Below are 144,179 nucleotides of genomic sequence, written 5' to 3' on the forward strand. Positions count from 1 at the left end.
CAACCATGTTAATTAAATTTATATGTTTACTTAGTGTATGCTTTGGCAATTCAAAAACTTAGTTGCTACTCCTCTTAGCCTTTGAAAATAGACACTTAAGTATCTACACCCACGGCTCGAATTGGTTAATTATAGAGGGTAGTGGAGTGAGTCTGACATAACGAAGTTACCGAGGGATAGCTTCTTTTGAACTTCTTATGGCTCAATAATGGTAAAGCCCTATATAGGCAAGTCTAAAAAGACTCCATTATTAAGATTAAATCTCCTAAGGTGTGCACGATATCGCACGTAGTGGGCTCAACAAAACCGATAATAGATCCCAGACCCACTTACCCTAATATAATTAACAAAAACAACCATTAATAGGCTACTTAAGGATCTCTCTTCTTAAGCAAGAAAAGAGGAACCAAATGCTCTGATACCAATGTAATGGAAATGGCCTATGAACTTTGAGAGTAGCGTAATTAGGAAATTAGGTGAAGCATTTTTTGAGAGATTACTTTGTGAGCATAGCCAATGAACTTAATTGATGGTAGGAACGTAAACATGGTACTTAGTTAACTTGGCATGAACAATACTTTTGCAAGAGAGAGAGTTTAGAGAACATGACAATAGTTGAGGACCGGATTCATATGGAGTCCCCCCTCCAACGGTCCCCCCTCCAATAGGCATTTATATTATAGTTTTTCCTATCAAGAGAGACTTGGTACAATACAATCTTTGTGTTCCTTGTGACCTACGTGATGCAATGAATATGGAAAGCTTCATGCGTCACAAGCATAACATAAACTTGTAGAAAGCATTAACTATTCCAAGGCCGCAAACACCTTCGAAAGTGGAGAGAGCTAGCGGGGAATGAGGGTAGAGAAGAGGAAGAAGAAACATTCCATAGGAGAAAGAAATAGTTCCTCACTTATCATTACTCTTCTTGCTAGCATACATAATAGCATAGTAATGGAGATGGAGAAGATGGCAAGCTTAAGCATTGAAGCATGGCTCTTGGTTGGATTTGCATTCCATAGCCAAGAGTGTTGATGTAGGCTCTCACTTCTCACAAGCTTGGAGAAGGAGGTGGTGTTCCTCAACTTTCACCAAGTGAGAATGCCCTTGAGAATGAGTGTGTGTGTGGGTGTGTGTAGTATATCCCCCTAGCACCCCCCTCCTTGCTTTGGGGGAGTGGTGACTTTTCTACATGCTGCAAGCTCATTAGACCCTCTCCCCCTAGCCAACCACATGCAACATGCAGCCAAGTATATGGGTAGTCTTTTGACAAGTGTCCTCCTTACCCCTTAGACAGAGAGAGCTTGAAAATATCCAGATATTTGTTGGATGGAAGTAGAAGCTCATTGGACCCCTCTTTAGCCCAACCAATAGCATTCAAGCACACCATGTGGTTAAACTTAGTGAGAGTCTGACATGTGTCCATGTGCTCTTTTAGAAAAGGGGTGCCCCTTGGGAGTGGAAGGTTAGGTCAAAGATTCCCCTAACTTTGGGACTTTTATGCATAGAAAGCTTCTCAAGCAACTTCCACATTAAGTGTGTAGGGTCTCTTTTTGACTCAAGCATCTTACCCCTCATGCATAGGAAGCTTCTCAAGCAACTTCCTCATTAACTGTGTAGGGTCTCTTTTTGACTCAAGCATCTTACCCCCCATGCATAGGAAGCTTCTCAAGCAACTTCCTCGTTAAGTGTGTAGAGTCTCTTTTTGACTCAAGCATCTTACTCCCCATGCATAGGAAGCTTCTCAAGCAACTTCCTCATTAAGTGTGTAGCGTCTCTTTTTGACTCAAGCATCTTACCTCCCATGCATAGAAAGCTTCTCAAGCAACCTCCCTAAGGTCTTTTAAACTCCATTAGTTAACCTTGCTCTATGACATACCATCTCTCATTTGGGCCCCTTTACCATTGGCCCCGTGTTGAGATAGATCCGTAAGCACATGTCTATATTCTAACCCTTGTTCCCGTTTATTATCCCACATTAAATGATCAGTTTAATATGAGAAAATCATTTGGGCTGGTTAGATATTAGATATTTAATGACATTATCTCTCTCTCTCTCTCTCTCTCTCTCTCTCTCTCTCTCTCTCTACCTTGTGTTACTCTTATGAGTATTGTTACTCTATGTATTAGCCACATGAATGTCTCATTTGCTAATCCACCCTAATCCTTTCAGACATTCTCATGAGGGAAATTGTCTTTCTCATGAGGGTGTGGTGCCACAACCTCAATTAAGGCAAAAAGTTTTCTCTTATGAATGTAAGTCCACTTCATTGGGCTTGTGAATGCATTTTGTAATGGAGAAGCATTAATTATGTGATTCCAAAACCATAGGTATGATTGTTAAAGCTACTAGATAAAAATATGGCTTTCACACAATCTTCCAAGCCATCTAACTTTCATTTAAGGAAACGTGCATTAAAAGAAACATGGAGTCTTGCTTTGGAATAGCAAATGGTAATGCTTGAAACCAGAATGATGATTTAATGGCCATGAAGTACTTCAATTTGGACTTCATGTAATTCTCTTATTAAATGTAAGTCATGTCAAAAGGCTAGTGAGTTTCTAGTAGTAAATGATTTGATGAGGCATGAAAATCCTTGGGGTGGGCATATTTTTCTCAAAAAAATTCTACTTGAACCATCTCGCTCGAGGTTATAAAATTCTTAGTGGATTCAAGCGCTTATCAATGCCTAATTTGTGAGTGCTATGATCATCATTCAATTGAAGAGTGCAACACCTTATAGTATGATTACTATCAATTTTGGAAAATTCGTGTGCTCTCCCAAATTGAGAAACATCAATAAAAAATACTTACTATTGGCATTCAACTGCTAGTTAAGAATGTAATTTAGGAAAGTATGATTTGTGTAGTGAATTTTTCCAGTTACATAGTTTTAGCTACAACTATCAAAGTGAAGGTCAAAGAAAGACAAGCATGTGTTTTCTTAATTCAAGTTGAAAAGAGTTGTTTGATGAAAGTATTTGCTAATTCAAAGGTAAACCTATTTGAAGACTATTGACAGGAAATCCTTGAGAAGAGTGTTATTAATATTGCATCTTCTTTCCAAATGGTACTTATGTTTAGAGGATCCCATTGTTAGTGAGGAAATATTACAATTTACAAAGAATAAGCTATGATTAGCAACTCTTGTATCTCACAATGAGCTAATGTGTCTAACTGTTAGCAAAAGGGGAAGATTTTGTGGGCTTTACAATTAGCAAGTAAGAAACCCTTTGCAAAGGTTTTGTTGGTTAAATAGAAAAAAGCCCATAAGTAGTACAAAACGTATCACAATGGAATTTGCATTTTGTTAAAAGATAGGACTATTTTCATTAGACCGTGTTTGAGATAGGATTGTTTGGGTGATGCTTAAAGGGTTGTATGAATGAAAACATGGAAAAATTAAACAATGGAACCTTGATTATATATGTTGAGCAATATGATAGTAATAAAAAAATAAGAGAGATAGGTGAGTGTGGTATGGAAAGTGAGAGACTAGTATCCAATTGGAACTATGTCTACACAAGGTGGAGTCTATTAGTCACATACATTTCACAAGACTGGTTGTTAGCTAAGGCTCAGGAGAGGTTAAATCTTCTAGTGTATCTAGAAATTTATGGGTTGTAATTATGTATTTTAAATGTGGGAAAAAGGCATCATCTATAGATCCTTGGCATGTTGAGACTTTAGTGTAACTCTGTAATAGGATGTTGGCTCCCATCATAACCTTTGGGTTATTCATTTGGCTTGTGGCATAGGACCCTTACATCCATGATCGTGAAGTTTAGAGGTATCCCTCACTTCTATTGCTTGTATCCTTGCTTCTCTAAATTCGAGTGAGGTGTCGTCAATGGAGCCCAAGAATAAAGGAAGACATAACTATCAAGTCATCCCATCATCCAAGATGGGGACCTTGCAAATGCACTTGTGGTTAGTTTTCCCTTAAATTATGATATATTGACAAGAACATTCAACACACTTGACACATCTTATGCCAATTGTGAACTTTTAGACCAGTAAGCTTTCCATCCTTTGTGAATTCCATCCTAAGAAAGCGTAGTAAACCTATAGGAACTTGCAAAGGTTGTATAGTTTCCTTCACCTTGGGGTCAGGGGCAATAGTGCATGGCCATTAACACTTCATGTGAGCCCTTCAATGTCATAAAGCACACTAGGAAGAACATCCATTTAGAATGTGCGGTCCCTTCTATTCCTACTTTGTCAACTATGTTCACTAGGAGATGCACTTGAATGGTAAGCATGGTGGAGGGGAAGTGTGTTTCAAACGTACATCCCACTTTTGCTACATATTTCTTGAGATTGTTTCAATTTTCTTTTGTGAAAATCAACAGACACACCTTGCAAGCTTGTAAATGGTGGTGCAAATACTAAGAGACAAAGAGACCTTGATGGCCAATAGAAAAATAAACTGCAAATGACAAGGTTGCAAAGTGTAAAACAAGAATAAGAACCTTTAATGAAATATTGACAAGAAAACACCTGATACATCTTATGCGTATTGTGGAATTTAAGACTTGCAAGCTTTTTGTCCTTAGTGAACATAGTTGTAAACCTATAGGCATTTGCAAAGATTATATGGTCTCCTTCACCTTATGATATAGGGCCCTTGGATAGAACCAAAGGAGTTAGAGCCAACTTTGTCTTCCCATTCACGGTGGTGCACAACCATTATATTTCATGCAACCAATGTCTCACAAGTCCACCTTGGCACCAAGTGTATCTTTCTTCCAAAGAGAAGGTTCCTCAACAAGCTTCCTACATTCTTAAATATGTGCATCAGACAAATCCAACAAGTGGTTAATCTCCAATCTCGTCCAGTAGGACAGGTCCAACACTATTGAGAACGTGTTCATCTTTAGTGGGAGACCCTCATCATGTAGCTCTTTTCGCTCCAATTGCTCACAAGAGGATATCCTTCCAAGCTCACATCCCAAAAACCCCTTGCATAAATCACGGGACTCTGGAAGAAATTTGGTGAGACTCAAAGATCTTTTCCTCACTATTGTCAATCAATGAGCACACAACATCGGCCCTCACACACGACATGCACTGCAACCACTACATTAGGTGTGCACATCCCTTGGGTATAGTTTAGGGTGAGTGTTCATGAGCACTTGAAAAGCCATGCATTTTCCATATTGGAATACCTCTAATGAGGGTATTTTGTGACAACCTAAATTTTGGCTCATGTCCACAACTTCTATGCCCAACGACAAATCTTGGAGCTCTTCTACTAAAAGATGAAGATTATGGCCGTGATCTTCACTTTACTAGCACAGTATAATTAGACTCAAGAAAAATTGTTTTTTCTCTTTTGCTAACGATGGTGGGATTGTAGTTAATAACGACGACAAGCCATATACCATAGGATGTAGAGCCCTGCCCAAATAGGCTTACATCATCCACAGCCAAGTTGAGCCACAAATTCTTCGGGTCCTGCACACAAAATGGCCATGTATTAGCATTGTGCTTCCACAACATACATGTGCAAGAATTCTCAACATGTTTCTATAAATCAATTTCTTTTGTGCCATGATGTAAGAACCATCATTGATTTGAATCAAAAGAAATTATTTATACGAGGCAGAAACAAAAGATTTATCGGCACCTTATGCGACACTTTTGCCCTTAAAGATCCTTTTGATAAATGTTTACTTCACACTTTGAACATATCTCTATTTATCACTAGGAAAAATATGAACCCTCTAGGGGCCCTTTGGGATTAAGGTTAATTAGAGGCCAGCCAATAGGAAGAGGGTGGTGGACACACTCTATACCCTCAAAAAAGTAGGCGGACAAGGTAGCCTTACACCTCTTGATGGCCTCTTACCTAGTGAGAAGGTAAGGGAGGTGGCTAGGGGAAAGGGAGGGGGGGGGGGGGGGGGCAGACCACTTTGACCTCTTTTCCCCCACTTTTTGGTCTGGATTTAAAAATACACTAAAAATTTCAAATTCTCAAAAAAATTCAAATTTCAAGTTTTCCCTCCTTAAAAGGTCCCCAAACTTATTTCATAGTAAAAAATTTTAAGTATTTTTGACCTCCGAAAGTCAAAAACATGTACTAAAAAATCCAAAAAATTAAATTTTTTCAAAAAAGTTCAAAACATCATTTTTCCCCTCCAAAGTCTTTCCAAACCTATTCTATAGCTAAAAAAGTGATTTTCTCTCTCTACAAACTCTTTCCTAAGCTCTCCATTGCTGCAACAACCACATGCACCCTCTATAGTCCAACATTATCTCTTTGCTAGCTTTCTTCCACCTCCATTGTAGCACCAAGCAAGCTCCTCCCCCATCTCTTCCCCTTGCCCACCACATAGTTTCACACCAAGCTAACTCCTCTTCCTTCTCTCACCTCCATTACAACATGAAACAAGATTCTACTCCTTCTACTTTCATCCACTCAAACTACATGGAAACCTCTACTCCCGAACATGGCAAAAGTATGAGCTCACATGACTTGCATATGACAACAATAGGAGGTGTGAATAGTGTGTGTGCATTGCAAAGGTTCATCTCCAACATGAAGATAAAATGGTAAGAAAACTACCCTTGTAGCTTACATTCAGAGCTTAAGATCATCTCCATCTTTAAGTTTATCATGCTGGAGAGAATAAACCTCTTTATGGCTTTCAATGTTTAGGCTTCATACCTCATAACATTGGGTGGTGCTATTTTGTTGATGGCTTTGGTGCGCCATCTATAGTTGTGTAGCATGTAATTGAGTCTCACAATGCAAGTAAGTTGTGTTATCTATGGAGAGTCATCAAAGATTTTTCTTATAATTTATTCTCTGTATAGTTGTCATTAGATTATCATTTTGTACTTTATAACTTTGTGCTCACATAATCTGTTGTTTACTTATAGAGTCAACTTCTTTTCAGAGGACATGAGCAAGCAACCATGTGCAGAGATGGAAATCACTCTATTTTTGTTTTGAGAGGAACCTTTCACTACAATGTTAAAGGATTTTGATAAGAATAGTAGAAATTTTGTATAATCTTAAACCAATAGGTACTCTCTAGGAGCTCTTAGAAAATCCATCCATATAGTACTACTATCTTCCCTAGTGTCATAGACACACAAATACTCAAGTGTATATGAATCTCTAGATGAGGAACACAAATACTTGTAAGAGAAGCCTAACAACAACATTGTCTCTGTTTGTAATTATTTTCATGAGGCTGGATTCATCTACAAATGCAATATAAATATGTTTTTTTGTTAAATGGTGTCGCATTGAGTGAGAGTATTTAATTTAGATTACTGGAGTTTCATACAGATTTGACACATATTATTGACCTTTATGGATATTTTGATTTGCCTGTAAGATGTTTCAAGTCTCAAGTCTTAATCTCCACCATGAAGAATTCAAGCAATATTTTGATTTCAGTTTAATCATTAATGGTTATTCTTATTAAAGTAGATCATGACCTTTGTCAGGATGTCCTTATTTGGAGATGCTAAATGTATATCACTAGCAACATTTCACAAGTTGAGAAAGCTAAATTCTTGCTTTCCAACATGTTATTGTTTCCATACTATGCCTATGCCAAGCTTGACTTAGAGAAATGACAACTTGAGAAGGAGGTGTCGATGTATAGGGGTGACTTATTATTGACTCGTATTTCATCATACATATATTGTAAAGCTTTTGAGTTTCCACCTTTTTGAGTAGTGTTAACAAGTTTTTGGTATCAAATCTTCTTAATATCCCTATTCATGAGCTATTGGTAGCTATTTCTTTGGTATTACTAAAGATGATACCTATTACCTTGTGAACTTAACTGTTAAATTGCGGATTTGATTTTTACTATGTAGCTCATTTGGATAGAGAAAGTGTAAACATAAATGATAGATACATGCATTGTTAACATAGAAGATATGTATCACTCGAGCCTATGTAAACTGCTAATCAAGAAACCTTTGGTTGGATACTATAACAATAGGGGTCACATGTGGTTTTAAATACCAAGAAATGGCTTAACCAAAACATTCCCAAGAACACGAGGTGGACAGAAGGAAGTAAAAATTGGCTCCTTATTTGGTCGATTTCTAGTGCTGAATGTTTAGTACACAGAATTTGTGAGGCCTTTGACCTGGGGAGTTCACTAAAGTATATGTAACATAGCACACGTGTTCAACAGAAGGGATTTTATATTCTTGTAAAGTTACAGAAACATGTGTACATAAGGCCTATAAGGGGTACTTTTAATCCATTCTGTTGAACGCACATGATATAGGAAAATTTTACGTAGTGAATGTTCTAGACCTTTGAACACAGAGAAAAAGGGGCGGGGGGGGGGTCGCTCTGATTACATCAAACCCTACACCAGTGATGGCCATGCATTAAAAAAAGTCCCTATTTGTCATTATAAGGCCCCAGGGGGAAGCCCTTGCTCTCTGTACATCTAACTTACATCCTTATCTCATGCTCAAACACAATAATTTTACAATTTTTTGCCATGTAAAGGCCCCCAGGGCCCTTAGCAAGAGGGGCCACAAGGACGCGCGAAATGCTCATCCAAAAGTCTTGAATGGGCATTTCGCGCGCCCTTGCAACCACTTTTTTTAAAATTTTATTTTTAATGTTAAACATTTAGGCTGTGATGCAAAAAAATCATATCTTGCTCGGATTCTCCAAAAATCAACGTGCAAATTGGTAATTTCTTAAAAAATGATGTAAAACAGATACTTCTTACTTTTTCCTTAATCTACGGGCTCCAACTAGCATTAAAACCATGGAATTTGAAAATACTCAAAGAACCAATGTTTCTTATTATGTTAAGGATTGTATTTCCTACATACAAAACTTTCTCAAAATCTCGCCCTAACACCTTCAAAGGCCCCAAGGAGTGAGCTCTTGCTCTCTGTACATCTAACTTATATCCTTATTTCATGCTCATACACAATAATTTTGCAAATTTTTGCCATGTAAAGGCCCCCAAGGCCCTCAGCAAGAGTGGCCACAAGGGCGCGCGAAATGCCCATCCAAAAGTTCGGATGGGCATTTCGCGTGCCCTTGCGATCACTTTTTTTTTTTGTAGTGTTGAATTTTTAGGTTGTGATGCAAAAAAATCATATTTTGCTCGGATTCTTCAAAAATCAATGTGCAAGTTGGCAATTTCTTAAAAAATTATGTAAAACAGACACTTCTTACTTTTTTTGTAATCTATGGGCTCCAACGAGCATTAAAACCATGGAATCTAAAAATACTCAAAGAACTAATGTTTTTTATTGTGTTAAGAACTGCATTTCCTACATACAAAACTTTCCCAAAATCTCGCCCTAACACCTTCAAAAGTGGCTTTCAAGGAGTGCCCTCGGTCAAAATTTGAAACTGAAGGAAAAGAATCAGAATGAACTCCTATACTGTGTACAAACTTCTAAATAACCAAAATTTCTTTCAAAAAAAAGTCATTCCTAAAAATTTGAAAATAGGCTTTCCTTGGACTTCCCACAACAATAGAAATCAAAGGGTTCAAGGAGAGGTGTGGCATCGAGGTTTATTCCATCAAAATCTCTTGTACTTCATCATGTCTTCTCATGTACAATCTTACCAAACAAAAACAAATTTACACTTTAAATGACTACAAATCTTATTTAACTTATCAAACAATCTAAAATATGGTAGACCTAGAGTGCTCTTACACATCAACAAACAAAAAAGTCCAATTTTTTTCTCATTAACTTTGATAAACATACATTCCTAAACAACTTCCAAGGGGTAGTGTGGTCATAGTTCTTACATCCATTCCATGACATGATATGCTCATGGGGTGACCTATCATATAAAAATATCTTTGGTGGGGGTGCCCTCATGTTAGGAAAGGGTGTGTTGCTGATGAAAAGCTGTTGTATTGTCCTCCTAGGGATCTCTCCATGTTAGCATAATGATTTTTGGTGTAGTGGGAGCCACATTGCTTGAGGAGAGCTTTGTGCCATCGTAAAAGCTTTGTGTTATGCCAACTCCTTGAGCCATTCATGCAAATAACACCACTCAACTAGCATAGTAAGAGATCACCTTGTATCATGACGCGTTAGAGACATGTTCTTCAAACAAAAACATGTATGAATTCAATATTTGCAAACTGTATAATAAAGATACTTGTTAAGTATATGCTGTACAAATTTGCAAGTATTTCCATCCAATACTCCTAAAATATACATTAGGATGAGATTACCCACCTCTAATAAGCATGGATTTGAAGCATCTACCTGTAAGATGTAAGAAAGAAGACTGTTTTAGAGAAAAAGTGACACTTGACCTCTCTAACCTGCAGCCTTCCACTATTTGTGCAAAAAAATAACCTTTGTACCAAGCACTACAAAACAAGTGGAGGCAACACCTTAGACCTCAAAATCTATGATAAGAAGAACAGAACCAAAAGTAAGAAGTATATGGTTACCTTGCACCAAGGGGTGTTTCTTTTAAATATGTGATGGTATTGGCAAGCTTCATAATGTTCACATCCTTTTCTTGCAATTGTTGTTGGAGAGTTTCAACCTCCCTCTTTGAAGAGGAAATATTTTCTTGTAATGCCACTGTTTTGAGATGAAGAGCTTGACATTTGTGCATCCACGAATGCAAAGATGCACCTGCACCCATACACAACCAATTACAATAGCCTAACAAGCCTACTTCTCCTCTCCCAAGATATTGAAGAACCATCAACATTCGTGTTACCGACGGTACGACGTTCCTGGGATGACCTCTGCTCACCGTCACGTACGGACTTCGGTGCAAACGCCATCGGCAAGCAACTATGTACGCTTTTGTTGTGCAGAGTACATGGTGGTGGAGGCATATGACTTGTGATGTCCGTGAGCACCATAACAGGTGTTGCATAAGGAAGCAAAGGATGAAAAGAGAGAGGGGGGAGGAAGAGGGAGGAGAGAAGGAGGTAGGGGGGGGGAGAGCGAGAGAGAGGGGAGGAGGAGGAGAGAAGGGGGCAAGGAGGGAGAGGAGAGGGAGAAAGGAGGGATGAGGAGGAGAGAACAAAGGTTTTTTGGTTTTTAGGGAGGGGGATTTTTTTAATAAAAAAAGTGGACTTTCAGTGTTTGTAGGTTTAAAAAAAGATCAAAAAATGATTTTTTCATATATATATATATATATATATATATATATTGGGGGGAAGACCCACATTTTTGCTGATGTGGCCACACCCATTTACTTTCCTTCACTTTCAAAAAGCTAGAAAGAGAAAGTGACCTCCTGGGTCCACATCCTACATGTGTTTTACAAAAACCAAGAAAAGCCTACTCAAAACTACCTTTTTTGAATATCCTTGTTCCCTTAACCCTACACAACATAGCCTTAATCCCTTAAAATAAAGATTCCTTACAAGATCCATGCAAAGTCTATATTTCTCATAATGTTTATACTTTCTCTAGGATAGGATGTAATCATTAGGATAAGCATGTATAGAATTATTATCCATGTCCAAATTTTGTAGAATTTTTCTTTTATCATCCCTCAATTCTACCCCTATGTTGTGTACTAGCAAGAACAGATTAACCTGCAAAAAGAAGAACAAGGATGCACATTTTAAGAGTAGGCATTGCATAAACTACGAAAGAGAGGGAGAAGAAAAGGAGGCAGGGGAGAGAGGGGAGGAGGAAGAGAGAAGGGGGCAGGGAGGGAGAGAAGAGAGAGAGAGAGAGAGAGAGAGAGAGAGAGAGAGAGAGAGAGGGAGGAGGAGGAGGAGGAGGAGAGAACAAAGGCTTTTTTGTTGGGAGGGGGATTTTTTTAAATAAAAAAGTGGACTTTTAGTTTTTGTAGGTTTAAAAAGGTCAAAAAATGATTTTTTCATATGTATATATGTTAGGGGAAAGTTTTAAGTAAAAAATAAGTAAAAATAACTTTTCTAAAAAAAAGTCAAATTTTGGCTCTTAATGATCCACATTTTTGCCGATGTGGCCACACCCATTTACTCCCTTCACTTTCAAAAAGCTAGAGAGAAAAAGTGACCTCTTGGGTCCACATCCTACATGTGTCTTAAAAAAGTGCAACTAGATTTTCACTGTTTGTAGGTTTCATATGTATACATACAAAGGGGAAGTTTTAAGTTAAAAACAAGTAAAAATGAATCAAATTTTGGCTCCTAGTGACTCACGTTTTTGCTTATGTGGCCACACCCCTTTACTCCCTTCACTTTCAAAAAGCTAGAGAGAGAAAGTGACCTCCTGGGTCCACATCCTACATGTGTCTAAAAAAAAAGGTTAGAACAACCTACTCAAAACTAGCTTTTTGAATGCCCTTGTTCCTTTAACCGTACACAACATTAGCCTTAATCTCTAAAAATTAGGATTCCTTACAATACCCATGCAAAGTCCATATTTCTCAATGTTCATACTTTCTTTAGGATAGGATGCAATCATTAAGACAAGCATGTATAGAATTATTATCCATGTCCAAATTTTGTAGAATCTTTCTTTTGTCATCCCTCAATTCTGCCACTATGTTGTATACTAGCAAGATATGTTGATTAACCTGCAAAAAGACGAACAAGGATACACATTTTAAGAGTAGGCATTGCATAAACTACGAGGGAGAGGGAGGAACATGGAAGGAGAGAAGGAGGCAAGGGGAGAGAGGGAGAGAGAGGGGAGGAGGAGGAGAGAAGGGGGCAGGGAGGGACTGGGGAGAGAGAGAGAGACGAGGGAGGAGGAGGAGAGAACAAAGGTTTTTTTGTTTGGGGGAGAATTTTTGTATTAAAAAAAACTAAACTTTCAATGTTTGTAGGTTTAAAAAAAGGTCAAAAAATGATTTTTTCATATGTATATATGTTAGGGGGAAGTTTTAAGTCAAAAATAAGTAAAAATAACTTTTTTGAAAAAAATCAAATTTTGGCTCTTAGTGATCCCCGTTTTTGCTGATGTGATCACATCCCTTTATTACCTTCACTTTCAAAAAACTGAGGAGAGAAAGCGACCTCTTAGGTCCACATCCTACATGTGTCCAAAAAGAAGCTAGAAAAGCCTACTCAAAACTAGCTTCTTGAATACCCTTGTCCCATTAACCCTACACAACATTATTCTTAATCCCTAAAAAATAGGATTTCTTACAAGGCCCATGCAAAGCCATATTTCTCTTAATGTTCATACTTTCTCTACGATAGGATGCAATCTAATATTAGGATAAGCATGTATAGAATTATTATCCATGTCCAATTTTTGTAGAATCTTTCTTTTGTCATCCATCAATTCTGTCACTATGCTGTGTACTAGCAAGATGTGTTGATAACCTGCAAAAATAAGAACAAGGATGCACATTTTAAGAGTAGGCATTGCATAAACAGCGAGGGAGAGGGAGGAACATAGGAGGAGAGAAGGAGGCAGGGGGGAGAGGGAGAGAAAGGGGAGGAGGAGGCATGGAGGGACAGAGGAGGGAGAAGATGGACTTTTAGTGTTTGTAGATTTAAAAAAAGGTCAAAAAACAATTGTTTCATATGTATATATGTTGGGGGGAAGTCTTAAGTCAAAAATAAGTAAAAATAACTTTTTTGAAAAACAATCAAATTTTGGTTCTTAGTGACACGTTTTTGTTGATGTGGCCACACCTCTTTACTCCCTTCACTTTCAAAAAGCTAGACAGAGAAAGTGACCTCTTGGGTCCACATCCTACATGTGTTTAAAAAAAAGGCTAGAAAAGCCTACTCAAAACTAGCTTCTTGAATGCCCTTGTCCCCTTAACCCTACACAACATTAGCTTTAATCACTAAAAATTAGGATTTCTTACAAGCCCCATCCAAAGTCCATATTTCTCCTAATGTTCATACTTTCTCTAGGATAGGATGCAATCATTAGGATAAGCATGTAAAGAATTATTATCTATGTCTAATTTTGTAGAATCTTTCTTTTGTCATCTCCCAATTCTACCACTATGTTGTGTCCTAGCAAGATGTGTTGATTAGCCTGCAAAAAGAAGAACAAGGATGCACATTTTAAGAGTAGGCATTGTATAAACTACGAGAACAAGACATTTGAGTCACTTGAAAAATGTGTGGCATGTCACTCCACCAAAACTTTGATTTCATGTTCAAGAGCACCAAGAGCACCTGCAATGTGGACATCATCACTCTGTCTTTATGATTGTGGCAATCATGTCATGGATCTCTAGGTAAAACATCTCTTATTTAGAGATGGTTGTCCACCATCACCAATTCAAAACTTGAAGGTGATCCAAGTATTGGCGCCCAATTCCCTAAGTGAGTAAATCTCCTTCAAACATGCCTTGTAGTTATAGATTTGCTACCCAAGTTGCACCACAAAAGTCTTGGAAATTGGGAAAAAGATTAGATTTAATATACGATATGGACAAAATACACCTACGACGCCAAACACATCACCAATGCCACAAGCATCTCAAAACGCCTTCAACCCCACCCTCTAGCATTGTACCTCTGAAATTTTTTCAAAACTCCCTCTGGTGTGTTTGCCCCAACTTACCTCGAAGAACTATTGCCTCGCCTTTTTGTGCACACTACATCATGAATCCTTTGAGATTTCTCGCCTTGTTGTTGCCTTGTTCCTCCTTGTCTGCACCATCACTTTCTTCATAAGAGGAAGAGGATGAAGAAGATGGAGAAGAGGGTGACCTCTTTCTCGCCTTTTTCTTCTCTTGTTTTCTGTCATCGCTCTTTGAATTATGGTGTGGAGAAGTGTGCGATGGTCTTCTCCATTTAGGAGGTGATGGAGAGCGTTTTGCATGCCATATTCGTGGAGCCATCAACAAAAGCAATCACAAAAAAAGCTATAAAGATGGAAAAAGCCAAAAATCAACCTTGCTGCTATTGACAATCAAGCTTACGTTCTCTACAATGATTTTTTGTGAAGCACTGTCATTTGTACTTCCCTCAGAAGCCCACCTTGTGTTTGGGGGGTTTTATGCTCCATACCCTACTTTGTTCAAGGGGAGGTTTTGTGACAATATGTATCTACCCCTAGTGGGTTTTGAGGGGAGGAGTGTGTGTGATTTAGTCCAAGAAAACCCACAAAGAGAGGGTAGTTAAGGTGCGAGTCTTAATAACTCCCTCTAGCCATGTAGACTGCCATATAGGATGCCACGTGTGTAGAGCCATGTGAGAAACCATGCATTGACATATGATACCTTACATCATGTGAAGAGCCAAGTAGAAGGGTCAAGGACCCAGCAAGCATCTTGCCCCTTTCAAGCGGACGCAACAAACCATTGGAGAGGTGTAAGCATTGCTTGCTATGCAAGCTTTGTAATCACTCTTGCTAGGTAATTTTTGTAAGTTGCTACTTATATAATCTTCACTCACCTTTGGTGAGTGCAGCAAAAACAAAAGAAGCTGGGGAAATCTCCCCAACAAAATTCTTATTCCTTAGTACCTTTTGCCTTTTGCCTTTCTTCTAGTTCAAGGTGGAAAGATGTACATAAAATCTTCTATTGTGTGGAAGTTGAGAATCATCTCTTTTCATTTCGCTCTTGTTCTACCTTGAACTCATCAAATTTTAGGGTAAACTTGGAAGTAAATGGACAAGTTTAGATTTTTAACTAGGAACGCACCATGAGGAGACCCTCTATGCCACTTGGGTTCTAGCCCCAACCCAAAAGAAAATTCATAAAAACAGCAACATGTTACTACTAACATTTGAGGAAGATCGACTGTAATTGGCATACTTGAGTTGAGGGGTATACTGTATTATGTAGGAGCTGACCCCTTAAATTTGTGGAGCGCTCTACCAAAGCAACACAAAATCCGTAAAAGTTAATTGCAATAAGTTCAACTTAAGATGTTGCCTTTGCAACACTAGGAGCTTGCATGAAGTCATAATTTAAGCGTGGTCGGAAGGTTGCTTAGACGTTATACCATTGTAGCTAGTTGCACACTCCTACTTCTCCCCACACCATAAAAGGCCAATCGGAGAAATCCACCACCTCTCCATAGTCCCAATAGGAAGGATCGCAAGTATCGTGTCATGTTACTAGAATTTAAGTAAGCTATTAGGACTCTATTGCTTCCTATACCTTTCTGGTAATAGCTGTTCTCTACTCCCTCGAGGTCATGTATTGAGTTCAAAACAGCATTTACAGCATGCAAGAAGTATGATTTGAGCAAAAGCTAAAAATCTACGCATTATCACCTGATGAACGAGGCACACCAAAGGCACTAGCACGACTGATCATGCTTACCTAGTTTTCAATCAACGTGCCCATTTAGGGCTCAGATAAACGATTATGCTTCCATGGCACCCACATTCAAAAACTAACAACCAAGTACACTGGCTACAACAATCGTTAAAGAGGATGACCATATAGTTCCAGGGATAAGGTGGCCTCCAGAACTTGTCCTCTGGGTATCTGAACCTTGCAAACATCATAATTGCACCATAAAGCATCAGTTATCAGCATGAGACGGGGCAGATTGATGTTACCACCATGAAAGAAAGTTCAAGACAAACCTTACTGTGGGAAAGAGATGATTGGAGCCAACGGGAAAAACATCGTCTTATGACTTTTGAAAACCTACAAAAGCTGAAAAATGCCTGGAGAAACCTTTCCATTGGGCAGTCTTTATCTTCAAGGAATATCGAATTCTTGCTTGGCATAAAAGCATCGACAAGGCCCAGATTTCAGCCCCCAGGAAGTCATCTAATCATACAGATGCAAAGCCTGGTACAGATGCAGAATTCATTAAAAAAAATTAATAAAGCCTTGACTCTACTACTTGCCTTTACAGAAAAAGGGGGCCTAACATGACAACTCACCGAAGACTCAGTCAACTTGCTAAGATTACTACCAGAATCATCCAAAACAACCTACCAACTTGAACATTTGCTTCTACTGCAGACTGCTTTAGCCAAAATACTTGGATAGACCACTTCTGAAAAACCCATGTGGGCAATCTGACCATCTGAAGGTTCACACACTGAATCCTTCCAAATATTGTAGGTACTTACCCCTTGAATTGAAAGGTTTCAGGTAGATATTAAAAAAAAAATTGACCTTTATCATCATAACTTAACCAAGCTAAGTCAACATACGAAAGAACTTTTCACAGTGAAAAAAGGCAAGTTCTGGATCAAGCACAAAACACCACCACTATTCACTCAAAATTCCCACTAGAAATCTTGCCAAACCCAAAGAATTCTAAAAGTCAAACTTGGCTACAAGAACGTCGCTCGTGCGTAAAGCTGCTATCACAGTTTTCATTAGATGATAAAACAACTTGTTTGGCAGACAAAAGCATCATAGGAGTCTTGAGCTATTTTCAACCCCTACAATACACAGCAGATTTGATACAGCTGCCTTCATAGGTGGCATGCCACCAACCACAGACACGCCTTACATTCCAAAACAAGCCAACAATCAAATTTAACCATATGCCACAAGCAGTTTATCAACTGACACGACAAGGCACCAGACTGCAAAAGTCATGAACCCTTTTTTGTATAAAGTCTGTCACGCCCCCCATCTCCAACTATTTCAGCTCGTACTGTAATCTCATCTCCCACTTTGTACAGTCGTTGTAGTAAGGGGATTCCACCACTGCAACCTAGTTGAGAACATGCCAAAAACCCTTCTCTTTTGTTTGGCAGTGTCACAAAGTAGCCCACGGTGCTGTAGTCTCGTATGATGCCTTGTACTGTACCAGGGTCACCTTTTTTATACATAGCTTCGTGATCAATCTGAAAATACTTTTCCTCATCTTCTATCTCCTGTGCATACTGTCTCTGCATTGCTTCCCTTCGGTACGCCTTCATTCGCATCTTGGCCTCCACATTGTAAGGTCGCCTTCTTATGGTAGAACTCTGGGAAAGACATATCAGTAGCTATGCCATCACATCCAGGACTAAAACATAACATCAATTACTTAAAACACCAAAATCAAAAGATTCAACAATACCATAGTTCTGCTTTGAAATGACTGTAGGCTTCATAGGCATTAATTGATCCTAATATAAATAACACAAACTTGTGACATCCATATTGAAGTTTATTAGGTCAGACTTTAGTCAAGATTCACGTTGAACCATCAAATGTCCCCTTCGGTTACTACGGTAGCATCAATTTTTGTAGCCAGCCTCCGCACCGCTAGAAGGGGTGTAGACAGTGCACCATATCAATTTGTAAGCTTTGAGAGCTGAGAACCATTACTATACTTGCGGCGACAAGGGCCATTATTGGCAGAAGTGTCCCAAGCGCTAAATAGTCCTCTTTGTCCATTTGAAGAAGATTCCTTCGGAGACTTCTCCCTCAAGATTGGAGGTTGACACAGTTCTTGCAGTTAGAGGCTCTTGGAATTGGATTCTTCACATTAGTGCCTCACGACACACCACACCTTCGAAGGATCTCTTATTCAACATGCAATGTGTCACGACGACGTGGCAACTGCTAACCTAGTTGTTGGTTTCTTTCCAATGATTTTTGTTTAATTTTTGAGACCCTCTGTTTGAAGTTGCAAATGGTCGGACATTGTATGGTCAATGTGAACAGTAGTTTCACGGGAAGTTGGTCAGCAATGGAACTCGTAAAGTAAAAGGATGTCTAGGCTCAGTTCAAGATCATGTACGTCCCCCCGTCGCACTTAGCAAGTTGGTGGATACTAGGAAGTGAACTCAATAAAGGTACAATGTCAAGATGGGGTCACCAAAGGAAAGTACCCGACAACTCGACCACATTGCATTTTTGGATGCGGTCCCAGTGGGCATTGATGGTCAGATGACAAATGGGAGTCCAACGGAAGCATCCGTTAAAATTTAGGGAACTGCTATTTTGGGCCACGAAATCTATTTGCGTCATTAGCTTCAAAATGACAAGGGGAACATTATATTACTCTGCTGCAAAGTCAATCGATGCACCAGTTGAGAGATTTTTAAGTAGGAAGCCCAATGCGGGGAAATTGCATGCATGAGTGCCAAGTTGCACTTATTGGCCAATTTACCAAGTTTGGGAGAACAGAACTCGTAACTGACTTTTTGGAGCAGTTTTGGAGGCTGATAACTTTGATTTTCAGCCATTTCTTTCCATTTTTGAGCTTCCCATGACTTCACCTAGGACCAAGGAGCTCATTTTCAACATCAGAAGGCATCAGATGCGTGTTTACAGGGCTGTTTTGCTGTGTTTTCAGAGATACGCAGGTTTTGGCAGCCATGGAAATCTTCCCCTTTTTGCATCTATTTGTTTACAGATGCATTACAGGTCAAGCGCAAAAGAGGGGGCGCTCGATTTATGTTGGGGGGATGCTTCATTGAGAACCTGTCACGGGTTAAGAGCTATGGAGTGCTTTCTTTCCACTCTATGTACAGTGTGGTGCTAGGAGTGATGCTCTGCACACTACACATTGCTCTCTCTCTCTCTCCTACGTGCAATTATGTGATGCCCCACAAGAGAGCTCTTCATTTGACTAATGTACATTTGTGTGGGTTCATGCGCGATTGCCGAGGCAAGAGCCTCTTGCACAGGTATTGGATTAGCTAGTTGCTAATCCCCCGTAGGTAGAGGTAAATTCGAAGAGGATTCACGTGAGAAATCTCGTCTGATTCAAAGGGCAAGTAGCCCTACACGTGCGGGAGCTCGAGGACTTGCTACGGATGCGACTGGCTCGCGAAACGGAGCCTAAAACAGGGAATTACAGCCTGCTGTGTATTTTTGCAGATTAAGGGTTTCGGCCCTAAACAGTCCCTAATACCCCCACGAGGTCCGGGGACGTGAGAGGACCGCTGTAGAGGTGATCTAGCGCATTTTCGGGGCAGAAAACAGAGAATTCCGCATGCTGAAGATTCTCGCCAAGTTTTGCAAAGTGTCCGTATGCGTCGGGAAAGTCATCCATTTGCATGGGGATACTCTCTGTGAAGCATCCTAGTACAGTTATGCTACTGAAATCGGTTAGAACGGGTGGATTTCAGCCCGGATTATAAGGGACAGCTCGTAGGAAATCACAGGTTTTATTCCCTTTGTTAAAATATAAAGAAATACCGAAAGGGGCGCCAATTTTGGGGCCTACAGGTTGTCGGCGTCTGCTCGGAGCATTCTAGCTTCCGAGCCGTGTGTGTGCATAAGTGTTAATTCCCGTCGCAGGTTCCCTTTGCAAAGTGCTCTGTGTGTGTGTCTAAAGTAAAAATTTTGGGTGAAAGCCAAAGCCTACTGCCCCACGGGCCGGTTTCATAATGACATTGTGGTCTTGTCTTTATTCATGACAAATCAGTGAGTCCTACTCACGGTGAGGGTTCTAAGAATCTTCTCTTGGACACAAGGAAGGATGCATTCCTCCAAGCTAGTATATGTTCCACAATTATGATTCCATCTCATGTCCATGCACGAGTTGTGCAAATTGAGCATGGACGTGGTCTTTACAAAGCATCCAGCCTCTATCGGGGATCTTTGCTCAAGGAGGGACGTCGATGGAGCATGGACTCTACAGACTCTAAGCTATTTCCTCGGTTACAAACACTATTGCAGGGATACATGACATTGTTCGTTTGGTCACTTGAATATGGTTGCTACATGTGGTTCATTTGAAAGTCTGCAAAGATTGCTTCTCCATTGCATACCTTGACTCAGAATGGGGTTCCCTTCATTTTGGGACCCTCAAAAATTGCAGCGTTCACTACCCTCAAGGAAAGGTTGACGATTGGTTCTATTTTTATTTTACCAGATTTGCAAAAACATTTTGAAGTTTATAGTTATGCTTGTGGTTTGTGGCAGCATTTCAAGAGCCGTCTTAATGCAAGAGGGCCATGTCATAGCCTACGAGAGTAGAATGTTCCCTTGCATGTCTGTTTCCTTTGTCACAAGAGTCCGCCAATTCTTGAGGATCTGAAAAGCTTGTGCTTGAGGAAATATACCCTCGTAAAGCGGCCGAAACAATTTGTCAACATCACAAAATAAAGAGCTTCGCCTAGAGATAAAGTCTCCATAGGACCAATATCTGTCGTTGTAGCGCCTGAAAACCTGTAAAAGATGGTTCATGTAATCTTCTTCATTTTTGGAGAATACGATCATGTGATTAGAAAATCGGGTCTTCAATGAAGGGACTGATAGTAGCCTCAGATTTCAGGCTCAAAAAATTACGCCCGTCAGTGCAAGCACCCGAATGAGATGGGGTCCTTAGAACAATAACCCTGAGGCCTGAATTATTTTTACGGCCTTAAGATAAGTCAGTTAAAAATGTTTATGCTGGACCAAATGGCCGGACAAGTGCGAACAGGTAATGCCAGAGCGGTGACGGTAAGAACGGTGTCAGTATGGCATTGCGCTGAGGAACAGCTAACATTTTCATCGGTTGCATCTGTGTGTGCAGTTGTGGTTCAATTTGCACATTTCATTAATAGTTTGTGAACTTTTAAATGTGAAAGTTAAAGGGTTTCTGAGTTATTAAGTGTGCCAAGTGGCACACTTACCAAGGCAAACTAACTCTTTCACTCTCACTCTTACCCTCTCTCTCTTCCTAGCGCCCCCTCTTCCTGCTGGCTTGATAAGAGCACCCCCTCCCCCACTTCTCAGTGTTGGCAGTCCTCCTACCTCCCCTATTGTGAGTATTCTCTACGCATTGGAGGCCCTGCATGGCAGCTTGAGAGCAACCCCTTGCGACATATGTGGTGCCCTCATGTTCCCATTGTCTAGAACAAGGGTTCTCATAGCCATAGCCAGCTTTTGGTAAAGTTTCATCGCGAGAAGTTGCAACAGGCACTCTCTTCGTAGCGTGTGGTGGCTGTAAATTCTCTGTTTTCAGCCCTCAATCATCTCTTTTAGTGTGAATTTCAGCGAAGTACTCATAGAATCTAGTTCTTCTCTACCTACACTACGCGTACACAAAGTTTGGTGTGATTCCATCGAGAAAAAGGTCTCTATTTCGGCATTGGAACGTGCTCAGGTAACATTTTAAAGGTTTCTCACGTGACGCATCCAGCCCTATGTGTCCGTGGACAAGCTACACCATAACAAGGTTTCCGTCAGTCCAGTCAGTCTAAATTAGAAGTGATCTGACACTTTTTGTGAGTCTATTCGTAGACCGTGCATGCCCAGTCACCTAGTATAGATGCATATCCTCTGGTTGCACACAGCATGATCATTAGTATTCCCATTGATTCCATCAAGGGATTTTTCCAGTGCATTTAGTCTTTTTTCCTATTTTTGATATTTTTCACTCATTAATTTAATTGACTTTCCAACAAAAGTAGGTAGGGCAATTTGGGTAAGGAAATATATAAGCAAACCAAAGTTAGCACTAAATGGTAGGAGAGGCAGCAGAAGCTCCACCGCTCAACAGGCACCTTCTCAGCAAGAACCGTCAAGAACCCCAAGCCTTGGCGATTTTCCATCAACCACCAGCCCTAGCGTTTTTCTCGTCGTAGCACATCCCTTGCCTTGGCGTTTCCAGCATTGGCTTGACCGCAACATCCCTTGCCCTAGCGTTTCCAGATCAGCCCAAAACCCAGCAGTCCCATCATCGTTTTTCAGCCCAAAACGCAGCAGACCAAATCAGCATTTTTCCGCATTAAACCGCAACAGCAGGCCAACGTTTTCCTCAAGCAATTTCAGTGTTTTCAGCAGCATAAAAACAGCCTCGAAATCAGTGTTTCAACTCCCACTAGATTTTCAACAGATAGCGTTTTTGGATAGCCATCAAAAGCTTGCAGATTTCAGCCCTTAGGTCATTGTCGCCATCCCCGTTGTCGTCACCGACTTAGCCCCGAGTTGCATCAGTTTCCATGCATCATCATTGTACCACTTTGTGCAATCAATAGTAGACCACTCTCGCCGACGACAGTGGGGCCTTCGGAGGAAAGTTTTACGTCTCTGGTGTCGTATCTCTCTTCTCTCTCTATCTCTCAGTCTCATACACTTGCACGCACAGCGTCCATTCACTTTGTTTGTGATCACAGCATTCTCTTATTAAGAACGGAAGGCTCTCCCTTCCATAAGAACAAAAGGAACCTTGAGCACAGTTCGGAACACTCATCGGGAGCAAAGCGCAAACAATCATTCCGCTGCACCTTACATTGGTATCAGAGCTTTGGCAGTGTTCTGTATCACTCAAGGAAAGAACCACAAGAACCACAAGATTTTTTTTGCTTGTTGCGGTCGCACGAACCCAAGTTCGCTTGGGCATGTCGATTCCTAATTGTGTTTTTGAAGAGTGACAGGAATCCCAAGAAAGAAGGGCTTGTCCAACCTCCCCTTGTGCCTCTTTTCACTCATTGAGAGCGGACCGTGCACTTAGCGGCCGGCCAATCGACGTGAGGTGGGAAAAAGCAACCTTGGTGTGAGCGCTAGGCCGCCAAGGGGTGCGCCCGCAGAAAGGAGTAGAACTCGGGTGAAGAGAAGATCCTTCTCAAACACGGTTTGCAAGCGAAAGAAAACCTCAAGAACCCAAGTTCCTCGTGGACTTAAGAACCAAAGATCATAGTGCATGGTCGTCGCTAAACAAGAAGCAAATCGCCTTGCTTTAGAACACGAGCGCGACGAACGAAAAGAAAGAAAAGAACAAAAAAGGGAGGAAGCGGCAGCACGAAGCGCGGCCTTGGAGGCCGAGCGTGCAACTCAAAGAGTGGCCTTGGAGGCCGAGCGTGAAGCTCAAAGAGTGGCCTTGGAGATCGAGCGTGAGGCTCAACGAGAACTACGCACTTAAGAATTGATTCGACAAGTACTTGCCTCGTAATCCCAATCAACCAAAGATCGTGGGAGTTCCTCAAGTGGCGCAAGCCACGATGCGGATTCCAACCATCCAGTCACAGAGAAGTTGACTTTCAGTAAGTATGATGGTAAGATGGATGCTACGGTTATTCATTCTTGGTTGCATCAATTTAATGCTTATTTTGCGACAACTAATAAGACAGGAAATAGCAAGGTTTTGACGGCAGCTATGTACCTTGCCGGTGATACCATCAATTGGTATACCACGCATGGCAAGAGGCACGGCTAGCCGCACATCTAGAGGAAGCCGACGAATTCACGCCCCTTTCCTCCAATTGGGCTGATTTCCAAGACAAGCTCAAGGCGCGGTTTATGCCACCTCAGTACCTTGCACGATTGAAGGACGATTGGCACGCTCTCAAGCAAAATGGTATGCCGGTTATGTCTTTTTCTAATCGTGTTTTGCAGCTAGGTACCCAATTACACAAGTCGGATGATGAACGCAAAGACGCATTCCTTTTTGGATTAGACGACTATATCAAGTTTGATGTAGAAGTCTTCGATCCAATGGATCTCAACAAGGCGGTAGCGATTGCTCTCGCTTAGGAGATGAAGCACAACAAGGGAAAGCCTAAGAAGAACAAGACGTCCACAAGTACCTCGCAGACTTCTCAGAACCCTCAGAACGGTAAGAATGGTAACTCTTCTAACCAATCTTCCAACAGTCTCTCAGAAAAGAATTCTTCCAATGAATCTAAGGATAAGGCTAACACAATTGCTAAACCTAAGCTTACTCCAGATGAAAAGGTAGCACAAGGAATTGTAGGAGGATACATCACGTCGCAAGAGCAAAGCAATTATTCTAAGGAAGGTCATTGTTTTCATTGTCACATTAAGGGTCACATAAAAAGAACATATCCTAAGCTTGAATCGAATGAACCTAAAGAATCCACAGAACCCACTTCCTCTGCCAATGCAATTAATGATAACACGAGTGTGCCCCAAGTTTCTCATGACCCTCCCATTGATGATTCTCTCATTAAATGTTATGGTCATATGACGGGGCAACGTTTTGTCATATTGTTTGACCCAGGTAGTATGCATGATGTGATCAGTCCCTCTCTTGTTGAGAGAGCCCGCCTCGAAGTTAGTCAGAGATCTCCTATCGAGGGCTCTGGCTTTCTTCCCGGTATGGACGCTCTCATCACGGAGGAGTGCCTTGATGTGTTGTTTGCAACTCAAAAAGCTGCCTTCACTAGAAGATTTGTTGTCTCTCCTCTCTCAGGATGTGATTGATTTTGGGCATTCGATGGTTTCGTGATGGTAACCCTCTCATTGATTGGGATGCTAACACTTTCACTCTCAATACAAAAAGTGATTCTCCCATTATCATTCATGGAGAGGACAATGTTCATTCTCCATCTCTCATTGCTAATATGCAAGACAAGATTGAACGGCTTCATGAGAAGGAGACTCTCTCAGTCTCTTTTTCTCCAAAGCATGACAACACAGGATTTGCATGATTGTGAGCAGCATGATGATTTGGATGATAATGATAAGCATGATGATTTGCATGATCAAGATGTGATTTCTCACAAGCATGATGAGTTGCATGAAGATGATGTGATTGTTCACAAGCATGATGTGTTAGATGCTTTTTCTAGCAACGCTAACCTCGTTGTAGATTCGATCAATCACGAAGAACCGATCTTGGCTTTCGAGTCGAGGTCCAAAGAACTCTCACAGGAAGTATTATGTGTTCGCATGATTGATACGCACGCATTGTTCAAATGTTTCATTCGTGATCGTTTCCTGTATTTTAGTCAGCATCTTTATATGATCCCTTTTCCTAGGCATGACATATTGTACGTTGAGCACGTTTCACTCATGAATGAGCACGAGTGTATGCGGAAAAACTGAAAAGTATGTATGTAAGGAAGTCACATTCCATGTCTCTTCCTTGGCATGACACATTTGTAGAACGAGCACATGAACGTATAAGCACCGAGCATGGGCATTTCCGTTGTGAATTGCCACAGTTGATTGCTCTAGATCAAAAGAGAAAGATTCGGTCTCATTGTTTGCATGTGTTTGATGAACGGGTTGGCACTCCGTCTCTATGTTCATCTACATTGCATACACAGTCTTTAGCGAAGACAAGATTTTTTCCACTCACTTTACATGGAATGGGTATGTTCATGGTTTTGTGTTGGAAATGTTTCAGGAATTTTCAGCCATGGAGATTCTTGAAGATGGAAGAAGCACGACTCTCGACAAAGTTGAAGCATCGAAGGAGCCACAGAAGACTTTGTGTCGCTTTCAGCGCGGCCCAAATAAGCAGGCCTTGCAAACCTTTATGAAGTTCAAGTACCGCACGACCCACACATCAGAGTGGGCCGGCAAATAGTCCCTTCCAAGATTCCGGATGTTGTTGGCGATCTCCCTCGACGCCATACAGTTCGGTACCAGTACCTCACTTTGAAAAGGAGGGGATGTCACGTGACACATCCAACCCTGTGTGTCCGTGGACAAGCTACACTAGAACAGGGTTTCCATCAGTCCAATCAGTCTAGATTAGAAGTGATCTGGCACTTTTTGTGAGTCTATTCGTAGACCGTGCATGCCCAGTCACTTAGTATAGATGCATATCCTCTGGTTGCACACAGCATGATCATCAGTATTCCCATCAGATTCCGTCATGGGATTTTTCCAGTGCATTTAGCCTATTTTTCCTATTTTTGAAATTTTTCACTCATTAATTTAAGTGACTTTCCAACGAAAGTAGGTAGGGCAATTTGGGTAAGGAAATATATAAGCAAACCAAAGTTAGCACTAAATGGCAAAAGAGGCAGCAGGAGCTCCACCGCTCAACAGGCACCTTCTCAGCAAGAACCATCAAGAACCCCCAGCCTTGGCGATTTTCCATCAACCACCAGCCCTAGCGTTTTTCTCATCGCTAGCACATCCCTTGCCTTGGTGTTTCCAGCATTGGCTTGACCGCAACATCCCTTGCCCTAGCGTTTCCAGATCAGCCCAAAACCCAGCAGTCCCATCATCGTTTTTCAGCCCAAAACGCAGCAGACCAAATCAGCATTTTTCAGCATTAAAACGCAGCAGCAAGCCAACGTTTTCCTCATGCAATTTCAGCGTTTTCAGCAGCATAAAAACGGCCTCGAAATCAGCGTTTCAACTCCCACTAGATTTTCAGCAGATAGCGTTTTTGAACAACCATCAAAAGCTTGCAGATTTCAGCCCTTAGGTCATTCTCGCCATCCCCGTTGTCGTCACCGACTTAGCCCCAAGTTGCATCAGTTTCCATGAATCATCATTGTACCACTTTGTGCAATCAATAGTAGACCACTCTCAGTGGGGCCTTCGAAGGAGGGTTTTACAACGTCTCCGGTGTCATATCTCTCCTCTCTCTATCTCTCAGTCTCATACACTTGCACGCACAGTGTCCATTCACTTTGTTTGTGATCATAGCATTCTCTCATTAAGAACGGAAGGCTCTCCCTTCCATAAGAACAAAAGGAACCTTGAGCACAGTTCAGAGCACTCATGTTGAGCAAAGCGCAAACAATCATTCCGCTGCACCTTACAAGGTTATGTGCAGAAAATTACAGCAAGCGTGTGTGCGTGCATTTTGCGTGTTTCTCCCTTGTTTTTATTGCAAGAATGATTATGCATAAAGGGACGCAGTTAGCGGAAGGTAGACTCTCATTTTCGAGAGCTTCAATTGAGTTTTGTGGAAGATGGACTCTCGTTTCCGAGAGCTTCCCAAAACCTCACAGCAAAGGGAAACCCTCTCAGTAGTCAGAGAGTTTTTTCCTCACTCTCTCAGTCAGAAGCAAAAAAGAAAGAATAGAGGACGGGCTTTTGCCCCGTTCTTGTGCTTGTAAAGATTCTCCATTAGTAATAAAGATAATCTCTTTATGGGGGGGGACCAGCCCATCTTCTAGTCCCCAATGAAGTGTCAAGCTTTCTCTCTCTCTCTCTCTCCAATTCTCTTGAGTATTTGAAGTATAATTAAAAGTCGGTTCACGCTTCCGTACCTTTGTGACACCAAAAGCCGCACATAATTGCCCCGATCGCTGGTCGTATGCACTGCCCCATAGCAACTCATAAAACGCAGCGGTTTTCGATTGGTCTCTAGCCACGTCAACAACTGCATAGACTTTAATTTTTGGTCCAACGTCCTTAAGTGGCCCAATGGCCATTGGGATTGCACGTCATCACACTTGTGACGTACCCTCTATAACCGGCCTGGACAACGTAGAGGGCGGTACTATTTCAATTACCTGTTAACTTTACACAGAGCACTGTGAAGAAAAGAGAACACAGTTGCGTCCAGCGACTAGAATGTCATTGCGCACACAAGACCGACACCCTGTAGGCCCCAAAATTGGCGCCCCTTTTTGTATTTCTTTATTCAATTAACAGTTGACGATCCGTACACTTAGGCCAAACTCTGACAAAGTTGTCCAAACCTGGCGAGGGCTGAAAATGCAGGTTTCCGACCTGATTTCGGTAACATAACAACGTCACAACCCCTTCGGATTCCCTCGCAATTTAGAAGCTTTCTGGTGAGCTGCAACAGAATTGTTGTCGGATACCGAAAACCTTGTACACGCATCCCAAGGCTCTCACAGAGCTCCCCTGGTGTTCTCTTGCAGTTTAGGTGCAAACCCTAAACTTGCAGAAAAACACAGCAGGCTGTAATTCTCTGTTTCGGATCGTTTTTAGTGGAGCAAACACGCCTACGTGCATCTTAAGGGCTCCCGCACACAATGGGACAGTTCCCCTGTGAGTTGGACGAGTTTTCACACGAGAAAACTCTCCAAACTCGCAATCTTCTACGATGGAACTGTGCGTACCTGTGGGGGGATTAGCAGCTAGCTAATCCGGTTCCTATTCAAAAGACTCTTGCCTTGGCAAACGCGCATAAACCCCCAGAACTATATATATTCATCTGAGTAGTCCAATTAGTGGGGCATTACCATATGTGCCGAAGGGGGGAGAGAGATGCACGAGAGCAAATCATCGCCCTCCATGAGACAGAGGAGAAGGCAAGCTTTCCATTGAAGTTGTCAACCTACACCCACTACTTACACACACACACTGTAGGTCACTTATTGAACAAAAATCAGCCCCAACCTTAAAACGGGCGCCCCCTCCAGCTGAGGTGTCCTGGAGATTCAGCAGTTTGTGACATAAAAGATTAAAATAAAGCAGGAAACACACACACACACACACACACCCCGAAAGTCTTGCGTGGCAGCTATATGGAAATTCAAGAAATTGCGCTGACATGATGACGTGGCAGACTGTACAGAATTCCGCGTTTTGCGCTGACTGCTGTATGGAATTCCATGATTTACGCTGGCGGCTGTTTGGCATTGCTTTTGGACCATAAGCTTTTGAGTTTGAAGGCTTTTCATGTAAACTGCTTTTGGGACCTAGGGCCTTTAAATATGTGCTAAGGGCTCATTCTTTGGCATGCTTTCTGGAGAAGGTGTAGAGTCTGGAGTACCGGCTTGTACTGTGTTGATGCAATATAAAGAAATACCGAAAGAGGCGCCAAGGTTTGGGGCCAATACTCTCTGGGGTGGAATTCTGCCACTCCGTGTTGCGTCTCTCTCTCTCTCTCTCTCTCTCTCTCTCTCTCTCTCTCTCTCTCTCTCTCTCTCTCTCTCTCTCTCTCTCTCTCAGTTCAGTTGTTATTGAAGTGCTAAAAGTCTGTTTAGTCTGTTCTTTTCTATTGGCACGTGGTGCCCGTCTTGTGACAGTGGTATCAGAGCATCAGAAGTGTGCTCTTCTGAAAGCATACCGATCCTGCCAAGGAGGAGACAGAGCAATGCACTTTCAAAGTTCATTGGAAATTTTAGCCACTCCCACCCTTAACCTCATCGCGCATCGGACGCGCTCCCGTCTTCACCGCTCATGTCTTACAGGGCATAAGCCATAAAGATCACTTACAAGAGAAGAATCCAAGATTTGTTTCGAGCTGCTGTTTTTCTCAGAGTCAGTGCCATGCAGATGTTGATAGCTACCAAGCAGTATACTCCAAGTACTTGGCAAGCTTTCAAGAAATTTTTTGCCCGTAGTTATATGCATAGTAACAGGGGACGCCCTTTTTCGGGCTTCCCTTCCCCACTTTTCCGTCCCCACTTGCCGTCCCGCTCTCTTTTTACACTAAAAATCCATTTCAGCCCCGTCCCCCGTCCCCCGTTCCCCCGTCCCGCAATGCGTCCCTTGTGACTATGGTTATATGGTTTCTGACATCTTCCTTCAGAGTGCAACTTCTGGCGGAGGGGGGTATCCTGAAATGCTTGCCATGGAAACCCTAGCAAATTATAACTTGGAATTCCTTTACATCTCTCAGCAGGTGCCTCTTGTTGATACCCTCGGAGGTTTGGTGTGACTACTTGGAACTACCATCACCACCATAGGAACCTTGTCTGTCCAAGAGCTTGTGGTCGGCTAAGACCTTATGGAAGGAATCTAACCCTAATTTGTTTGAGAACTTGTTTGGTGATCCTGTTGGAAATTTTTTTAAAATGGATGGTATCTGTTTTCAACCTGTTTTGGTGCCGACTGAAAATGTTTGACTCTGGTTTTATTACTAGTTTCAATAATTGGTGATTTTACTCCCAGGTGGAGGGTGAGAAATGATGTTTGGGAATGCTTGTTCATACTCATGGCCCGGACCCTTATGGTTATTTGGGGGGGGGGGGGGGGGAGTATTGAATGATTGAAAAGTGTTGTTTTTACTCATGGCCCGGACCTACATGGTTATTTACGGGCGAAATATTAAGAAGTTTGAGCAGTGGTTACTCTTAGCACCTCCAAACGACGCAGGTTGCGGCCTGGGGGACGTTTGGTTGTAAAAGGCCTCTATATCTCATAGCCCGGACCTTTTTAGGTTATTTGCAGGAGGAGTGATGAGGGAGTCGTTGAACAGCTCTCTTTCAAGAAGGGGAGATGTCACAAACTGCTGACATGTAAAAGCCTTGATGAAGGAAGCCAACTTGCAGATGTCGGCCGAGGGGCCTAAACCCTAAGAAGAACAAGTAACAGGAGGATAAGTCCTACAAACTTATGGGGACCCCGTCCGATGGGGCCCCAAGTGAAGCAGGACCCACACACACAATGAAAGTCTTGTGTGGCAGCAGTATGGAAATTCCGAAAATTACGCTGACATGTGGCAGACTGTACGGATTTCCGCGTTTTGCGCTTATTGCTGTACAGAATTCCGTGATTAAAAGCCTTTGGCATTGCTTTTGGACCAGCAGCTTTTGAGTTTGAAGTCTTTTCATGTAAATTGCTTTTCGGGCCTAGGGCCTTTACATATGTGCTAAGGGCTCATTCTCTGGCAGGAAGCCTCTTTGGCATGCTTCTTGGAGAAGGTGCAGAGCCTGGAGTACCAGCTTGTACTGTGTTGATGCAATATAAAGAAATACTGAAAGGGGTGTCAAGGTTTGGGGCCAATACTCTCTGGGGCGGAATTCTGCCACTGTGCCGCGTGTCGTCTCTCTCTCTCAATTCAGTTGTTATTGAAGTGCTAAAAGTTTGTTCAGTCTGTTCTATTCTATTGGCACGTGGTGCCCGTCTTATGACAGCTCTCCTTCCCCCAAGTGTCCAGTTTGCCCCTGAGTTAATTCCCTAGTTCCCACTCACTTATAAAGTTGTGACTTTTCGAGTGGCCCAGACTTCATTTGGCGCGCACAGGCTTCCATGCTCATCAGCAAGGTGGAAAGGTACGTAGTGTACGGCATGGTTAAGGTACGTGGAGAACGTACTTCCGTCACTGAACCACCTTTCAGGTACGTAATAGGTACGTACCATTTGGAAAAAAAACCATATTATATTGAAATTAAAGTCAGAGAGCTTTCAAAAATTAGACTCATAAACAACTTAACATTACAATGGACACACATGAGGAATGCGAGAGGAGAACAAATGCTTAGAGAGGACGCGAGGTCGCGAAGAGTACGTGCAATTGTGTGATTGTCTGTGAAGGTCTCTACACAAATCTGCTCTCTCAAAATTGTAACAGGTGAGCCCCAAAGTTTTAAGCCTTGGCACACACTTCAATAAGCCTAAGCCACACAAAACGGCTCGCCAAAACTATCCACCAAAATCAGTGTGCTGATTTTCCCCAAATTTTTCAGGTTGGCCGTACTGTACTACTCTACCATACCGTACGGTAAGGTAAGTAACGTACGTACAGATGCAACCTTGCTTATCAGAATTCAGTGCTAACTGGCCCGACTAGTCCCAGACTGACCTAGACTCCCGATGTGAGAAACCTGTTCGGCCGCAACCGTTTGACACTGGCCATGCAATGTCCCCTTGCATCTTTTCAAGGGTTCCGGGAAAATAACTAAAAATAAAATAAAGAAAAATATGTAATACATATTTAGAGAAGGCAACAGGAAAAATACACCTCCTGGTGAAATACTGCAAGTGTCACGATTGAGACTATGTTGCAATATTACATCTACTCCTAGTTGTAGATACGCGAAGTGCCATGCCAAAGAGTACCCCTAGGCTTGGATGGTCGCGACCCTCTGCCCAAAAGACGTGCGTCTTCGCCAAAAGCCACACTCCTTCGACGACTCGTCACACCCCTTCACTCTACGGTTGCGACTCTTTGTCCAATGGTTGCAGCTCTTCGCCGAAAGGATGTGTGTCTTTACGTCTAAAGTCGAGTCTCTTCACCATGAGACATGTCTTTTCATTTGTGTCTCTTCGTCTCCTATATAAGGAGCCTATTGTACTTAGTTTTAAGGCATTCATTCAATCAATCAGACACACATTCAGTTTCTTGAGTCTCAAGTTTAATCTTAAGTATGAAGTTTTAAGTCTTAATTATAGGATTAGCACCACTAATCCAAACGTGCCTCTTTAGCCTTGCGCCTCCTCACCAAACGCTACCCTCACACATACGTTGGCAGCTCTTCGTAAAAAAAATTACGCTAGGGACTTAAGAGAGCAACGCATGGTTTTATTAAAACCCACAATAAGCCAGCGCAATTTATTTAATTAAACCCACTGAGGGCACCCAACCTCGCCAGCCACTCCCATTAATTAAAGGGCCATAAGAAAGCGCTCTTACTCATTTAACTTGCGTAAAAAAAACAAAACAAGCTGGAATTCGAACGTTGTCTCTCTCTCTCTCTCTCCTTTGCTTCGAGCGCTGAGAGGACTTTGCTGTGTACCCACGGCAGACGGAGAATTGAATGCACCCATACCTTTCATATCGTACATAGACACATGAGAAAAAAAACACTTTGCACCCGAAGTGGTAGTTCATTCGAGACTCCCCGACTCCAGAGGCACTTTCCGCTCACAGAGCACCTATCCAAGAACCTGTTCCCAATCCAGATCCTGCACCTATTCGAGTTCCCTTTGAGACGTAACCAAGGTGATCAATCTGACAATGCCCTTACTCTAATCAAGGAGAAGATGGCCACACTTTCCACAAGCCTAACATCACTACACACTCATTTGGATAAGATGAGACGCAAAACACTTCTCAGAATCGTCATACTGCTTCTCGGACTACACATGCAACATCTTCCACACCTTCTTCCGAAGCTTCAGTGGAACCGAACGAACCAGATCCAACTTAAGAGGTAGACAATCGCGAACTTCAATCACTTTATAAAATTTTTAATGTTGCACAGAAGAAGAAGCTTGATGTTAAACTGTCCGAGCCTTATACTGGTCGCCGTGACAAGCGCGCACTGGACCAATGGTTGTTCAAAATGCAGGTCTACTTGTCCAACACGGACTTAGTCAAGAGTAAAAAAGTTGCAATTGCTAGTTCTTTGCTCAAGGATACAGCATTTCTTTGGTGGCAACGACGGGTTGCTGATGGTAAACACACACCCTCTTGGGATAAATTCCGGCGTGTTATTCGCAAGGCGTTCGAACCTGCCAATGCGGATTTTCATGCCTGGTCCTCTCTTCGCCGCCTAAGCCAAACAAGTTCCTTGGAACGCGTACATCACAGAGTTCCAAAGAAAAACTCTGGAGATAGAGGATCTCAGTCCCTCTAATAAACTTCACAACTTTATCAACGGATTGGAACCCAACCTGAAGGACGATGTGCACAAATACAACCCTATCACCTTGGATGCTGCAATGGCCTATGTGGAGCGTCTTGGCGATAATTGGCGCCCTACACGGAATTTTTCTTCCGGTAATGGATCTTCAAACATCGCTCACTTTTCAAAACGCGATCGAAGAGACAACTATAGCCAAAGTCAGCAACATCATTCTCAGTTCAGACAGCAAGCCACAGCACCTTATTAAACTTCAAGGTTCTATTCTCAAGATCGGCAATCTCAAAGCAAATCTTCTTCAAATGCTCCACTTGATCGTAGTAAAGGACGTGATTTTTCTCAAGATCAACATTCCAATACTGAGCCAGGCTCTTCGTCAAATACATCTTCACTTCAAAGAAGGATGGTTCATGTACAATTTGCGATGGTGACCATAGATGGTATCAATGTCCAAAGAAACCAAATCCATCTAATTTGAAAAGAAATTCCAACGTCAGAACATCATCGAAAGCTGAACAACCAGCTTGTGCTCAAGATAAAGGAAAATCAGTGGTCAATACAATTCATGTCTTAGAGGATACGACTATTCTTATGAAGCATGTCCATGCAACAACGCAGTTGAGCTCTAAACAACTTGTCCTCTTCTTGAAGAGTTGAAGGAACTTTCTCTGTGCCATGTGAGGAAGATCCCTCTTCAGGTACTTGGTCTCTCTTCTCTACCATAACAACAAGCTCTGGGTTGCTTTCACCCACAACAATCCACGTTGTTTTTTTGTTATCGGGTGCCCAAAACCCTATACACATATCCCACGGCTCTCACAAAGCTCTCTTGGTGTTCTCTTGCAGTTTAGGTGCGAACCCTAAACCTGCAGAAAAACATAGTAGGCTGTAATTCTCTGTTTCGGATCGTTTTTAGCGGAGCGAAAACGCCTACGCGCATCCCAAGGGCTCTTGCACGCAATGGAACAGTTCCCCTGTGAATTGGACGAGTTTTCCCGCGAGAAAATTCATCGATTGGCAAGGCACCTTTTGAGAGTTGTTGGAGGCAGCAAAAAGGTTCCTCCCATTGTGCATACAAAGGGCAAGAGCTTTGAGGCAAATCGATATGTTGAGAACATGGATGAAATGTACTAGAAAATTAAAGTTGCCTTGGAGAAAAAGGCTATTGATTGTCACCGTCGTAAATTGTTGTTGTCACCTGGTGATTGGGTTCTGTTAAGGTTCGAAAAGGCAAGGTTAAAGAAGATAAAGGGCAAGGAACGGCTCTTTCCTAAGCTCAGCATGCGTTACTATGGGCCTTTTCAAGTGCTTGACAAGATCAATGATGTGGCTTACAGGCTGAATTGCTTGATGCGTGGAAGATTCACAATGCGTTTCACGTGAGTCTTCTAAGACCCTTCGTGGGTGACGTTCCACAAGATATGCCAGATGAGGATCAACCAAAAGTTGAGGAACTTGATGAGATCCTGGTACCTTAGCAAGTTTTGGCACATAAGGACAGAAAAGTTAAAGGACACGTTGCAAGACGCTATTTGGTGAAGTTCAAGAACTATCCACCTATGGATGCAAAGTGGATTGAAGAGCATGAACTGTCAGAGTCACCAAATGTATTGCAGCTTTACCTTGAAGCCTTTGGGTTATATCCTACTTATGTCCCAACCCAACGTGTACAAAGGAAGGGTAATGATAGAGCTAGCACATCAAATGTACATACGAATTCATTTAATAGATAGAAATGACAGGAGTATGAAGGTCTCATTAAGTCATTTGTATCTGTGTTACAAACTTTCTTGCGGATACATGCGATGATAAAAGAGTGCTAACAACACAAGATCATCAGTGGCGTGTATTTATGGTATGCAATCGAGGAAGTTTGCGATTAAAAAGAGGGGGGTATGTCACGAGGACGTGGCAACTATTAACTATGTCATGAGGACGTGGCAACTGCTAACCTTAGTTGTTGGTTTCTTTCCAATGATTTTTGTTTTATTTTTTAGAACCTCTTTTTGAAGTTGCAAATGGTCGGACATTGTATAGCCAATGTGAACGGTAGTTTCACCCGCAGACGGGAAGTTGGTCACCACTGGAATTCGTATAGTAAGAGGATGTCTAGGCTCAGTTCAAGATCATGTAGGTCCCCCCGTAGTACTTAGCAAGTTGGAGGATACTAGGAGATGAACTCAATAAAGGCATAGTACCAAGGTGGGGTCACTGAGGGAAAGTACCCGACAGCTGGACCACATTGCATTTTTGGATGCGGTCCTAGTGGGGATAGATGGTCAGATGACGAGTTAGAGTCAACGGAAGCATGAAATCTGTTTGCGTCATTACATACGGAATGACAAGGGGAACATTTTAAAACTTTACTGTAAAGTCAACTGGGCAACCAGTCGGGAGATTTTTAAGCGGAAAGCCCAAAGCGGGAAATTGCTTGTAAATGTGCCAAGTGGCACCTTTCTGTGTACTTTCCTCATGCAGAAAAGCTGGCACTCGATTTCTAGTTGGGAAGGCCCTCATTTGCAAGCTGTCACAGGTTAAGAGCTATTGACTGCAAGCTTTTCCTCTCATTACAGTGTGGTGCAAAAAATCATGTCCTGCACACCTCACACTGCTCTCTCTTCCCTACGTGCAGTAATGTGATGCCCCACAAGAGGGCTCTTTATTTGACTCATGTACAATTGTGAGGTCTTATGCGTTTATGCTGAGGCAAGAGCCTCTCTAAGCAGGAACAGGAGTAGCTAACTGCTGCTCCAAAAGCAGGCACCGGTGAAGGTGATAACCTCACCGTACAAGTGCGTTTTCAGCGCTGGTTATGTGCTGAATTTAAATTGTTTTTCAGCCACACACATGCCAGAACCATTAGGAACAGTGCCCGACTGTTAGAGGATAGTTCAAGGACTGTTTAGGACTGAAAACACTGCAAAAACCAGTAAATACAACGTGCTGAATTCATTGTCTTTGGGAAAAAATCGGAAGGTTTATATCAATGGAGCGAATTCCAACAAGGGATTTGGGTCCGGGCAAGTTTAGGGGCTGTTATGCTGCTGAAATTCTGACAAAAAGGTGGTATATAGCTGGATACAGGTAGAATTCCCAAGACTCTTCTTTGTCTACCCTCTTAGAGTATAAAGAAAAACCGAAAGGGGCACCAATTTTGGGGCCTACAGGTTGTTGTCACAAAGTGATGACGTGGCTACGGGCAGCAAAAACCCTGATTTCCTGCAAACCCTAAAATCTGCCAGAAATCCTAATTTTCAAAAACCCTAATTTCTGGAAACCCTAACCCTAATTGCTTACTATAAACCCTAAATCAGGCGGGGAATGCCACGTGGCAGCAGGTACGGATTTCCAGGATTTGCGGCGCAAAATACGGAAGGCTGAAAAAAAAGCATAAGCGACGCAATTTCAGCTTTTGCGGCTTTTTCTCTACCTTGGCGAGAGAGAGAGAGAGAGAGAGAGAGAGAGAGAGAGAGAGAGAGAGAGAGAGAGAGAGAGAAGGATTACTTGCTTTTATTATTAAAAGCCACACAGAGAGAGCTTGTGAGAGAGAACACTTGCTTTTGATTTTGAAAGCTTTTGGGGCTCTGCTTTTGGGCATCCCTTGTAACTTTAAATAAGTGGGTTGGGCCTTCACTTCTCAAAGCATCTGGACGCAAAGTCTGAGAGTGAATCCCGACCCACTCTCTTGTACTTTGAACTGATTAATACAAAAAGAAATACTGAAAGGGGCGCCAGTCTTTGGGGCCAATATCTCTAGGCACAGAACTCCGCTCGGCCAGTGCAAATCTATTGTGATCTGTGAATTGTTTGAAGTGGTTATTTGGTGTTGTCGTGATTGATTCTTGACTTGGAGTGTCCAAGTTTGTTACAGTGGTATCAGAGCACGGCCGATTTCTCTTCTACGGGAAATCCGATCCCCATTTTTTTTTTCCGCGGCACCTATGGCTTCACGCAAAGATCAATCGACTCCCTTTGCATCTGGAGATGCGGGCAGGGATCACAACGAAGATTCAGACAGAGACTATGGCCCGCCTCAGCCTACTCAGGCGGAGCAAAGAAAGATGAAGCGTCGTCAATTGATCGGCGATGCAACAAAGATGATGCTCAGTTTTGCAAAGGATCCAAAATTGGCAAAATATATGAGCGAGACTTCATTTCAAGAAGTGCATGCACAGTGGCAGAAAACCACTACACCACTGAAACTCGCTCTCAACAAACCTTCTCATCACAAATAGTATTCAAAGAAGGAATCACAAGAGGTGGTTGATGCACGGATTGCTCAGCTTTTTCGCGCGCAAAAGAAAGCCAAAAAGCACTGACTTCCCGGGATATTTGGGTCATCGGTCAACTTTTGATAAGGCAAAAAAACAAAAGAAGCGTGTTCGATTTGAAGGAGTACACAGTTCTTCTTCTTCTTCTTCTTCTTCTTCTTCTTCTTCTTCTTACAGTTCTTCTAGCTCTTCAGATTCGAGCGAAGAAGACAGAAAAGGTAAAATGCGAAGCAAGAAACAAAGCTTTGGAAAGGGCAAGAAAAAGGCAAAGAAGGCTAAATCTCGCCCAGAGCCTGACAGTTCTACTGAGGACTCGTCTAAGGACAGCTCCGACTCTAATGATGGACACTTCTATGCGAACAAGAAGAATTTTTACAAAGCCAACCAGTATGACTTTTTCAAAGATAAAAGCAAAGTTTGATACTTTTTCAGGATACTCAGATACTTCGAAGGCTTTGTCTTTTATACAGCAGTTTGACATCGCTTTCGCGGGAGGACGCTATTCAGAGCACTCCAAGATTCGGAGAGCCACCTCTTACCTTAAGGGGAATGCTCGTACTTGGTGGTCCACGCTTCTTTTAAACAAAGACTGCGCCAGTTAAACGGCTGAAATTCAAAAAGCTTTTTATTTCTTCTTGGTTGACGCAAGAATATGAACGAGATATACGAGCTGCTTGGAACCATCTTCGGATGACCAAGAAAGATACAATCAATGCTTATTGTGAAAGATCCTGGAGCTCTTTTCTACCCGCCTCTTCATTCAAGAAGATCACATTCAGAGAACAGATTGAGCAATTTACCTTGGGTCTACCTACAAAGATCCGAGATCACTGCTTGGAGCATAAGTCAGCTTCTATTCAGGAGTTGATGAGTCATGCGAAGCGGGGCGTTGCCATTCACTCTGGCAGTCTGACTTACCCCACAGATGAGAACATGACACGACGAGCCGAATAGACTTCTAGGAATGAAAGTAGAAAGAAAAAGAGCAACCCAAAGAAAAAGGATGCACGACCCAAGCTTACTCCTCAGGAGCGAGCTCGATTCATCAAAGAGGGGAAGTGCTTTGGATGTGGAGAACAGGGACACATCTCCGCGAAGTGCCCTAAAAAGGCACAGAAGGAACAGAATGATAAGGACGACGACAGGCCTGAGAGTTCGAGAGCAACTGAGGAACGTCGACGAAAAAGTAAGATGAAAACAAGACTGGTTCCAGATTGTGTGGGTACCGATCCCGACACCATGGATGAGAGTACAGAACTTTGTTGAGCTTGGGGCAAAGTGAAAGATCAAGAGGCCCTGATTTTCTTTGATGGAGGAGCCAAGGCCAACTTCATTTCACCGGAATTGGCGGCGCGGCTCGAGATTACTCCCGATCGGATGGGACCACTTGCAGAGGCAGTTCTAGAGGCACCCGACAGGGACGTAGCCATTACACCTATCATTGGCAAACTTCGGTTGCATTGTCAGGGGTATTTGGGGCATGAGGACTTCTTCATAATGCCTTTGGAGGGTTGCGATGTTCTCTTAGGGATTCCCTGGTACCACAAGAACAATGCCGTGGTCGATTATCGGGCGAGAAAAGCGACTTTGACTACAGAAAAGGGCAGAACAATTGTACTTGATATAAAACTGAAGGGCGAATTTGTCCCTATTGTATCGGCTTCGGCCATTTCAAAATTAATGAAATCCAGTCTGTTTGTTTACTCGATCTTTATGAAAGAATTGAATAATAAGGATAGGACAAATATGTCTAAACTTGATAAAGAACGCCGAGTTTTTCTCCAGTCTCACGCCAATTGCTTCTCAGAGGGCCTACCAAGAGAGTTACCACTTGCTCGTCCTGAGATCATACCATTGATCTGATACCTGGAAGCACACCACCAAACCGGCCACCTTACCATGTGAGCCGAGCACAGAATGAAGAGATTATGAACCAAGTGAAAGACCTCTTGGAAAAGGGTCTTGTCCAGCCTAGTACTTCACCGTATTGCTCTCCAATGTTGTTGGTTTTGAAGAAAGACGGATCTTGAAGGATGTGCATCGATTATAGAGCTCTCAACAAAATCACCATCAAGAACAGATTCCCGATTCCTAGGATCGATGATATACTCGACAGCTTACAGGGATCCTCGTGCTTTAGAAGGATTGACTTGAAGAGTGGATATCATCAGATCCGAATCGCGCCAGGAGACGTCTACAAGACGGCCTTTCGGACTACTTTTGGGTTATTTGAGTTTTTGGTGATGCCTTTTGGCTTAACCAATGCTCCTGCAACATTTAACCGGATGATGGACGGGATTTTTCGAGAGTACAGACTATTTGTTGGCACTTTCTTTGACGACATCATTGTTTTCTCAAAGAATGAGGCAAAACACAGAGTCATCTCCTTCAAGTCTTTCAGGCATAAAGAGATCACAAGTTAGTGATTAATGCAAAGAAAAGTGAATTTTTCCTACCAGAGATACACTTTTTGGGACACATTGTCTCAACAGCTGAAGTGCGAATGGAACCGGCCAAGATAGAGACTATCCGTGATTGGCCCGATTTGAAGAATGTCCATGAAGTTAGAAGCTTCTTGGGACTGTGTTCGTACTACAGGCGGTTCATACGAAAGTTTGCAAAGGTTGCTTCCCCTTTGCATATCTTCACACAGAAAGGAGTCCCTTTCTCGTGGGGATCCACGAAGGTGACTGCCTTTCGGACCTTGAAAGAGAAATTGACTACGGGACCAGTTTTGACTTTGCCAGACTTGCAGAAGTCATTTGAAGTATATTGTGATGCTTGTGGTCGTAGTCTGTGCGGTCTTGATGCAAGAAGGCCATGTCATTGCTTACGAGAGCCAATTGTTCTCTAGGCCGGAGATGACAGCACAGATATATAAGAAAGAGCTTTTGGCGGTTATCCATGCTCTTACTCAGAGAATGCATTACCTACTCGGAGCGGATTTTACTGTCTTTACAGACCATCAGAGTTTGCGCTACTTCTTGTCACATAAGCAGCTTTCGAAAAAGCAGATGCGGTGGGCGAACATCTTGTCACAGTTTTACTTCCACATTGTCCATGTTCAGGGACAAAAGAATGTTGTGGCAGATGCTTTGTCTCGGAAGCCGTTGGTTCTGGCTATTTCCGCGATACATCATAGGAGCTTCGTGATCGACGCCATAGATACAGATTTTGCAGATATTTTCACACGAATACGGGATGGGGAGACAGTAGTTGGATACTCCCTTCGGGAAGGTTACTTGATGAAAAAGACTGTGTTGTGCGTTACACAGCCGTTGAAAGAAAAGGTTATGAACTGAATGCCACTGTCCACCTTTTACGGGTCACCGCGACATTGCTACCACTATGAAGGGGGTAGAGAGATACTTCTATTGGCCGAGACTCAAAAAGGATGTGGAAGAGTTTGTGCGCAGTTGCTTAGTATGCCAGAAGGTCAAGTTTGACAAGCATAAGGCACAGGGATTGTTACAGCCTTTACCCATACCCACCCGCTCCTGGGAAAGTATTGCGATGGATTTCATTTTTGATCTCCAGAGGACACAGAGTGGTCACGATGGTATCTTGATTGTTATTGACAGATTTAGCAAACAGGCTCATTTCATTCCAGTGAAGAAAACAGTCAAGCCGGATCACTTAGCGAGACTGTTTGTGGCCCAGATCTTCAGATTACATGGCATGCCTGAGACGATTGTCTCCGACAGAGACCCCAAATTTACGAGTTTGTTTTGGAAGGCAATTTGGGAGAGCATTGGCACGCGGTTGCAGTTCTCGTCATCGTTCCACCTCAGACTGATGGGCAATCTGAGATTGCAATTTCAGTGGTTCTAGATTTATTGAAGTCTTATATCTCAGATCAGAAAACTCAATGGGAAAGATACTTACCTTTGGTGGAATTTGCCTACAATACCACAATATATACCTAGATAAATCCAAGATAAGCCCAGATTCACCCTTGAAGGAAAGTGCAAGGTATAGACCCATGGTAGTCACCCACAAGACAATATAACCATCAGCTCCATCATGCATAGTATTGACTAAATACCACGAATACACTCTTCGACGGGGAAGGCGCCATTTGAGATTGTTGAAGGTGTTGCGAAGGTTCCACCCTTCCTGAGCACAAAAGATAAGATCTTTGAAGCGGATGAATATACGCGAGGTTTGGATACGACTTGCCAAGGTTCGCGAGACTTCGCAAAAGTCTCAAGAACGACAAAAAGGCAGCGGATCGCCATCGTCGTGACATGAAATTAAAGCACGATGATTGGGTGCTCTTACATTTTGAGACGACACGCCTACGAAAGAAAGAGGGAAAGGAGAGGCTTTTTCCAAAGCTTAGTATGCGACCCGTATGCGATACTACGCACCTTTCCAAATCACTGAAAAGATAAATGATGTCTCCTTCCGATTGAAACTGCCAGCTACTTGGAGGATTCACAATGCATTCCATGTGAGTCTCTTGAAACCTTTTAAAGGTGATGTGCCTAATGATGGGGAGCCTAATGAGCAACCCGAAGTGGAAGAAAATGAGGAGATCCTTGTTCCTGAACAGATTTTGGCACATGAGGATACGAAGACTAAAGGTAAAGTCCGAAGGCGGTTCTTGGTTAAGTTCAAGAACTATCCTGCATTGGATGCGAAGTGGATGGAGGAGGAGGACCTAGCAGATACTCCTCAGATTGTGAAACTTTACCTCGATACTTTTGGTTTAGCATAGTCTACTCCAAATAGAACCCAGATTTCAGCTTGGCCGGAGATCTGGTGCAGTGGGATGCACAAGAGGGGAATCGCTCCGCTCCTTTGTCAACAGATGCCTTGATTTAGATACTAGAGTCACTGATGTCTCTTTGAGCTTCAGGGATACTTAAAGCTGACAGTATTCTTCTGTATGACTTTAATGAAATGGAATTCTTGATTGTTGCTAATTGGACTATTTTCTTGAATATTTTTAATGATTAATCTCTTTTTCTAGGATAATTTATTGTGTACACTAAGAACTGTTAAAAGATTGTAGCTACAGGAAGTGCCATCAAGAACGGACAACTCTGATGTGTCATTTGATGGGTGACGGTAAACATCGTGAAGGAGTTTCCGTAAGTTCGCTGGAAAGAGCCGGGTTACGAGTGCCCCTGATGCGTCACATGATGGGTGACGGGTGCATCAGAAAGGGGGCATTCCGTAGGCTAAGGAGGAAATCCGAACTGAGTAAGAAAATACGCGTAAGAACGCGAGCACAAGAATAAAGATGGGTTCAATGAAGCTTTTTACGAAAAGCAGGAACATTCGCGGGAGGGCAGATGCTTTCCCGCGAGGAGTCTGTGTCTGCATTGCATCTGTGGCCATGTTCTGCACCTAGGGACGCCTGGAATGTGTATGTGTCGCATTGTTTCTAACTCACTGAGTGGTTTTTAAAGTTTGAACAGGTTCACACTTTATTTTATAAAGTGGCCGGTCACTTTTAAGTGACCAGCCCTCTTATAATAAAATAAAGCAAGGCTCTTCTATAAAAAAAAAACCAGCGCTAATAAGCTACACAGGGCTGAAAACAGCGAGCTCTCTCTCTCCTCTCTCTAGAAGCGCCAGAAACAACGAGCTCTCTCTCTCCTCTCTCTAGAAGCGCCAGAGCTTCTATTTTTTGTGCCCTATTTCCGCCGGGTGCCCGGGCCTATAAAAAGGCAGCAAGCGTTCCAGTTTTAGGCAAGCCAGGAGCAGCAGAAGGAGTTAGCGCTGAGGATTCTGGAGCAACTACCGGCGACGGAAGTCTGCGAGAGTTCGTGTGACGGCGGAGTGGAGAAGTCGCTATCTCGAGCAAGGAGCAACAGGTATAATTTGTCGTTTACACATCGCGAGTATTGCTTTGTGTGGTTGTTTTGCAGGAATCCTCCCTCACGGGAAGTCCCTCACGGGAAGTACGACCTTTGCGTCTAAGTCCCTTACGGGAAAGTACGGCTTCGCGTCTAAGTCCCTTACGGGAAAGAACGGCCTTGTGCCCAAGCCCTTTTACGAGAAAGAACGACCTTCGGGTCTAAGATTACAGAACAGAGGGGTTTCCTCGGGTTCTCGTGCTTGTATATGAATTCTCCCTAAATAAAGAATACTCTTGACGGGGGGGGGGGACCAGCCCATCTTCTGGTCCCCAATGCTGTGTCGATCTTCTCCCTTCTCTCACATTTGCAAAGTATTTTATTTTTCAGATTTCTAAGTGCTCGTGTACGTTCCCGTTTTGTGACACTGATTATGATACTAATTTGTTCTTGACTTCTCTTAAGTACAGGAACTGATAGATGAAATGACTACAGCATTTTGGTCTGATTGATCTCGAATAGACACGGTTGCAATAGGGGTTAGTCAATCGGACATCCATGAGGTCCCGATTGGACCTAAATGTGATTGTTAGCTACACTGCCGATAAATCATGCTCTAAGATCCGAATGAATGTTGAATGTCATGTGATTTCCTGTGATGTCTGGTGATGTCCTGTGATGTGACTGGTCGATTTGGTACATGTGCTAGATGTGTGTTCCTAGTACGTAGGTACTAACAATCAGTGTCTGCTAAGACGGTTTATGGCTTTTGTAGGTTTTGCAGGCGTAATCGCGGTCGATTACAATGCTTTCGAGAGGGGGGTATGTCACAAAGTGATGACGTGGCTACGGACAGCAAAAAACCCTAATTTCTTGCAAACCCTAAAATCGGCCAGAAATCCTAATTTTCAAAAACCCTAATTTTTGCAAACCCTAACGCTAACTGCTGACTAGAAACCCTAAATCATCCCCGCCACGTGGCAGTAGGTACGGTTTGCGGGATTTGCAGCGCAAAATATGGAAGGCTGGAAAAAAAAGCATAAGCAGCGCAATTTCAGCTTTTGGGGCTTTTTCTCTACGCTTGGCGAGAGAGAGAGAGAGAGAGAGAGAGAGAGAGAGAGAGAGAGAGAGAGAGAGAGAAGGATTACTTGCTTTTATTATTAAAAGCTTTTGGGGCTCTGCTTTTGGGCATCCCTTATAACTTTAAACAAGTGGTTTGGGCCTTTACTTCTGAGAGCATTTGGACGCAGAGCCTGAGAGTGAATCCCGACCCACTCTCTTGTACTTTGAACTGATTAATACAAAAAGAAATACCAAAAGGGACGCCAGTCTTTGGGGCCAATATCTCTAGGCACGGAACTCTGCTGGGCCAGTGCAAATCTATTGTGATCTGTGAATTGTTTGAAGTGGTTATTTGGTACTGTCGTGATTGATTCTTGACTTGGAGTATCCAAGTTTGTTACAGTTGTCAGCGTCTGGTCGGAGCATTCTAGCTTCCAAGCCGTGTGTGTGCTTTAGGTGTTAATTCCCGTCGCACGTTACCTTTCCAAACTTCTCTCTGTGTGTGTCTAAAGTAAAGAATTTCGGATGAAAGCCAAAGTCTACCGCCGTACGGGCCGGTTTCATAAACCCCAGAACTGTACGTATTCATCTGAGTAGCCCAACTAGTGGGGCATTACCATATGTGCCATAGGGGGGAGAGATGCAAACCATCGCGCTACATGAGACAGAGGAGACACACACACACTGTAGGTCACTTATTAAACAAAAATCAACCCCAGCCTCAAAATGGGCGCCCCCTCCAACTGAGGTGTCCTGGAGATGGCTCTCCTTCTGCCAAGTGTCCAGATTGCCCCTTTGAGTTAATTCCCTAGTTCCCACTCACTTATAAAGTTGTAAATGACTTTCTGAGTGGCCCAGACTTCATTTGGCACGCATAGGCTTCCATACTCATCAGAATTCAATGCTAATTGGCCCGACCAGACTAACCGACCTAGACTCCCGATGTGAGAAACTTGTTCGGCCGCAACGGGGGGTTTCACACTGGCCATGCAATGTCCACTTGCACCTTCTCAAGGGTTCCAGGAAAACAAGTAAAAATAAAATAAAGAAAAATATGTAATACATATTTAGAGAAGGCAACAGGAAAAATACACCTCCTAGTGACACACCCCACCCTTGAAATACTGCAAGCGACCTCGCTTGCATGCCAATAATACATGCGGATATCTCCTGATATCACATATATACTATGATGTGAACTTAAGATATACATGATGTAGCGTTGGATGATTAAACAATCCAACCAACTTGGCTACCACACATATATCAAGCATAGAAGTCTTCTAGTGTACTCTCAAGCACAAACTTCTCTAGCTAAAATTGTATGGAAAGAGTAGATACAATTGCTTTACTCTCTTGAGCATCATGAACCATGCTCTTACCTTGCTCCAAATAGGCTACATCAAGTCACTGTGGGTTTCATCTGAAAGGCTTCAAGATACAATTGCAATAGCTGAGGTGAATCAACCAATTCAAACTCTTCCATCCATTTGGCATCCAACGATAGATAGTTCTTGAACTTCACCAAATAGCGTCTTGCAACCTTTCCTCTAACCTTTATTTCTTTATATGTCAATATCTGTTCGTGAACAAGAATCTCATCCAATGTACAGGCGAAGCTTGAAAGAAACAGGAGAAGGAGACTCTCTCAGTCTTTTCTTCTCCAAAGCACGACACGCATTATATGCATGATAAAGATGTGATTGTTCGCAAGGATGATGGATTAGATGATGATTTTTCTAGTGAAGCTAACCTCATTGCAGATACGATCAGTCACAAAGGACCAATCTTGGCTCTCAAGTCGAGGTCCAAAGAAATCACCAAGAAGTATTGTGTGCTCACATGATTAGTCAGCACGCATTGTTCGAGTTTCTCATTCGAGACGGTTTCTTGTATTTTCGTCACTGTCTTTATGTGTTCCCTTTTCACAGGCATGCCGTATTGTACGATGCACATGACTCACGGATGAGCACGGATGTATGCGGATCACTCTCGAAAAGGAAAAGTCTCAAAAAGAGCACGAGAAAGATTGTCCATCAAACATCGGCATTTCCGTTGTGATTTGCCACAATTGATAGGTTTAGGTCGAAAGGTCAAGATTCGATCTCACTTTTTGCATGTGTTTGGTGAATGGCTTGGTACTCCGTCACTTTGTTCATCTGCATTGCATGCACACTCTTTTAGGAAAAATAGTATTTCTTCAATTACTCTCCATGGAATGGGTATGATTATGAATTTTTTGTTAGTAGTGGTTTCAGGAATTTTCCTCCTCGGAGATTCTTGACGAAGGTGGACCCACGTCCATAGACGTAGTTGAAGCATTGAAGCCGCCACATATCACTGTCGCTTTCTACACGACCCAAAGAAGCAAGCATTGCAGACCTTCATGAAGTTCAAGTATCGCACGACCCACGCATCAGAGTGGGCCGGCGAAGAGTTCTTCGCACGATTCTAGATATTGTTGGCGCTCTCCCTCGACGCCAAACAGCTTGCTACCAGTACCTCACTTTGAAAAGGAGGGGATGTCACGTGCACATCTAACCCTGTGTGCATGTGGACAAGCTACTTCAAGTCTAGGGTTCTGGTCAACTTAGGAAGTGTTTTGGCACCTATGTGAGCATGTGCGCAGGTCGTGCATGTCCAAGGACTTAGGTAGTTGCATATCCTCCGATTGCACTCAGCATGATCATCAGCATGACATTCAGTATCCATCATGAGCATTTTACAATGCATAGAACCCTTCTTTTCAAAATACACATTTTTCACTTATTTATTAATAAGTGACTTTTGTTGGAAAAGTGAGTAGGGCAAATTTGCGAAGGCACTGTAAGAGAAACCTAGCGCTAGCATTTTTTCAGCAAAAGAGACGAGAAGTTCCAGCAACTTGCAGTGCACCTTCTCGGCAAAGACCGGCAAAAGGCCCTAGTGTTTTCAACCAACAGAAGTAGAGAGCGTCTTGGGATTCCCTTCCCTAGCATTTTCATCAGCAGATTCAGCCTAGCATTTTCATCAACAACAGATCCAGCTTGGCGTTTTTCAGTTTGCACACATAGCCTAGCGTTTGCAGATTCCGGTGTCAGATCAGCCCAGCACATCAATGTTTACAAGTTTCAGCACTTAGCCACAGCAGGTTCAGCCCCTAGCCTCGCAAATCTCACCTACCTACAACAGATCCTTGTCGTACCGTCGAGTCAGCCAGCGTTTACTGTTTTCAGTTTTCAGCATCTGAGTTTTCAACGCATCGTCATCAAGTCATCGCCATCACCATCCTCGCCGACAGAGTGTCGGAGACCAGCATGAAGTCAGTGTTTTGCAGATTTCAACAGTTCAACCCTAGCGTTTTCAGTTTTCAGCCCGTCCTCGTCATTGTCGTCGACATCGTCCGCAGGTCCATTGCATCTAGACTACTATACAAGATTTGTGCAATCTATAGCATAGACCTCTCTCGCCAAAGAGAGGGGGGCCCTTGGAGGAGGGTTTAAGAACCGTCTGATGACGTATTCTCTCTCTCTCTCTCTCTCTCTCTCTCTCTCTCTCTCTCAGCACCTTCATTCACAGTTGCATTCACTTTGTTTGTGATCATTGCATTCTCTCTCTAAAGGAACGGAAGGCTCTCCCTTCAAGTAAGTAAAAGGAACCCTTGAGCACTCATCTTGAGCAAGATCAACATTCACTTCCGTTGCACCTTACATTGACCTTGTGGAGCATTCAAATCAACAAAAGGCGGGCCGTGAACTCTCGCCACACTCGAAGACTGGAGGACGAACACCATGTCTATCCTATGAAGAGGAACCCTCTACCCTAGCATCGTTTGTCCTGCCAACCATAATGTAATTCTGAGTTCCTAAGCTCTATGTCTTCGCTGCAAACCAACCAAGGCTCACTCTTTAAGGAAAAAGTGATTCGGTCCCTGCAAACAGAACCATGAAACCGGCTCGTAGGGCAGTAGACTTTAGCTTTCACCCGATTCTTAACTTGAAAAACTTTACTTGAACTCATAGACAGAGAAACTTCGCAAATGAACCTGTAGCTTAACACTTCAAATGAACCATGGCTTGGCAGCTGGAGTGCTACCAAGCACACAGTGACACCTTGTAGGCCCCAAAGACTAGCGCCCCTTTCGGTATTTCATTATTCTTACAAACCTACGAGTTCCAACGAGCTGTCTCGCTTTTACCATGCTCAAAATGGCCTACTCTAGCCCAATTTCAGCAACATAACCACAGTAGAAGGCTTCACAAATAAAGTCCCCACATTAAAGGTGACTTCCCCAGCGCATATGAGCACTTTCCCAATTCTGGCAAGAATCTGCAGCACGCTGAATTCTCTGTTTTTTGCACCAAAAATGCACCAGATCACCTGTATAGTGATCCCATCGCTTCCCCGAAGCTCCTGGGGGTATTAGGGATCAATTAGGGTCAAAACCCTAAACCTGCAAAAATACACAACATATTGTATTTTACTATTTTGGGCTCCGTTTCGCGTGCCGTCGCATCTGTAGCAAACGCTCATACTCTCGCACATGTAGGGCTACTTGCCCTTTGAATCGGACAAGATTTATCACGTGAAATCTCTCCAAATTCACCTGTACCTGCGGGGGATAAGCAATTAACTAATCCAGTACCTGGACAAGAGGCTCTTGCCTCGGCATGCGCGCATGAATCCACACAATTGTACATACAGATGGAAATTCCTTGAGCTGGGCATTACGATTCTGTATTCAAAGGGGGAGAGAGGTGCGCGAGAGTGGAATCGTCGCACTACATAAGACAAGGGAGAAGGCAAGCTTTCCATTAAAGCTGTGATCACCTGCACCAACTACTCATAAATTCAATTGAAGAATCTAGTACTTTGGTTAGAGATGCCCGCTTGTAATCTTTGCCTGCAATAATGATGAACTTCTTTGGGGGGAACCAGCCTACCTTCTAGTCCCCAATCCGGTATCGACTCCAAAGTCCTCCCCTTTCTTCTCTCTTTGAATTATAATATAGATTCTCTTTTATTAATGTAATGTGTCCAGCTTAAAGCCATTGTGTGTGCATCCCGCTTTGTGACGGGGGTAGAGAGATTGTAAGAGAGGAGGTGACGAGCCATGATGAGCCCAAAAGTTAAAACTGACAATACACTATAACCAACGAGCATGCAAGGCCACCCACCTCTCATACACGCATGAGGCTGAAACGCTTGGGGTTAAACACATACTTGGCCATGGATTAAAGCACAAAATGGACACCTGAGAACACATGCCATTACATGAATCAAAATCCATGGCTAATCAAGATTCAAAGCTATACATGACCACACTACCTCACATATACCCGCAAAATACTCATACTCTGCTCTTTAGATATACTATGGACCTTGTAAGACAATCAACTAGCTGATTAAAGCCTCGATTGTTTGTGTTTAGTCTACGTGTTGACACAGCCAACATACAACTGTATTGGTGAAAAGAATACCAAAAAGAATGAAAATCTATGGCAGCCCATCTCTTTTAAGTACCTCTCTACGACTCATTTTCCAAGATATTTGTGTTATGTATGGATTCAAAGCATCCAAAGAAAAAAAAATCCTTTAGTACGGTGAATTGTTGATAAGTAAGCCCCTCAAACAACATTGTCACTGGATCCCAATCGCTGAGTTAACTATTAGTTACATTGAGATAGATTGAAATAAGGAATGCCAATAAGTTTGATAGGTTTCAAAACTTGTACTTCAACATCAAAAGAGCGAGTTTGAGCCCTTAAGCAGCTGGGGAGATGCAAACTTGGACGTACCTCATATGAGCTTTGCATTGGCTGCGGTTGTGGTTGCTGCTCCTGCTGTTGTTGTTGTTGTTGAGGTTGAGCCTGGTTTATGGGACTGCTTGAGCTCGAACAAAAGCTTCTAGGCTGACCTGAAAAGACGGCCTCTCGAATAAGCGTTAATGACAATGCTTCATTCGTGGTGGTAAGGTGAAACTGCGCTGATCTGGAGGCCATAGCCGTCAGAATCATGCCGACAGATGTCTTCGCACGAAACATTTCTTCCTAGCGCGAGAGTCTCGACAGGGTTTAGGGTTTAACACTCTGTTAGAATTTTACAGCGCTCGTCGCTTTCGTAAGGAATGAGTATTGATCCTTTGAATTCGTTTCTTTTTTAGGCGGTACTGAGAGGGGGTTTAGGTCTCCCCAATCTCGGAAAAATAAAAAGCTTTTCAAACAATCTTTTTTTTTTCTTTTTTTGTCGTTTGAAGCTTCGCCTTGAATAGTTTTACAGGATTGCGTCCACTCACCCACACTCGCATGTTTCAAAGGTTGAACCATAGTGGGTGCACTTAGAGCTCCTCACCTCTACCACTAGGCCAACACCCCTTGCCGTCCTTTCAAAACATCTTAAATGTGTAAGTCAAAGGTGAGTTTAGGAAATGAAAAGACCTATGAAGGTGGAAGTCAAAAAACTAGTTACAAAAATGAAAAGACCTAAGAAAGTGAAAAGTCAAAAGAAGTTTTGTGTCTATATAAAGAGCTTATCTCCTTCACATAGATGCATTTGTGATTTTTGGTTTTCTAAAAGAAATCCTTAGTGTTGTGTTGGGTTAGGGAGACTCCTTTCATTTCACATATGACATGATGGAGACTTGCCTTTCATTTCACATCTTGGCATGTCTTTACTTTTGTTGAATTCTATTGTTTTAGAATGCCAAAGTGAAGCTTCACCTTGCATAAATTTTACACACACACACATGTTTTTTTTGCATTCTATTGTTTTAGAATGCTAAAGTGAAGCTTCACTTCTAATAAATTCTATACACACATATATATTAATTAGTTCTTTTTATTTCACCTTTCATTTCACAACTTCACATGGCTTTACATTTCTTGCATTTTATAGCTTGATTTCAGTTAGTGTTAACGTTCGAGAAAGTCTCTTTTATTAAGCAATTGCTGATCAAGTTTCTTCCTCAGTATGTTGCTACGATTTTCGAAGCGGGTCACATTAGTGGGAATGTTGAAAGATGTGTACTTCTTAATCAAAGAGAAAAAGGGAGGGGTCGCCATCTGGCGGGCGAGAGAGAATAAGAAGAAGAAGATTTTTAACGTCGCTTAGTGTCAGATAGGAGGGATCACCGCCTTGTAGCCCTGCGGTGTCAGCGCGGACGTGCGGAGAGAGAGAGAGAGAGAGAGAGAGAGGGAGATGTCAGTCGGGGAGCTCTCATGTGGAATACAGGAGAGAAGGTGACCATGACGAGGGGGTAGTCTCCAAGGCTGAACGGGGTGGATGCGGAACAGCCCGGAGGGTGGGGAACGGGGGTGTTGTTCAGCTTATTGCGATCACGGGGGGAGAGAGAGAGAGAGAGCGATGGACAGCACAGGCTTGGGGGGGGAAGGATTGTGTGACGCCGAGGGAGTCTGGGTCGGGAAGCGGTCCGTACGTGGATGGCGATGGCGAGAAGCCTGAGGTGTTGATGGCGACAAGGCCATTCAATTTTGATTTGCAACTAGAAGATTCTCTTGACATCACAGTGGCTAATTAATTAATGTTCGGACAATAGACCCAGTATGTGAATATGATCAAAAATCAGAAATACTAGCAGAAATTTTGAGATTTGTAAAATTTTTGGACGACTTTCTCACATATTTCATCGGTTTTTCTTCCATTTACCATGGTTTGCTATTAGCTAGTCTCGAATTTCAATCGGCTCAAGACTAAGCTGAGGCAATCCTTTCCCAAACACTGATACCAGTTTAATTCAACCTAACAATTTTATCCCTTTCTTATTGTTTTTGAAAGCCGTCATGACCCTTTCACTTGTTTTCTCCTTATTTGTTTAACGTTTTCTTCTCTTTAAAGTGTCTTTGCACTATGTAAGTAGTGATTTTATTTTATTTTTGTCGATTAAAGACCTTAGTGCACTATGGGTGAAGGTCATTCAATTTTCATTTCTTGATAAGTGTCCCAAGGAGGCCTAAAAGTCTTGTGAATGAAAAGAAATCATGGTCTTTTAAATGTTATTTTCTGAAGTTGCATTCACCTTTTTGGATTAAAAAGTGTATTCATAAGACTTTGATCCTGTGATGTAAATTATTGACAAAGGGTCCTTTGATTCATAAAGATTTATTTCATTAATTTGTTTTAAGATATATTTTTAAAAAAATTTGTCTTTTTTATGAAAAAACACTATAATATTTTTATATTTTATTGTGTTTTTTACTTCCTTCTCATTTTATTTTGTTTCAAAATGTTGATGTGCAATGTGCACCTTTCACATTATTTAAGTGAGACCTTTGGAATATATAAACCATTTGTGATTATATATGTGTAGTAGATAATACAATTTTATATTAAAAAACAATACAAATCCATGTGATTGTAGAGACATATTCAAACTTACTCTTTCTCATCCGCCCTTAACTTAGCAGTTTCGTGCCTCCTCACCTTGTTGAAGCCATTAAGAATACCTTACATTAGTAAAAGGGAGCTTAATAAATATATTTTTGGTAGTACTCACTCCAATGAGAGAGTTGCGATTAAATTCTATAACCAAACACGTATGAGACCCATCCTAGGATGGAGAGAGAGAGAGAGAGAGAGAGAGAGAGAGAGAGAATTTAAAATGCAGAGGCTCCTTTTTTTGGATTGCCACATGTCAGACACATAAAGCTCCATTAGTTTTAGGACATTCATCATCCTTTAGTATATAGTAAAACATACAACAACTCCATGCTCCAAATGAGCCATGGACTCTCCAAAAGAATTACAAGTCCATTGGTTAACACGAGAGCCACCCCAACATAACCACTAAAGAGATCTCAAACAAAAAAACAATAGCCAAATATATAACATGACAAAGCCTGATAAGTTAGCCACCCTACATAAGAGATCACCACCTACCAAGGTAAAGGTGCATAAGGAGGAGCTTCCAGCTCCATCGGCTTGCACCTAGACTTCACTCGTGGGACGACACAAATCATAGACTTTTACGGAGAGCCTTGCACCGTCAGAATAGTCCGCCATCACGAGGAGAGAGGCAGCACCAGTGCATCAGGTTTTGCGGCCCCATCGACACATGGCCTTCGATGCCACCATGGAGAGTAGCTCATGGCACAACGCACTATTCGTGCTGCCAGAGACCCTCCAGAACACGGGCCACCATTGTCTCCCATGGGGAGATGGGAGAGCAACCTCTCTCGCTTTCAAAAATGAGGGGGGCAACAAATTGCGTTAAAACAACACGGATTGAGAAAACCAGGAGCCCCCCGTCAGGGCAAACCGCTGCCCCACAGGCTCACATCCTCCCATGATTGTTGGGATAAAGGCGGTGTGCCTCTTATCTAGGTCGAACATGCCAGAGACGTTCGACCACCCGTCACTTGTACACACCTTATCCTTTACTGTATAAAAGAATAAGGGGCTCTTTCACACATTGTGATGAGCTACTCCACCCTCTCTCTCTCTCTCTCTCTCTCTCCGCACAAGCAACGCATTTGCGTACCCTCAATTGGTATCAGAGAGCACAGGCATTGTTGAGAGCTTTGAGGCAATAGCTTCCTCGCTCTCGGCAAAGGAGAGATCGAAAAAGCTTGGAAGCTTTGTGAGAACACAATGGAAGCTTGTGAGCTCATCTAAGAGTGATGTATGCTCTTGTGGAAGCTCAAAAGAGAATGTGAAAGATTGTATGTAGGTGAAGGTGATGCCCTAAAAACTGTGTGTGTAGCAGCATTATTTTCAAATTCTTTTTTATCTTTGGAGAATGCATATCTAAATATTCTGCTCTACGGGGCCCTATGTCTCAACGTAGTCTACAACTTTGCAAAAGAAACTTTTTGCAAATTCCTCAACGATTTGCTGACATGCAGCTCGGACTGACTGTATACGTGAGATTTTAGGCTTTTTGTTTCGCGTAGTGTGCGAGTTTGATGCACTTTTGAAATCACGATATGTGCTAAAAGTTGAATGCAAAAATTCTAAGTTAAAGATGCAATTTCAACTTGTGCAAAGCTTGTGGTTTGAGGGTTTTTTGGTAGAGTTGGGCAAAAAATCACAGAGGCGGGTTACACACCATCCAAGCAGTCTTTTGAGAGACGTAGTTTTTTGAGCACACATGTGGAGCTTATTTCACAAGTTTTCGGTTCATGGTCTTTATGGATGGATTTGCATATAGTTATGGTGCATGTTTGATGCCCATTATACGTGCATTTTGGCGAGCACTTTTGAGTGTCCGTGATTCCTCTTAAGAGCATTGTTTTCACATTGATCGGTTTTTCATAGCACCTCTTTTGGCGCTTGTTTATGCGCAAACACTCGGTTGATGTATGTTGAGTGTGGATTGCCATTGTATGTCACATTGTGGAGCCATTTTGGCGTTTCTACTCATTGGCATTGAGTAGTGGTTATGGTTTATGGTTTTGAGTCTTCTTTTAGAGACTATAGCGATCGAGATTTACTCCCAATTTTCCATATCTTTTGTTGACAATTTTTGGTCAGTTTATAGTGGTCAAGAGCTTTTCCCACTCTGGCATCTTTGATGCAATTTGTGGTTTGAGAGTTTGCATTGAAATTTCACTGATTTTGCAGGAGAGACTCTAGTTTGGCTTGATTGCCATACACTCTTTTGATGCATTTGTGGTCATTGGATTGATATGGTGATTCTCTCTTGTTGTGATCAACTTTTCTCCCACATTGATGGGCATATGGTTGTTTTTGGACACGGATTTGTGTTCTTGTATCCACTCTCGCAAGAGTGAGATTTGTGTAAGCTCACAGTGGCTACACGTAGACTTATGGTATGCACTATTTTTTATCAATGAATATTTTGCATACAGTTTACACGTAGTCACTGGTTATAGAATCCGTGTACTTTTGGCAATTGAGACTTGCATCAGTGTAGCAATTGCAAAACACGGTGTGGTTACACTACTCCAGGAGATCTTATGCATTGATGCGCTCGAGCACTACAAGTGCTGGTGAGCTCTCTCTTTTGAGAGTGTTTTCTCCTCGTAGGGAGCTCCTTTCGTTCTAGGCTTGGTGCACTTAAGTCTCTTCGGCATTGGTTTATGCACATTACCCTTATACATGTTCGAGAGCCATATCTTTCACATATGGCAGTTGATATATGTGACAATTCTCAGTCCATGACGACGACAATGACTAATGTGAGACAACGATCTCATTCATGTTGACACTTAAGATATTGGCATTGTGGTCACACACGACACATTAGACAACATTGCTTTAGACGCACGAGACAGCAACGCAGATATATGCGTGATGCAAAACGGTTTTGACACGGACTAAAGAGGTGGCTTCATATGCTAGTGAAGGTGATGTCACATTTACCTCTAGTGTTCCTCTTGCTTTTCAGTCTCATAGAGATGTCATTTTCTCTCAATGGTTGTTAGATGAGTATGTAGCATTCCATGTCACATCATGTCGTGAGTGGTTCAACACTTTTGCTAGTGGGAGCCTTGGTCGTGTGCATCTGGCTAACAGATCATCATATGACATAGAGGTGCTATGTTTCTGAGATTGCAGATAGCCTGATCTTAGTGAGATGTTTGAAGACAGTGGATGTCAGGTATTGCTTAGCAATCAGTCTATTCAGATGCATTGCGGTTTCCTAGCGATTGTAAGAGGAGCCAAGATTGAATCAGTCTACCCTATGCATGTATTTGAGGTGCGAGAGAGCATAGTCTCAATTACATTAAAATCATGTCAACGAGAGACTAGGCATATATCTTTTGAAAATGAGCTCCAAAGTACTATGCATGACATGTCTATAGATGCAAAGTAAGAGCGGCCATGCTCTAGCGAGTCAGAGCAGATTAATAGAGATGCCTCCTACCATGGAGATGAGTGATATGGAGTTCTTTGACATACTCATGCCAGAGGATGATATGGCAATGCTAGGACATGTGAATACAATCCCTATGGATGATGAGGGATAGTGTCATGTCCAACACCTAAATCATCCATAAGGCGTTTGAGCCATACACACTCAACCGTAGCTATGAAGACTGCCATGTACTCATCTTCACAACTAGAAGTGGCCAAAGTAGGTTGCTTCTTGCTCAACCATGAAATACATGAATTGTCTAGCAATAAACAAAAACCACTCATGGACACTTGCGTATCAAAAGAACCAGCCCAATCTGAGTCTGAAAAAGCATATAAGTCTGGCGGCAATGATCCCCCCTTAGGATAAAACAAGCCAAGATGTAAAGTGCCACTCAAGTAGCAAAAAATCCTCTCGACAACCTTCCAATGCTTAGACCCTGTGCTATGCATGAATCTACTAACTTGTGAGACTCCAAACTAAATATCCAACCTTGTGTTGGATACATAAATAAGGTAGCCAATAGAAGTTTGGTAAAGAGTGACATTGGCAGGATCACCAGCATCATGAAGACTCAATTTCAAACCTGTTTCCATGGGAGTGGCAAAAGGTTTGCAATCCTCAAGTCCAAATGTACATAGAAATGTCTCTATGTAACTTGTCTAATGCGAGGCAATACCGCCGTCACGCTGCTTATTCTGTATACCCAAGTAATGATGCAATAGCCCCAAATCTGTCATCTTGAAAGTGGCATTCAAATTAGCCTTAAATTCAGCAATATGTCTCTAATTTGGTCCAGTGATCAGCAAATCATCCACATAGAGAACCACAATGAGAGGTATATCACCCTCATACTTTACATACAATGTGCTTTCTATTGGATTTTTTACGAAAGCCTTGTTTGACCAAATGAGTGTCGACATTCTCATACCAAGCACGAGGAGATTGCTTCAACCCATACAAAGCTTTCTTACATTTGTACAGTTTATCTTCTTGCCCTTTAATGACAAAACCGCGAGGTTGCGTTACATAAACTTCCTCAAATATGTCACGATTCAAGAAAGCAGTAACAATGTCTGACTGATGTACATCCCAACCAAAATGTCTGACTGACATACATCCCAACCAAAACGAGTTGTCAATGCACAAAGAAAACGCACAATAGTCATACGACAAGTGAGAGCAAAAGTCTCTTTATAATCTATGACTTTTTGTTGTGCATAACCCTTTGCAACAAGTCGAGCCTTATAGCAATCAATCTCACCATCCGGCTTGCGTTTAAACTTGTAAAACCACTTCGTACCAATGGCCTTTTTGCTAGCACATAAAGTCCATGTGTCATTTTCTATAAGTGCATCATATTATGATTGCATGGCAGCCATCCAAATTTTTGAGTTTTGTGCTTCATCAAAAGATAGAGGTTCCTCAACATCACACAAGCTAGACACAACCAAACCATAAGAATCTGATGCATAAGATGCATGGCGAGAACCTGAACGAGTATGACTAGACAAAGGTGCATCCAATTTACTATCACGCAAAGTATGCACTAGCCATTTAGGCATACCTCTAGCCTGCTCGTTCTAAACCCTTTCCTCACGAATTACATCATGTACATCTGCTTCAGTAATAGGCTAATCTGTAACATTTTTAGAAACCCCCATAGGCTGTACACATTTGTTGTAATGAAGATGGTCCATGAAATTTGAGAATAGAGGAATTAGGAGAATTAAAGAGAGCATTTTGTGGGACTACTTTGAGAACATAGGGGGTGAACTTAATTAGCGGTAGCAACATAACCATACTTGGCATGAACAATACTTTTGAGAGAGAGAGAGAGAGAGAGAGAGAGATAGAGAGAGAATTAGAGAACTTGACAACAGTTGAGGACCATATTTATGTGGAGCCGGTCCCCCCTCCAATAGGCTTTTGTATTATAGATTCTCCCATAAAGAGAGACTTGGTATAATACAAAATACGCTTTGTTTGTGGATGATACAACCTATAACCTTTGTTTTCAAAACTATAACAAAAAAAATTTACATTTGACAGCCTTATCATCCAATTTTCTACACTGCATTTGTGGCATCAAAGCATATAACAGACAACCAAAAACACGCATGTGCTCAATAGAATGCGTTATATGGAGTCATAGACTACAAATCTTTCAGGGAACATCTGTTAAGCATAAGTGGCACACATAATAGCCTCAAGCCAAAACAAATGTGGTAAAGCTTGACTTTTGACCATACATATTGCCATTTTTGTAAGAGACCTGCTTTTCCTCTCAGCAACACCATTTTGTTGAGGTGTATACGAAATTGTACATTGGTGTTTTATCCTATGACTAGAAAAAAATGCATTAAATTCATGAGACATATATATCCCCCCTTGATTGGAACGGAGGGTGCCCATAGTACACTTTGAGACGTTTTCGGCCATAGCTAGAAATTGCTTGAAGCACACTTCAGACTTTGCCTTAAATAGATACACCCATGCATGCCTGGAGTAATCATCTATGGAAGTCACAAAGTAAAGGCAATTGCCCGAGGATAGAGTTTGCATAGGCCCACAAACATCACTATGCGCACAAGCTACATTGTGAGTGAGAGCACTAAGCTCATATATGTAACAGGGTCAAGAGTAGGGTTTGCTTCACAAGCCGAAGAATGGAAGCATGCACTGAGTTGCATCAATGGTGCCATTTAGTGGAAAGCAGTGTGCTCATCGATTGTTGGACTAGGAAAAAGCAAGATCTCTTGTGTAGTAATTGTACAATCTTGTTTTATAAATGTAAAGTTTAGTTGGTTTTCTTCAAGGTATGCTTGAAATGTTGCTCAAGACGTTTTTGAATTTTAGCCAATTAAGAATACATTAAGAGTCATTAAACCAACTATAACACATATATTGCAACTCATTCTTACAAACAATATGCTTAAGATGTAGTTCATGACGTTTTGATTTTTAGCCAATACACACACACACGCGCGCGCACGCGCGATTCTCAACAAATGGTATCCGAGCCAATTGGTACCACCGCAAACTTATTAGCATCAAGAAGAACCCCCATTTGCCCAACTTTCATCATATTACAACAAGATTAGCGCTCTTTGAAGCCACTAATAGGCTCACTTAATCATAGGAAATCGAGATCACTGCTTCAAATTGATTTAATGAAGCTTTGCGGATGCCCTTCCCACACCAGGGTGACCCCTCTCTCATGATTTGTGAGTGCTATTGCTAAAGATCAAGCTTTTCACCAATTGAATGGTCTTTGTTGTTATTAACAAATTATGCGAGCGATTCTTAGCCCATGATAAGAAAAAGGGAGAAAGAAAAGGGAGAGGAGGGGAGGAGACACACCAAGATGAAAATACTAAACACGTTTTGTTATATTAAGCTCATCAGTAGTGTTCATCTTTTACAAGGGATGAGGGTTTTTATAGATGGAGTGTAGAGGGTTACAAAAGACCAAGACAGGTACAATGTGAGGATTAAGAGGAGGGTAGAGGGATATTTAGGTACAAAGAAGTAAATATACCCATTTCTTTGGTATAAAGGTTCAAAATTTGAGGGAGTAACATCAAGATAAGAGAGGTTAAAAGGAAGGTACAAGGTATAGAGTGCAAAATTTAGGGAAGAAACATTTAAGAGGGGAGAGAAAAGAGAAGGGCCAAGGTACATAATTTAATGGTGACTCAAAATATGGCTAGAGAAGGTGAAAACGAAGAAGCATATAGCTTAAGGATTTTTTCAAGATTAGAAAGGGAGCCATTCCAAATGCCAAAGGCATCATCTATGAACCTTTTGAAGTAGAGGAGAGAGGGATGGAATGGAAGGTTTATGTTATCTTCTAGGTAACAGAGAAAGAGACACACATATGCCACAACAAAGTTTGAACCCATAGAAGTTCCTTTGATTTGTTGCCAATATGTACCATTGAAGGAGATGTAGTGGTGGTTAAGAATTAGCGAGGCTAGGGAGAGGATGAGACTAGTTTTGGGGGTGGAAAAATGAAGTTGGATAGAGGAGAAGAGAGCAAGCAAATAGCAATTATGGGGTAGAGTGATTCAACATGAAAGGTGAAAAGCAGCACATTAAAGGGGCGGACAAGGGAAGAAATATCTTTAATGAGCGAGAATGAATCTTTAAGGTGCTTATTTTTGGTGAGAAGGATAGGAAGAAGTTGAAAATGTAGCCATTGAGAGGCATGCTCTAAAATGTAGCCTTCATACAAGCAAATAGGACGTCCTACTAGAGAGGGTTTGTGGATTTTAGGCAAGAGAAAAAAGGGGCATGGTCTAGGTTTTTATGAGGATGGAAAAAGGATGAAATCTTGTTCCTTAGAGGAAAGAATGCAGCAATTGGTAAGAATAGATGAGATCAAAGAGAGAGGAGCTGAGGAGATAGGGGTGTAGGTAGAGGAATCTAGAAGATTTCTAGAAGCTTCTTCTAGATACCAAGATTTAGATAAGATCACGGGACCCAGATTTTTGTCGGATGGCTTGATGATGATGGAGGGATCATTTTTTAGAGAAAGAAATACTTTTTTTTGGAAAAGGGAAATCGAGAAGCAAGTTGAAGTAAAAGAAACATCCCAAAGAGTGTTAAGCTGTGTCGAGAGAGAGAAGAAAATATTTTTGAGGTTAGACGAGGGAGAAGGGGGTTGCCAAGTGAGGAGAGAGAAGTAAGAGGAGGAAGGAGAGTCTTCTTAAAAAAGAGCTTGAGTTGGTAGCGTCTTTCTAACCTAGTGAAGGAGTGTAGAAGGGAGGAGAGAGGAGGGGAAGGGGAAGGGGGCAAAATGTATTTAAGACCTAGGTCCAAACGCTTCATTTTGCAAGCAGAGAGACAACACGGTTTGAGAGTTTGTGGCATGCAAGGTTTGTAAATTTGTTTTCTAAAGCATAAATGGTTTGATTTCCTAGAATGATAATTTCAAAAAGAGAGGGATTAGTGAAAGGCAATCAATACTTAAACCTACATTTAGCAACACCACAACGGTAGAAAGTAGGAGATAAAGGTGCGGAAAAGGGAGGAGGGGTCCAAAAAAGAGGAAAGAGAGACGGCTTGGAGAAAAGCAAATGGATCCTAGAAGTAGGGTGCTCAAAACCTACTTCCTCCTCCATTGCAAGGTTTTTGAATATCTAGGTTTCTTCGAAAGGCTAGATTTGGGAAGGGGAGGATTAACGCCGGGTGATTGGGCGAGTGGGGTGTGGTTATGGAAAGGAGGGGTATTGGGATAGGTGAGATAGGTGGGGACGAAGGCCGGAAGAGAAGGTGTTTTTTTTTTTCCAAAAATGGGGAGGGAGAGGGAGAAGTGATTTTAGGCTTTTTGAAAGGTTAGTGAGGGTAATTGACGAAAGGGATTTCATGTTTAGCATGGGAAATGGTAGGGCGAGAGGGAGGGGATTTACTGAAGCAAAAGGTGCTTTTTTTTTTGGGGAGGGGGGGGGGGGGGGGTTACAAGCAATACAAGGTGTATTATGGGAGAGGAGTTTGCTCATTTAGGTGGTGACCTCATGTTGAACGAGCTCGCTAACGGTGTTCTCTTTGAGTAGGGCCATTGCTTCGGCCAAGAGGGTTGGTTGAGATCTCTTTCTAGAAAAATGAGCCGCCAGTTCTAGGGAAGTAGCCAAGTGAGTTTGAAGGATAGGGTTTTGGACAAAAGAGTTAAACTCTAGGAGAGGGTTTTGGACAAAAGAGTTAAACTCTAGGAGAGAGGATATTTTCCAAAACACAAGTTGATTAGCCCAAGTCGCATGTTGTACTCTAGGAAAGGATACGGGTGAAATGCTTTTTAATAAGATCCTCCAACCATTCTTCCACAAGATCATGAAAGGAATCAATTTTTTTTTGGAGGTTCTCCACAAGAATGGAATGGGCTTGGATGTAGACGTCGGTGCAATCAAGTTGGTATTGAATGTTAAGGCTAATGAACTTGGCATTGAGAAGGGCTTGGGTGATGGTATCCTCCAGAACTAGACTTGGTGGTTTCATACAAAGGCTATTAGGGGATTTTTGGTTTGCACGGAGATTTTGGAGGTGGAGGAGGTGGGATTTAGCTTTGAAAGTTTAACATTGATAGCCTTGAATTCTTCTAAGGAAAGAGACACAATTTTGCTAAATTCTTGCGGCTTAGTGATGGCGGGAAGGGTGGGAGTGGAGGGAGAAGGGTTAAAATAAGAGGTAGTGGAGACAAAAGGGGAGGGAGTCTTAGCAAAGATGGTAGAGAAGGCACCAAAGGATAAGGGAGTGGTGAAGCGAGGATTGGGGAGCACTCCACTTTGTGTAGCAAGAGTGATGAGTGCATTGGCGCTAATGAATCCTTTAGAGGAAGGTGAAGAGAAATCAAATTCCTCCAAAGGAATATTGGAGGTAATCACGTCCTTGAGTTCCTCTTTACTAAAAAGAGCTTTTTTAAAGGAGGAAGAGGGAACGTGGGTGCTCGATTGGGTGACAAGTGCAAGACGGTTGGTCAAAGCACAAGCCAAAACAAATCCTGGGAGGATAGAAGGGATAGTTGATGGAGAGGATACGAGGATGGGTGAAGGAAAGGCAAAAGAGGTAGTTACAAAGGGGGATGCAGACACGAAAATGGTGGAAGTGGTGACACTAGAGTTTGTCAGTGGGGGAAAGAGGGTGGTTCCAAAAGAGAATGTAGGTGTAGGATTGCTTTGGAGGAGAGTAGGGACGGAAGAGGATTCCATGTGGCCGATGAAGGAATGTTTAGACAATTGATGTAATGAAAGAAAGAAGCCACGTATTGTTGAAACTAACTTTCTAAGCTTGGAAGCTTCCAAAAGAACCAAACAAGCCTAAAAGCTAATATAAACAACCTGTGTTACATTAAGTAAGCCGGGCTTCAAAACTGCAAAAAGTGATCTCACTTTCTACCATGGAAGTTGAATATGTATCTCTTACGGAGGCCATCAAAGAAATTTTGTGGCTTCACAGATTCTCGCCATTCATCCTGTAAAGAATTCAGCCTTTTACTCAAGGATGAAGCATATAGAGGTGAGATTTCACTTCATACGTACTCTTTTGGAAGAGGGACAACTAAATCTTGGAAAGGTGCACACAAGTGATAATCTTGCAGACATGTTAGGAGAAGCTGAGCTTTTACTCACCTTCAATCGGCATTCAAGGATGGAAAGTAGTCAAAGGTTTCTCTCTCTCTCTCTCTCTCTCTCTCTCTCTCTCTCTCTCTCCCCCCCCCCCCCCCTCCTTAATTCTCTAAATTAAGGGGGGAAGAGAGAGAGAGAGAGTTTTTAGGGATTACTTACACTCGCTATTAACCTACTAACACAAATATCTATTTACCTAACCTTAAAAAGGCACCTCACCTCAAGACATTTACATATAGCAAAAATCTCTCTCTCTCTCTCTCTCTCTCTCTCCCACTTAATTCTCTAATTTTCACTCTTATCTACCATCAATAATGACCTCCTCTTGAGCCTACATCCATGACTCGAGCAGACAAAGAAGGCCCGTAATAGTTTGATATTCAAAAATTCATAATCTTGTTTGTTAGCTTATAAAATAGGATTCCCAATAACCTTAATGAGGGGTCTCCAACCTATAAATAGGCCCCTCTTCTTCTTGTAAATTAGCTATCATCTTTGATCTCTAATCTCTAATCTCTCACCTGGCACCCTACCCTATATGCGTGAGGAGAGACTTAGAACCACTTTGTGACCAATGGTTGGAAGTCTATGGCCAATGGCCAAATTCAATGGCTGGTGGCCAAAGTTCAACAACGGACTTGTCTACCCAAGGGCGGCTACACATGGGTGCATGGGAGAGTTCTACTTGAACTTGTCTACACAAGAGCGGCTACACATAGTTGTCTCTTATGAGAGAGGGCAACCCATTTTGACCTCTAAAAGGAGGCCTCTTCTACTCACAAAACATAATGTGGTGCATTGTGGTGGATTAAGGTGGTGAAATGTGTGTAATTGAATCAATACTTCACATCATGGATCAAATTCCTACGAATTCTTTTCAGTCTTTTGTTCTCTGAAGCTGTTTTAGCATCCCAAGAAATGAATGCAGCTTTGAGAAATAACGTTTGAAAAGACATGATTCTTTTCTCTCGAAGACTTTTAAAGATTTCTTGAGGGTTCATGTCAAACAACTAGAATTGACAAACCTTCACCCATATGGATTCTAAGGCCTTTAGGATGCCAATAAAAGGATACATTGAACCCTTAGGTTGATGTAGGAGGATCATAATTATTAAGAAATAAAATAAGTTGGTGTTTTCCTAATGGAATCATTCATACATGGAATCTTCGAGAGATGTCTTTATATTTAGAGCTTGCAGACTCGAGCAATAAAATATTTAGAAATAAAATAAGTTGGAATCTTCTTAATGGAATCGTTCATACATGGAATCATCAAGAGATGTTTTTATTTTAGAGCTTGCAGACTCGAGCAAATCTTGCACGTAGAGGACGAGTAAGGAGAGAACAATAGGTGAAGAGTTGAGGAGGGGATGCTGCTAGCTAGGAGTTTCTGTCTATGAGCAAATGGGTTGTTGTTTCACATCAAAGCATGTTGGTTGATTTGGTTATCTCATTGGTGATAGAGTCATGGGGACAACCATGTGAATTCAAATCCATCTTTTCTTACTAAGCCTTGGGCCATGATGGGTTGTGTAGCAGAAGCGATTCGCCCAGGGTATGAAATATGATAGCTAAATGGAGTTGCCAATGGGGTGCTCCCAAAAATGTGCAGAGAGATGTTTATTCACGCTGTGAACCTTCTTGGATATTCATTTTCATATTGAAGTGTGATATGAGAATGCAAATTTCTCCAACTGTATAAGAGGGAGAGCCACCCTAGTGTGAGCCTCATGCTCACCCAAAAAGGCATGACACAAAAAATACTCAACTCCCTCCCTTCGCAATATAAATTACAACAATACACATTGCCACATGAAAGCTCTTCAAGTTAATGTAAGTCTCTTGTATTGTTTCTCAAGTTGGTTTGTGACTCCTTACAAGTTGATTGTCGTCCTATCTCATGATTTAGGCATGTGTTTGTCAATTTTTAAAGGGAGAGATCAACATTTCTAAGCCATATGGTACCTTACATGCTGATTTTGCTCTACTAAAAATAGAGATAAAGTCTAGTATCATTTTTGTAATTGGTTGATGTTTGGTGATTCTATGACTATAGGATTTTCCATCCTAGTCTTGATTATCATCCCGATAAGTTTTGTTGGGTATCAGTTGGTCAACGAAATGTTGGAGATTGATTCACAATCGTAGGTTAGCCTTTGATGATTTTTGGGTCATCTGAGGGTGGGTATTTGATTGTAGCCTACATTGATATTGTTTTCCAAGCACCTGACAAGTTTTTGTTGCCTCCATGCCTTAGCCAAGCCTACTACATCCATTGTAGGTTCTCACTAGTTCTGGAATAAAATTAGAGCAAAATGGGGACAATTGTTTAGCCTTTGGTGCCTTTGTCAGGGAGGTAGCCACCTTCTAAAAGACTTTCTCTAGTTAATTCTAGAGTAATCCTTCTTTTCTCATATAGGTGACCCTTGGTTTTGTTATTTGTGCTTAGGGATTTGGGGGTAATGGGGTTTCTACCAAAGACCTATAGATTAAGTTGGACCGATGGGATAGTCTCTTATGCTTTTGGGTGGTAAAAGGGGTAGTTATTGAGTCTAAGTGTGAAAATAGCATCGATTTGATGTGTTTGATATCTCATGATATTTTCAATTTTTTTCATTGAGAGTAGGGTAAGTAATCATCCATTGGAGGTGTGCACCACGCCTAATTCCATTCTTAATCACTACAATTACTCAAAGTGCATGTCATAGGTTTATCTTGTGAATTTACTTTGCATTGTGTGATTTTGCTTACAAATTTGAGGGTCCAAATCAGTGACGGGATCTGTATAAGGTGTAGGAAATCGGTGGAAGACATCCCACATCTCTTCTTCAACTGTGGAGACAACCAATTCCTGATCTCCAAGCTCTAAAGATGTATAATGAGATGTAGGAGTCAGCCTCTGGTCGCCAAGGATTTGCTATTGGGTACTTGTAAAGGTTTGGACATAACTATGTGGAACATATGGAGAGGGAACATCTTATGGTTCATCTGGGTCAATAGATGCTCTGCAGTCTTTCAGTCTACTGCTCCCTCTCTGTATCAGGTTTTTTATGATTTAAAACACTCATCTGACAAGCTATGTAGGGAAGTTACTGAGGTACTGAACCCCCATATGAGCTTCTCTAGTTTACAAAGGTATGTCAGATGGCAACAATGGAGAACCAAACTGCCCAAGTTCTATTCAGACTCTAGATTTAAGATGTCTGCAGCCTTGTAAAGTTTTTTTTTTTTTCCTGAGGGGCTACCCTCCCCCTTCCTGAGGGCCTCTGTTTGTAATTTTCGAGTTTTGCATTAATTCAAGTTCACACAATTTTCAAAAAAAAAAGTGTTGCACAATCATTGTTTTAAAGCACATAAACAACCAAAAACTTGAAACTTAAAAAGTACACTACTATTAAATATCATTATATTTCATAGAAGAGCAAAAATTTGACTTTGACCTCACAAATAGCTTGTGCATGTTGAGTACCTAGTGCTTGCCAAATTTTGGTCAATTGGACATAAAAAAGAGACCAATTGAAAAACCATTAAAAAAAACACAAACAAACCAAGAAATTGAGAAAATTGCTTGAAATTGGTACCAAATTGCGCACAAAAGATGCCATTGGACTCACAAAGCAGTGAATAGTCTGTCAATTCAAAAATTGTGGTAAAAAGTTGGGACAAAAATCTAGTATTGTGATATTAGACTTCGAAGCCAAAACTATACATTTTTGTAAAGTGTATATACAAGTTGAATATAGCCCACAGGTGAAGTCAACACAAAATTTGGACTTCTTGACCACCTATATAGAAAAAAAATTGAAATGAGACAATCTACCATATTAAAAATACAGCTTTTTGTCTATTTAAACTGACCAAACTTAACTAGACTTTAATAAGGGACTAAACTTGACATTCAAAACTCTCACAAACAGGTCTAGATCTCCACAGTCATACTAAGCTATTGTTCATATTGGGGATATTTGACTTGGCAAGGTTGTAGATACAGGTAAGTACTTTCCGGATCCTCAAGCTTGGGTCAAAAATACCTACCAGAGACCAAGTTATAGGCAAAAGAAGGTTAGATTTTAGGCCTTGAACAAGAAGTTCTTTCCCTAAAGTAGGTCCTTCAATATTTCTAATTTTAATTTTCTTTATAGACTTGGAGCATTGCTGGTGGTGCTTAAGAGTAGATTGAGATCCTAAAAATTATTGTGGATTGACAAGCACTTGGTAATCAACCAAACCATGTTAGCTTTAAAATTCAATGTGGTGAATTGTAAACTTTATGAACCTTAGGTCAAGCATAGTGCTAGGAAACCTAGGATCAATGAGATACAAAGTGTTGAGCTTTGACAAAAGAGAGTGTCAACCAGGGGGAAATATTGTCAACAATCTTTGAAGAGAAATATTGAGTTATACTTTGACACTAACTTAGAAATGGCCTCCCAATCAACTAATTCTAGAGCTGAGATGACCATTAGGTATTTGAATGGACAGATGTTCCACATTAAGAATGAGCTTGGAGTTCACTTTTACATAGACCCATTGGATGAGTATATAGCTATGATTGATGACCATGACATCAAGTTCGAGCCACAATTACTAACTCAAAAAAAAGGAGACTACTATATGGACCTTAGGGTAAGAAATTCCTTAAGATAAAGGATCCCAAAAATGTCAATGTTTGGGGACAACTGATAGTACTCATAGTGTCTACTAAGCCATCACCCACAAATAAAATTCAAGAAAATCCACCTTCAATGGGTTGAACTGTTTGTGTGCTATTGCATTTAGGAGTTGCCAAGAAAGAAAAAATGATGATGAAAACTTAGGAGCTTGTTGTTGGAAAAATGGAAGTCCGATTGAATTGTTAATTATGAGGATCTATCTACGATGAGTAGTGCATACAAAGAGCTTGCTGAGAGAAAAGGCACACACACACACACACACAATTTTTAGGATACTTTCACCTACATACTAATTTCCACACTCTATGTTGAGATTCCACCAGAGCATACAACATTCTCAACTAAGCTCACAAGTTTCCATTGCATTCTCACAAATCTCCCAAGCTTTCTTGATCCCTATCTATGACCAAGATGACAACCATGGCTCTGATACCAATTGTGAGGATCTTTGTGCAAGAATAGTGTGTACATAGAGCATACTATGGAGGAGAAGAGGGAGCACATAGTATGGGTGGAGTTGCAGTTTAGAAAAATTCCGAAGACTCCTTATTCTATTAGATAAGGAAGAATAAGGTTAGCTATTAGTATGGGCATACGGTGGTTCGACCGACCACTTGGTCATTACCCCTGACAACCTCCCACTTAACGGCCAATGTGGCCTAAGTGGGGTAAAACAAAACTATGTACAAAACTTGTGCAACCATGAAGCATGATCGTGGATTCATTCTACACCCATCAACTCTATGCAATGTGCAAATTGCTCCAAAGCTAGGCTCTTTGTAAAAGCATCCGTAGGCTTGTCATTTGTATGGACTTTGATAAGCTTGATCCACTTATTTTCCAGCATATCCCATATGAAGTGATACCTCATCTCAATACGTTCAACATCCCAATGTTTCTTGCCACAATTAGCCATGTAACTACTCACCACTTCCACTGCCACCATAGCATACATGAGTCTGCCCATAGCTAACGAATGCAAAATCTTAGCCATCTCAAAATTCTCTACATCCGCTTTAGGAGAATCATCCTTGCTAAGTTTCACATATGTCAACATTGGAGTACTCGTTGCCTCCCCCCCCCCCGTATATCAAAACAATGCAAGACCTTATGTATATACGATTCTTGAAATCTTAGCCATCTCAAAATTCTCTACATCCGCTTTAGGAGAATCATCCTTGCTAAGTTTCACATATGTCAACATTGGAGTACTCGTTGCCTCCCCCCCCCCCCCTAATATCAAAACAATGCAAGACCTTATGTATATATGATTCTTGAAACAATTCAAGAATGCCCTTTGACTTGTCACATCTAACATGTAGACCAAGCAAGTGACTAGCTTCTCCCAAATCCTTCATAGAAAAATTCTAATCCAACATTTTCTTTATGTTGGCAATCTTGTGAGAGTTCTTATGTGAGCCACTATCAAAATAGCTTTGACCCAAAATCCTTGTGTCAAATTTGCCATGGAAGGCATAGTTGCAACATGCTCTCGAATTGTGCAACTCATATGCTGAGCTACTTCAATTTGGGCATGTGTGTATGCCACATTAAATTGTTGTTGAATCCCTCTCTTTGCATAGAAGTACTTCTATTTTTGAGACATATTCCCCATCGTTATCAATTCTCAAGCCCTTAATATTTTCGCATAAGTAATTCTTAACAAGTGTAACGGATTTTTGAAATGTAGAGAATTAATTCACCCTTAGTTTTCAAAGGGTAAACCCACACCTTCCGAGTATAGTCATCTACAAAAACTAACCAGGTTACTCTAAATACTTGGTTGGCATAGGACCACATACGTCACTATGGACAAGCTCTAGTGCAACATGCATTCTATTCAATGGAAAATGAACATTCCTAGTTTGCTTGCAATGATTAGTCCTAGTCAGCTATGCCATGATTCAGTATATGGAAGCACAACTATAGAAATAAATTGTCTTTTACAAAGAAACATATGAATGGAGTAGAAAGTACCATGCTTTTGACCTTTGTGAACCACAAGATTGCCCTTTTCTATTATCCAAGAGATGTTTGCAAACATTGTACTGTATCCCAAGACATTTGGTTGTCTAATAGAAATCAAACTCTTAGCTAACTCAAGAACATGTATGACATTCTTTAGCATAAATTCCATGCCATTTGGAAATATGAGCTTTATGTCTTCAGTTCCAACAATCTCAATTACCCAATTTGACTACACCCTAATAGACCTTTGCATAAGAGGAAAACCACTCTCTATGTGGCATAACATGAACACTTGCACCAAAATCTATCACCTTATTTTGTGCATAACTGGTATCTTCTGTTACAAGGGAATCTTTAAGAAAATTTGATGTGAAAACATGATAGAGGAATGAATTGTCTCAAAAACATTATGAGTCTTAGGAGACTCTACAATGTGTACTTCCTCAAGCTTAGCCTTGAACTTTTCATCGCTTTTAGAATTCTTAGTCCCTTGAGACTGCTTGCTCTTTGTGTAGCATGGAAATCTTTCTTTGTATGCCCTTTATTATGGAAATAGTGGCACTCAGCATTACACATGGAACCACAAGACTTACTAAAAGAGTTCTTGCAATCGTTATACTTTGTAGAAAGTATCCCATGAGGAAGGTAGAGAGCATAACAAGAACATAGATTAAACCATTTCATTGAAATTGAGTCCTTGTGATGTCAATTGACTGAAGATAACATTGAACTCATTGATGTGCCTCAAAATGGTTCCATCTTCTTTCATGAAGTTCAAATGGCTTGTTCATTAGGTAAAATTATTACTTGCATTCTTGCTCTCATATGTGTTGCATAGCTTATCCCATAACGCACAAGAAATATCTTCACAAACAATAGTGAAATACACTAACTTTACAAGATATGAGCAAATAGTGGATCTCGATTTAGTAACAAGTGATTTTTACTTATGAGCATCTATGTAGCCATCACCCTCTTGGCGTTCAAATGAGCTACTTGACCTTTCTAAATCAAAACATCTTGAATTTGATCCTTCTAGATATTGAAGTTTGTACCATTGAACTACTAGATGTTATAAATATCCTTGTCAAAAATAAAAGGCATAGCTACCAAGTATTAAGTTTATGGGGAGAAACCCAAACTATGGCGATAATCTTGTAAATTTTTTGGCAATGTCTTCCTAGTAAAATGAGAAAAATCTCAAACTAAAATAAGTAAAAATGATATCAAAAGCATAAACTGATTGTAGGTGCATCAAACATCAATCAATCTTTGACCATATCCTATGGCAAGGCCTTGTAAAGGGGTACTCCATAATCCATATCACCAAAAAAATCTTACATTCAAGGATCCACCATCTCAATAAAACCTCATGATGACCCTTTAAAGGCTCAACAAATAGGACTATGGTCAAGTTCGACAATGCCCATATATTGATCAAGTCTAAGATATGATCAAGACTATCATAAGTGCAAATATGTCTCCTCAATTGATATACAAGGTAGTATCCGCAACTCAACATACATAGATGGATCATCTACACACAAACATGCACCAAAAAGATACAAATAGTGTAACCAATTCCTACAGAGATATCCACTTTCAAAAGAGTACTAGTACTAAAAAGAGTACAACAATACTCAAAAAAACATAAAATATATGCATAGTGTAAGCATAAACAATAATCATACACATAAAACTCCCACAAAAACTAGAAACTAATGCAATCCACTTGCCAAAGTAGTGGGTGAGACATATACCAATAGTGCCTACAGAAAATAGTGCCCGAAGACAACTAGATAAATTAGAGACTTACTATTTGAATCCATAGATGGCATACATAAAGCCAAGAAGTATATTCTCTTTAAAAACCACATAGCAAAACAAGTATCAATGTAGAAAACAAAAGTGTATATACGAACCAAAAACAAATGCCCCTGTGAGCTGGAAGATGTGAAACTCCACTTGTAGGGTCGATGCAAAACACTACGCCATCACGGGATTTAAAAGCCCTCGATTAGATCACCACTTGCAATATTGATGCAAAACTCTCTGACTCTAAAATCCTACGTCAATGCTAGAAAGCTGCTCTCCTCAGGTGGGTCTGAATTCCCTGACTGGAATTTGTTGCTCTTACCTCTACTCATGACTATTGCTTAATGTTGGACCTGTATGAGAGAGGTATGCAAAAATTTCATTTTGAAACTCAAAAAGTAAAAAAATGAGCTCCACTAGTTGTTTGTACTTGCTTCTTCTTTGCCCAAATCTACCAAAAATCTCAAACCTCAAATTGTATGTACAAGCTTACATTGCATTTTCGACCTGCACCCATCGTGGTTTCAAAAGTACATCATACTTGCACAATATGAGATTTTGACGATCGAAAATTTCATGTATGCGGATAGCAACAAAATAGTAAGGATTTCGAGAAAGTATTATTATGCAAAGTTGTAGACCACGTCGAAACGAAGGGGTATGAAAGGCAAAAACCTTAGATCTACAATCTACAAGAAGAAAATTGACCCGCAAAACAATGTTGAGGATCAATGTGCAAGAGCGATATGTATGAAGAGTGTGCTATGGAGAAGAAGACAAAACACATGCACACGTAGTTTTTAGGGCACCTTCACCTACACACTGTCTTCCACACTATATGTTGAGCCTCCATAAGAGCATACATCACTCTCAACTAAGGTCACAATCTCTCACTGCACTTTCACAAATCTCCCAAGCTTTCTTGATCCCTCGTTGTGACCACCCTGACAACCATGGCTCTGATACCATTTGTGAGGATTTGTGTGCGGGAGTGGTGTCTACAAAGCGCATGTTGTGGAGGAGAAGAGAGAGCATGTAGTATGAGTAGAGATGCAATGTAAGAGAATGCCTAGACTCCTTATTCTATTATTAGATAAGGAAGAATAAGGTTAGCTATAGTCCTTATCACATCACTTTGCCCATATGAGTCTCATGCAACAAATGATAACACCAAAAGAAAGCCACTTTTCTGGTTGCCTAACCATATACCCCCATACAATTTTATGGACATCAAACACTTGAATCAACTCACCAAAACAAACCATAAATCATACATGAACATATCATCCAAATCATGACGTCATATGGTATTCCCCCTTGGTAGCACACCCCTACAACGTAGGTAAACCCGTACATAGAATTGTTAATAACTCACACTCACGAAGTGATCTCAGAGACCTAAATACATTTATTAGCAATTTTAATCAAGTTTTTGATTTGGCTAAGTGGGTTCGTTGATTCGATGAGTCTATATAGTGGTTCCCCAAGGAGCCTGGGTCCAAAATTTTGATTGTGTAGTGGACAACAAGCTGTTTTTTGACCATAACTCTTAGCTTGTGTGGAAGTTTCACATGAAACCCAAGAGAGAAAATGTTTTAAAAGATATGTTAATCTCTAAGTGAAAGGGTTTGACCTGATTCAGCGTTTTGTGAGATATGACCAAAACAGTGTTCCTACCACCTACATGACATGAAACAAAAAGCACCTTTTATGTACGCATGCGACCATAAACATATCGTGTGCATAAATCAACGTGCTAAACACGATGAAACAAACATGGAGCAACCTCTTACACACTAGGAAAGTTCATACATGCCCTCGTATACAAAAAAGCAACCACCGAGAGGGTAGCTACTCACAAAACAAAGTAGAGAGAAAGAGCTATATAGAGGTTTTCACCACAAAACCGTTGGAGAACATGCACACCGTGAAAAGAGAAGGGGAGATAGTAAGTAAGTAAAGAGAGAATGTTATTCTTCTTCTTCACGCGAACGAGAGAGAAGATATTATGGAGATGATGACGGAGAGCTTGCACAACTGTCAACACTAAAAACTGAGCACCAGGGACGAATTTATAGGCACTTTGCTAGGCCGCTGGAGCGTGCCCCAAGCTAAGACATGGCGCATCCTCTTCTGCTAGGATTAGCTACAAGGTTTTGGAAAAAGACTTCAGTCTTTTCTGAAAACATGGCTTTGCTTTTGATGGTCAACTCTCCCCACTTCCTTCAATTTTTGCACTAAAAATTGATTAATTGGATAGTATCCCGGCAACTAATGTGTCGTGACTAAACTATGCTGCACCGTGATGCCCCGACATAAATATGACTTTCTCGTACTATCCGGCATATTTATGGTGTCCCTTTTTATAAAAATAATTTTTGTAAAAATCTCGTTTTTTCATCAGGTGGTTGTTTTTATACCCAACGGTGACTAAAAATAAATTTTTTAAATTTACATCATCCTAAACAGCACGTCGCTTTTCAAAAACACTTAAAAGCACGAAAAGCAAAAAATAGCATAAAAAGCAAAAAAAATAAAATAAAATGAATCACGGGTTTCCCTTGTCCACCGGAATAAGAAAGCGGGCTCACTTTTCACTAAAAAGCACTAAAGGTCATGAAAAGCTAAAAATAGCATGAAAAGCGTCCGAAAAACAGATTTTTACAAAATTGAACCCTAACTTCCTTGGGACTCGTAGATTAAGGGTCCACCCCTGCTTTTTGCAAAAAAACATTGAAAAGTACAAAAAGCATGAAAATGCTTTAAAAAAAAGAATTTTTTTTTCAAAATTGAACCAAACGTCTGTCTGGCCTACCGAAACATGAAAACGACTTTGTTTTTCACTTTATAACCTTATAACACTACCAAACATGCATTTTAAACCAAAAATTCATGAAGAAAATATTAGAATATCCTTTTTCTTATTTTAAAAGCAACAAAAAATTTGAGGATCTTACAGCAATCTACTCAATAGGGTCTTGACCATGCTATCTTATGATTGGGCTTCACTTGATTGCTATAACAAATCAAGGTCTCCTTTTTTGAACTCCTTTACTTTCATTTTACTGTCATCATTGTTTCCTTCGTTGCTACACCACTTCCTGTTCCAAAATTGCTCTTTATTTGATTTCATCCAGCTTGAGTAGCTCATCTAGTCTCTTCTTTAGGATTGAGTTATAATCCGTATCATGCTCTATTGCCAATTTGAGATTGGAAACCATGAATTTCATGGATACCACTGCTTTAGTTTCATACACCATTCTGAATGTTGTCATTCTAGTTGTGATTTCATATGCCATCATATATGCGCAGTGTTGTCTGAAGCTTCTCATCCAGGTGTGAGGTTCTTTATGAACTACTTTAGTCACAATAGTCTTAATAGTCTTATTGGTACTCTCAGTGTGCCCATTATATTTGGAAAAGTAAGGTATAGACTTCCGATGCTTGATTGAGAAGATTTCAATTAGGATTTGAATAGTTTCATTTATGAAATGGGTCCCTTGATCTAAAACTATCTCAATCGGGCAGCCATATTGACATATCATATGTTCTGATAAGAACCAAGATGCGGACTTGGATATGTTGTTGGGTAATGCTTTAGCTTCCAACCATTTGTTGACATAACATGTAGTCATAGCTATGTACTTGTTCTTCCTAGAAGTGGCCATCTTGAATGGTCCCATGAAACCATAACCCTCCATTTCATGAATATTCCTAAAGGTTGTATTGTGTTCAAAGGTGTCATGTCTACTACATTTGGTCTACCCATTCTCTGGAAAATATCTCATGTTTTACAAAATCCCTGACATCTAACATCATACTCTGCCACCATAACCCTGCCTACAAATCTTCTTGTAAGTGATATCATCGAAAAATGTTCTCCTAAAATGCCATTGTGGGCTTCATTGATCACTTGCATCCTTGCTTGCATGGGTACTCACCTTCTCAATACTCTATCAATGCCCACTCTACATGGGGATCGAACTATAGTGGTAAATATCAAACTTTTGATTATTAGGGCCATTTTATTGGAGTGAGATCAATCTTCTAGAAATCCACCATCTTATAGGAAATCATATACATCCTACCACTTTGGATTTGGTTCCTCAGTTGTCATTGTATGAAATGATTCAGCATTTATTGGTTCATCCCTCAATGATGTCAAGGAGATACCTTAAGTGCTTCTAGATAGGAGATCTGCACCACAATGATTCTTGACAGGCTTGTGTTCCAAATGGAACATCATCCATTTGATTAAGCTTACTTGGATTACCACTTTTTCAATCAAATAGAGTAAAGCCTGATGTCCATATAAAAATGAAATAATTTTTTCAAAAAATAATGTTTGAATTTTGTGGCACTAAATATTATTCATAGTGTTTCTCTTTCTATAGTTGCATACCCTTGTTGTGTTGTTCTAAATCTGCGGACTGGCAAAGTATACTATGTAATCTATCCTTCCATCAAGTTGTGCCAAAATTTCTCCTATCATCATATCAAAGGCATCAACATGAACATGAAAAATAACATCCTAGTGTCATTGGAAAAGGATCGGCTTCATGTCAGTGGCATCCTTCAAAGAAAATAAATTGGCCTCACATTCTAAGGTCCAAACACACTTAACTCCCTTCAGGGTTAATTCATATACTGGAGTCGCCTTTGTTGCAAACAATATGAATAAACTTTTGATAAAAGTTGATGTACCCCATAAATGAACTCAATTTAGACACAATCATTGGTGTTCTAGCTTGTTGGACACTTTGAATCTTATCTTCAACCATCTCTATGCCATTTCTGGACACAAAATGTCCCTTTCATACCATGAATACTGACTTGAAGGGATTGAGACATATCCTCTTCTCTCTGCATCTCTCAAATACCATTTCCAAAAATAGGAGATGCATGTCTTCAAATGAGAAGATTGTGAAATTGTCCATGAATATTGTCCAAAACTTGAGCAAGAACTCACTTAAGATCTTCATCTTATATTGTTGAAAAGGTTATTGGAGCGTTACATAGGTGGAATGGCATAACAAAAAAGGTGAAAGGTCCCCATTTCGTGACGAACGTAGTTTTTGTCCATTGTACCCATCCATAAAACTATACATTTCATGTCCAACTATCTCATCTAACATCATATCTGTGAATGGCAAAGGAGACGGGTCTTTGATTATTTGAGCATTTAGTTTCCTGTAGTCAATCAAGACCCTCGGTTTCCTATTCTTTTTCGGAACTACCACTATAGGAAACAATGAGTCACTACTTGCCACATCAATGATGAATCCTACCTTTAGTAGATTATCGATTTCTTTATCATTTTTTCATAATTCAAACTCATCCTATACCTCTGAAGTTGTATTGGTCGTGCATCTTGTTTCACTGGTATCCAATGTGGACACACCTTTCGAATGGCACCTTTTAGATCTGTATGTTCTCAAGCAAAAACATCTCAATACTTCTCAAATAATTGCCTAGCTTTTTCTTTAATCTTTGGTTTCAGATGTTTATTGATCTGTGTGTGTGTGTGTGTGTGTGTGTGTGTGTGTGTGTGTGTGTGTGTGTCAATCTTTGAAGGAGCCAGTCATGTCGTAGTTTAGGCACTCGTGGGCGTCCCGACATGAGAGATTTGTACTCCCTTCTCGTCCTCAAAATCACCTAATTCAAGAGAATAGTGCAAACAATCTTTTTTTGTCAATTTGATCGCTATGAAAAAGTTGTAGATGTTTCATACCATGTGATGGGACTGGAGATTCTTGGGGCTTTGCTTTTGTTCATAACAAGCATGTTGAGGAAGCTGAAAAAGCAATTGAGCGGCTTGATGAAGGAGTAGTGAATGGAAGAGAAATTATTGTACAGCTCGCTAACTATGGTCAAAAGGCATAGTACATTGATTGTGGAAGCATTTCATTCTTGAGGACTAAAAGTCCAAGGTGTTCCAAGCACATGGACGACTACTATCAAAGAGGCAGCCCTAGCCACCGCAGCCCCAGTCACCGTGGTCGTGGAGGGTCATACTTCGTGACCATGGCCACACTTATCGCAGCCATAGTCAAAGCCTCAGTCTCACAGCAGGAGCGTAGCAGAAGTGAAGTCAAAGTTGTAGCCAGGAGAGACCTAGGAGTCTCCCCATGATAGAGATAATAAAAGGTTAGAGCCCCTCTTTAGCTCAAAGTCCATCTCCTGCCAAAGCAGGTACTGCCTCCCATGTACACAAAGGCTCATCTTGTGGAGGGCGGTCCCCATCTCCGGTTCAACCAACCAAGAGGGATCTCTAGAGCCACACTTTTGCAGTCACTCTCCAAACTGATCTCAGAGGATTGATTAAGTTGTCTTTGCTTCTCTAGGTTTGTAGTTTCTTTTTGGCTTTAACTAGCAAATGTATGTAGGAGTCCACTACATTGATAAGTAGTAGATCATTCACTTGTCAACAACAACTGGTGTGAGGGTTAGCTATGGTGAACATTTTATTGAACTGGCATAGCCTTTATGAAAGCTTTACCAAAAGCTAGAAGTTGTACATACTATGAAACTTTGAAAAGCTTTGAAAACATTTACCGCGGTTCTTTACTGTGAGTGAGTGAGAGAGAGAGAGAGAGGGACATGAGGACATTATTTTGCAATTCAAATATTATCGCTATTATTATCGTGATTATTCTCATGTATTTTACCACGTATTTTACCGAGCTTCTCCTGGCACTAGAATATTCAAATATGGGTACTTTCTATTTTCCATGCGAAAAATATTTAAAGAACATGTTTTTAATTTTGAGAAAAATGGACAAAAAAATGGTAATGGGACATGAAACAAAGGTTATTGGATAAATTAGGTTGTGCAAGGCGTGTGAGCGCTTGTACCACTCATATTGGCATGTAAGTAAGACATATCTCGTGCATGAAACAAAAGAGGCTCTCACTCTTCCCCTAAACACCACACGCATTTCACCCGAGCGACTGCATCCATGCATTCGTCACATATTTTCAAAGACTTTACATAGTGTTGGCGACGACCTCTCTTGTCATGAACATGTGTTGAGCAAGGAGCACAATAAAGGACTGCTTCTTCAAAGCAGTCTTAAGAAATGGTGCACTCTCGCATTGCGTAGAACACAAAATGTTGGCTCCACTTGCACCCATAACTCTTTAGAACAACACCGAAAGAAAATGTGTGATGGATGGATGTGAGAAAGGGAGAGAGATAATAACCGCCGTTATTGTCTCTAGCATTATTGCACAATGATTTGGAGCCAAAATTTACAAATTTGAGTACTTCTTTCTATTGTCTTAAAAAATTACAAAGTATTTGTTAATTTTCATGAATAATTTTACCAAAAGTGATAGATATTTAATTATTAAATTAAGCACACCCGTGGCTCCTAAATTAATAAAGAGAGAAATTGAATTATCGTATGTGGATGTGTTGGCTTCATCATCTCCAAATTTGTCATCTTCCATCTCATCATCATCATCATGGCAATCATCCGCGCTAAGATTGGCAACAATGGGACTTGAATCATTGATCTCTCTCTCTCTCTCTCTCTCTCACACACACACACACACACACACACGCACACACACACACACACACACACACACACATCCAAAGTAGTAGGTGGGAGAGGGTCAAAGATGGTCTCCACTTCATTAATGAAAAAAATGGTTCTCCCCCAAGGTGTTACGGGAATTACGAACCAAAGTTTTGGTTGATGGATTGATGGGATGCTAGCAGGTCGCCACGACATGTCTGTAGCATAGTTATCTGGCACTAACATAATATGTCATTTGGCACTAACATAATATGTCAATACTAAGGGAAGTGACTCAGATAGGACACTGAGACTCTTTGAGGTGGTCAATCTCAAGAAGTGAACGTAACAAGCAAACACAACAACTCAACAAGCAAACCACCACCCAATGATAAAAAAATCAGCCTATGTTCTTCTATCATCATTCTAGGTCATCACGCCATTTCGTCACTCGAGCGGACTCAAAATGCAACAAAACTTTAGGAGGAGGTTTAGAACACCTAGGGGCAATATCCTACCCACTCTGGTCGCAATCCAACAAGGTATCAAAATCATAATCCATCATGAAAAAGTACCTGAAAACTGTAACAAAACTATCCATAAAGGTCTCCCTATGGTCTAGGAACACTCTCCTATGGTCAAAACGTCTAAAAAACAGTGATTTCAACACTTAAATATGAAGATTAGGATCACTAACGCGTAGTCCTGAACCACAACAAAATTGACAATGCTAAGAGCAAGGAAATAGGAACACAATGCAAGTTTCAAAACTAAAAATAGATTACCCAATCATTAATTATGTTGATTACAAGTTGGAGCTTCGTTGTTGCTTGAGCGTACGTACATCAGAGCTCTTTTGTCCTCTGAAGATAAGCCTTCTTTCACATTAAGGTTATTGAATTTTATACGTAGGGCTTTCTAAATGACCAATGATTGGCTCACATGGACTTTTACAATGTCATGAAAGAATTATAACTCAGGGAATTGACTTGCTACTTTGGACTCAAGATTTACATAGAGTAATTTGTAATTTGTATAACTAGCCATGTGTGTAGGTGTGTGTGTGGGGGCAAATTTTGAGGAGTATGAGCAAAGGCCAAAACATGTCACTTATGTTGTATAGAGCCAAAGACACAACTACATTGTATATGTCATAGCCCGATGTACTATGAGATATGAGGATGCTTCCATTGTCTATTCAGAGATGGTTTTGAACCACTTTCTAGAGTCTCAGAGGCAAATCAAAAATTTATTTAATGGTAAAATATTAAGAATTCTCTTTTCAATTTGATAGGATTTGGCTCTTGCATCAAGTCCAGTAAAGAGAAACTCTCTACTTGGAGGATTCCTTTATCAAGAGATCTTCTAAGTAGAGAGCATCCATTCAGAGATGTTCTTCTTATTATAAGTAGGTTTGAAAATTGCAAATGCATGATTTTTTTTTTTACCATGGAACTCATGATCACAAAAACCACTTTCATCTTTTTTTGTTTCAATATAAAGATCTTCTCAAATGCTATCATAATTGTTCAAAATCTATGAGGAGCAACTTCTCACTCGTCGATGCACTTGGTTTGTACTTAGTAGCCTCACACATGAAATAATTTTATTGTTGCTTTTGCACAAAGATACCATTGTTCTATGGAAGAGAAGGTTTGCTAGATCATATATATAGACTTCACTCTCACTCCACTACATAATGGCAAAATAAAAAATTGATTACCTATGTAAATCTTTTTTTTTCTATTTTGTTTTTCGTTTTTTTTCGGGGGGGGGGGGGGGGGGGGGGGGGGGCATCAATGTAATATTCAAATAGAAATATTAACTATTCAAAGGACAATGAAGAAATGTAACTATTAGGACATACTATTGTCAATCTTGAGTAGCTTTATGGCTTAGGTATTATGTATACTAGTGTCCGATGCAATCAATCAAGAACGGAAGCCCCTGCATAGTCATCTAAAGAACTTCCAGACTACATGAATTTTTCTTCTACGCCTTAAGCCTTTGTTAGTCACAATAGATTCCTTGTTCAAGTACAGCGTGACTTTAAGCATTGAATCCTCATTAAGAAGTGTCACTTGGTCTACACTGCCGTGTGAATAGGGTTTTGTTATATTTTGCTATGGTTCATAGGTGAGTCAAAGGAAAGTAGAGACATAGCTCTTGAAAAGAGAATTTTCCTTTTGAAAAATGAGACTTGTGTGTGTACCTTGGGTCACCCTATGACTACGCATTCCTTTCATAGTTTGATTCATATTCAATGAAGTATATTTTCATGTACTTTGTCATTATGTCCTCTTGTAGAGTAGGAGAGACTCTATATGCTAATAACTAGAATGAGAGCTACATGAAAGTAGCTTTATATTTATACCATTTTCTCCTCTTGTTGGAAATATCTCTCTACAAACAAGAGCCAAAAATCATTGAACTCCTCTTGGTTTTCAAGAAATAGCTTGAAATGTATTTGCTCTTTTGATATGAGAGAGATTGTTAGCTTCATGGGATACAAAAGTAGTCTTTCTCATGGATTTCTAAATTGGATCTTTATCCCTCTATCTTTAGTTGAAAAGGCATCACATGTTTTAGGGGGTCATCAATGTAGTATTCAAATAGCAATATTAACTAGTCAAAGGCCATTGAGGACACGTTCTCAAAATGTAACTATTGTCAAGCTAGATTTATAGCTTAGATATTATGTATACTAATATCAAAATCAATCTATCAAAAATTGTTAGCAGCAAGCTAACTCGGATAACATTTTTCGAAGCTTTTATTATAAAAACACTTATTATTTTGATGAATCGGGAATGTTGTAACTCCTACTTTCCAGATAAACAATGTAATTGATGAGCCAGGGCTACAAGCTTCCAGATTGTATCAACCTATCTTTACTTAGAGCTCCTAGATTATTAGTTTGACCATAGAAACCTTGGCTAAGGTATAAAAGCCAATTTTTGTAAGTATTTTGTAAGTTTTGGGATAATAGAACACAGTGTGAGATAACGACGCTCACTTCTCTCTTTCTCACGCTTCCTACTCCCTTCCTGATCCTCACATTATTGCAGTGTTGTCTGTTGTGTTGCAACCGCAGGTAAGAACTCTACACATTGACGTAAGCATTTCATGGTAATCCATAGCTTTTGGCGTCGCCGACCCGCGGCCTAATTTCATCATAAGTAGGAATTTAAGCTTAAAAATCATAAAATAAGCATAGGCATGGTATTGGGGCATCATTGCTAAATGCATTCTGGGTCAAAAACGACTAGGTCAAAAACTCACTGCTGTCACTTGACCTAAAGCGAGATTTGAGACTATAAGCATGTGTGCTTAGGTCTTATAAACATGTCCTAGAAGTTTCATAACGTTTGGATATCGTTTGATGCTGTAATGATTATGATTTGTTTGCCGATTAACGACTAGCTTTTGGTGATTTCTGTCATTTGAGTGTAGCTTGAGTTAAGTGTGAGTTGTTTGTTGTTTTCCAAGAGATTGACAACCTCTTGTAGCCTCTATATACTAGTCAAGTCAACTTCGTCCCATGGATTGACAATTATATTCGTGGTTCTCGCTATGTTTACAATAAGATAGGAGTGAGGTTAGACACCAGTTCCACATTTGGCACCACTGCCAAGGATCGAAGAGACCTAAACTAGGGAAAACACGAGCGTCTTGTGTAGTTGTCCTTTAACTTCCTTTAAGATCACTTAAAGTCAAAACTTTATTTTTTTTCGAACCTTTGTTGAAGACAAAGAGCTCACCAAGGGCGAGTGGGAGAAGAAGCTGGACATCGAAATAGCCCATCTGGAGTTGCGGATTCGGGATGGAAACTTTTACCTGGAAAGGCTCCATGCAAAAATTGAAGAGGTGGATTGATAGGGCTTACGACATGTGTACTAGTCCCTTTTTGTACATGAGTAGCCTCCTTATGGTTATTTGTGATCAGGACATGAAATATGATGTAAATGGGCTAAGCCTGCCAGTATGGCCGTCTGTAACTTTTTTGCTTATCTAATACAATCTCTCTGTGCTTATGATAAATAAATAAAAAACTTTCTTTTTAAAACCGCATAGCTTAAGATTGTCGTCTTTTGTTGTGTAGAGGTAGCTTGGAAGTAAGCGTACTTGCTAAGTACCTTTTAGGATGATAGGATTGTAGGATCAAATTAGGATTTTGATAATGATTGATGGACGAGATAGGTCTTAAGATCAAGGCTAAAAAAAAAACCCATTAAAAACAAGAAAACGAGTGTTTGTGGACATTTTCCATAACCCCAGTACAGTAGAATCTAGGAGTAGGGTAAGTAGAATTAGAGGTGGTATCTCAGAACATTGCTCTCTCCAGAAGAATCAATTGTGAGTTGTTTATGTGAAGTTGCAGAATTTCAGGTCTACGGCTTGAAACAACACCAAAAGACTGTCAACCACTGAATCCGGATGGAGATTATGCTTTAAAAAGTTGTATGAACCAGTGGGTAAGTTTAAGGACGTATTTGAGGTAAATTTTTAAGAGTTTGCAAAAACTCAGATTATTTACTTTTTTTTGATATTTCAGGCCAAATTAAGTTTTCACTCGACTCAAAGGTTTAAAATAGATCATAAAAAGACTGTCCACTGAAAAAGTTGTAAAAAGTGCTCATTTTAGGTCAAAAGTAAATAATCGTGATTATTTACTTTCAGCTCAAAAGTGACCAAGGTTGATACTAGAGACTCCATGCATGTGTACAAACATCTTTTGTAAAGACCCATAGAATTTGGATCACCAAACTTACGAAAACCTTGGTAAAAACTAAAATTTGTACTGATTGTCGAGAACTTGAGTGTGAATTGGGAAAATCTTGTTCAAACTTGGTGAAACTTGATTCAGAGGCTTATATTGAAGTGTTGAATAAGTGTACATGCTTTGTTTATCAACAAAGTACAAAAATTTGCCAGAAATAAATAATCACCATTATTTACTTTTGTCCCATTTCTCAACTTTTTTGACCAACTCAGCATACCACTAGTTTTAGCATGTTATATTAAGCCCACAAATCAAATTTGGTAAGATTTGGATCATTGAAGTGAAAATCGTGGCCAAAATTTAAAGTCAGTCTGGAGACACAAAATTGTTGACCATTTGAACATGGACTATCCAAACTTGATGAAACTTGGCTAAGGAACTTAAGTTGACTGCTTAACCATTTTGTGTCAACACTGTGACAAAAAGTTGTACAAAAATATCAAAAGTAAATAATCATGATTATTTACATCTGCTACAAGACTAGACATTTTTGCACATTTGAGTATACCACAAGGTCAAGCATATCAAGTAGACCACACAAATCAAATTTGGTGAAATTTGGATCACAAAAGTGAGACTTAAGCCAAATTCTCAAAAATCGAGTCTACGAACACGAAACAATTGATAACTTGGATAAATTTTGTTTAAACTCAATGAAACTTGTCAAGAGATCTTAACAAGTTGAATCCTTGGCAAAACAAGTCAAAAAGAGTAAAAATGTGAGAAACGTAAATAATCGCGATTATTTACTTCTGAGACACAGAGACAAAATTTTGGACTTTTGAGCTTGTACAATGTTAGAATAACATAATACAAGACCACCGGTCAATTTTGGGTTCGATGGGATCCAAATTAGTACATGTTCACTCAGTTTCCACGTTGTAGATTAGTCCTTCGGCTTTTTGCAAAAGTAGAATCTGAAAGTCTCAATTGCTGATTCACTTAGCTCAAATTGAAGTGATATACATAGACCAATCCACAATAGTTAACAAGAAATTGTACAATCGTTGTGAAAGAATAGCTAACTTGATTAACACTGATATAGGAATCAGGTTGCAGGCAAGGAATTGAAAGCTTGATAGGAGTTGCAATCAAGTCAAGTGAAAGAAACTGATAACAAATCAATCCAACGATAAGTACTCTATCAAGGGCTTCACAAGTCTGTAACCTTAGCTCTGGTTGTACTAGCAAACCAAGGTATATTTGGAGAGACCGTTAGTAGAGTATCGAAGAGAGTGTGAATCAAGGCGATCACTTGGACACTATCTTTGAATAAGTCTCGGACACTTTTTCAGAATCAACATCTGAAATGTCTTTCTATTCGACTCATTCAAGAATCGGAACGACAGTGCAGTATAAGCACATACTCACATTTTATAAGACTAATGGCGATGGAGCTCAGGTTTACTTGGATCCTAATGAAGAGTATGCCATTCGCATTGATGACCATGACATAGAGTTTGAAGAGGAAATTAGAACAAACAAACAAGGAAAAATGTATATAGATAAAAATAGAACTCAATATTTGCAACTCTGATGTGATAGACAAATGGGGGTTAGAATTAAATACCATAATTCTAGATATGGCAGCAAAAGAAAGACCACCGACTTTAGAATTCGAGGGATACGATCAAGTTGATTTGAAGCCTTTGAAACGGCCTAGTACGAATAATCCTAGGATCACAATCTGTTGTTGGGAGGATAGAAACGTCAAAGATCTTCTATAGACTTCTCATGCCAAATCATGACAGTTAACACTCATTAAGATCATCTATATCTTCAAAATCAAAGACAAGGGTTTAGCAGATCTACCAACCTACCTATTTAGGGATTGTTATTACAATAACTTTGCTATGATAAGTCATGAGGATGCAGAACAAACCAAATACCAAGGGGTACTCCACAAAAGATTGGATATTGGGCCAAGGGCCAAGGACCATAAACTATCCCAAGAGAGGACCTCCGCGAGAGATCTTTTGGGAGCAATGTCAAAAAACCCAAACCTACCTCATCACAAAGAAAACCGCGTGACACTAAAGCCAGCCCAGGGCTACCTGAGTCACTATTTCCAACATACTAGTTTGAAGGACTAAAAATAGGATCAACTGTCAAGAGACCGAGAGTTTAACCAAATAGATGTGTCAGACCAACTGATTTTCAAAAATGGGTCAGAAAATATAGTGGACTTGGGGATCCATATGACCACTTAGCAAGCTTTAAGCAAGTGCTAAGAGCAAAAGGCATATTTGATTTTCATACTCAATTTGAGAAATTTGGAATGACATTAGAAGGAAAAGCACTGACATGGTTCCAAAACATTTCACCGAGGTCAATCATGGACGTAAATACATTAGCTTAAGGATTTGTAGCTGCATGTTCCAAAACGGGGATCAAACATAATACGGTAGCTCAAATCTATAGCTTCAAACAGAAACAAGGTGAGTCTATTAGGGATTGTGCAACTAGAATGAAGCAATACATTGCAAGATGCCCAGCACTAGAAATACCCGCAGAAGAAAGATTAGATTCATTGTTTCTAGAGGGACTACTAAAGAAAGAACTTCATGCTATATTGTATAGCAAGAAACATATGACCCTAGAAGAGTGTGTGTCAGATGCTATTGACTTGGGAGAAAATTGTGATATTTCAACGAAGAAGATGTTCCTAAGGATAATCAAAGTTAGAAAACATCATCCACCGAACCAGCACAAGTGGGAACGGCTGCTGTATCACCGCTTACAGCCATAGAAGACATGCTCAAAAGGATGAGTGAAAGGATGAATAACATGCAAAAAAACACCTATGAGGGGACCAGGGCAAGGGATACCTCAATAGAGACAACCAATTAGGCTGCAAAAATGGTGTGCAATCGAGGGTAAATGGACCAACCATGAGACCAACGAGTGCTATTACCAACCAAAGTATGATGGAAATGTTCAATATATGCCTATGAGGCCACAAGGACAACCCATATACAGATATCAGCCTAATATGACCCCAGATCAAAGACCACCAATCGGTATGAAAAGACCTCAACCCGTGTTGGGTCAACAACCTCCATATCTTGGACATAATTCAGTGCTTGTAAAGTACATGCATTTTGAGGGAATCAAACATGAACAAGCACTTGTGCTTGTTACACCCTATGTTGAACCTACTCCATCTACAGTAATGGTAGAAGGAGAGTGGTACTAGCCCTTCGATGGTAAGACCCATGATTAAGCCTAGAACTGGAAACCATCATAATTGTGGTGCAGATGATCACTGGAAAAATGAATGCCCAGAGCCTGACAAGAACATTAAGCCAGTTGAAGCTTTTTGTATACAATGTTGCAAAAAGGGAGGACATTTTCCTGAAGATTGTCCCAAAAATATTTTAAACAAGGGTAAAACAGTAGTTAACGTAGTCCAAGTAATACCTAGTAGCTCATTGGAGAGTGAACCTATTTGTTCCAATCAAGGTAATCACCAAAGCCCAGGCTAAGAAAAAGAAACATAACTCCTCTGATGACTCAAAGAATACTAAAGTTTCCTCTCGAAAGATTAAGAGAAGAAGAAGCCAAAGGTGCGAGATAAGAAAAATAGAAACAAAGGGCTGAAATCAAGGAGAAAGGCAACAAACTATTCCAGAAAAAAGTGAAAGAAACTAGAAGTGAAATCAAGGAAACCACGGTGAAATCTCGAGGATCAATTTTGGTAGACAAATTTTTTGAGCTAATCAATGCAGCCTTGAAAGCTTACCAAGCGGGACTTAAAGCATGCCAAAACATGGAAAACAAATGGAAAAACTATCCTTCTCCAGATATGGAAGCGGGTAAGCTTGAAGCTTATCAAAATCTAGTAAGAATTACTCAAGAAAACAAAAACCCAAGCTTGAAAGTATAGCAAATCGGGAGGAGCTTGTGGTAGGAACCAGTAAAGAGAAATCCAAAGTGGTGGTAGAACCCCACTTGGAAACTAAAAAGCCATAACTCATAGTGCTTGACAGTGAAGAGGCCTTAGATGGAGTTTCGTTTGTGAAAGAAGACTGACCAGGACACTTATGGAAAAAAGTTAGAGAGATTAATGATGGGAGCTTAACTTTGAAATCAGCTCCTATAGAGGAAGTTTGGTTAGATAATCTACCTCCTAATATGAACATGGATGTACAATCCTTGTATGGGGATTGCGGCTCTAAAGCTTCAGGAATGTCTAAACCAATGACTTTGAAAACACTACTCCTCTTATTTGCGAGATAACGAAAACGAATCCATATTGTGTAAAACCACTCAGATAAAACGAGCGGAATAGACCCTAGAGGTAGACAACATCCATTCAATCATGTCTACACCCATTCAATGCACTCTTACATTAGGAGAACTGTTAAAATTCAGACCATATTTATGAAATGATCTACATAAAACTCTAGAGAAGGTGGGGATAACATGGCTAATCGCAAAAAAATTGGGAAAATTGAAACACGAATTGGATAACAAAGAGATTAGATCCGTCCCAATGAACAAAGTCGAAGAATACTACGAAGGGAAAGAAGGAAACACAACCCTTTCAGTGAGGTATAATAATATAGAAACCATGGCAATACTGGATAGTGGGATAGGCATAGCCATAGCCACAAAAGCAGTATGGGAATCATAACTACAATTGGCTGATGGACATATCGAAAGACCCTTAGGACTGCTTAAAAAAGTGATATTTAGTTCTTGTGGAATTGATTATCAACATACTTTTGCAATAGTGGACTTTGGAAAGAAAGTCAATTATGAAATCATCTAAGGAAGACCTTTCATGCGACAAGTACAACTCATCCAGGATTGGGGAAACAATTACCTGTACTTGAAGCAAGTGGGATCAATAACAAGGGTTAATCTAAAAGATCACACTTATAGAGTTGTTATGAAAACGCTCATACAAGAATTTGACTCAGTCTCTTCGGTTGAAATAAAACTTCCATCTTGGTTAAACAAAGACACACCTATTTGGATGTGTGGAGCCTCAGAAAACGGGAGTTTAAAACGAGAAGAATGTATCTTAGAAAGGGATTGCACATATGAAACCTATATACCTGAACCCTTTCCGGAGCATTTGTTTGAGCCATTTGAGTGGACTCAAGTTTTAGTAACTATGGATGTGTGTGTAAATACATCTATGTCTGCTCAATTTTGCAATGAGGATGGCTATGACATAATTCCCATACAAATGATCTCAACCCTTCACATTGAAGAAGTAATTCAAGAATCCAAAGACTTAATGAAAGCTTAACAAGTCTTTTCAGACCTCTATACAATGCAACAGACGAGTTAGAAGAACATTCAGCTACCTCACATGATTCAGGGTCGGAAAAAGAACATGTGAGAGCTAAACTACTCATGAAAGGAGGGGAGGAAAAGTATTTTGACTTTTCAAACCAAAAACTGAGAAGATAGAAATGGTATAGAACAAAAAGAGACACCAAAAACTTGAAATTTAAACCCATGTCATCAGTCTCTAGTAGAACACAGTTTTTTATGGAGATAGATGCACATAAAAGCAAGAATATCAAAAACGAGAAAGAAAACTCAAGCAAAACCTAAATACCAAGACAAGGATTCAACCATGACACGAGTTGAACGAAAAAAGAAGTATCAAGAGTTGAAGAAAGCTCTGAAGGAGATGTATACCACAGAAATGGAAACCACCGAGGAGGAAGGTAAAGATGTAATAAGTGTTCGAGGAAGGTAAAGATATAATAAGTGTTTCATCCCATTACAAGAAATATACTCTCCAAAACCGAAAGATCATAGTTGAACAACCTGTCAGGGAACTAAGAAAAAACAAGGCAAGTCCTACGAAGGAGCTGAAAATGCAAAAAAGATAGATCTGGTCGAACCAGGAGGAGAGCCTAGGCCTGCCTACATTGCAAACGACCTGACGAAAGAAGAAGAAGAGCTTTTGTTAAGCTTACTGAAAGAATACCGAGATATCTTTGCTCGGTCTTATAAGGATCTCAAGGGTGTTGATCCATAAATCTGTCGCATGCCATACCTATGAGAGATGATGCAAAACCAAGCAGACAGAGGCCATATACTTATGATGAAATATCTACCAGAAAGATCAAAGAAGAGATATAAAAACTCAAGGAAGTTGAATCCATTTATGAAATTGAAAACACAGATTGGGTGTCTCCAATTGTGGTAGTACCCAAGAAAAATGAAAAATTAAGGGTGTATGTCAATCTCAAGAAAGTGAATGCATCCACGATTAGAGACAACTTTCCTCTTTCAATCATTGAGCATGTTTTAGAATGAGTCGCAGGAAAAGAAGCTTACAGCTTTTTAGATGGCTTTTCGAGATACAATCAACTTTTGGTTGACCCCAAAGATCAACATAAAACTGTCTTTGCAACTAAATGGGGTATTTTTGCCTATTGGCTTATGCCTTTTGGGTTAACTAATGCTCCTGCCCCCTTTCAAAGATTGATGATCCATGCTTTTAAGGAATATCTTTGAAATTTCTTGGAAGTATATATGGATGATCTATGTGTACATTCATCAATCCGAGCTGATCATTTTGAACACCTCAAAAAGATATTCGAAAAATATAGATTTTATAGGATTTGCTTAAATCCTGAAAAGTGCACATTTATGGGAAGACAAGAAAAAATTATTGGACATATAGTGTCTAAAAATGGCATAGCTACTGATATAAATAAAATTCATGTTATTGTTGAATTATGTAGACCGACAATAGTCAAAGGGGTTCAAGCTTTCATTGGACATTGTGGATATTACAGACGATTCATTTACATGTACGCTATAATTGCAAAACCCATGTACAACTTAATTACATTCTTTGACTGGACTGATGAGTGTGAAGAATCCTTCATGAAGCTAAAGCAAGCTCTCACTTCAACCCCAATATTGAAAGCACCCAATTGAAATAAGATATTCCACATACATGTAGATGCTTTCAATTTTACCATTGGGTGTATACTAGCTCAACCAGAAGATGGAAAATTTGATTTTCCTATTTCTTATGCTAGTAGACATTTGAATATGGCAGAGAAAAACTATACAATCACCGAAAAGGAAGGATTAGGAATGATCTATGCCATAAAAAAGTATAGACATTACCTATTAGCTAACAAATTTGTGTTCTTTGTGGACCACCAAGCCTTATTGTACTTGGTCAACAAGCCATGCAACACAGGAAGAATAGTAAGATGGTTCATTATTCTTTTGGAATTTGATTTCACTGTAGTTGTGAAAAAGGGCACCACTCACCAAAGAGCATATCATTTATCAAGGATTATTTCAGGTGAACCATCAAAGGGAGTAGACGATGATCTACCAAATTCATATATGTTCTCCATGGAGATGATACCCTGATGGTCAAAAAATATGGTATCATTGATGACCATAGCTCAAGTGGATTCGCAAATACCACTCCCTATTACAATTGAATTAATTGGGCAATCAGCTATGGATCAATTACTAGCTAGAAGGTTGTACAAAAGAAATCAGGTTGAAATATTGCTTTTGTGTATTAATCCTGAAGAGAAAATCCAATACCTAAGTCAAGCACATATTACCATAGTGGAACTTCACTTTGCAAAAGACCAAACTATGCAATGTATCTTGAGACTTGGAGTATTTTGGCCAACCTTGAGGAGTGACGTTCACACATTTGTAAAAAAGTGTCTTTAGTGCCAGAAACAAGCACCCATACCTCATGTGACATTGTTCCAACTATCACTCATTCCTAAGTGGGGTAACTATCTAGTTACTTATTTATCAAGCGGTACATTTCCTAAGGATATGAGTAAGCGCCGCCAAAGAGCAATTGAATCAAAGCAAGAGAATATGCTCTTATTGGAAACCAATTGTATCGAAGAGGGAAGGATCAACATATGCGCCTTTGTGCAAATGAAGACGAATATATTCCCACTATAGAACAAGCACATACTGGATTAGCTGGAGGTCACTTTTCTAGTGAAACCACCGCCAGAGCAATCTTGATGGCAGGCATATGGCGGCCAACACCTTTTGTAGATGCCAAAGAATATGTTCAAAGGTGTGATGCATGTCAACGAGCAAAAATGCCAACCTGTGTAGATAGCATGCCTTTAACACCAATGATGGTGGGTGCTAGAGCTTTTGCAAAACGGGGTATAGATTTTGTCGAGCCAACATAACCACCGACTTATAAAACCCAAGCTCAATATATCAATGTAGCTACGGACTATTTGATCAAGTGGGCAGAGACTAAGGCAACCCAATGAATGATGCCAAAACCACAGCCGCATTCTTGTATGAGAATGTGTTCACAAGATATGGACTGCCAATAGAAATTTTTAGTGATAGGGGAACTCATTTCTCAATGAGGTAATTGAATATCTGCTTAATGAATTTATGGTCATCTATAACAAATCGGCTCCCTATCACCCACAAGCAAATGGACAAGCTAAGCACACAAATAAAATTATTAGCTCGGTATTGACTAAATTGATTAGTTCAGGACGAACCAATTGGGAAATGAATCTCCATGCCGCTCTATGGGCTTATAGAGTTTCATTCAAGACAGCTTTAAATGCTACACACCCTTTAACCTTGTTTATGGTCGTGATACCATACCGCCGATAGAATTTCTATTGCCGACACTGAGGGTAGCTAAGGATCTTGAGTGGACTGGACATAAATTGTTAGAAAGGCTCGAAGATTTAGAAAAGCTTGATGCAAAGGCTAACTGATGTAGCTCACATCTATGACAAAAGCGAAAACAAAAATAGTTTTTTGATTCCCATCTAGTCACAAAAATCTTTTAAAAAGGGGACTTAGTTTTAGTCTACTCCCTTAAACAACACATTCCCAAGTTTAAGAAAAAGAGAAACGGACCATTTATCATTAAGGATGTATCCCCAAGTGGAGCAGTTAAGTTGCCCACTCTAGATGGTGAACCAATGGCTAATTGGATTAGTGGATGTCGTTTAAAGAAGTACAATTTGCTACCAATGAATTGCTAGAAAAGATGCATGCAACAAAGCAAAGAAAGATGAAACGACAATGCAGGAAGCACAAGAGGAAGCTCGGCTTTGAGTACTGAAAAGAAAAGCTGCTCTCAAAAATCAACAAATACCTATTTCCATCAACACTCTGGAACTAAATGGATGACTATGGGAATTACAGAAGAATGCATTGTCAATAGATGATGAATGATTAGATGGAATAGACCTTCGCATCAAAGTACAACTGAACAATCATAGCACAAATGTATTGATTGATACAAGAGCTCGAGTAAATGTAGTCAGTTATTCCACGTACAACAAAGCAACGAATCAGTCTTTGACATCAGGAGTATCGGCTATTAAAGGATGCAACAAGAACCCAACACTGGCATTGGGAGTAGTCGACTTAAATGTGATAATATATGGATGTTCATGCCCTCATCAGTTTGTATGCTTACAAGATGAACATATGAATGAAACAATGATTCTTGGAATCTCATGGGTGCGAACGTACAAGGCAGTACCAGATTGGGATACCAATCAACTCAAGCTATCACCTAAATGCGGACAACTAATTGTTCCGATTGCACCAAGCAACAAAGAATGGAAAAGAGATTATAGAAGAACAAACCATGAAGAAATCAATCTTCTTCATCCCCTAGACAAGCAAATGCTACAAGTAGCATGCAAGGAGTCAGACATATCTGGGTACCAAAAGCACAACTCAAGGACAAGCCGTGTCAAATTTGGGTACCCAAAACATCATCTACTGTCCTAAAGAAGGTTGCAAAGTTAAAAACACAAAGAAGAGCATCTTCGAGCAGGGAACCTAACACGAGATGGATTTGGAGGAAAAAGGAGCACTTATCTTCTCTGCAAATTATAAAGCCGATGAAGCAGTGGAGAGTTAAGTCTCAAAACACTCAACCACAACAATTCATCAAAGAAAAACCAAGATACGAATGGCAAGTTAAAGCTCAACAACCGTCATCATTGATACTGGCAAATGAAATCAGCGTGCCAAAGCATCTTGAGGGTACAATAAAGCAAGAGCACACAAGCTACAAGATTTGCTCTTTAGGAAACAGCAACAGGAAACCTCGACCACAGAAACCCTTGAGTTAATTACTCAAGACCCAACTCTTGCATAGCATAATGGTTTGAATTGCATTGATCTTTGAAGCATGGTAGAGCCAACCAAGGCTATGCATAGACATGATTGTTCAACCCATGCACACAGTTGTCCCAGAGTACGCCATCTAGGAGGGGGAGGAAAAAGTTGGATGTTAAACGTGTGATTTTTTGCAAAATTACCTAACAATGCTCTTACAAAATCATCAACAGCGGAAATTTAACTGATAACATCTCCCCGATGAGTGTAAGTAGTTTATATATTATAAGAATATCATTAAAAATGACATTGTTTTGTTAGTTTCATCATTTTTCTTGATATTGGGACTTAAAAATTGAGAAATCCACCAAAAAAAATAAAGTAGTGTTTCTCAATGGATTTTGTTAATTATTGATTTTTCACTTTGCTCTTTTAGCGCATTTTATTATTTTCTTTGATTTTTTCAATAAACAAGTCAAAAATTAATAATAAATAGCAAATGAGCTCAAATGGAGAAACTAAAGGTAAGTTGATGATCAAAAGGACAAGGTGGACAGGCACAAAAAATTTCAATCGAATCGACATATGAAAGCGGGAAGCCTAAATTAGGCCGCCAAGGCCTACTTTCGCAAATTCCTGCAGAATGAGCTAATGGAATCCAATTGAAGAAATTTTTGAGTCTAACATAGATTTCACGGCCTAGTAAGACTAACAGGGAAATTTGAGGAAAAATAGTTTCGGAAGTCTGAGTATAGATATCCAAGGTAGCCCAAAATCACCTCATTTCCACTAGTCACTCTTGGAGGAGAGAGCTTTTTTCCTTCTTCGCACGCGATTTTCGGAGTCTACAGTCATCCATTCACAGCGCCGTCTCACACAAGACATGAGGGGTAAATTCTAAAATTATCAATGAACAATTCTATATGGGTGGGTAGCAAGTCTAGGCTTAGGAAAAAACCCTAGAAACCCAGTTGTGCACGAAGTCCTACAACACAAAATTGACCATAGCGGCCAGTCAGCTCAATCGAATTGGACGAGACTTGAGCATGCCCCGATATAATAGAACACTTTGATATCACCAGATGACCATTTGACAAGGATCGAGGGGGTCCAAAGTAAATAATCTAGGTTTTTGCCATATGCCAGAATTGGATTATGACTCCACAAGCAACTTATAGACTGGGTCTATACACAATGTACCTAGAGGGTTTCATGGAAGCAGTCAAGACAAGCTCTCAAACAGCAAAAAACAGCTTGAAGGCTACAAAGCGTCAAATTTGACATATGAAGTCAAACTAACTCCGAATGGGCCAAAACTGTGGATGAGTAGCACCAGCACTATGTAACGGACAAGTCCATAGCTTCAAAAGTGACTAACCAACTCTACATGACAAGTAGTCGTAAAAATTGGTGATTTCAAAGTCGACGAGAGCACGAAGTGATGCCGCCACGACCGAACTTTACCAAATTCATTTAGGACTTGTTTTAGATGTATTAAAGATGTTTAGGTTATCAAATTCTCAATCCTCGCAAAAAAGCGACTACTGTAAATAATCGCGATTATTTACTTTGTGCTTGATTGGCTTGGAATTGGTCTCTTCACTTCACCTATCACTTGTACACATTTATTACATGCCACATGTCAAGTATGAGCTAAAATGATCAAGAAAAACTATGAATTTGTCAAAAAACGCACCAAAGTCTTTTCAATCCAATTTTTGAGTTAACTGTCACATTTTTTATCCAAATCACCCCATATCTCACACACAGACTCTACATTATGCCTAGAACCAAGTTGCAACAAAGAATGTACACATTGATAAAAAAGTTAATAATCGCGATTATTTACTTTTTTGCCAAAATGGGTGCAATTTGCAACTTTGACCTTATGGGACCAAAGAACATGATGTCCCAAGTCCACAAATCAAGTTTGAGCAAGTTTGGATCTCAAAAACTCAAAATCTCTTTATATTTACTGTTTTAGAGTCTAAAAGCCTAAATCTGGTACCATTTCCACCCAATGCACTCAAATGAGCCCACACTTCACTCAAAGTATCTAAATGCCATATGTTTCAAACCTATGATGTCAAAAATGCAAAAAGTTGGAAAAAATCCCCAGCTGTTATCGCGATTATTTACTTTTGTTGTAATTTTTGCTTGAACTGCATGATTTTGATCTCTCCATGTTTTTATGCATCTATGCATGCTCCAAAATTGATCTGAAGAAAAATGGACATCATTTGTCAGCAATTCAGACTCATGGCATTTCAAAGAGAAATTTGCAAAATTTTCTACCTTTGACACTGTATTCACTTAACAGGAGCAATGCAAGCGACTCCGAAGGCAAAGAAAAGTGTGTCCCATAAAGATGAGTTGTAGGAGTTGCCACCGTACCAGTTAGATCCAAGCTCAGTGAAGACATCAAAAGCAACCTACTTGTCTAAAGAACAACTCAAAGAAAACAACACAACGGTTTTCACTGGCAGATTCAAGAGCGAAGAAGGACACCAGGTAGGATTGCAAATGCTACCTAAGGAGGTTTATGATGTAGCGGCAAAGCCACGCACCAAGGAAGCCAACAGAAGGCTGGGGCTTTGAGATTTCTATTACCAGGAACCATGCATAATGGACTTCCAAAAAGCATATGAATTGCTATCCTCAAATCAAGAAAGATGGGTCGGGCCAAATCATGGATCAATAAGGGCAAAAGGTTGAAGTTATGATCACTAAGGAAATAGTGACTGAGGCATTGAAGTTGCCAACAAAAGGTATGACTATGCGGGCAAGAGATAGAAAGACAGCAAGTACTTTTACCAAAGATATTGCTGCTGCCACGTTTTCTGATCTCATCCAAAGGCAAGTGGAGGAACCATCTCGCGTCTATCATCAACATTTCCACTTCCTATCAAAGAGACCGCCATGGTACACAACTCCAAACCATGCGGTTGGGGACTACTTTCACTCAAGTATTGAAGTCGACAACCAGGCAAGCAATAGATCACGCACAGTATGTGCTTATAACACTGAAGGGCACAAAGAAAGAGGGAAAGATCACATATCTGGGCGCTCTAGAAGTGCTAACAAGAATAGCATATCATGCTATTGGAATGGCCGTCAATTTAGTGCCAGCCCCAAATCAGAACACCTGGATCGTGTCAACTCAACCTTCTCCAAGGACAACCGATCAACAAAGAGAGTATACAAATCAGATGAGGAATCTGCAGAAAGTTCCCATAAATCCCATAGCAGTGAAAGCTCTGACAACGAGGAAAGAAGGGAAAGGATTGAAGCAATGAAAAAGAAAGTAGTAGCAGCTCACCAAGAGGAACCGCAGCAAAAGAAGGTTAGATTTGAAAGAGAAAAGAAAACGTACGAAAGGTGCTGCCAAGCTGTAGTTGAAGACCCCGAAAGATGGAGTCCAAGAGAAATAAAAAGACCAAGAACCAAGAACCCTGCAAAGAAGGGTCTAAAGGATCCCAAAGATTTGCTTGAGTGGATGTATGCAGAAGCTGAAGCTTTAAAGATGAAGGAAGCTCTAGAAGCTCAAAGAAAAGCAACGAAAGAAGCAACTGAGCAATAGAGACGAGCGAAACTGCTAAACAAAGTGAGTCACATCATGACCACGAGGAGATGTCTCCATGACTCTCTTTACCAACTACGGAACAAGAAGATCAGCCCATGCCGAGTCCAAGCCATTCACCAACGGACAAATCTAAGGAAGATGACACAGCAAAGGAAAAAGAGCCCGAACAACAGGAAGAAGCAGATTTTGAACAACTCAAGAAAGGTGAAACAACTGCAGCAAGACCTTTCTCTACAACAACTCAAGAAGCAAAAGCAGCTGAGGCATCCACAAAGCCTCAAGAAGCAGAAGTAGCTGAGGCATCCACAAAGCCTCAAGGAGGAGAAGAAGAACCACCTCCACGGCCACAAGCATAAGCCACTGCACCAACAAAAGAGCCACAAATCGACACAGCCCAAACTTCTAAACAACCCCATGTAGAACCTGAAGATTGGGAAACCAATGATGAAGTCATCATGCAGGTAAATGAGTATGCAAGGCAAATGCAGCTGATGACAGACAATATGAGAACAGAAGCACTTAGCCGTAGTGCCAAGGCTAAGGAGCTAGAACTAGTCATTGATGCTCTACAAGGAGAGCTAGATGACAGAATGAACATCATTGCAGATCTTCAAAGACAGAATAAAGAGCTAAAAAATGAAGCCACAACACATCAGATTGCAAAGGAGAAACAACAGAAAGAGATGGAAGATTTGGGAGAGCTATCCGATGCATGCAAAAGCAAAGATCAACAACTGATAGAAGTAACCAATGAACTTTTAACCACTACTCTGTCAATGAAGTCTACAAGACTTTAGAAAAGAGGAACAAGGACCTTAAACATGAGCTGAAGCTGGAACAAACGCAAAGACGAGACCTTGCATTGATGCGGGTCCAAAGAGAACAACAATTTCTCAAGGAAATAGAGGAATTGAAGAGAGTCAATTAGCTGCTAAGAGAGGGACAAACAAAAACTTAGGATGAGGCAGGAACCTCTGAACAGCTAACCATCGACATACCATCAGTTTCTTTTGCTGATATGGAAACACAACCGTCAGAAGGGATAGCAGGAGAGTCAGTTTTTCAAGTACCAACCACTGAAGCCAAGGAAGTGCCAATGGTGCAGCTTTCTAAAGCTGAGGAAGATGCACTGAAAGAGCAGATTGTTTAAGAAGCAGATGTTGAATGGAAAGCAGTAATAGATTGGGAGTTGAGAGTTCTCCACTCAATAAATGTAACTCAGCTCCCTCCCAACCAAATCAATGCTCAACGGCATCAGCAATCACTGCCCTATCCATTGATAAAGGTGGAGCTACTGAAGGTTAAGGAAAGACTTTACAAGGATATGGTAGAAGGCTCAGATGATATCCACCCAAAATGAAGAACAAACTGGTTGAACAAGAACTCCAGATACCTAATTCTGTTCACAAGAGCACCTGTAGCTACAAAAGGACCCTACATTCTACCTAGTACCAGGGGTCAAGACATGGCAGGCACACGATGCACTAAAGAAGAAGAGGCCAACATGGCTAAATTACCCACGACTACCAGCTCCAGAGTAGGGACCATCAAAATACATGGTGAAAACTCTAACGGGCGCCATGACCTTCTTCAAGAGCCTCCCTGACCTCTCATGTGCAATTCTTTGTAAGATCTGCAGAATGCTGCTCACCTGCATTCAAACTTTTCACGAGCCTGAGCAAGCAGGAGCACCGTGGATGTCTTTCCTCGAAGGCAACAAAGGTCTATGCTATGATTTAAGTGGACAACCTTCAGAAGAAGTACTCTATGGATTCTACGTCAGATGTATGTTTCTGCCATCTAGCAATGTGTTGGCATTCGAAGAGGCATTCTATACAGGTTTCTTCACATGGCAAACGAAGATATTTGGGCCAGTGATCAACAACCTTACATCAAGGTTTGTTGTCTATTCAGCCATTGAACTTAAGAACATAGTCACCATGCAGTTTTTGCAAGTCCCAGACAAAGAAAGACGAATCAATATAAAAAATCCCTCCATATGCTTAAAGACGGCCTCCCCAACCGTCAACTCAAAGACTACTTCAATCCATGAAGTTGTGTCAAGGGACGACACAGTCGAGGAGGGGGGAATGTTAGCAGCAAGCTAACTCGAATAACATTTTTCGAAGCTTTTATTATAAAAACACTTATTATTTTGATGAATCGAGAATGTTGTAACTCCTACTTTCCAGATAAACAGTGTAATGATGAGCCGAGGCTACAAGCTTCCAGATTGTATCAATCTATCTTTAGTTAGAGCTCCTAGATTATTAGTTTTGACCACAGAAACCTTGGCTAAGGTATAAAAGCCAATTTTTTCAGTATTTTGTAAGTTTTTGGATAATAGAACACAGCGTGAGCTAACAACACTCACTTCTCTCCTTCTCGCGCTTCCTACTCCCTTCTCAGTTGTCACATTGCAGTGCCATCTATTGCATTGCAACCGCTGGTAAGAGCTTTTACGCATTGACGTAAGCATTTCATGGTAATCCATAGCTTTTGGCATCGCCCACCTGCGGCTTAATTTCATCATAAGTAGGAATTTAAGCTTAAAAATCATAAAATAAGTATAGGCAGGGTATTAGGGAATCATTGCTAAGTATTTAGATGCATTCTGGGTCGAAAACGACTACGTCAAAAACTCAATGTTGTTAATAATCGCGATTTTTGCACTTTACCTAAAGTGAGATTTGAGACCATAAGCATGTGTGATTAGGTCTTATAAACATGTCCTATAAGTTTTGTAACGTTTGGATGTCATTTGATGCTGTAACGGTTATGATTTGTCTGCCGATTAGCGACTAGCTTTTGGTGATTTCTATCATTTGAGTGTAGCTTGAGTTAGATGCGAGTTGTCTGTTGTTTTCCAAGAGATTGACAACCTCTTGTAGCCTCTATGCACTAGTCGAGTCAGCTTCGTCCCATGGATTGACAATTATATTCGTGGTTCTCGCTACGTCTGCAATAAAATAGGAGTGAGGTTAGACACCCGTCCCACAAGAATGGAAGCCCATGCATAGTCATCGAAAGAACTTCCAAACTACATGAGTGTTTCCTTCTATGCCTTAAGCCTTTGTCAATCACTGTGGATTCCTTGTTTAGGTACAATATGACTTTAAGCATTGAATCCTTATTGAGAAGTTTCATTTGTTCTAATATGCCGTGTGAAGAGGGTTTTGTTATATTGTTCTATGGTTCATGGAAGAGCAAAATAAAAGTAGATTTAAACCTCTTGAAAAGAGAATTTTCCTTTTTGTGAAAAAAAATTCTTTATGGAGGTTTGTGTGTGTACCTTAGGTCACCCTATGACCACACTTTCCTTTCATAGTTTGATTCATATTCAATGAAGTATATTATGGGAATTTTATAGGTATAGTTATGCCATTCCTTGTGGCTTCTACAAACTATGAATCCTTTAGCACGCTAGCCCTTTACCCGATACTCCCTGTTAGGGAGAAATATCTTCTAGATCAAGAAGTCATAGTGCTAGGTCTTCAAGCATTTTCAAGTTCTCTACTTAAGAGAAAAGAGATAAGGATGATATCTCCTTTTTTTCAGCTCATGCACTTTGTCATAGCCTCCTCTTGTAGAGTAGGAGAGACTCTATATGCTAATGATTAGAACGAGAGCGACATGAAAGTAGCTCTATCTTTTGACCATGGTCTCCTCTTGTCGAAAATATCTCTCTAGGAATAAGAGCCAAAAAAACATTGAAATAATCTTTTCTTTTAAGAAATAGCTTAAATGTATTTGCTCCTTTGATAAGAGAGAGATTGTTAGCTTTATGGGATTAAAAAGTAGACTTTCTCATGGATCTCTAACTTTGAGCTTTATTTCTCTATCTTTAGTTGAAAAGGTATTACATGTTTTAGGGGGTCATCAATGTAATATTCAAATAGGAATATTAACTAGTCAAGGGCCAATGAGGACACATCCTCACAACTTAACTATTATGAAATAATTTGTCAAGCTTGAGTAGCTTTATGGATTAGCTATTATGTACACTAATATCGGAATCAATCTATCAAGAATGGAAGCCTTGCATAGTCATCTAAAGAACTTCCAAACTACATGAATTTTTTCTTCTATGCCTTAAGACTTTGTCAATCATTTTGGATTCCTTGTTTAGGTACAATATGACATTTTACATTGAATCCTCATTAAGAAGTGTCATTTGGTCTACTATGCCATGTGAAGAGGGTTTTGTTATATTCTGCTATGGTTCATGGAAAAGCCAAAGAAAAGTAGAGACATGACGACACTTGTGTGTGTACTCGGGCCACCCTATGACTACGCATTCCTCTCATAGTTTGATTCATATTCAATGAAGTATATTATGGGAACTTTATAGGTATACTTGTGCCATCCCTTGAAGATTCTACATAATTTGCATTCTTTAGTGTGCCAACCCTTTAGCTCTTATTCCCTATTGGGGAGAAGTATCTTCTAGATCAAAAATTCATACTGCAAGGTCTTTAAACCTTTCCGAGTTCTCTACTTAGGAGAAAAGAGACAAAGATGATATCTCCTCTTTTCAACTCTTGCACTTTGTCATAATCTCCTCTTGTGGAATAGGAGAGACTCTATACGATGCTAATAATTAGAATGAGATCTATATGAAAGTAGATCTATCTTTTGACCATCTTCTCCTCTTGTTGGAAATATATCTCTAGGAATAAGAGGCAAAAAATATTGAACTCATCATTTTTTTTCAAGAAATAGCTTGAAAATTTGCTATTTTGATAGGAGAGAGATTGTTAGCTTCATGGGATACAGAATTAGACTTCCCTCGGATCTCTAACTTGGATCATTACCCCTTAGTTGAAAAGGTATTGCTGGTTTTAGAAACTTTAGGTTGGCCTAGTAGCCTTAATATAGTGGCATCCAACGCACTTGTGTGGGTTCACGACTTTGTAATGAGCTCACATGAAATGAACTTGTAGAAAATTTGGTCCCGTAGTGCTCCCCTAGCATAAGAGTGAGTCCTCCTTCTTTGATTCAAGAGTATATCATTGCAGCTAGATGAGAAGCTTGAAAGGGATGGCCTTGCTCCCCGCAGTTCAAGCAATGATTCTCCTTTGTGTATCTTTCACGTTCTTGAGTTGATTGCTTCGTTTCTAAATGCCCATAAGAGTGAGTCCTCCTCCTTTGATTCAAGAGTATATCATTGCAACAAGATGAGAAGCTTAAAAACAATGGCCTTTCTCCCCACACTTCAAGCAATGCTTCTCCTTCTTGTATCTTTCCAATTTTTGAGGAGGAGTTGATTGCTTCCTTTCTAAATGCCCTTATCTTTCTTCTTGGCATTTTTATGCTAGAGCCATTAGAGTTGTTTTCTCTACCTGCTTTTTAGTAGGAGAAAAAATTGCGGATGCTACAATTGTATGATGGGTGATTGCAAATTTAAAAAAAATGATTGTGTATTGATATACACTCACATACCTTCAGGCCCCCTTTAGGGAGCCAGCATAGAACTTGAGGACATTGGCTTAGAGAAGTGCACCCCAAAACTTATCTTCATAATTTTAGGTAGATTCTTCCTTGACTAGCGTGATCATTTTCCGTAGGATGAGGACAAATTTCTTTGCTTGGTCAGCAAGATACTGCTTTATTTTTGTGAGGCAGTGTGCCTTGTGCTAGTGTGCATGTGGGGCAGGGGGAGAAGTAGGAGAGCATAATATGGGTGGATCTCATAGTGAGGATATCTCACATCTCCTTGTTGTATAGTATATCGGTGAATAAGGTTAGGGTTAGTGGGTATCTGGCCAATTGGGGTGAACCACAACAGTCTCCCATTGAAGGACAACATGGCTTTACCCTACACCCATCATCTCAATGCAATGTGCAAACCTCTCTAAGGCTAGGTTATTTGTGAGAGAATTTGTAGGATTGCCATCTATGCCATGAATCTTGACCAACCAAGATGTCCTGCATCACATGATACATGACCTCTATGTGTTTCAATACAGAGTGAAACACAAGGCAACACTCCATGAGTCTGATAAATGCCAAGGTCTCTCCGTGGATGAGCTAACTATGCAGCTTCCTTGCTAGCACCAAAATCTGTAAGAGGTGGAAGATGAAGTACAATCTTGGAGACATGATCTCCATGAAACGGTTGCTCTAGCAAATAGAAATACATAGCCAAATGTGGATCTTTGATAGTGCTTCATAGTGCTTCACTACTTCACAATGCTTTTTGCTAGGATCTTTCATAAATTTGCTACCCACTCCCGCTACAAATGAAATGTCTAGTCAAGTGGCTATCATGGCATACATTTGACTACCTATTGCCAAACAATATGGACCTTGGCCATTTTTACTTTCTCAACATCAAATTTGGGAGCATCATTATTGCTAAGTTTTGCATATGCTTGCATTGTGGTACTCAATTTAGCCTTCCTCCCTACATATTAACACATTTCAAGATCTTGTGGATATATGTTTCTTGAAAAATAACTCGAGTATTCCACATTTCATATCCCTCTTAATACTTATAAACAAACAAGTGACTAGCATCTCCCAAATCCGTCATAGAAAATTGCTTGCTAAGTGACTTCTTTTAGATGGAAATCTCATCTTTAGACTTCCTGAAAATGAGCATGTCATTGAAATAAATTATCAAGATGATCAGTGAATCATCATTCAAATTTTGGGTATACAATTGGTGATCTTGTTGGCTTCATACATAAGCTTGGGACTGCATGTACTTGTCAAATTTATGGATCCGCTACCTTAAGCCTTGCTTTGGGCCCCATACAATGCCTTATGCAGTATATACACCAATTTTTCCCTTGTAGGCTTTTTAGGTTCAACTTCAAAACAGATGTCTTCTTTTAGATCCCCATGAAGGAAAGCCATCTTCACGTCCTAAGTGACTGTTAGTCCAAGCACAAGATTCAATGTAGTCATCTTGACTACGGAGAGAAAGTTTGATCAAAATCCATGCCTTTCTTCTACTTGAATCCCTTAAAAACCAATCTAGCCTTATACTTAGGAGGCTAGGGATCTTTAACCGTGTATTTCTTCTTATACACCCATTTGCAAGGCAAGGCTTATTTGCCTTTAGCAACTCTATGAATTTCCCAGTCTCATTTGCTACAATTGAGTTTTACTTTAATTTCATGGCCTGCTCCCACTTCGCTCTATCTTCCATTTGAAAAGCCTCTTGGTAGCAGGTAGGCTCTCCACAGTAAGTGACCAAAAAATAGTCTAACCCTGGATAAAAATTCTTAGGGGCATGAGAGACTTGTGTAGATCTCCTTGTTGTGCCTGATTGTTGTGGATTTCTCTCTCTCTAGAGCATTACTAGTGGTAGGAACATCATTAGTACACTAAGCTGTTTGTTTGATCTCACTTGAGGCTATGTCCTTGAATCTAACCGTGCGATACTCAACCTCTTTTACTTGCTATTTGTGCGTCTTCAACTAATTAAAGATAACTTGTGAGTTAGAATGACTTTTCTAGATTTTTGGGTGCTAGAGATGATACCCATCTCCTCTGCAATTGTGTGATTTGGGACCCAACTTCTTATGTGGCTCTTTAGGGACATGTGAGAATGCCTCACACCCAAAATACACGTAATTTGTCATAGTTTGGCTTCTTGCTAGTCCACATCTCCTGGAAAATCTTATAACATAATGGCATAGTAGTAAGCAATCAATTGATAATGTAAATTGTTGTCATAATAGCGTCTTCCCAAAATTCTAGAGGTAAGTTCGCCATAGACAACATGATTGTGACTCTTTTGAATTGTCCTATTCATACGCTCTCAGTAATGTCATTGTGAGCAAGTGTGTATGGCATAGTAAACTACCATCTAATGCCTCTTTTGCTATAGAAATTCTTGAACTCAGTGGAGATGTACTCTCCCCAGTTGTCAGAACGCAAAGCCTTTAACTTCTTTCTTGACTGCTTCTCGACCATTGCAGTGGAGATGTACTCTCCTGGGTTGTCAGAACTCAAAACCTTTAACTTCTTCCTTGACTGCTTCTCTACCATTGCAAGGAATTTCTTAAACTTAGCAAAAGCTTTATCTTTCCTCTTCAAAAGGTAGACCCACACCTATCAAGTAGAGTCATCTATGAATGTTAGGAAGTATGATGCCCCCCCCCCCCCCCCCCCCCCCCCAAGAGACTTATGTGGCATAGGACTACATAGATCAGCCTAGAGTATTCCCTTACTCTCTATTCAATGGCAAAGTGGTGACCCTAGTCTATTTGCCGTAAATGTAGTGCTCACACAAACTAAATTTAGGATAATTTAAGACACATAAGTGGCCTAAACGCTGAAGTTTTTTCGTTCATTTTTGGCTCATATGACCAAGAAAGCTATGCCACAACTCAATAGAAGGTGGCTCAGCAACATAAATGGAATTCTCTTTCACACTAGAGACATACAAAGAGTACAATGATCTAGACTTTGGTCTTCAAAATGACCTAATTTTCCTTGTGAGCCATCCGTGAACCGGTGCCAAAATTTATAGTATAGCCCAAATCATCAAGGTGACCTATTAACACTAAGCTCTTAGTCAACTTTGGCACATGTCTGCCACTTCAAAGCATAAACTCACTATTGTTGCAGCAAATATCAAGATGATACAAGTCACCTAGCTTGACCGAACCATACATAGAAGCAACCATTCCATATGGGGAGTAACATGGAAAGTGGAACCTAAGTCAATGATCCAGTTTTGTGCATACCACTTGTCAGAGAGCCAATAATGCATTTGGACTCAAATCAACATTGAATATCAAGAATCTAATGAATGTAGCATGTTAGGAACAACCTCATCTAGCGGAGACCCAATTACATTGAGCTCCTTGATTTTCACACTACTTTTAAGAGGGTCAGACTTGACAATGGATTTACACTTTTCACATTGCAAAATGCAGCAACCTTTCTTCACATGGCCTTTCTTGTGGCAATGATAACATTCCACATTACGTAGGTCACGTCCATGTCTCTTGCTTATGAGTATTCTTGCAATCCTATGATCAATCATGACTACAATGGCAAACTCTTTGCCTTTGACGACTATCACTAGCCATATATGCATCACCATGCCCCCTAGTATCAAGAGACTGACATCTAATCTCTTCTATGAGCAAAGCACTAGTAACATCACTAAAAAACAAGCTTGCTCCTAGGGACAGAGTTACTAATGGCAGTGTTAAATGTATCCCATGACGATGGCAAAGATCATAGCAAGAAAATTTCTTTTGTTTCATTATCAAAATTGATCTCCTCAGATGTAAGATGCAAAAAAAAGTTATTGAACTCATTAAATGTGAATTGACATTGCTACCCTCTTTCATATTCAAATCCATGACCTTTTTCATAAGAAAATCTTTGTTTAAGAAACTCTTGCCATCTCAAGTTGAGCATAATGACTCCCATAATTCCTTTGCAGTGGTCTTATTCATAATGGTAAAGAAGATAGACTCACCAAGGTGCAGGACAATGGTTGCCATCGCATGAGTTTCAAGCTTCCCCCACTGATCATCAGTGCAAACATCCTCTGTACGCTCTTTCAATGGTGTTTCAAGGCCCTTATTGACCAAGACATCAACCATATGGTGCTTCCAAATTGTGAAGTTTGTGCCATCAAACTTCTTGATATAACATGCTTCTTTCTCAAAAGATAAAGCCATAATTGATAAGGCAAATGCAAGAGAGTGAGACTAGGAATTCATGGCAAAATTTTTAGCAGAGTCTCTTCTGTGTAGAGATGACAATCACAAACCAAGTCTCATAAAAAAAGCCTAAACTATAAAAAAAAAGTTATAACACAACATCAACTACCATATGTTGCTCAAAAGAACTGTTGAAAGGCTACCAACTTGGCATCAGAGCACATTTACCCTTCTATACATATCCTATGGCAAGGCCACGAGTGGGGATCTCTAGCAACCTAATCCACCTCACACTGTGTAACTTGGCCCCCAGTGCTTGTCTTCCAAAAGCCTCACACAATGACCCTCACAAAAGGTTATGCAAACACGACTAGCCATAATCTCAAAAAGGGCTTTACCAAGTCTCAAAAAACGGAGAGGACTATCAAAACAAGCCAGAAGCGGTTCCACAATGGCGTACAGTAGTAGTATTGCAACACAACATACAGGGGACTGATATCAAATCACTACAAGATGCATGCCATGCACTCAAACGGGCACCAACAAGTGTGCAAGAGAGGATCACAAAACTTGGCTCCCTGCGGGGAGTAAACTCTCTAAACAGACCTTACAACACAAAATCCATGGTAACAGCATAATCCATACGCATAAAACTTCCACAAGAACTAAAATGCATGTCATTGTCAAAAAATGCTCGCAGATTTGTTGTGTCAAAATAACTTATGACTACGCCTATGCATGTAGTAGATTTGTATCTGAGAGCTTTATTTGAGAAGCCGTTAATGGCTATGCGCACAAGTAGTGCTACAGAAAACATACATCATGGGGGGCAAAGATGCGTATGGCAATCCAAAATTGCTCTCAAAATGCATGGAACTGCTACTAATGGCAAGCTAAAACCCACTTGTACCTACCTCCCACTATCGACAAATTGTCTCCCTATCTCGCTCTCTACGATGCGAGAGAGTGTATCTATGAGACTCTAGAGTCAATGTTGCCAAAGTCAATGCCGATGCTAGGTGTCACTCCTCTATAGAAGAGGCACCTTACCTGAGCATGTTGATGATGAGCCATTTGCAATGAATGATGTCGATGTTGAAGGAGAGTCAATGTGCTCTCTCTCTCTCTCTCTCTCTCTCTCTCTCTCTCTCTCTCTCTCTCTCTCTCTCTCTCTCTCTCTCTCTCTCTCTCTCTCTCTCTCTCTCTCTCTCTCTCTCTCTCTCTGTGCCAAAGTCACTAATGTCATCAAAGTCGATGCCAAATAGTCAATGTTTTCTGGTGCCAGGAAGCAAGGTCAAATGGAAAGCTCATCAATGATCAAGAGTGTGTGTGTGCGTTGTGAGAGAGGCAAGGAATCTCTCTCTCTCTCTTAGGTGTGTGTGTCTGTCTTGTACTACGTACACAGTCCCTTGCCAAGATCTTCTCTTTTCCTTTGTATTTCACTACAAGAAGCTCTCTATTTGCCAGAGTTACTGTGCACTATAGTGCTACTTTGAATTTTGTGTTGCTTACTTAGCTTCAACTTACATTATCTTTTTTTCAACTTTATGCTACCTCCAAGTTCCACGAATGCTACCTATAGAGCTCATAAATCTAGTGTTGCTTTTACTTCACACAAAAGGTCAGTGCTACCAGCATTTGGTTTGATGTGCTGTTTAAAACTACAAAAAACTGATGTATTCAGTGAAACACCTCTACCTGCTAAGGCTCCTCCTTAGTCCACCTCAAAGCTTGTGCATGCACATCGAGAGCGGGAAGACAACAACATGAGCTCTGATACAACTTTAGGTGGTGTGCCTCGTGCTAGTGCACATGCGGGGAAGGAGGAGAAGCAAGAGAGTGCAGAGGAGCTCAAAGTAAAGGTAAAGAGCCTCACAACTCCTTAATTATATATCAATGAAGAAGGTTAGGGTTAGTAATGGGCGTATGGCCAGTTGACATTTATGAGTGCAACTCAACTTCGTTCCAGGTTTTTGGCTTCTATCTTATCTCATGCTCTCCCATCATTTACTTTTATATATTTGAAAATATGTGGCAATGTGGTGGAGTTTTGATTGCTTGTAAATTTCTCACCTCCAAATGCATCCTTGAATTGGTGAATAAAGTAAACCCATGTATCCATGTTTCCATGCATCCCATTAATAGTGAGAAAAGTGCTATTCATTCCTCCTTCCTTAACATATGTAGTGACAAGCTCCCTTCTGAGTAGGATTTGATTGGAGATGTCTTTTATGCATAGATTCTTATGAAGGATGCATTGTGTGTGTGAATGGAGATGAAGAGGAAGAAGAGTTGACAATGTTGATGTGGGAGAGCTCTTTGTGCCAATGATATATGGATCCTTATTGCACTTTATATAATGAAATAATGTAATAGGGTAGTTTATTGTCAATTATGTGGGCGACTGGAGATACACGCCCTACACAGTGGCCATTTACCCAACAACGTCCCATTTTTAAGGCCAATGTGACCTTAACCAAGTTATGGGCATATATACAACGTTTATAGAGACTAGATTTCTAGCCAATGCCCATAAACAATCAATAGTGTGAGAACTTCTCATAGGGTAGACCTTTTGATTAGTAGATTAGTAGGGTTATCATCTATGTGAATCTTAAAAACCTCTATGCACTTGTCCTCAAGCACCTCTCAGATGAAGTGATACCTCATATCAATTTTCTTTGTCTTCACATGAAACATAGGATTTTTTGCTACCTAGATAGCACTTTGACTATCATATCGATGACCAAATCTCCCACTAGACAAGTAAGAATTATAGATTCCTTGATAGCCTCTGATGCACTAGCATACTTTGCCTTTGTGGTAGACTAAGGCCCAATCATTTTCTAGTCAAGACTATAAGCCATGTCCTTCCTAGTAACATACCGTAACCATTTCCCACATCTAGCTAGCACAAGGAATGAGGCCAAAAACTTCACTCCTCTGATCTTCATGGGTTTTGCTATTTGGACAACCATTCTCAATGTAAATAGAACAATGATTGTTCTCAAGCCCTTCAAACATGACATTCACACGAGCTCATCGATCTATAGTGCCATTCTCAATGATTGTTGAGTGCTTCTTGATTTTACATTTGACATCAATGATGGGAGTTTAGTCACCCTTTATACGTATTTAGTTCAAACACAAGAGCTAAGTACACATTTCTTGGCCAATTCATTCTCCACATCAGATAAATCTTGAGGCAAGTTTCTTGACTCAACGCTTAATTTAGTAGCTTTCCTAGCAGTTTTAGTAAAGGACACCTCAAACGGAGCTTTCAATGAATTGGGTTGTTTACCTAACTCCGCAAAATTTCACCAGTGCGCTTTTCTCCTTATATGCCACAATGCAGTGCCTTAGGAGCGTCCAACAATTGAATATGTGGCCCATTAAGGATTACTTGTTTGCCTTTCTCTTGGGCCTATCTAGTTAGTACCTCAAGTGCTTCATCATTGGTTATTTCCTCTATTGTTACTCCCTTGACACACTATCTGGTATCTCCTTTTATTGAGGGCTTCTCTAGAACCTCGTTTCTTTTACTAACCACATGCTACTTCTTGAACTCCTCTCCAGCATAATTTTGTCAATCCCTCATATTGTCTAAATTGTGACTACGTCACTCTCAAATTGGAATTACTTATTATCTCACTTGACTCCATATATTGCAATCTCTCCTTAAGTAGCACTAACTCCTTTTCTCTTACTGCCCGTATCTCCCTTTTTAGCCAACTCCTTGGCTCCTTGGGATGCCTCCTTTGCACATCTCATGCCAGCGCTTACTTCCACTAGTGGCAACCTAACGTTGAATCTCCTTTTGAACAAGTACTACCTTCTAGGCTCCTCCCACTATCTTCTAGGCTAGCTTACTCTAGTTATATACCATGCATTGTCATACTGAAAATTGGAACATTTTGATGTGAAGTTGCTTTGAAGCTCAAATGGGTGCTTTGAGTTTGAAGTTTGGCATATGCCTTGGTAACTAGAGCTAGCATATTTTGGACATTGGTTGGTGCTGCTAGGAGAAAACCTGGTTCCTAAAAAACTTGAGCTTGTTTGGTGCTTTTGCACCTTTGATAGCCTTACTATCCTAGTAACCTCACCCTTGTTTGCCATAATGACTAGCCGAGCCTACTAGACCAACCTGAGGTGCTTCTAAATAAATGATTGGCATCATCTTAATGCGAAAATTCTCCCATAGGTAGCCCCTTTGTCCGCAATAGTCAAAATTTTTGCATTCTATTGTGGAATGTTCGTCCACTTGGTAGTGCATGCGCCATTTGTCACTACAAGCTGCAATATCCCTGGCACTATCCTTTCTACCTAAAAATGCCTACAATTGCTTCCTAATCTTCTTCAACTTGACTTTTATATGGTGCTTGTTACCAAATTTTTAGTATATCTCTAGCCTTGCTTTTTCTTTTAACTTTCACATCCAAAAAACCAGCTTCCATGCTTTCTTCTTCTATGATTTTCAGGAAATTGGTCTTCACTTTTGCTTCGAGCTGTTGAGTCTGACGCTCATCTTGGGCTCCTTAATCTTGACCTCGTTTTACCGCTTCCCAAGCCTTCTTAGCTCTCATTGATTAGCTTGGTCAGCCATCCCAAGTGTCAACCATATTGCTTCAATATGTTTATTGTTGATGAAGGCTTCCAATGATTCCCAAGTAGGATCATCAAATACTAAAGTGTGTTCTTAAAGTGAAAATGTAATTGACCTCAGCCTCAATAGTGATTAACTATGAGGTCTACATGATGACATGACTTAGACTTGAACACAACACTTAGCATGTACATAATAGAAGCTTAAAGACATATTAATAGACATGAACATTCAAAAAAATTGGAGACAAGGATCATGAGACAAGTGACCGGAGCTTGATTAATATGGTATGAATATAGCCCAAGGTCTCTAAGAGTAAGCCGTATAATAGAGTACAAGGTATTTCACATACTAATGGCTAGCACACGGTATGGTATTGTCAACCTTGCAAAATGAAAAGGGCCTTAGCTTTTGTAGTCCCTTTTGGCATGTGCCTCAATGATTGTCTTTGATTCCATGGCTCAATTCTTGTTGTAACTTCAGCTAGATCCCTTCAGTTGATTATTGGCTCCTTCCATTAGGTTCACACCTACCTAATACAAGGCCACCCATTGAGTGCATTCATCATTATTTGACGACCCAAATTACAATTTGGGGCGTGCCAGCCACAATAGGCAAACGTGAAACTAGCATGTATCCAAGGAACTTTTGAACCTAGAGAACCACCCATTTGGCCCGAATTCAACCTCATCAGTACATATGGTGCATGTAATCCAACCAAAGGACTTCACATGAAGGTTCTAGATATCTACACAATAAAGACTTGGAAAATTACTCAAAACCATGCTCTTAGGCATTCCAAGACCAAGTGCAAAGCCAAAATCCATATGGAAAATGCCAACTGTGCCATGGACCATTTAAAAACTTCGAGAGATCAAAGTTCTAAAAACATCGGTGCAAACCCACAAGAGATACACATAGGAATGCATCACTCTTAATGCATCATCACCATGCCCAAAACTAGGTCTAAAGTTCAATTCCAAAATTGCCCATGACAAATTAACGCAAATTTTAAAGGCTCACAAGTATCTCTAATGTGAACCACTTACAAGTTCAAATCTCACCAAACTTCACTCGAGTACTCGTCAAAAGTTGGAGAAATTATTGGTACCACCAAAATGCAAAGATCCCATTATGGCCCAAATCATGATTTGAGCCATGGCTAGAATTACCGTTTGGGCAATCTCAAAAGTTTTTCGTTGAACTTGGTACACAAATTCTTTAGCATGTTCACAATGCACTTCCATTATATCATCATCACCATCACAATCAAGACACATCACTTGTAGAGAAAGGCTCATCTTCAACAAAAATGGGTCAAAGAGGTGTCATTCATCATCCAAATCACAGAATATGGTATTATAAGTTAGTGGCACGTATGTGCATGTCAGTTGTGCGGAGACCCACGATGGCACAATTCATGATTTGGGTGATTTTAACCATTTCATCCCAAATTTAAAGGGTAGTTCTCTTAGGTTACAACAATGACATGGCGCAATCCCATCACAAGAGGATCGCTTGACACAGAGTTATTTGTATACATTCCTTTCAAATTTGACTATACAACATGTATATCGGCGGAATTATTAAGATTGCATTCCCTAAGTTCGGTGGAATTTGGATCACTAATAGTGGAAATAAGGGCCATTTTTTTTTGCATCCGACCAATTAGGTCTCCCCAATCTCAGAAAAATAAAAATTCTTACAAACATGAAATATTTTATGAGATGGAAATGAAGAGATGGAGGAGTCGTAAAGGATTTGGAAGGTCAAGAGTGCTTTGTGTTTCTATATAACGATAATGAAGGTCTATGCTGCCCTCATTTTGTATATATCCGAAATGCAATCAATGTTTCTCCCCTATGGCCTCTAGCTACTGCAACTCCGTTGCCCTTGAGACATGTACGACTTCTTGCTGTCACTCTCTATCCTTCTTTCTCGCATTGCTAACTGATGTCGTCAGCTTCGTTGCCCTTGAGACATGTACGGCTTCTTGCTCTCGCTCTTTATCCTTCTCTCTTGTGTTGCTAATTTATGCCCTCATCAAGGTTGCCTGTATCCTTCTCTCACACGTCGCTACTACTTTCTGCATGCCCTCATCAGTGCTTAAGCATGTTTTGAGTTAGGAACACCTTTTAATTTTTTTGAAGCCATTACGAACACCAATAGAGAAGCTCAAAAATATAGAAAATGTCATTGAAAGGACTTGTGGATGAAGACATGGGTTCTAGTAGTAGCTCAAAATATTGGAAAGATGAAGAAATAGAGAAGAAGAGTAAGGAGTAAGAACAACAAAATGATGAACCATCCACTCCTCCTCAAACACATGAGCCAATGCCTATTGTGAAGCCTTTGATTGAAGAAGGAAAGATAGTGGAGGAAGAAAACAAATAAAAGGAGGACTTGACATAACGTACCACCAAAAAAGGGACAATCACAAGCCGGTGGGTGGAGGTAAATGAGCCATTATCCAAAATAAAAGGCAATGGTAGTGAAGATAGCTTAACAAGAGAACAAGCAAATGATAGGAAGGAAGCAAGAGGGGCCAAAGAACCAAGTGCTACTAATAAATGACAAAGCCAAATGTCAAAGAAGAGGAGCAATTAGAAAGGCAAACGATCAAAGATTATGAGTTGAAAAATCTCGATAGGCTCAAAGAAAAGCATGCTAATTTTACAATCATTGTAAAGATTATCCCAAGTCCAAGCTCTTTTAGAGAGCATTTTTTATGATACTAAAGGCAAAGAAGTGGAGATTGCACGGCTCTATTACAAGATAAAAGGTGAAAGGTTTATCAATGAGATTCTAGGTTTAAAGCTTTAATTAAAGGACAATTAGAGAGGAAGTTTGCAGATTTAGCTAAGGCCAAAGAAGCTCATAAAGAAGAAATGTGGGCAAGCTGCATTATAGGAGAGTCAAATTTTAAACAATAGGCATGTAGAGGGAAGTAGAAGATGCAATCAAAGAAAAAGACTGTCTACTAGAATTTGTCATTGTTGAAGTGTCCAAGGGTCAGAAACAAATACATAAATGAAAGATATCCTTGAAGTAGCTAATGAAGAGCTTTCTTTCTATCGACAAATAGTGAAATCCTAGAGGATACCTTAACCCCAACACCATCTACTTTTGATGAAGCCATAACCAATCTAAAAGATGATCTCAAGAAGACCCAACAAAATCTATATAATGGACAAAGTGCAAAGAGAACCTTTGGTCAATAGCATTCAAGATAGAAATGTAGGAAATGAGCAAGGAGATGGAGCAAGTAAAGAAAACCCTAAAAGAAGCCCTCATGAGTCCCCTGCTAGAGATACAACACCCAAGCACCTCCTTTGATTTGGACTGATGGGGCACTAAAATGAAGATTTAGATAAAGATAAGAACATGAAAAAAGCAAGGCCATCAACCTCCCTAGAGCCCATTTTTCCAAATTATAACCTATTCATGGTCATATTAGAGATGCAAACATTGATGACATAATAAAGAATGATACTCCTCATGACAAAATGGTGATAAAGTAAGCCTAGGCACATAATCCAAGATGACCATGATAACACGACTCAATTTTCTTAGAGAAGGATTGGTTCCCTTAGCTTAAACAAATGTGATAGGAGAGTATGAAGAGGAACAACTTGAGATTTATTGTTTGATTCATCACTCCCATTGGAACTTCCTCTTGCAAAATTTTAATGGAGATTGTAACCATCTTGGCATTGACAAGGTGATAAAATCATTGCAACAATCATTGAACTGAATAATACAACAAAAACTTGAACTTGAAAGAGAGAATTCCCCATAGTAGAACTTAGTGGGAGAATTATTTTCCATTGGTGAAGTTTTCTTACAAAAACACTATTCACACATCTATGGGAAGGTGACATTTGAGGTTGTCGAGGGTGTCAAAAAGGTTCCACCAATTTTGTGCACCAAGGACAAGATTTTTGAACCAAATCTGTGCACACACAGTCTAGAGACTACTTTTGCTAGGGTAAAGGAGGCTTTGGAGAAGTCTTAAGCATGGCACAAGAAGGTAGTATACAAGCATGAATGTGGCACACGAACATATCAAAGACAACCTACGTAAGTGGTGAAGAAGTTTTTATAGAAGTAAGGCATACTTGAGGAGGCAATACAATGATGCTCCCATCCAATTATAAAGAGGATGCTCGTGGCAAAAGGCTTTTGTTTTTCCTATGATAGGACGAAAAAGACATGTACATACATGTTTATGAGTCGGGTAGCACACTATCCCTTGTAAATATGCATGCTTTTGACAAGTTAATGAAAATATCTATTTTCATATACATGATTCCTGTTAGAAAGTATGTAGATGAATTTAATGTTTCAACCAATAATAATAAAAAAAGACAGGAAGCAAGAGGAATTAGAGTTGTCTAAATTCCTAAATGGAAAATGTTTTGATTAATGATATCCCCGTGAGCTATCTCCACAATGAGGGGACAATGGCCATGCAATGGAGTTTCTACCATGAAGCTCACTGCCTAATAAGCCTCCTTATTGAGCTTCATAAACTCCACAAGAAGAGATCAAGAGACAGTAGCATGAACTGGTAAGTTTTGAGAGAGATTAGGCTATCTTCTAATCAAAAGAGAAGTGATTTTTTTTTCAAGAGATTTCATAATTAGGTCACATTATCTCTAAAAGTGGTATTTGTATGGATTTACAAAAGGTAGAGGTAATAAAAGGATGGCCTAATCCAAGGAATCTACGTGAGATACGAAGCTCTAAAGGTATGAGTGCATATTATAGAAGCTTCATCATGCTTATAGTCGGTCCAAATCATGACTTAACAAAAAAGAATGTTGGTCTGCAAAAGAGCAAAATGCTTTTGAAAAGTTCAAAGAGAAGCTTATCTCTCAACTCATGCTTACACCACGGGATCTCTCAAAGCTATTTGAGGTCCAATGTAATGATTGGGTGATAGCCGTCAACAAGGGCATGCCATAGCATACAAGAGTCAATCCAATGAGCGAATGTTAGGCATATACAAAAGGAGCTACGAGCTGTTTTACAAGCCGTAGACACATGGAAGTACTTCTTAAGGACTCCATCCATGATGCAAACGAAGCTATCCAACAAACAAATGAGGTGGGCGACTTTCTTTTTGCAATTTAATTTTTATATTGCTCACATTGCTGGCAAGCACAATCAAGTGGCCAATGCACTTTCACGATGGCCAAGAGTAGATAGGGTAATAATATCAACTTACAATGAACCATCTTTTATGATAGTTAAATATGCTACTAACCCAGACTTTAGGAATATGGTAATAGCCTTTACAAACGGAAGAAAAAAGAACCATTCACTTTAGAAGACGGTTATCTTCCATACCTCAATAGGCTATGTCTTAATCAGTTCCCATACTCCTCCCATATGCGGGGCAAACAAGTATTCAAACCTACTCATCTAGGAATAGCAGCATACTTGTATTGGCTTACCAAGAAACGAGAACATACAAGATTATGTTTCAAAATGTATCGTATACCAAAAGACGAAGTATGATAAAGAGACCATGGCTTGCCAACATCTAATTGCGTCGGATAAAGATCCTACCATGACCGCTAATTTTCGGTAGAGTCTCTATCAGAACTAGATTAACCCTCTTTTTCTCGGCCTACTATTCCCTACGGATGGCCAAAAGGAAAATAGCTAAACTAATGATTCTTGATCTACTAAAAGCCTATGATTGGAAGTAGATCAACGCTCAAAATGGGAGAACTACTTACCCTATCAATAGTATGTCTCTAATGACATTGAACATGCTTCTACGGTGATAGTACCTTTTAAGGTTAAAAACGGAAGATCCAAAAGTCCCTTGTAGCATAAGGTACATGGGAAGATCTTCATTACAAATGAGTATAGCCAAGATCGAAACGAATCTTTTTAGAACGTTAAAGAGGCTATATCCATCTAATAGCTGGGCAAAAGAGGCTAGTGCCACTAGGCACAAAAGAGCCTTAGCCTTCAGTATAAAGGAAAAAGGGGATGTTGCTACTAAGCACGAAAGAGCCTTAGCCTTTAAAGAAAAAAAGAAAAAAATTGGGTCTTACTAAACCTCCCCAAGGCTCATCTAAGGCAAATTCCACGCAAAAATCCTAGGGGCCACTAGAGATATTATGCTAAGCCAACACAAAGATACTATGGCCCCTTCTAAATTTTCAAGCCCATCCATAAGATGGATTATCAATTAAAGTTGCCAGACTACTCGCTCATACATAATATTTTTCATGAGAGCCTATTCAAACCTTATAAAGGAGAGCCACCAAGAGAGGCCATAATTGAAGGCCCACTAGAGATCGAGGATGAAGAAGAGGAACTCCAAACCAAGTTCATCCTTCGACATGAAGACAAGGTATTAAAAAATGGTAAGATTGCTGACAGTATCTTATTTAATTTAAGAATTATCCTTTCAAAGATGTTAAATCCATGCAAAGAATGTAGCTTAAGGATAATATGAACCTTGTTAATGATGCTTACAATGACACAGAAGAGTAAGCAAATGTAAAAGAATGCATTTTAAATGATCAATGTTTTTGTCTTATAAGACTCTCTCTTTATGTTTTTGTGCACAAATTTTAAGAAGTATGCATACTTAGGATCATGTTTGTGGTGACCACGTCTCTCAAACACCAAGTAGAATTTGTCACTCTACTTTGGGAGAATGAAATGGACTAAAGCGCAAACATGCTTGTGGCAGCTATGTCTCCCAACCACCAAATGGATGAGTCATCCATCGTGGAAAGATGTCGTAGGGTAAAAAACGGATCCTCTACCCGCTAAGTAAGATTGACTAACGACTACGGCTTTATCTCTTCTACCTCATAGTCGAGGACGACTATGATTTCAAGAGAGAGGTAATGTCATAAAGTTTAATATCTAACCAACCCAAATGATTTTCTCATATTAAACTGATCACTTAATGTGGGAGGATAAACGAGACCAATGGTAAAGGGTCCCAAATGAGAGATGGTCTATCAAAGAGCAAGGCTAACCAATGGAGCATAAGGCCTTAGGGTTAGCTTCATTGAAGACGTCCAATAGTTAGTGTAAAAGTCCTTTGACCTTAGGTAAGCTAGGACTCAGCTTGAGGTGGGAACCCGACCCAAGCTTAAGGTGCTTGAGGTGCTCGTCAGGCTTGATGACTAAGGTGCTTGAGGTGCTTGAGATTCTTGAGGTGTTTGATAATTGAGATGCTTGAGGTGCTTGAGGTGCTTGAGATGCTAGGGTTGTACTTGAGGTGAGAACCCAATCCAAGTTTGAAGTGCTTAAGGGCCAAGCTTGTGGTGGGAACTGGGCCTAATCTTGAGGGGCTTGAGGTGTTAAAAGTGAAAGATCCAATCCCTACAAGGAGGGAGCGACGCCTACAAGAGGGGGGTGAGAGAGAACACCCACACACTCACACAAGGCATGCTTGGTACAAAGAAAGCAAAGGGGACACTTGTCCATTCCTCCTCATGGTGTGCCTGAAGCGTATTGGTTGGCCACTTAAGGGGTCCAACGATAATTTAGGAGATTTATTTAATTGATTTTGCATTTATCAAGTCCTCTCTTAGCGGAACTTAATTGATGGTAGCAACATAAACATGGTACCTAGTTAATTTGGCATGAACTATACTTTTGAAGGAGAGAGAGTTTAGACAACATGACAATAGTTGAGGACCGGATTCATATGGAGCCGGTCCCCCCTCCAATAGGCATTTGTATGATAGTTTCTCCCATTAAGAGAGACTTGGTACAATACAATCTTTGTGTTCCTTGTGACCTTCGTGATGCAATGAAGATGGAAAGCTTCATGCATCACAAGCATAACATAAACTTGTAGAAAGCATTAACTATCCCAAGGCCTCAAATACCTTCAAAGGTGGAGAGAGCTAGCAGGGAATGGGGGTAGGGAAGAGGAAAAAGAAACATTCCATAGGAGAAAGAAATAGTTTATCACTTATCATTACTCTTCTTGCTAGCATACATAATAGCATAGTAATGGAGATGGAGAAGATGGCAAGCTTAAGCATTGAAGCATGGCTCTTGGTTGGATTTGCATTCCATAGCCAAGAGTGTTGATGTAGGCTCTCACTTCTCACAAGCTTGGAGAAGGAGGTGGTGTTCCTCAACTTTCACCAAGTGAGAATTCCCCTCCAAATGAATGCGTGTGTGGAGTATATCCCCCTAGCACCCCCCTTGCTTGCTTGAGGCGAGTTGCAACCTTTCCACATGCTGCAAGCTCATTGGACCCTTCTCCCCCTAGCCAATCACATGCAGCATGCAGTCAAGTACATGGGTAGTCTTTTGACAAGTGTCCTCCTCACCCCTTAGAGAGAGAGAGAGCTTGAAAATATTTATATATTTGTTGGATGGAACTAGAAGCTCATTGGACCCCTCTTTAGCCCAACCAATAGCATTCAAGAACACCAGGTGGTTAAGCTTAGTGAGAGTCTGACGTGTGTCCCCATGTGCCCTTTTAGAAAAGGGGGTGCCCCTTGGGTGAGTGGAAGGTTAGGTCAAAGATTCCCCTAACTTTGGGACTTTTATGTATAGGAAACTTCTCAAGCAACTTCCTCATTAAGTGTGTAGGGTCTCTTTTTAACTCAAGCATCTTACCCCCCCATGCATAGGAAGCTTCTCAAGCAACTTCCTCATTAAGTGTGTAGGGTCTCTTTTTGACTCAAGCATCGTACCCCCCATGCATAGGAAGCTTCTCAAGCAACTTCCTCATTAAGTGTATAGGGTCTCTTTTTGACTCAAGCATCTTACCCCCCATGCATAGGAAGCTTCTCAAGCAACATCCTCATTAAGTATGACAAGTACCTCAAGTACCTTAGTCGTCAAGCATGACAAGCACCTTAGGTGGAGTTCCCACCTCAAGCTCAGTCGTAGCTTGCCTAAGGTCAAAGGCAAGTTTAGGTCGGGTTCCCACCTCAAGCATAGCCCTAGCTTGCTTAAGGTCAAAGACAAGTTTAGGTCGGGTTCCCACCCTAGATTGCTTAAGGTCAAAGGCAAGTTTACGTCGGGTTCCCACCTCAAGCACAACCCTAGCTTGCTTAAGGTCAAAGACAAGTTTAGGTCGGGTTCCCACCTTAAGCTCAGCCCTAGCTTGCTTAAGGTCAAAGGACTTTTAACAATAACCATTGGAGGTCTTTATTGAAGCTAACCCTAAGGTCTTTTAAGCTCCGTTAGTTAACCTTGCTCTTTGACAAACCATCTCTCATTTGGGCCCCTTTACCATTGGCCCCGTGTTGAGATAGATCCGTAAGCACATGTCTATATACTAATCCTTGTTCCCGTTTATTATCCCATATTAAATTATCAGTTTAATATGAGAAAATCATTTGAGTTGGTTAGATATTAGATATTTAATGACATTACCTCTCTCTTGAAATCATAGTCGTCCTCAACTATGAGATAAAAGAGATAAAGTCATAGTCATTAGTCAATTTGTCTTAGCGGGTAGAGGATCCCTTTTTACCCTACGACATCATTCCAAGATGGATGACTAATCCATTTGGTGCCTGGGAGACGTAGCTGCCGCAAGCATATCTACTCTTTAGTCTATATCATACTTCTAAAGGAGAGTGACAAGTTCTACTTGGTGTTTGGGAGACGTCGTCACCAAGAACATGATTCTAAGCATGCATACTATTTAAATTTGTGCACAACACAAATACATTTTTCATTTAAAATACAATTTCATATGCTTATTCTTGTGTATCATTGTAAGCATTGACAAGGTTCATATTTTCCTTAAGTTAGGTTCCTTGCATCCATTTAGCATCTTTAAAAGGATAATTCTTTAACTTAATAAGATATCGCCATATAATCTTACCGTTTCTTAATACCTTGTCTTCATGTCATAGGATGGACTTAGATTGAAGTACTTCTTCTTGATCTTCGATTTTTAGAGGGTCTGCAACTATTGCTGCTTTTGATGGCGCTCCTTTGTAAGGCTTATGTAGGTTCTCATGGAAAATATTGTGCATGAGCCAATGGTTGGGCAACTTCAATTGATAACCCATCTCATTGACTGGCTTAAGAATTTTAAGGACCATAGTATCTTTTTGCTAGTTTAGCATCATACTCTTGGTGGTCCGTAGGACTCTTACCCATAATATGCCTCATATGAGCCCTGAGAAACTTTAGCAAGACCCAATCATTTTCCTTAAAGGCTAAGGCTCTTCTGTGCTTATTAGCACCATCCCTTTTTGCCTTTCCTGTGGGATGGATATAACCCCTTTAATCTTTGGAAAAGATTCTTGTAGGTCTCGGCTATATTCATCAGCAGCGAAGATCTTCCCATGTATTTAAGTAGTAAGGGACTTTTGGATCTTCCTTCTTTAACCTCAAAAGGTACTTTCCCCATAGAAGTATGTACAATATAATTGTACGCATACTCTATAAGAGGTAGGTACTTCTATCATTGAGAACATCGACCTACTTCCATGACATAGGCTTTTAGTATATCAAGAATTGTTAGATTTAGTTATTTCACTTTGGTCATCCGTTTGTGGATGCTAGGCCGAAAGAGGTAGGTACTTCTATCATTGAGAACATCGATCTACTTCCATGACATAGGCTTTTAGTATATCAAGAATCGTTAGATTTAGTTATTTCACTTTGGTCATCCGTTTGTGGATGCTAGGTCGAAAGAGAAATTTAATCTACTTCCTAGATTCTCAAAGAGACCCTTCTAGAACTTACTGATCATTCTAGGATCTTTGTAGGACACTATGGGTCTTGGAAAGCCACGATGCTTGAAAATTTGAGATCTGAAGAGGGTTGCCATTTGATGTGCCTTAATAGTTTTTTTGACAGGCATAGAGTGTGTTTGCTTGTTAAGCTTGTCAAAACTGAAACAATCCAAGTTGCTTCCCTCGATCAAATTTCAACTTTTGGTATACCACGCATTTTGAAACATACTCTTGTATGTTTACTTTTCATGGTAGACCAACATAAATACATTTCTACTCTTTGAAGAGTAGATTATGGATTCCCTCTTTGCCCCGCATAAGGAGAAGTATGGGATTCATACATGACTTTCTTATTGTATAATACATGGCCTATTGACGTTTGGAAGATAACCATCCTTCAAGCTGAATGGTTCTTTTTTCTTACCTATTGGAAAGGCTGTAATTACATACTTAAAGTTTCAGTAAGTAGCATACTCATCTATCATAAAAGATAGATCATTGTGAGTTGCTATAGACACCACATTTACCCTTGGTCGTTGTGAAAGTGCATCGACCACTTGATTGTGCTTGTTAGCCATGTGAGCAATATGAAATTTAAATTGAAAAAGAAAATTTGCCCACCTCATTTGTTTGTCGGAGAGCTTGGTTTGTGTCATGAAGTTCTTGAGGCTTTGTGATCCATTTGTAGGATGAATGGAGTCCCCAAGAGATAGTGTTTCCACGTGTTTAGGGCATATAGAATAGCTAGTGCCCAATAATCACTTATCAAAGTTGAGTCTTCGACTTTCATATGCTATGGTAAGCCCTTCTTGAAGCAAAATACCTCCAAGGCAATCACCACAAGCATCACGTTGGACCTCAAATGGCTTTGAGAGACCTAGTAGTGTGAGCACACGTTGCGAGATAAGATTCTCCTTAAGCTTCTTCAAAAGCTTCTCGCACTTTTGCAGTCCATGAATACTTACGTTCTTTTTTTATTAAGTCATGTAATGGGCTTTAGCAATAATTTTTTCAATGAAGCATTTATAGTATGCACACATCCTTATGAAGCTTCGCACCTCTTATAGATTCCTTGGATTAGGCCATCCTTTTATTATCTCTAACTTTGTTGGATCCATACGGGTTCCATCTTTAGAGATAATGTGACCTAAATATTGAATCTCTTGTAGGAACAATTCACTTTTCTTTTTATTAATGAAAAGTTTATTCTCTCTCACAACTTGAAAGATTACCTGGAGGTGTTGCTTGTACTCTTCAAGAGAATTTGAATGGCCTGAAGATTTTTGTCCATCGTGAGTTTGAATGCATTTGGAGCATTTGTTAGGCCAAAACTTGTAAATTATCAAATAGATCTTCTACCCACGGCACGGGAATCTATTTTTGATAGTGATCTTATTTAGTGATTTTATAGTTGACACACATGTGAGATGTGTCGTCTTTCTTTTGCACTAAAAGTAATGGTGAACAAAATGGAGAGGAGCTAGACCTCACTGTCCCCTTTTCCACCAATTCATGCACTTGCCTCATGATCTCCTCTTGTTGATCTTGTGAAACTCGATAAGGAGGCTTGTTAGGCGGTGGGCTTCTTGGTAGGAGCTCAATTGCATGGTCATCATCCCTCGTTTTAGAGGTAGCTCACTAGGGATGTCATCAATGAAAACATCTTGGAATTCATTTCGGAAATTAGACAACTCTAATTTCTCTTGATTCCCTTTATTGTAGGGATATGGTGTTCCCCAACTCATGAGCATCTATATACATGCTCTCTTCCCTGTAGGTGAAGTAGATTCTCCTTTTAGGGAGCTTCATGTTGGAAGCATGCGGTTAAACCATGGTGTCCCAACGATAATATTCTCATGTTTGAGAAGGGAGATGAATAAACAGATCTGGACATGAAGCCTTAATTTTCCAATTAAGGAAGTAACAGAGACGTCTTGTCCCTTGATAGCTCCATTGGCTTTCAATGCATCTCCCATCTCGTGGGCTTGTATGCCTAGCTTAGTGGTCAACTCCGAGGATTCGAAGTTGTGAGTTGACAAAATAAAGGCATCATGCTCTTCCATCTTTCCCCAAGCATAGGAAAGGAGAAATCCTTGGCAATGAGTATCCTCTTTTGGAGCTTCAAACATAGAGGCTCTAGGAGTCTCATTGTGGGCAACTCTCTTGGGGCAAGGATGATAACCATGGCCTTACTTCCCACACTTAAAACATATGTGGTCCTTACGAAAAGCTTCTAGCTCTTTAGGACAGAGTTTTTTACCTTTGTAAACTCCCTTCTCCTTGGACCTATTGTTGTTGTTGTTGGAATAGCCTTGGTAAGAATTTTGGGCATTGGTTTTCCTCTTGGCATCACTTTTGTCTTTATTTTCCACGGGCTTGACATTCCGTCTAGCCCCTTGTTGGAAATTGATGCGCAAAGCACCCATGGTGTGGTGGATTACTTTGGTGATAGAACCAGGCAATTGAGAGTTGACATACTCGGCCGTCTCTTTGGGTAATCCGGCACAGAATTGTTGCTTTTGCTCTGCGAAGTCTATCTTTTGAAAAATAGTAGCCTTGAGATGTAAATCCCAAAACTTGTCCACATATTTGTGGATAGACTCATGAGAGAGAAGCTTTAAACTTCACGGTTTGGTAAGCACTTTGTCCTTTGCATCACTTGCAAGGAATTGCTTCATGATGGAAACGCGTAGAGTTTTCCATGTCTTTGGGGCTTCGCCGTTGCCACGAAGGCTAGCCCACCATTGACGAGCCAATTTTTGAAAGTGCATAGCTACATGGCGTAGTTTGGAGGACTCCATGAAGCCCTCGTCTGCAAAGGCCGCATGAAATTGTTGGATGAAGGCCAATACTTTGTCAGTAGCACCAAAGGTGCCATCATAGGTGAGAAAAGAGATACTCTTTCCTCCCTCTTTGAACTTCTTGAACTTTTGTGACCTTCGCCATGCAAGATAAGATTTGCGATGTCCTCCCCTCTTGTATTCTCTAGGAGAATAATTATTGCTTTCGTCGGAAGAGGATGAATGTGAAGAAAAAGGAGTAGAGGGTGACCTCTTTCTTGTCCTTTTCTTCCTTTGTTTCCTCTCTTCCCTTTTTGAAGTGATGAGGAGAAGGACTATGGGTTAATCGTTTCCTCTTGGGAGGAGTTGGCGATCATTTAGTCCGCCGTCTTTGTGGAGCCACATCTTCGGAGGAACTTAAGGATTCATTACTTTCTTGTTCTTTGGATTCCTCCTCTCGTATGGAAGAGAGTCTTCTTTTGGGGGTCTCATCAAGAGGCCTCCTAAGCTCTCTCTCCAGTTGGAGAGGAAAGGAAATCCCATAAGCACGAAGTTGTTAAGTAACTTCGGCTTGCAAAGCGGGGTTGCCCATAGCTTGTTGCAACCTAGTGACAAGATAATTAACACACATGGGGACATCATCATTGGAACCTTCATGTGCAAAATCAAAGTTATCAATGTTCATTCTACTCTCTTGGTTATTGTCAGGCATGTTAATTAAACTTATGTGTATGCTTTGGCAATTCAAACCTTAGTTGCTACTCCTCTTAGCCTTTGAAAATAGGCACTTAAGTATCTACACCCACAGCTCGAATTGGTTAATTATAGAGAGTAGTGGAGTGAGTCTAACATAGCGAAGTTGCAAAGGGATAGCTCCTTTCGGACTTCTTATGGCTCAATAATAGCAAAGCCGTAGGCAAGTCTAAAAAGACTCCATTATTAAGACCAAAGCTCCCGAGGTGTGCACCATTTCTCACATAGTGGGCTCAACAAAACCGATAGTAGATCCTAGTCCCACTTACCCTAATATAATTAACAAAATCAACCATTAATAGGCTACTTAAGGACCTCTTACCAATGTAATGGAAATGGCCTATGATCTTTGAGAGTAGCGGAATTAGGAAATTAGGTGAGGCACTTTTGAGAGGTTACTTTGTGAGCATATCGGGTGAACTTAATTGATGGTAGCAACATAAACATGGTACCTAGTTAACTTGGCATGAAAAATACTTTTGCAAGAGAGAGAGTTTAGAGAACATGACAATAGTTGAGGACCAAATTCATATGGAGCCGGTCCCCCCTCCAATAGGCATTTGTTTTATAGTTTTTTCCATTAAGAGAGACTTGGTACAATACAATCTTTGTGTTCCTTGTGACATGCGTGATGCAATGAAGATGGAAAGCTTCATGCATCACAAGCATAACATAAACTTGTAGAAAGCATTAACTATCCCAAGCCTCAATCCCAAGGCTTCAAACACCTTCAAAGGTGGAGAGAGCTAGTGGGGAATGAGGGTAGGGAAGAGGAAGAAGAAACATTCCATAGGAGAAAGAAATAGTTTCTCACCTATCATTACTCTTCTTGCTAGCATACATAATAGTAAAGTAATGGAGATGGAGAAGATGGCAAGCTTAAGCATTGAAGCATGGCTCTTGGTTGGATTTGCATTCCATAGCCAAGAGTGTTGATGTAGGCTCTCACTTCTCACAAGCTTGGAGAAGGAGGTGGTGTTCCTCAACTTTCACCAAGTGAGAATGCCCCTCCAAATGAATGTGTGTGTGGAGTATATCCCCCTAGCACCCCCCTTGCTTGCTTGGGGCGAGTTGCAACATTTCCACATGCTGAAAGCTCATTGGACCCTTCTCCCCCTAGCCAATCACATGCAGCATGTAGCCAACTACATGGGTAGTCTTTTGACAAGTGTTCTCCTTACCCCTTAGAGAGAGAGAGAGAGCTTGAAAATATCTAGATATTTGTTGGATGGAACTAGAAGCTCATTGGACCCCTCTTTAGCCCAACCAATAGCATTCAAGCACACCATGTGGTTAAGCTTAGTGAGAGTCTGACATGTGTCCCATGTGCCCTTTTAGAAAAGGGGGTGCCCCTTGGGTGAGTGGAAGGTTAGGTCAAAGATTCCCGTAGCTTTGGGACTTTTATGCACAGAAAACTTCTCAAGCAACTTTCTCATTAAGTGTGTAGGGTCTCTTTTTGACTTAATCATCTTACCCCCATGCATAGGAAGCTTCTCAAGCAACTTCCTCGTTAAGTTTGTAGGGTCTCTTTTTGACTCAAGCATCTTACCCCCATGCATAGGAAGCTTCTCAAGCAACTTCCTCATTAAGTATGACAAGTACCTCAAGTACCTTAGTCATCAAACATGACAAGCATCTTAGGTGGAGTTCCCACCTCAAGCTCAATCCTAGCTTGCCTAAGGTCAAAGGCAAGTTTAGGTCGGGTTCCCACCTCAAGCACAGCCCTAGCTTGCTTAAGGTCAGAGACAAGTTTAGGTCGGTTTTGCACCTCAAGCTCAGCCCTAGCTTGCTTAATTAAGGTCAAAGGACTTTTAACACTAACCATTGGAGGTCTTTAATGAAACTAACCCTAAGGTCTTTTAAGCTCTATTAGTTAACCTTGCTCTTTGACATACCATCTCTCATTTTGGCCCCTTTACCATTGGCCCCGTGTTGAGATAGATCCATAAGCACATGTCTATATTCTAACCCTTGTTTCCGTTTATTATCCCGTATTAAATATCAGTTTAATATGAGAAAATCATTTGGGGTGGTTAGATATTAGATATTTAATGACACTTTCCCACACACACTCTCATTGTGTGCTATGCAAAGTGTAAGAGCTCCATCTCCTTCTCCAAGCTCCTTGAGAAGTTGAGAGCCTACACCAACACTCTTGGCTGTGGAATGCAAATCCAACCAAGAGCTATGATTCAATGCTTAAGCTTTCCATCTTCTCCATCTTCATTATATGCTATTATGTATGCTAAGCAAGAAGAGTGATGATAAGTGAGGAACTATTTCTTTTTCCTATGGAATACTTCATCTTCCTCTTTCCTACCCTCATTCCCTGCTAACTCTCTCCACCTTCGAAGGTGTTTGAGGTCTTGGGACTGAGGCTTGGGATAGTTAATGCTTTCTACAAAGTTTATGTTATGCTTATTGTTTGCAAGAAGGCTAATGGATTATTGCAAGTGGATTAATTGTTATTGCAAAGTAGATTAATTGTTGCTTTCGGCACAAGTTGATGCATGAAATTTTACATCTTCATGCATTCAAATGATTTAGGAACACAAGGATTAATGATGTTCACAAGTTCTTGATTGTTTTCAAGCTAAGATTGATTGTTGCTCTTAAGCAAAAGCTTGGTGTATGAAGCTTCCTTCTTCATACCGCCAAAGAGGTCTCAAGGAACACAAAAATTGTATTGTACCAAGTCTCCCTTAAGCCTCTTGGAGGGGGGACCGGCTCCACATTAATCCGGTCCTCAACTGTTGTCATGTTCTCTAAACTCTCTCTCTTGCAAAAGTATTGTTCATGCCTATTCAATCAAGTGTTATGATTAAGTTGCTACTACCAATTAAGTTCACCCTCTATGCTCTCAAAGTAATCTCACAAAGTTGCTCACTCTAATTCTCTTAATTCCGCTATTCTACAAGTTATTAGGCCATTTCCATTACATTGGTATCAGAGCATTTGGTTTCTCTTTTCTTGCTTAAAAAGACAGGTCCTTAAGTAGCCTATAAATGGTCGATGTTGTTAATTATATTAGGGTAAGTGGAACTGGGATCTATTATCGATTTTGTTGAGCCCACTATGTGGGATATGGTGCACACCTCGGGAGCTTTGGACTTAATAATGGAGTCTTTTTAGAGTTGCTTATGGCTTTACCATTATTGAGCCATAAGAAGTCCAAAAAGAATAACCCTCAGCAACTCTGCTATTCTGCTATGTTAGACCTACTCCACTACTCTCTATAATTAACCACTTCGAGCCGTGGGTGTAGATACTTACGAGCCAAATTTTCAAAGGCCAAGAGGAGTAGCAACTGAAGTTTTGAATTGCCAAAAAGTACACTAAGTAAACATACAAGTTTAATTAACATGGCTAACAATAACCAAGAGAGTAATGAACAATGATAGCTTTGATTTTGCACATGAAGGTGCTAATGATATGCCCCCATGTTTGTTAATTACCTTGTTACTAGGTTGCAGCAACCCATGGGTAACCCTACCTTGCAAGCCGAAATTACCCAACAACTTCATGCTTATGGGATTTCCCTTCCTCTCAAAGAGGAGAGAGAGAGCTTAGGAGGCCTCTTGAAGAGACTCCCAAAAGAAGGCTCTCTCCCATACGAGAGGAGGAATCCAAGGAACGAGAAAACACTGAATCCCTACGTTCCTCTGAAGACGCGGCTCCAAGAAGACGGCGGTATAGACGATCGCCAACTCCTCCCAAGAGGAAATTTCCAAACCATAGTCCTTCTCCTCATCACCCTGAAAGAGAAGAGAGGAAACCAAGGAAGAAACAAGCAAGGAAGAGGTCACCCTCCTCTCCTTCTTCTTCACCTTCCTCCTCTTCTGATGAAAGCTACGACTATTCTCCTAGAGAATACAAGAGGGGAGGACATCGCAAATCTTACCCTGCTTGGCGAAGGTCGCAAAATCTCAAGACGTTCAAGGAGGGAGGAAAGACTATCTCTTTTCTCACCTATGATGGCACCTTTGGTGCTACCGACAAAGTATTGGCCTTCATCCAACAATATGATGCGGCCTTTGGAGACGAGGGCTTCACGGAGTCCTCCAAGCTACGCCATGTAGCTACGCACTTCCAAAAATTAGCTTGTCAATGGTGGACTAGCCTTCGAGGCAACGACGAAGCCCCAAAGACATGGAAAACTCTACGAGTTTCCATGATGAAGCAATTCCTTGCAAGCGATGCAAAGGACAAACTGCTTACTGAATGGCGCAGCTTGAAGCTTCTCTCTCACGAGTCTATTCACAAGTATGTAGATCAGTTTTGGGATTTACATCTCAAAGCCACTGTCTACAAAAGGATAGACTTTGGGGAGCAAAAACAACAATTCTGTGCGGGTCTTTCTGAAGAGATGGCTGAGTATGTTAACTCGCAAAGGCCTAGGACCATACCGGCCGTCATACACCACACTATGGTCACCTCTCAAACTGATTTCCAACAAGGGGTTAATATAAATTCTAAGCCCGTGGAAGTGAAGGATCAAAATGAGTGTAGAGGGAGAATAAATGCTCAAACTTCCTCCAAAGGAAAAACTAGCAACAATGATAACTAAATCAAGGAGAAAGGAGTCTACAAAGGTAAGAATAGACTCTCTTCAAACAAAAGAGCTAGAGTGTTATCTTAAGGATAACAAATCCAACCCTGCCCATCCTTGGTCATGCTTGCCCATGATCCAAATATTTTTTGTGCCACCTTACTAGAACAGTGCGAAGCTCCGTTTGGGTAGTGGGCAGCCGGTGTGGTGTGTAAAGCACTCACTGTCCCTTTTGGAACCCTAATGTGTGGCTTCGCTACAATATGATGATTTATAACTATGTATGAGAATTGACTATCTCAGTCTCTTGTTCTTTCTGGTGCGGCAGCGACCATGTCGAAGCGAGGTGAGTGCGGTTTGCTGAGGTTGATGCGCAAGCTGTGTGTGTGAATCAGTTTGTGACAGATCGGAGCTTATGCATGCATGCGCAGGGCGAGGAGGGTCGTCAGGAAACAAGTTTCGGATGTCGCTGGGTCTTCCTGTAGGAGCAGTTGTCAACTGTGCAGACAACACAGGAGCCAAGAACCTGTACGTTATCTCCGTCAAGGGCGTCAAGGGCCGCCTCAACAGGCTGCCCGCTGCTTGTGTGGGAGACATGGTGATGGCCACTGTTAAGAAAGGAAAGCCTGATCTCCGTAAGAAAGTGATGCCTGCCGTCATTGTTCGCCAAAGGAAGCCCTGGAGAAGAAAGGATGGTGTCTTCATGTATTTCGAAGGTTGCTGTATTCTTCTTGCTTTACTTTCCTTTCCTTCATGTCACACATTTCCTGCAGGGCTTACCTTGTTTGCCAATTCTTGTCTCACTCCTCTCTCCTTTGTTATCATTGTCAGATAATGCTGGTGTGATAGTAAACCCTAAGGGCGAGATGAAAGGTATGTAGCTGTTCCAGGTTTTCTCTTTAGTGATTGTGTGCTCCTACTGGAACATTCTTCGTTTATTCTTGAATTATGCTGGGCTCAACTACTAGAGAGAGAGAGAGAGAGAGAGAGAGAGAGAGAGAGAGAGAGAGAGTTTTCTGCCTGCAGGATCTGCAATTACTGGTCCTATTGGTAAGGAGTGCGCAGACTTGTGGCCAAGGATTGCCAGTGCTGCAAATGCAATTGTGTGATCAGCTTCAACAGCTATAGCTAATCAAGGGTTTATTTAGTTCAACGGCTTGATATATGCTCTAAGGTTGAGAATGTTGTACCTGTTGCCATCTGTGCATGAATACTTTTCGGAATTGTTAGTAATATAGTGCTACTCAGTTTTTGTTCCTGAGTGAGTGCTGTCATTGCAGCTGTCCAGTTTAATTTTATCTCTAGGAATTTGAAATTGTCTCAGTTTCTCTGCTGGTGAAACATTATGGATCAATAGGTGTGCTGCCATCGGACTGTGCTAATGATGGTTCTCCTGCTGTGTATTCGTGGCTTAAAGATTCCTTTCAATCAAAGAAAGTGTTAAATCTTTGGCATGAGTAATCTCCCTCCAGTAATGTAGTCTCTTACGCACCTCATTTTATTATTGAGATTTGATGCCCTTATGTCTGTGATGAGCTGTGAAAGTCTGGCAATGCTCCGAGAGCTTCAGAAGTCATTTGATAGTGCCATTTTCAAGGAAAAAGTTACCTAGTGAATTTTATATTTGTGGTGCTCTCTATATTCTATAGGCCAGCCATTGTTACTGCACAATGACACATTTCCCAGGTTTTCTCTTTAGCGATTGTGTGCTCCTACTGGAACATTCTTGAATTATGCCGGGCTCAACTGCATGATGGTGGAATGTGGCTAAGATTGATATTTGAAGTAAATGGCCTGATGTTACAGAATCTGTGGTACAATGCATCTTATTAAAGTGCAGCTTGTCTTATCATCCAAAAACAGATTTGAGACCTCTGCCTGACTATGGAAGTATATTTTTAAATTGTGCTTATGTAGTTTGTAGTGTACTATTGTGCCGGTCACGTTTATTTTGTGCTAAACTCCTAGACAGTAATGACATGGATGACACTAAATCTTCTAATCAATGACTCACTAATATGCTGACTGATCTCAATTGTTCTTTATAATAAAAAGAATTGTTGATTGTTGAAGTGTCCTTGAGATTTTTAATTTGTTTAAGAATGTTTTGGAAGTTGTGATCATGGTCTTGAGAAGGAAGGTACTTTTAATTCAATATGGTTGGGCCTCCATTTGTCTAATAAAAATTTAGACCTCCATTTGTATCAGAATGAGCAATGTTAAGTGCATTGAACAAGCTCAGTACTTAGACCAATAGCAATTTGAAAATGCTTAATAACTTTATTGTAGGTGGTTGCATCCCTTTGAATTATTTTTGTCTGATGGATATTGGTCAAAGGTCAGGGATCAAGTCTACCTTTTATCTCACAACTGATTGTTAATGATCGGATATCTCAAATAGAGCTATACCTTTTGGTAATTAATACTCAATAGACACTTGGTCTATGTTTAAAGTAAATAAAACGAATCGTGCATTATTTGATTAATTGTGTATCCTGACCTTGCATTATTCTATTAATATATTGTATCCTGGGTACACACCAGCCTGTGATCTATCATATCTGTTTTGAGGCACCAGACAAATGAGGTTTTAGCCATTCCATAGCTGCTGGGTCTGAAGTGAGAAACAGCATCCACTTCAACCTCGAGTGGATGAACTGAAGTCAGTTGCTAATGTATACCATTATAAAATAGACTTGCTAACTCTGATTTCTTTCCCGTGGCACTCTTTTGCTTATACTGTCATGAGCTGCTGGGTGAGTTTTTGAAAATTGATTTGTGGTATCGCATTTGGCATTATTAGTATTGACCTTCAAAAGGATTGTGATGGTTTGTCAGAAGTTTCTTGAAGCTTTCACTCTGACTACGTGCTACAGTTGGCTTCTAGAACTAGATCTAGGTTGCTATTTTTGTAAAGTTAAGAGTTTGTTTCAAAGCTTTAAACGTAAACCGACTTATCGAGTGAAATCTTGCTTAAGAGACGTTGGAAGAGGATGAGGAGAAAAATCGATGCGAGATTGGGGGGGGAAGAGAGACAATGTTTACACAAAACGCGTTTCGCTTTCATTAGCTCATGAGTGGTGCAAACATAAAAGAGGATATGGAGGGGGTATAAATAGTGAGGTGTGGTGTGGCTCAAGAAATTGTAATGGTACCATCATTTGAAGATGGAGAGGCTAACTTAAAGACAAGTTAATGTTCACCTTAAGTGAGTACTGACAAAAAAAGGGGGGGAAAGTGGAGAGTTAATAGGGCATTTAAAGGAGTGGAAGATTGTACAGGAAAGGGACTAGTCAAAAAAAGGGGGGAATTTGACTTAACCTAGGGAATGGGTGGAGTTTAGAGGGGCTGCATATATACATGAGGCCGAAGCTAACTGAATCTAGGTTATAGTCAAATTCGGGTGTAATTCCTTGGGGGGGGGGGGGGGGGAGGGGGGAAAGGTGGTATATATACATGAGGTCGAAGTTAGCCGACTCCAAAGTTTAGCCAAATTCGGGTTCCGAGATTAGGCGCATTCATCCAACATATCACAGGTCTAGGTAAGTGCGCGAGGTCCGTGCTGGATTTGAGCAGATTAGTGAGGGGTTGGTTAATGGAACGAAACAAGTTGAGATGGTGGATCAGAGGTGAGAAAGGAATCTTGATGACGGTAGGAGAAGGTTTGGTAATTGACAGTTTTTGAAGGTGAGAGGGTCTTAAATCATAAGAAAGGTAGAGAAAGTAAGCTTTCAACAGGGGGGAGGGATATCCTTTTGCTCTAAGCCTAGTATAGAAGAGGTTACGAATAGAGATGAAGCCCGAAAGAGAGCTTTCCCTAATAATGTACCTCTTAAGCTTTGAGAGGATAAAAACAATCTTTTGGTGAGTAGGGTGCCAAGATTGCCAAGGGATATAGTTGTAGGAGTTTAGGGTTTTTTGGTGACAGTGGGTATCAAGGATCCCATAAGCTGAAAAAGAGGGTCCCTTTAAAAAATGGATATCCAGAATAAAAGATTCTTGAGAGGAGATTGAAAGGGAAATTTTGATATGTTCTTAGAGAGGGTGTCCATACTTTTGGAGGAGTTTGTTTAAGCTAGAGCGAGGACCATCCCAAATTCCAAAGGCATCATCTACAAATCTCTTGAAATAGAGAAGGGACGGGGAATATAAGAGATTCATGCCTTCTTCTAAAAAGCAAAGGAAAAGGCAAGCATACACAACCGCAAAGTTTGATCCCATAGCCGTGCCTTTGATTTGGTGCCAAAATTTTCCATTGAAAGAGAGATAATGGTGGTTGAGGATAAGAGAGGCTAAAGACAAGATGAAGTTGACCTTAGGGGAAGGGAAGAAGTCTTGGATGGAACTTTTAAGGGCAAGGAGGCCTTCGCGGATGGGGATACTAGGGTAGAGAGATTCAACGTCAAAGGTGAAGAGGATAATGTTGGGAGGGAAAGCGGTAGAAGCTAAATCTAAAACAAGAGAGTGAGAGTCTTTAAGGTGTTGTGTTTTGGACAAAAGAATCGGGTATAGTTATGTATGGAGCCACTTAGAGGCATTCTCCAAGACGTAACCTTTGTAAGAACAGATTGGACAGCCTACGAGGATGGGTTTGTGGATTTTAGGTAAAAGGAAGAATGGACAAGGCTTGGGGTTATCAAGTGAGGAGGAGAGGATAAAAGCTCTTTTGTTGTAGGGAAGAAGAGTATAGTTGGTGACGATGGAGAAAAGGAGGGATTGCACAAAAGGTAAAGGAGTTGTGGAGATTTTGGAGTAGGTGAGGGGGTCCATAAGGTGACGAAAAACTTCATTATTGAACCAAGACTTAGAAAGGATAACAGGTCCTAGATTTTTATCTACTGGTTTGATAATGATGTTACGATCATTTCTTAAAGATGAGATGGAGTTCTTTAAAAGGGGTTTAGAGTGAAAAGAAGGAAGAGAGGATAGAAGAGGTTTAAGGAGAGAAGAGATAAGTCTAAAGGTTTGGTTAAGAGTTGTGGAGAGAGAGAGAGGATTCGGGATAGAAAAAGGAGGAGGAGAAAGAGAGGGTTCTTTAGTAAAAAACATTTTAAGTTGCAAACTTCTTTCTAAATTAGAATAAGCTTGAAGAATAGAGGAGACGGGAGGTGGGGGAATATAATTCAGCACAAGGCCTACAAGCCTTTGTTCGGAGGGAGAGAGGGAACGATTAGAAAGGTTATAGAAAGAGAGATTAGTAACCTTGTGCTCAAGGGAAAACGTGGTAATTTTGCTAAAAGTCAAAATCTTAAAGAGATGGGGGTTAGCGAGGGGTAGCCAAAATTTACAACGCTTTCTACCTATGTAGGGGGAGTGAGAAAGAAAAGGGAACATACAAGGAGGAGGGGTCCAGACATGAGGAAAGAGGGGGGGTTTAAAGAAGAGCAAATGGACCCAAGAGGTAGGGTGCTCCTTCCCTACTTCTCCCTCCTCCATTGCAAGTTTTTTGAAGTTTTAGGTAGGCTATACTTAGGGTGGAGAGGCTTGGGTTGTGGTGTGAAAGAGTTGAGGGGATAATGGGGAGTTTTGAGAAGAGAGGGTAAGGGGGTGATGTTTGAAGCGGAGGGAGAAGTGCATGATTTCTTTGGAGTGGTTAAAATGGGAGGATTATAGGAGGGGGAAGTAGTGCAAGGGTGGCCTGATGGGGGAGAGGGTTTGGGCTTTTTAAAGGGTTGCAAGGTGGAATTTACAAGGGAATTTTTATTCAAAGGGGGAGGCTTCTTGAAAGGTTGTCGAGTGTTATGTGACAAAACTTTCGGAGGAGAGGGCTTGTAGGAGGTTGAGTGGGAGTTGTTAGGGGGCTTCTTTCGGGGGGGTGAAAGAAGTTTCTTCTTTTGGGTGGTGACCTCATGAAGTACCAATTCACCCACCGTTACCTCCTTAGGTAGAGATTCTACCTCCTCCAAGATGGTAGATTGGGACCTCTTTCTAGCATTGTGCGCTGCTAAGCTTAAAGAAGAGGCTAAATGCGCTTGAAGTATCTCATTTTGAAGATGCGCATCAAAGTCATTGAGGGAGGTTTGCTTCCAAAGAAAAAGTTGATTTTCCCAAGCTGTGGGTAGCACCCTTGGGAAAGAGATGGGTGCAAGTTTTTTGATAAGGTCCAAAAGCCTCTCATCCACAAGATCACGGTACTCATCAAAGGTTTTTTGGAGGTTATTGACAAGCAATTCTTGGGCTTGGATATACGCTTTAGTGCAATCTAATTGGAATTGGATGTTAAGAGCGTTAAGCTTGGCGCTTAAGAGTGCTTGAGCTTGAGAGTCATCCAAGGTGAGGCGAGGAGGCTTCCACCGCAAGGGAGGAAGAGCTTGCGGAGAGAGAACCAAAGGATGAGGGGAAGATAAGAGGAGGACTAGTGAGGAGGCCGCCTTGAGAGGTGTTGGAGAGAATACCACCATGCATGGTTTGTGGAGAGGTGGAGAAAATGCCACCATGCATGCTTTGTGGAGAGTAAGTAAGACTGGGATTAAGTGAGAGAGAGGGATTAGTGATTCCGATGTTTTTTGTCATGGGAAAGGAGAGTTGATCAAGATCTTCAAGCGGTAGGTTAGCGGTGAGGCCGAAGATTTTTTTCGAACTAAAAAGGGTCTTTTTCGAAGAGGTAGGAAGAGATGACGTTGGAGAGGGTCGGTTGATGAGGTTGGCCGCCGAGGTAAATCCGGGAAAAGTAGATTTACCCTTAAAAAGGGTGTTGGGTTTGAAGGGAATTACAAGGACCGGGGAAGCGGATGTGGGTGTTGGGAGATTTGTGGTGTGGGCCGCCATATTGGAGATAGCGGAGGCCGGAACGGATGGAGCCGAGAGCGGAGGAGCCGGAAGCGAAGCTTTGGGTTGCTCTCTATTGTCGTTGGGGTATGGTTTGATCCTAATGCCGATGCCGAAATGGGGGAAGGAGTCGCCATAAGGATTAGTAAGAAAAGGAGGAAGGGTTCGATGCAGAGACTACCTCGCACCTAGAAGGGAAAGGTTTTTACCTTTTGCCCGGATTAAAGACTAGTTTTTGCTTGAGCTTGGTTGTGGTTGAAGAGGAAGCAAAAAAAAAAAAGGCACACGTTGAAGGTTTCTGGTTGAGGGTGCAGTTGAAGTATGAGAGGATGTGGTGAAGACTGCCGGGTGAGGTAATAATCACTAGGCCGCCTGAGGATGGGACACCTCGTTGGACTTGGGGAAGCGGCAACTCGTTGGAGCTCAGCACGAAAAACTTTGTTTTTTCTACTGTCGGTGCAGGCAAAAGACTTTGTTTTTTCTTATTTCTACTATCGGTGCAGGCCAAAGACTTGGGGGGTGCTGCTGGGCAGCTGGTTCGAGCACTTGAACAAAGCAAACTCTCCTCGCCAAGCGGCTTGGGGGGTGCTGCCTGGCAACTGGCTCAAGCGTGTGGAAGTATGGCAAAATCTTCGTGCAAAGCCCTGCTGTAGGTCTCCTTTTGAAGCTGCACAATAGCCCCACCAGGGTCGCCACCCGCACTATGCAGCACACACGCTTCAAGTTGGGCAGGGGTCAGGGTTCAAGTCTACCTTTTATCTCACAGCTGATTGTTAATGATCGGATATCTCAAATAGAGCTATACCTTTTGGTAATTGATACTCAATAGACACTTGATCTATGTTTAAAGTAAATAAAACGGATCGTGCATTATTTGATTAATTGTGTATCCTGACCTTGCATTATTCTATTAATATGTTGTATCCTGGGTACACACCAGTCTGTGATCTATCATAGCTGTTTTGAGGCACCAGACAAATGAGGTTTTTAGCCATTCCATAGCTGCTGGGTCTGAAGTGAGAAACAGCATCCTCTTCAACCTCGAGTGGATGAACTGAAGTCAGTTGCTAATGTATACCATCATGAAATAGACTTGCTAACTCTGATTTCTTTCCCGTGGCACTCTTTTGCTTATACTGTCATGAGCTGTTGGGTGAGTTTTTGAAAATTGATTTGTGGTATTGCATTTGGCATTATTAGTATCGACCTTCAAAAGGATTGTGATAGTTTGTCAGAAGTTTCCTGAAGCTTTCACTCTGACTACGCTCTACAGTTGGCTTCTAGAACTAGATCTAGGTTGCTATTTTTGTAAAGTTAAGAGTTTGTTTCCATTTGTTATGTATAACACAACACACCCTATCAGTCAAGGTAGGTGTTCAGTGGGTTGTAGTTCTTAGCTGCTAATCAACTCCTATTTATCATACAAATTACGTTGCAAGACCTGGATGCACACATCAGTTGGCAGTCATTACTTGTCTAATTGAATGGACCTTCTGCCAAATTAACGGTGGTGATAGCATCTGTGTTACAACTCAGCGGTGGGAAATCAGAGTTGTAGGTGCAGCAAGAGTTCAGAATGATTGGAGAGTAGCGCGAAGACGACCTGCACAGCTCTGCACTTGTTGGCATTTTTGACTCTAGACAGTTGGGAAAGGGCACCGGTAATGGACACTTACTATCCATTCCCCCATAATACTCGCTCCCCAATGACTTCTGGCCTCCATCGATTGCAGGGTCGTAGGTATTGAGGAATGTCAATAAGTGTACCCGATAGCCAAATTATTTTGGAACAAGCTAACAGATACCTCGGATGTCCTATGAAGCCTTGTCAAGCGTGCAAGCAACATTGGAGTAGAAGCACACAAATTGTTGCTAAGTCATTTTCTTCTCTACTGGACTCATAAAAAAGATTTGGAACCAGAGAATAAACCCCAGTGTCAAACTTTGCTTTGAGGAATGAATGTATTGGCTTTGCACATCCACAACAGACAAAGCATGCTCGTGAGAGACGGGATAGGGAAAGAATGTCCTGTCCCAGTAAATATAGTGCCTGTATGGCAGCTGGCGGAGGCTAGGAGCCATGCCACAAGTTGTGATTATGAGAAAGAAGTATCAGCGTCCTTTTCTGGCTGTCAAGGGTAGGGGCAAAGGGTTGTCAATTCCTCAGTTGATTCAGAGTGCTGAGCTATTGGCACCTGAGCCAATTTTCCGCTGGCTTTGTATGCAACAGGTCCTATTTCAGGTGGCCAATTTTCCACTGGCTTTGTATGCAACATATCCTATTTCAGGTGTTGTCCGAGAGATGCTCACTGGGCCCTCGTAGTGTGCACCAGCTTTCTGATATTTCGACGGTTGACATGGCAAAGATCCATCGTCTGCAGCATGATATTCTTGCCAATAAAGCTGCCGTCTTCTACAAATTAGATGTAGTGCCCCCGACCTGACCTTGACGGTTTAGAATGAGACATGTCTTTCATTATGTTTTGCTACCGATTCTATCATAGATTTGGCATGCATTTATGATTCCTTGCATAATGACATGGAGTACTCAACTAGAGATCACACTCAAAGGCAACAATTTATGTGAACCACTTGAATTGGTTACCTCATTAACACAAAAAGTTAGCACTTCACACGATTGTGTATAGACACCATTAAAATGTTTTGAGGTGGATAATTTAATGTGCGAATGAATTGATCAAACCATCGAGTTGCTTTTATTACGTCTGCACGGTTTAATTGCGCCTACTACTTACAATGTGCTTGACTGAGAGAGACTTACACTGGCAAGTATAACTTTGCATGTCTACTCACTAAAATTTACAAAGGGTTACTTGTTTCAATTTAGGCTCTTTGTTCAGCTTTTTGCATTGTAGTTTGTCATAAATGACGTATAGATAGGTCAATCAACAACGTACAACATCATGCTAAAGCACACAATAATGCCCTTCTCAGGGCATACCATCGTGCACAAGTGCCAGCTCATTACACTGCTCTTGTTTAGGTTTATGATTGCTTTTGGAGGAACCACATAAAGTGTTGTAATTATTGCACTTTACAACAGAACGTTTGTTATATATAACATTTGAAATCGAATATATTACAATGATATCCAATACTCAGATCTAAGATGCACTTTCAAATATTGGGTTTTCGCTGTGTGCTAAGGGAATAATTAATCTGTTCAAACTTTCCATCAATCAGCCCATCATAGATTTAAACATAGACTGTGCACAAGACATTGTTTCTGCGAAATTGGTCTCGAGCATTTCTCAAGATATACACTGAAGAAATTTCCTCTCAAAAGACTGTAGTAACTAGTTCTTCTCCCAACTATAACTTTGACAATGGATTTGAACACATTGTTACCCGACCTTGTGCTGCAACTTTAGCAGAGTTTTTGTTCTTGACATCCACCGCTGCCACAGCGATCATCTTTCCCACCCTCAAAACCCATGCTTCGAATTCCACCTCCTCCTACACACACAAAAATGGTGATTATTCAACTCTCTCTCCCTAAAACCAAAAAGCGTGCCCTCCCAAAAACTCAAACCTTTATTGGAGTTCCTGCTATGTAAGATATACTGATGTCCGTGACAGACCAAGAAGTGGACTTAGCAACACTTCTGATAGCAGCACAACCAAGAGTTTCGACCAAAGAGCCAATAACACCACCGTGCAGCGTCGTATATCTGTTCTGCACCATCATAACATGTCATGTCAAAGAAGACTAGTATGCAATGCTATGCTGCCGTTGTCTTTACTCACATTGTGGACCTTCCGAGTTTGCAATGAACAAACCTCGGTCCATCACATGAGAGAATGCCGGTGAGAGTGAGAGAGAGAGAGAGAGAGAGACCGAGAGGGCTGGTGAGACGGTAAGGGTGAAGAAGAGGTGGCCCGGTTGAGAGCGACAACGGTGAAAGGAAAGGGCGCGGCAGAGAAGGGCAGGCAGGAAGGCGGGCAGGGCTTGCTGCGACAAGCTGGGAGGTGCAATCTGCGCGATGCGCGACAGCCACAGCGCCCCCAACTTACTGCCTGCCTCTTCCGGATCTTCTGCCCACAAGGGCTCCATCTTGCCGCTGCCGCTCCCGCTCGCCATCGATCTCGTCACACAAGGAAAGGATCCCAATTCTGTTAGAAAGTAGAAAACCTTACCCAAGCTTGCTTCTCGTCACTATATGGCACGGCTCTGCCCGGGGGGGGGGGGGGGGGGGGGGAATCTAGGGTCCAAATTTAGGGGCACGAGGCAGCTTTAATCTCGGCCCCTAGTTCACTTGCCTTTGCTCATCTTCAATCGGAATTCAAGAAGAAGACGTCGGTATGAAAAGCAGTCAGAGGTTTGGTTTAGAGATCAATCTCCAAGTGAAAGATTGTTAAGTATGGAGTCGGATTGACCCCTTGTAATTTTTTGTGTTAAACGCGCACATTTGTAAGGACCCCATTATGAGGAGAAGCCATCGTGCGTGAAAAAAAATAACTCATCAAAAAATAAAATCATTCGTCGAAAATCAAAATTTTTATTCCCATCGAAATATTCCTTTTTTGCCAAAATATTATGGTCGGGTGGCGATCGAAAAGTGGTCGGAAAACGATCGGTTGGTTGACCAGTGGTTGGTAGTCAATGGACGGTGACCGGTGATCGAAAGTCAATGGACGGTGGCCGAATTCAAAAGCGGACTTGTCTTCTCAAGGACGGCCACACATTGGCGGATTGGAGGGTCCGATTTGGACTTATATACACAAGGGCAGCTACACATGGCTGCCTATCATGAGAGAGGGCAGCCCTTTTGACCTATAAAAGGAGGCCATTTCTACACACATTTCATAGTGTGAAGTTGATGCAACAAGGTGGGTGTGAGGTGGTAAGAGTGAAGCAAGGCGGGAGCTCCATAAGGGTATAATCCTTTTGTAACCTACTTTTTGTTTTGAAGTACTAAAGCCATTGAGTGGCTGCTTTCTCGTGGACGTAGCCCACATTGGGTGAACCACGTATATCGTGTGTACTCTCTCTCTCTCTCTCTACTCTATAATCTCTTGTAATCTCTCCATTAAGTAATCTACTCAATTATTTACTTAGCTACGTCATATTTCCTAACATGTAGTACAAGGGTTCAAAGGTAGCCTCATAAGATCCTTTGCTACCAATGGCAAGAGGCTCAAACTTAAGTTTGAGACATTCATGTCTGTGCTAGTGTAGTGCTATTGTATAATGCTACCCGCATGATATCGTTGAGGCTACTACCAAGGGCATGGAATAACACATTTTGGCTCAAACTTAAGTTTGAGCCTTAACTGTCTATGATAGTGTAGCAAAGCACTACTATACAAACCTATCCTCCTGACATCCTTGTAGCTACCAATGGCAAGAGCCTTGCTTGCAGTGTAGCCCTACAATGCAAGGGCACAGCCTCATGACATCCTTGTGGCTATCAAGGGCATGGAGAAATATCTTTAGGCTTAAACTAAAGTTTGAGTATCTGATACTGTAGCACTAGGGTGAAAGGTTAGTCTCATGAAATCCTTGTAGCCACCAAGGCATAGAATAACATCCTTGTGGAAAACAATGGGAAGAGGATTGCACTTAAGTATAGACCTTGCCTACATATGTCAGTATAGCACTACGATGCAAGTATAGATTCATGACATCCTTGTGGATACCAAAGGAAAAGAAAAACACTCTAAGGCTCGAACTTAAGTTCGAGACTCAACTGTATAATCTATTGTAGCACTAGGAAGTAAATCTAACCTCATCGTTTAGAGATACTAATTCCAAGAGGCTCAAATTTAAGTGCGATCCTCACTTGCATAGTTTAGTGTAGCACTAGAATGCAAGGCTAGCCTGACGACATCCTTGTGGCTACCAAGGGTATAGAATAGCACCTTAAGCTTAAGCTTAAGTTCAAGCCTCATTTGCATATGCTAGTGTAGCACTAGGATGCAAGGCTTTCCTCATGACATCCTTGTGTCTACTAAGGGCAGGAGGCTCAAACTTAAGTTTGAGCCTTGCCTACATATGCTAGTATAGCATTAACATGAAAGTCCTCATGACATCCTTGTGGCTACCAAGGGTATAGAATAGCACCTTAAGCTTAAGCTTAAGTTCAAGCCTCATTTGCATATGCTAGTGTAGCACTAGTATAGCTTTGCCTACATATGCTAGTATAGCACTAGC

At 40.7% G+C, this 144,179-nt stretch overlaps 4 protein-coding genes and 1 pseudogene across 5 annotated transcripts; 3 read left to right on the forward strand and 2 right to left on the reverse strand.

The window, feature by feature from the left end:
• Positions 1-17,173: 17,173 nt before the first annotated feature.
• On the reverse strand, positions 17,174-50,948 carry LOC147445243 (uncharacterized). The gene is made up of 2 exons (XM_086524806.1): positions 50,615-50,948; positions 17,174-17,800 (listed from the first exon to the last, which is right to left on the reverse strand). Exons 1-2 carry the CDS (start codon positions 50,858-50,860, stop codon positions 17,423-17,425), a joined length of 624 nt encoding a protein of 207 aa, XP_086380932.1. The 5' UTR covers positions 50,861-50,948; the 3' UTR covers positions 17,174-17,422.
• Positions 50,949-62,874: 11,926 nt separating this feature from the next.
• LOC147445244 (uncharacterized) lies at positions 62,875-63,390 on the forward strand. The gene has a single exon (XM_086525977.1). It carries the CDS (start codon positions 62,875-62,877, stop codon positions 63,388-63,390), a length of 516 nt encoding a protein of 171 aa, XP_086382103.1.
• A 12,061-nt stretch (positions 63,391-75,451) lies between these two features.
• On the forward strand, positions 75,452-78,539 carry LOC147445245 (uncharacterized; annotated as a pseudogene).
• Positions 78,540-131,437: 52,898 nt separating this feature from the next.
• LOC147445246 (large ribosomal subunit protein uL14x/uL14z/uL14y) lies at positions 131,438-132,494 on the forward strand. The gene is made up of 4 exons (XM_086524807.1): positions 131,438-131,582; positions 131,668-131,952; positions 132,068-132,109; positions 132,263-132,494. Exons 1-4 carry the CDS (start codon positions 131,570-131,572, stop codon positions 132,343-132,345), a joined length of 423 nt encoding a protein of 140 aa, XP_086380933.1. The 5' UTR covers positions 131,438-131,569; the 3' UTR covers positions 132,346-132,494.
• Positions 132,495-140,792: 8,298 nt separating this feature from the next.
• On the reverse strand, positions 140,793-142,182 carry LOC147445247 (uncharacterized). Of its 2 annotated transcripts, XM_086525978.1 has the most exons (3): positions 141,864-142,168; positions 141,558-141,701; positions 140,793-141,481 (listed from the first exon to the last, which is right to left on the reverse strand). In XM_086525978.1, exons 1-3 carry the CDS (start codon positions 142,104-142,106, stop codon positions 141,338-141,340), a joined length of 531 nt encoding a protein of 176 aa, XP_086382104.1. In that variant the 5' UTR covers positions 142,107-142,168; the 3' UTR covers positions 140,793-141,337. The 2 variants fall into 2 exon arrangements, with proteins under 2 accessions (XP_086382104.1, XP_086382105.1); XM_086525979.1 differs by lacking the exon at positions 140,793-141,481 and having other exon boundaries at positions 141,558-141,696; positions 141,773-142,182.
• Positions 142,183-144,179: the final 1,997 nt, after the last annotated feature.

This window comes from Adiantum capillus-veneris, chromosome 12 (genome assembly GCF_014529385.1).
Source record: "Adiantum capillus-veneris isolate H3 chromosome 12, ASM1452938v2, whole genome shotgun sequence".
Taxonomy (NCBI): domain Eukaryota; kingdom Viridiplantae; phylum Streptophyta; class Polypodiopsida; order Polypodiales; family Pteridaceae; genus Adiantum; species Adiantum capillus-veneris.

Coding starts and splice junctions, on each gene's coding strand:
- LOC147445247 (XM_086525978.1), bottom strand. CDS start 142,106: ATGGCGAGCGGGAGCGGCAGCGGCAAGATGGAGCCCTTGTGGGCAGAA. Junction 141,702..141,863: donor CCGTCTCACCAGCCCTCTCG/GTCTCTCTCTCT, acceptor ATGATGGTGCAG/AACAGATATACGACGCTGCA. Junction 141,482..141,557: donor TAGCAGGAACTCCAATAAAG/GTTTGAGTTTTT, acceptor TTGTGTGTGTAG/GAGGAGGTGGAATTCGAAGC.
- LOC147445244 (XM_086525977.1), top strand. CDS start 62,875: ATGGTAGAGAAGGCACCAAAGGATAAGGGAGTGGTGAAGCGAGGATTG.
- LOC147445243 (XM_086524806.1), bottom strand. CDS start 50,860: ATGTTTCGTGCGAAGACATCTGTCGGCATGATTCTGACGGCTATGGCC. Junction 17,801..50,614: donor CAATGCAAAGCTCATATGAG/GTACGTCCAAGT, acceptor TGTCTTTCCCAG/AGTTCTACCATAAGAAGGCG.
- LOC147445246 (XM_086524807.1), top strand. Junction 131,953..132,067: donor TGTCTTCATGTATTTCGAAG/GTTGCTGTATTC, acceptor TATCATTGTCAG/ATAATGCTGGTGTGATAGTA. Junction 132,110..132,262: donor CCCTAAGGGCGAGATGAAAG/GTATGTAGCTGT, acceptor TTCTGCCTGCAG/GATCTGCAATTACTGGTCCT.